The 144,179-nt window shown below is 42.5% G+C and overlaps 1 protein-coding gene and 1 pseudogene across 1 annotated transcript; both read right to left on the bottom strand.

Moving 5' to 3' along the window:
* Positions 1–8,689: 8,689 nt before the first annotated feature.
* LOC111955281 (relaxin-3 receptor 1-like) lies at positions 8,690–12,305 on the bottom strand. The gene is made up of 2 exons (XM_023975461.2): positions 11,993–12,305; positions 8,690–10,342 (listed from the first exon to the last, which is right to left on the bottom strand). The coding sequence occupies exon 2, from the start codon at positions 10,106–10,108 to the stop codon at positions 8,864–8,866; it is 1,245 nt and encodes a 414-aa protein (XP_023831229.1). The 5' UTR covers positions 10,109–10,342; positions 11,993–12,305; the 3' UTR covers positions 8,690–8,863.
* Positions 12,306–27,843: 15,538 nt separating this feature from the next.
* Positions 27,844–101,512, bottom strand: LOC111955321 (ras/Rap GTPase-activating protein SynGAP-like; annotated as a pseudogene).
* Positions 101,513–144,179: the final 42,667 nt, after the last annotated feature.

Below are 144,179 nucleotides of genomic sequence, written 5' to 3' on the forward strand. Positions count from 1 at the left end.
GCAGTCCATAAGCGTGGAAAAAGGATATCAGGGATATGGAAAGATTCTGAATGAAGGAATGGTTTAAGAACCCTCTCAATGTGTTCTCCAATCTATAAAACATTTTAGAAAAAGYCTCAGTGTCATTAACCTCGCAAGGGGAGGGTGCTGGTGTAAGGGGTGCGTAATCGGTGGCAGGGAAGTCAGACGCAGGAGAGCAGAACTTGGTAATAGCCGGAGCAGTTTAATAGCAAAACCCATGGCATAAAAATAACAAGAATAATTGMGTCCAAAACCCGTCGCGGACCAAACAACACGTGCACAAGGACTTACAATAAACAATCCCGCACAAAGACATGGGGGAAACAGAGGGTTAAATACACAACAAATGATTGAGGGAATTGAAACCAGGTGTGAGGAAAAACCAGACAAAACACATGGATAATGAAAAGTGGATTGATGATNAGGGTTAAATACACAACAAATGATTGAGGGAATTGAAACCAGGTGTGAGGAAAAACCAGACAAAACACATGGATAATGAAAAGTGGATTGATGATGGCTAGAAGACCGGCGACYCCGACCGCCGCCCGAACAAGGAGAGYACCCGACTTCGGTGGAAGTCGTGACAGCTGGAGTATTGAAAACAGGCGATCCAATAATTTTGTCCTCTATTTTTTTTGTTTTTGTTTTATTACTTGTAAACAAAATCTCTTTCTCTGAGCAATTGTATTTGTATAAAATAATATTAAACATAAAAAAATTGTAGCTCAATTTGCATTTTATACAGTCTTTTTTGCTCGTATTTATCAAGTGATCCAATAATTCTGGACCCCACTGTATCTTTAGTGATTCCTCCWCTGTAAACGTAATTTGCTTGATGAAATGCAAGTCGAGGAGAGTCTCATTTCATWCAAGCGCATTTGTTTCKATGTTTCGTGTCCTCGCCTTCTTTCCTCGATTACCTTTGACCTTTTGGAAAAGGAGGCGAGGACGGAGAACAGGGTGTGAAAAGTCGAACAATACCAATTTAAAATCTTCCGATGTCGAATTCATACTCTCRTACATATGCCCAGTGGCAACARGACATTCAGGGCAGGTGGGGCAGAGGGGTTGGTAATGTTCTTTAGTTGCGTCGTGATTGGCTCAGTGTTATGTCACTCATGGTATCGTAGATCGTGAAAATTYAAGACCCTTGGGTGCTGCCATAGACTTACATTAGAAGTACCCATCCAAGAAGGCTCAAGGTCATTGGCCACAGATAGAATTACATTAAATCACATATCTACCTTAGCTTTGATTGGATTGATCATGTCAACATCAAACTTTCAACATTTTAGCTAAGTAGTCATCATCATGAATCATGTCGACAATTTACTGGCAAATCCTTTTCAATCATTGTCATATGAAAATAAATTATAGATAAAACGTATCAGTGCTCATCGGCCATTGAACATGAACATTACACAACAAGTTGGAAATCGCAAATTCAACAYTGAGTGGTTTGGAAGGAATCAGTGGCTAACTGCAAGCATTGTAACGCAATCACTAGCCTGCTATTCAYTGMYGTGMYTGTGTGGTCCAAGTCTMGGTTTAAGGGTCTCTTTTCCAAGCTTTAAAGGATAAACATTCAACACCACGGACGAGAAAAGTTTGAATACATTGGCCATGCTGTCAATTCAGCWTGACTTCTGKCGCATTCAAAACAATTGGAAACCCGGAACTGGGAAATCTCAGACTTCAGTGATTTCAAGACAACTGGGGACTTGGAGTAAAAACTAGCTCCGACTTGAACGGTCATCTAATTCGGAAATTCCAAGTCGGGYACTCTGGCCTCTTTCTAGAGTTCCGACCTTAAGATCACTGACGTCATGATRCAACCTTGTTTTTSGCAGAGTTCCCAATTGCCTTGAGAGCTCTATAAATCCAGAGAATGACAGACTTTGATGACAAAGTRTGATGACAAAATTTACCCACAAGGACCGCCGCGCCACCTTCCTGTTCAAGTGAGCACAGCACAAKAAGGTGAGTCCAAAAATGTATTGTAAGCWGCTGCATAAATTATGTAATCTACCAGGGAGATATGTATATTGTAACTAAGAAWGTAATACTAAATGTATGTTGTGTAATAAGCTGTTAGTAGCTCACGTGCCTCACCCTCATCYTTTGCTCTCTTCCCCCTKATAASTTAGCCTACTGTTCTGACTTGGTGGTGCACATTTAGCCTATAGCCTGTTTRAGAGAAATGTCATCYTTGAATATTGRTTRKWTMMRTGCTTATATGCCCTCTTTATTTATCCTACGGTTCTGACTTGGTGTACAGGGAGAATAATGTAAGAACGGCCCATATTCTGAATTCTGTCGCTYTACATTTCAAAAGTGCTGAACAAATAGTTATATTGACTACGTCCGTCCTAGCTCGCTCATTGATGTCTTAATTGAAATMACAGATTTCTTATTATCCGCTCYTCGTCCCCTTATGCCATAGTTTGTACATCTCAGTTGTCAGTATAAACCACATTTGCTTAAGCAAAGTCAGTCATATTAGCTATGTTTATTTAATAGGCAGRAAATGTGGCTGAATGAACTGTTTCGCTGCCAGACCAGGCTTTGCRGATAGCCAGGTGTAGCAGTGGTAAGGTGTTGGGACTGSTGTAGGGAATCTGCTGTTGGGACAGCTTTTTTGWAGGCCCTAACAGTTTGTGGGCACCMTTTGTCACCGTTATAGTGCAATTAAGYTATTGTTTAGTGTTGTGTAGTGGCTTTGCTGGCATGTGCCCAACATWTTTTGGGGGTGTTTGCCCCACCAAGATTTAAGAGCTAAAATTGCCACTGCATATGGCGACATCTTTTGCCCAAGGGTTAAGTCACTTGTTTGGCTCGCACATTGAAATCCACAGGTTCTAAAGCTCTGTTCACATTGGCAGTTTGAAGGACTCAATATGAATTTCCGGGGGAATCTGATACTTCAAGCCACATTTCAAACCACCTACGAAGGTCACATACTGTCATGCCCTGACAATAGGGAGCCCTTGTTTCTCTATGGTGTAGTAGGTCAGGGCGTAACTAGGGGGTATTCTAGTTTATATTTTCTATGTTGGTGTTTTTGTATGATTCCCAATTAGAGGCAGCTGGTAATCGTTGTCTCTAATTGGGAATCATATTTAAGTAGCTATTTTCCCACCAGTGTTTGTGGGATAGTGTTTTGTGTTTGTGCATGTGCACCACTTAGTCACTTTTCGTTGTTTGTGTATTGATTTATTGTTTTTGCTTTAAGTTTCACTTTTTAAATAAATATTTGGAACTGAACATCCGCTGCGCCTTGGTCCGTTCTTACGACAACGTGACAGAATATCCACCAACAAGGACCAGGCAGCGTCAAAATGAGGTAAGGAAGTTTTGGACTTGGGAGGACATGAGAGGACACGAGACCCTTCCTTGGCAGGAGTCGCAAGGAGCATGGAAGGACAGCGACGACACTGGGGACCACGGCCACAAAAACCAATATTGTTTTGGGGGGGGGGGGGGGGGGCACATGGAGCTGGCGGTCGAGCAGCGAGAGTGCCAGAGCCTGTTTGGGAGTCGGAGGAGGAATTTGATGACAGATTCCGGAGAGAGGTGGTAGCGATGAGAATGCTGCCGTACAGGCGTGCTGAAGAGCGTGACACCAGTCCGGTGCCATCTGCACCGGTTTCACGCATCTGGCCTCCAGTGCACCTTCCCAGTCCGGTACGTCCTGCGTCAGCTTCCCGCACTCGCCCTGAAGTGCGTGTCACCAGTCCGGTGCCACCTGCGCCGGATCCACGCATCAGGCCTCCAGTGCGCCTCCCCAGTCCGGTACGTCCTGTGCCCGCTCCCCGCACTCTCCCTGAAGTGTGTGTCACCAGTCCGGTACCACCTGTGCCGGCTCCATGCACTAGGCCTCCAGTGCGCCTCCCCAGTCCGGCACGTCCTGTGCCTGCTCCTCGCACTCGCCCTGAAGTGCGTGTCACCAGTCCGGTGCCACCTGTGCCAGCTCCACGCACCAGGCCTCCGGTGCGCCTCCCCAGTCCGGTGCGTCCTGTGCCTGCTCCCCGCACTCGCCCTGACGTGCGTGTCACCAGTCCGGTGCCACCTGTACCGGCTCCACGCACTCGGCCTCCAGTGCGCATTCACAGTCCAGAGCTTCCGACGACGGTCCCCGGTCCGGAGCTTCCGGCGACGGTCCCCGGTTCGGAACCTCCGGCGACGGACCCCGGTTCGGAACCTCCGGCGACGGTCCACGGTCCGGAACCTCCTGCGACGGTCAACGGTCCGGAACCTCCAGCGAGGGTCAATGGTCAGGAGCTTCCAAGCAAGGCGTCCAGTCCAGCTTCAGGGCAGGAGCCTTCGTCTGCGCCGGTGGCCAGTCCAGCTCCAAGGCCGGAGCCTTCCCCTGCGCCGATGCCCAGTCCAAGCACGGCGTCCAGTTCCGCTCCATGGCAGGAGCCCTCCTCTGCGCCGGTGCCCAGTCCAGGCACGGCGTCGAGTCCCGCTCCAAGGCCGGAGCCTTCCTCTGCGCCGGTGCCCAGTCCAGGCACGGCGTCCAGGCACGGCGTCCAGTCCCGCTCCAAGGCCGGGAGCCTTTCTCTGCACCAGTGCCCAGTCCAGGCACGGCGTCCAGTCCAGCTCCAAAGCCGGAACCTTCCTCTGCGCCGGTGCCCAGTCCAGGCACGGCGTCCAACCCAGCTCCATGGCCGGAGCCCTCCTTTGCGCCGATGCCCAGAGCTGGCACGGCGTTCAGCCCAGCGCGTTGGCCGGATCCGGGGTCTGGGGGGGGCGGGGGGCTACGACCTACACCGGAGCCACCACCGACACTAATCACCCCCCTACCTTCCCCATTTGGTTACAGGTTTTGCGGCCAGAGTCCACACCTTTGGGGGGGGTGGGTACTGTCACGCCCTGACCATAGAGAGCCCTTGTTTCTCTATGGTGTAGGACAGGGCGTAACTAGGGGTATTCTAGTTTATAATTTCTATGTTGGTGTTTTTGTATGATTCCCAATTAGAGGCAGCTGGTAATCGTTGTCTCTAATTGGGGATCATATTTAAGTAGCTATTTTTCCCACCAGTGTTTGTGGGATAGTGTTTTGTGTTTGTGCATCACTTAGTCACTTTTCGTTGTTTGTTTATTGATTTATTGTTTTTGCTTTAAGTTTCACTTTTGAAATAAATATGTGGAACTCAACATCCGCTGCGCCTTGGTCCCGTTCTTACGACAACCGTGACACATACAAATCTGATTCCTGGCCATGTGACTTGTGTCTAAACAGTCCAATCGGATTTATTTGTCCTCAAGTGGTTTCTAGACTGTTATTTGGCATATATTGTTGCTTGCTAGCTGCTTTGTTGACAGTTTGACAGGAACATGTCGTAGGTAGCCATTTCAGCAAATGACGGCTGTCTGAACACACACAAATCAAATTTGGTCACTTGTAACATGCTGTTGGACAGTCAGTATTCCAAAAAAGGATTGGAAAAATAAAACTGATTTGAGGCCTGCAGTGTGAACAAGGCTTAGGTGTTATTCTGGAGATGGTGATGGACAGCCAATGAAAATCAAGTGTTTTTTTTTTTTGCCTGCTATACTGGGACGTTAGCTTATGTCCTGGGAACGTTCTTGGTTTGTTGGGAAGACATTGGCATAATGTGAATATCGACAGGAAATTATGTTTTGGCTGCCTAAATCGTTTTACCAGAAACCTGAAGTTTCACATCAGTAAAATCAGTGCTAACGTCAAAGAAAAGTTCCAATCAAAAGAACTGAATAAGTCATGCTTATTGACAGAGAAAAACTTTACAGATGAAAGACTACCTTGAGAAAGCACAAACAGTACTTTTAACAAACAAATATACAATATGTAACAATCTTTATCAGATGCAACAATAGCGTTTCACCAAAAAACTGACAACCATCATCAATAATGCATTATTTATCAACAACTATATGAAATGTGAGAACCTATCCCAATAAAAGTATGTTAAACATTAGCAATGCTAAAGCAAAACAATCATTTGAAGCTCAGTCCCACTGGTTGAATCACCATTGTTTCCACGTCATTTCAATGAAACAACATTAGACATGGAATTGATACAGTATCTGTGCCCAGTTGGATGCATAACATTCCCAACCAAAGTTACATTATTCTGTGACCAATAGCAGACTGACAACATAGGCATTTGTACAACAMKATTTTARCTTGCATCTGTAACTTGGAGATACGCCACTGGTTAATTCAGTTCAGCTGAAGTGGTTTATTGAGTACATCATACAACTGGTTCCCAACAGTTTTGTCTCAAAATTATATCTCAGTCATCTTTGAGTTTATTTGAAATCTTACAAGACATTGTGTCACTAAAAACAGTTTCTTCCCAACAATGTTTGTCCCTGTTATTTTTGTTATACCTCTTGGGGAGACCACCAGATGCAYGATAATTTGAATACACTTGTCTGTGATGAGGACATACAAATTAGCATGGTTAGAAATAATGCTATTGGGRAATGCCACAGTAACGGAATTACGCTTTGACTCATATCTTTCACTTTAAAATATATGCCAAACAAAAACCATTGATTTCAAAGTTTAACAAACCATACAACTCTATGCACAAGGACTACTTTGAAAAATGTACATAGAAAATGTCKCAAAAACACATTTACTAGAAMAAATGTGCAGATGCAAAGTTTGATAACAGAATTAAGCTAAAATCTCATTCAGTTTATGCGACCACGTTTTCCAAAAACTCTTAATTATCTGCTCCGAATTAAGATTCAAAGATGTCTGCAGAAATAATGGGGTGTCAGCTATGGCATGTATTTGGATGATTTAACTACAGTAAGTGAAGTGGATTTACATCTGGTAACGAAATTACGGTAACAGAATTACATTATGGGTCCCTGATCTGTACTATATAGACATGCATAAAATGCATATACTGTACTTATTTTGCATATTTGGGTATTATTCTACACACTGGCTATTATTGCAATGAGCTCCGCCCCCAAACAAGACCACATACTGATTTGGTAACAGAATTATGTMTATTAATCACTCAACAAACTTGATTTCAGTAAAAATACTATAGCTAATTGGTAGGTCTACCTTTACTTGTTACTTCTGTGAACTTTTATTATCCTCCCTCCTCATGAGGGAGAGAAGTTTGAAAATATATTAAAGATATGTGGGTTTTTGGTGAAGGAATGACAAGGCACAAGGCAATGTTTCTTAAAACTTACAGAAGGCAAATATTTTCTGCAAAACGAAATATAAGTGTTGATATTAGTTGGCAGGTGTCACTCCCTGACCGTAGATTGCTTTGTATGTTTCTATTTTTGTTTGGTCAGGGTGTGATGTGGGTGGGCATTCTATGTTTGTATGTCTAGGTTTTGTATTTCTATGTTTTGGCCTGGTATGGTTCCCAATCAGAGGCAGCTGTCTATCGTTGTCTCTGATTGAGAACCATTCTTAGGTAGCCTGTTTTCCCACTGTTAGTTGTGGGTGGTTATTTTCTGTTTAGTGTTTGTATCACCTGTCAGAACTGTTTCGGTTATTCCTTTTGTTATTTTGTATTTAGTGTTCAGTTTCGAATAAATAATATGAACARGTATKACGCTGCACCTTGGTCCTCACCTTCTTCCTCTGAATGCCGTGACAGCAGGGGTCTTTACTTCAACATTATTGTGTTTCCTGTCCCACTATTTCTGGTAAATGTTGTCTAAGATGTTGTCTAAACAATGATAAGTATTTAAGACTTCATGTGCAACAAACATTCTGAGCTGGGCTCAAATAGTTTGATTGTTTGCACTTTTGAGACTATCCCATTGGTTCCATTGTGCCGGGCAAGCTCAATCCAATTTGTACCCAGGTCTGCAAACAATTATGATAACCACGTTAACATGAATGCTCAAAATGTATTCAATGACTTCTTAAATTAGTTGGGGTTCTTGAAGATCATCTATTTACTCACACACAGTTTTAAAGACCGCGGATCCTATTTAATCAAAACTGGAGAGCTGATCCTGATTCATATACCCTAGGTTTTTAGGCGTATCAATGTTTGCCCAAAGAGCAGTCAACTGTTGACTCAAAATGCAATTCATAAAGATCTAGCAAAGAGGCCTAAAAAAGGCTACAAAAAATAATACCCCAAAAAAATCAATGTACAGCAATAAAGGAAGTGGCCCACACTGGGTTATAACTGCCAACCCCTCCAGTGCCTGAACATGCTCCCCTAACAAAACAAACATTTTACATTTAAGTCATTTAGCAGACGCTCTTATCCAGAGCGACTTACAAATTGGAAAGTTCATACATATTCATCCTGGTCCCCCCGTGGGGAATGAACCCACAACCCTGGCGTTGCAAGCGCCATGCTCTACCAACTGAGCCACACGGGACCGTGTGTTGGGCTGACAGCCATGGGTTAATTTGCAATAAACATCCTCAGAAAAAGAGTTTCAGTTTTTTGACGCTGAAGAATACCTACAGATTTTTTGTCTTAAGAATTTATTTTACACTCCATCTCAAAATAAGATGCAATAACATGTTGATAACTTGTGTCCTGATTAGATTTTTTTTAACCTTGCATAATTAAGTAGAATTTAAGAAAAACACTATGGCATAATTTTAAAGCAAATGAGAAGGAATGTCCTGATGATGTCCACAAAAATCCACATCCTTGTCTTGTATATGCATACAAAAGGAAACAAGACATTTGTTTCATCATAATATAGACAACTTTGTGTCTTTGGTAAAGGAAAAAAAAGGTTTGTCGTGTGGGGGACATACCCATGCAAAAAACCCAACAAACTTTACCTGAATTGAAGCTTCTAATTAATATATGTCTGAGGGTCAGTGATATCCTCCTCAGGTGAGCTCATTGAGAGGGCAGAGGCTCTTGGGACTGGGAGCCAGCGATAGAGTGGTAGAAGGCAGTGCTGACCTCTTGGTGTAAGACTGGGCCGTTTGGCTCTCCATGTTGTTGAGCGGGATGCCCAGCTGCCCGTCGCGGTTCTGGCCCTCGTTGGACTTGACTGCCAAGAGGCAGTCCTTGGAAGCAATTGCCAGACTTGACTTCAAGACCAGGCTACGCAGGGCCTTGCGGTACTCCCTGCGAATGAGGCAGTAGATGACAGGGTTGAGGCAGCTACTTGTAAAGGCCAGGCAGTTTGCCAGGGGGAAGAAGTAGGTCTGGACAAAGTAGTAGGAGGGACTGATTTCTGTGAGGTCCAGTTGGATCAGGGAACTCCAGAGAGTTAGCACATTATACGGGAACCAGCAGGTACAGAAGGAAAGCACCACAACTGCCACGGATTTGGAGACATGAGCCTGTCGCCGTGGGTTGACCCCGTTCAGCTTGTGCCGGCAGAGGAATCGCAGCATGAGTAGGTAGGAGAGGATCATGATGAAGTAGGGCAACAGAAAGCCAAACAGAAGCCTCAGGAGGTGGTTGACAGCCAGCCAATTCGTACCTTTAGGGAATCTGAGCAGGCATGCAGTGTCACTGGACATGCCTACTCTGTTGAGATCGGCGAACAGGGCTCGCGGTAAAGCAAACACCAGTGCCCCGGCCCATATAAGTGCGGTGGTCACCCGGGAATCACAAAGCTTGCGGCCGAGTGGTGCAGCGGGKTTGAGCGCTGTAGCCACCGAACAGTAGCGGGTCAAGCTCATGGCGGTCAGGAAGAAGCAACTGGCGTAGACGTTGAGTCCTGTCAGGAGGGACACGGCCTTGCACATGGTCAAACCAAAAGGCCAGCTGTAGTCCAGGGCGATGTCTACTGCCCAGAACGACAGCACCAGGGAGAGCAGCAAGTCAGCCAGGGCCAGGTTGAACACAAAGAAGTTGATGGTACTCTTGAAGATGGTCCGGGTGGAGCAGAGAAGGTGCAGCACCAGGAGGTTGCCCAGCAGTCCGACGATGGCCACGGTGCAGTAAACCACAGAGATGATGGTGCGCAGCCAGGGGGAGCCATCGCCAGGGAAGTCCAGATCGTATACCATGCTGGTGTCATGGAAGTTCAGGTGGGAATGGTTACAGGACGGGTCCTCACGATATCTGCACAGGGTCGTGTTAAAGAGCTCAAGTCTCTGGAAGTCAGCCTCAGACATTTTGGATGTGGCCAGGAGAAAACAACCAAAAGAACAGTTGAGACAATCCTAAATGGTGGTTGTGTAGGAGAAGCTTTCGGATGGCAGGAGTTTTAGTCCGTTAAAGTTGAGGGTCTTTCTGTTTCCATCTACTGACGTTCCAATTGTATATGAAACTATAGTACAAGACAGGTCATTCCTGGTTTGTCCAATGAGAAATTAATCTTTGTGCATTCATTGATTGTCCTTCATTCACTGCAAGAAAAGGAGATATGCATATTATTTTACTCACCTTAAGGGATATTTCTCATCTGATTAAACAAAAGGGTGTCACACATCAAAGCAATATTTGTTTTATCATTTCATTGTTAAAATTAAAATAACATTCATAAGATTAATTTGAAAATTAATTTGAAAAACAACAAAATGGCAGCGTCACCTTGCCATAAAGCTGAATCATAGATGGAGCTATTGTGTGTGTGTATGGCAAGGGCAATATTTAAGCTATACATTGTTTACAAACTATGGAGTAAAACKACCTTATATTTTAGGTTATGATGGGTTATAGTTGAAATTAGCTCTTGAGGCATTTATAATTGTTATATAGTAAAAACAGCAGTCAATAGCAGTGGCTATACAATGAAAGATTACTTCACCATGGCATTTCTTATTCTTATATTTTACAGGTCTATTAAATATGTAGATTAATAAATGTAGCTAATGCACTGCGTCACTGTTTTGATAGAGTTAGATAGAGTTAGGTACCTTATTTATCGACTCACGGCCTAGTCACTGATTCCTTACTTTCCCTTTTAGAGTGTTGTATAAAGTAATATCATCCTTTAATATCCTAATTTAATCACACATTTACCTTATYGATTTTATACGTTTACTATCATTATTGCACCCTGTTGACATGTGGTCTCATTAAAAAAGTAAATTTWCTATGAAATGTATTCATGAAAAGTTGATTAAAATGAAGAATAACCATTCTTAACTAAACCTTGCGAAAATTGCCAATCTTTCACGGAATGACAAATGTACACGTTTTTAATCAGAATCACGTGTGGTGTAGGCAGGAGGAGCAAAGAGGTAATGGTATGTGCCATATGGAAACATCATMCAGTAACGGGTTAACTAATAGCACAATGTACATTGTGGATAACATTTGTATTTTTTTCAACACCATCCATTATAACAAAAGAACAAGTACAATCGGGTAACGTTATAATTTAATAATGAGAATAATGCGCAATGCATTCACGATGGATTATGCATATCTATAATCTCACATGTTTATAGTTTGTATCAATGGAAAATAAGTAGACTGAGGCTGAAACATTGTAAACTTCGTGCAGCCTACTTGAACTGTAAATACAATTCATTATATTTCAACAAACAAAACATTTCTAAGAAGAATGTCCAGGCCATGCATGTTTTAAATGGATAAAATACATCATATTTAATCCGATTTTTTCCCAATCATATCATATTCTCCGAAGTGTGATCAGCAAAATATAATTGGGAAAACACTTACAAAAACATAGATGTTTTATTGTCACATATACCGGATAGGTGTAGTGGAACGGGCACATTTTTCACCTTGTCGGCTCGGGTATTCAAACCAGCGACCTTTCGGTTGTTACCTGCCGCCTACGTTAGCCCTTGTTCAAACGTGACAGTCAATATTAGACMAGATTACTTGTGATCAAGCGTGCCGTTTATCTAAATCAAGTAGTCTACGTGATTCGAGGGAACAAGTATCCCTTTTCAGAATTGAAACACAGTCAAATGCGCTTGTCATAAAAATATACTAATTTGATCTCTGTGCAATGGAATGCTGACAGAAATTACATATCGGACGTGAATGTAACAGTCGGGCTAACATTACAGATGAGCTCTCACCTGACTTGAATGGAAGATAATCCGTTTAGTGGGCTTCCGTTGCTCCGATGATGGCAATGTTCCACGGATCCGCTCCTGGAGACCACAGCACAACCTGGAAAGACCATCTGACTCAACCGTGTATGAATTTAGCAGTGTAACAGTTCTGAACAGATGAACATCACGCAGACTTGACAGTAACTTTGAATCTGTCCCTTCCCTTTGCCYTTGCTGAGTTCACACTACCCCCTGCTACGAAACACTTCCCTGTTGGGGACGCTCGTTTTGTAAACTAGAAATCGCCTATCTGAATGACGTTCAATAAGTGAATACATTACGCATTGAAAGGATTATATAACAAGATGCAATTTGTCTGCACTGTGTTAACGTTGCGTTTAATATGGCAACTACATTTTTTAAATAATGGACTGGAATGAAGGCGACAAATTGTGGTTATTAAATTGACCCAACAGCCAATTGACCCAACAGCCAAATAAAATGAAAACATACCACCTGTTGACCTTATCAAAACTTGCACGATATCAACAAGGTCATGTTTTTACACAGTTCAAACGAAGGAGATAGGCTTGGGAAAGAATATAAAAGGGAAAGGTGTGATGGCACAGTAGCCGAGGCCTAGTGAATCTTTAACGAAACAAYGGTTTTGCTAGAACATGTAGCCTATTTGATCGGCTGACTAGTGCTGTSTGTGCACAGAATTGGTTAAAACAATATCGGATTTATACTAAAGAAGTTGTGTACCTTTTAATTAATGTAGGCAAGGTCGAGGCAAGGTCTAAGTCTGGAGGAAATCAGCATTTTAATTGCTTTATATATTATAGGATATAGCCTAGAAACTAGAATATGCCTGATTTTTTCAGTTTCATAAAGGCCTACAGCCACAGCTGTGTATAAGAGGTCATAAAATATGTTTGGCAGTGATTCCTATGTCAGTGYTGTAAATAATATTTGTTGGTTTCTTGGTGTGTAATGAGAAGCAACTAGACGCTACACTTGACACATTTATGAAATTGCTTATCCCAGTTACTAATAAGCATGCACCAATTAAGAAAATGACTACATATTGGCAAACATACTGCAAATTGAGAAATCATGTGACTAATCTGAATCAAAAGAAGAAGAAACTACACCGTGAAACAAAGATAAATGACATAAAGAATGATAGCAAAAAGCTTTGGAGCACCTAAATGACATTTTGGGCAAAAAGGCAAACTCATTCATTGAATCAGATGGCTCAATCATCACAAAACCCACTGATATTGCCAACTTCTTTCATGATTTCTTCATTGGCAAGATTAGCAAACTTAGGCATGACATGCCAGCAACAAACGCTGACACTACATATCCAAGTATATCTGACCAAATTATGAAAGACAAGCATTGTAATTTTGAATTCCGTAAAGTAAGTGTGGAAGAGGTGAAACAATTATTGTTGTCTATCAACAATGACAAGCCACTGGGGTTTGACAACTTGGATGGAAAATGACTGAGGGTAATAGCGGACGATATTGCCACTCCTATTTGCCATATCTTCAATTTAAGCCTACTAGAAAGTGTGTGCCCTCAGGCTTGGAGGGAAGCAAAAGTCATTCCCCTACCTAAGAATAGTAAAGCCCCCTTTACTGGCTCAAATAGCCAACCAATTAGCCTGTTACCAACCCTTAGTAAACTTCTGGCAAAAAAATTTGGGACCAGATACAATGCTATTTTACAGTAAATAAATTGACAACAGATATTCAGCATGCTTATAGGGAAGAACATTCAACAAGCACAGCATTTTCACAAATGACTGATGATTGGCTGAGAGAAATTGATGATAAAAAGATTGTGCGGGCTGTTTTGTTAGACTTCAGTGCGTCTTRTGACATTATCGATCATAGTCTGCTGCTGGGAAAAAATATGTGTTATGGCTTTACACCTCCTGCTATATTGTGGATAAAGAGTTACCTGTCTAACAGAACACAGAGGGTGTTCTTTAATGGACGTCTATCCGACATAATCCAGGTAGAAACAGGAATTCCCCAGGGCAGCTGTCTTAAAATCTTTACTAACGTCATGCCTCTGGCTTTGAGTAAAGCCACTGTGCCTATGTATGCGGATGACTCAACACTATACATGTCAGCTACTACAGCGACTGAAATGACTGCAACAAAAAAGAACTGCGGTTAGTTTCAGAATGGGTGGCAAGGAATAAGTTGGTTCTAAATATTTCAAAACCTTAAAAGCATCTTATTTGGCACAAATCAATCACTAAACCCTAAACCTCAATTACATCTTGTAATGAATAATGTGGAAATTGAGCATGTTGAGGTGACTAAACTGCTTGGAGTAACCCTGGATTGTAAACTGTCATGGTCAAAACATATTGAAACAACAGTAACTAAGATGGGAAGAAGTCTGTCCATAATAAAGCACTGTTCTGCCTTCTTCACAGCACTATCAACAAGGCAGGTTCAGCCATGTGTTCAGGTGCCACAAAGAGGGACTTCAGAACAGGGCAGCACGGCTGGCCCTTAGATGTACACAGAGAGCTAACATTAATAACATGCATGTCAATCTCTCCTTTCTCAAAGTGGAGGAGAGATTGACTTCATCACTGCTTGTATTTGTGAGAGGTATTGACGTGTTGAATGCACCGAGCTGTCTGTTTGAACTACTGGCACACAGCTCAGACACCCATGCATACCCCACAAGACATGCTACCAGAGATCTCTTCACAGTCCCCAAGTCCAGAACAGACAATGGGAGGTGCAAAGTACTAAATCGAATCATGACTACATGGAACTCTATTCCACATCAAGTAATTCATGCAAGCAGTAAAAATAGATTTACAATACAGATAAAAATACACAAACATAGGCACAGACACATGCATACAAACACACAATAACATACGCACTATACACACACATACACATGGCTCTTGTGTTGTAGATATGTGGTAGTAGAGTAGGGGCCTGAGGGCACACACTTAATGTGTTGTGAAATATGTTATGAGTGTATTGTAATGTTTTTCAAATTGTATGACTGCCTTAATTTTGCTGGACCCCAGGAAGAGTTGCTGCTGCCTTGGAAGGAACTAATAGGGATCCATACTAAATAAAAAAAATACAAAATACAGCCCACTTGGCACGGACGTCAACTCAAGGTCTATTTCATGTTGATTCACCGTCATTTAAATGACATGGAAATAACGTTGATTCAATGGGAGGCTAAATTAACCTATCTATATTTACCCATGTATATTTAGATTCGATATTGACCAAGGTATGACACATTATAAATAGACACGAGGTTATCTGTTTTCATATTTTTCTTCTAATTAGCGATGATGTTCTCTAAATTAGATTTCTCTAGAATGGGCTCTTTATTGCTGAGTACACTGTTGATATTGGAAAGGTCATCAGTAATGAATGAGTTGATTACATTAGCTGTGGAAAAGGCGGAAGATGAGGCCAAAAAGGTGGAAGGATGAGACCAATCTCTCTGCATTAAAGGCCCAGTGCAGTCAAAAAATAGATTTCCTGTGTTTTATATATATTTTCAATAATACTGTGAAATTGGGAAAATGAAAAGTGTAAGAGCTGTTTGAATAGACCACCTGAAATAATTTCTGTTTTAAGTGGGAGGAAGTTTTGGCCTTCCATGTTGACATCACCATGCGGTAAATTCATTAATAAAGAGAGTTCCAAACCTCTCCGCTAATAACAGCTACTTTTCAGTTTTCCCCTCCACACTCAAACCACTCCCAGACAGTCCTAGCAAAATTCTTGCTTGAGAAATTACTTTTTGCTAAGAAGCTATTTTTGTTTCTTCTTTTTACAATTTAAATTGAAAATAATCATAGTAAGGTACTTAAATGTTACCCAGAAATGATTTGATATTTAGATAAAAATGGCTTCAGTGGACCTTTAAGCCAGCTCTCCCTGTTGTTAGGTAGCAGAACAAAACAAACATCTTCTCTGCATGTTTACCCGTCGATTAGGCCTACCGATGAACAAACACGTTACGTGTGTTGACCCTACAGACTTGACCAAAGTCCAGATTCCTGTCATGGATGCTTTGCTACTTATCTTCGCAGAAGAAACTGTCACCATCTTCCTCTGAATGAATGCATAGCCTGCATTTCCCTGCAAGCAAGTATTTAAAAAATAACCTATAGAAAATAGAAAGGAAAAAGGAAAAAATAAAATCATTTTGGCTGCCTGCTTGAGGTTAGATGATATGGATATTTTGGCACATTTATATAAATATTCTCATTTCTCAGCTCTGTTTTGTGATGTACATATTATTTTATAATCCTACAAGTAGCCTACAATCTCTGTGTGAAGAAGAGGCACTATATGCTTCTCTACGCTAGTGAGGACTCATAGCCTCGAGAGACGGCTAGCGGTCGCTGTTGTTACTGTCTTTTGACTTACCCACACAGTGTCTTGGAGGATTTACAGTATATCGGCTCACATGTCCTTTTTTTTTGCCAGCGGGTACATCTACTTCATCACCCTCCCGGATCTGGGATCCTCCTCATCAAAAAAGKTGACTAGCATAGCCTAGCCTAACGGGACAGGGATATCATATAATATAATTTTAATGAAATCACAAGTCCAATACAGCAAATGAAAGATAAACATCTTGTGAATCCAGCCATCATTTCCGATTTTTTAAATGTTTTACAGCGAAAACACAATATGTATTTCTATTAGCTAACCACAATAGCCAAACACACAACCGCATATTTTCACCATGTTTCCACCGCATAGGTAGCTTTCACAAAACCGACAAAATAGAGATAAAATTAATCACTAACTTGAAGCAACTTCACAGATGACAGTCTTATAACAGTTATACATACATTTTATGTTTTGTTCGAAAATGTGCATATTTGAGGTATAAATCATAGTTTTACATTGCAGCCACCATCAAAAATAGCACCAAAGCAGCCAGAATAATTACAGAGAGCAACGTAAAATACAGAAATACTCATCATAAAACATTAATGAAAAACATGGTGTACAGCAAATGAAAGATAAACATCTTGTGAATCCAGCCAATATTCCGATTTTTTTAAAGTGTTTTACAGCGAACACCAATATAGAATTTAGCTACACAATAGCCAAACACACAACGGCATTTATTCACCACAAAGGTAGCTTTCGCAAAAACCAGCAATAGATATAAAATTAATCACTAACCTTTGGACAACTTCATCAGATGACAGTCTTATAACATCATGTTATACAATACATTTTGTTTTGTTCGAAAATGTGCATATTTAGAGCTGCAAATCGTGGTTATACATTGTGAATACGTAGCAACATTTCCCAGAATGTCTGGAGATATTTGGACACTCACCTAATCTGACCAAAGAACTCATCATAATTTTACATAAAAATACTTGTTGTATGGCAAATGAAAGATACACTGGTTCTAATGCAACCGCTGTGTTAGATTTAAAAATAATACTTTACCACACATCACAGCTTGGTTATTGTGAGACAGCGCTCACCAACACGGCGGAGAATAGGCATCAACATATTACACAGAATACGAAATAACATCATAAATTTTTCTTACTTTGCTGAGCTTCCATCAGAATGTTGTACAAGGAGTCCTATTCCAGAATAAATCGTTGTTTGGTTTAGAATGTCCATTTCTTCTGTCGAATTCGCGCCAAAAATGCTAGCCAAGTTGCTAACATTCCCATCCTCTCTGGCGCAAAGAACGGAAAACGCCAAAAGTCCAATAAACGTGAATAAACTGTAAAAACTCGGTTGAAAAAACCTACTTTATGATGTTTTACATATGTATCAAATAAAATCAGAGCCGGAGATATTCGCCGTGTATACCGAACGCTTTTCAGAAGACACAATGTTCGAGACTCCCCCGCGCGCCGTCGAAGACAAAGAAAATACCGGACCTGTCACTCCAAAAGCTCTTATTCGACCTCAGATCAAGCTAGACACCCCATTCCACCTTCCACTGCCTGTTGACATCTAGTGGAAGGCGTATGAAGTGCAWACATATCGATAAATAAAAGCCAGTTGAATAGGCAGGCCCTGAAACAGAGCCTCGTTTTCAGATTTTTCACTTCCTGTATGGAAGTTTGCTGCCAAATGAGTTCTGTTTTACTCACAGATATAATTCAAACAGTTTTAGAAACTTCAGAGTGTTTTCTATCCAATAGTAATAATAATATGTATGATCTAGAATAGAGTACGAGGCCGTTTAATTTGGGCACGATTTTTTCCAAAGTGAAAACAGCACCCCCSTATTGACAAGAAGTTTTAAACATGCTCGCACACTGTATATTGTAGCAAATTCGGGGGTAGCCCCGACCAGGACTCAAACCGTTACGCCAAGAGATCCGAGCCTCTTGACGAGGTCGATAGGTGTTGGGTTAAGGTCGGTACATTACCCCCTTCCTTAGGGAGAGCATATCTGCCTCTATACCAGCGTTTCCCAAACTCGGACCTGGGGACGAAAGCACTTTCTGTACTTCTAAGTTTTGATGAAGAGTCTTTACCAGATAAAGTTAGYACGTGTCAGTTATCCATGGGAGCTTTCGTCCCGAAGCCATTACAGGGTTTTATGTGTCAAGCTTATGGTGATGTGGCAGCAGTGTGTAGGAGGGAGATTCCTAGATGTGAGAAGTGTGCAGGAGAACATGAAACAAATGAATGCGTAGTATCGGTGGAAGGAGTTGTGTGTGTAAACTGTAGGGGTACCCATAGTGTTGGAGATCAGAGGTGTCCTGCGAGAAAAGGCAGGTTGAAMTTGCCAGGATCAGAGTAGTGCAGAAGGGAAAGGAAAGGGGGATACCTAGTCAGTTGTACCTTCTGGAAGGTTCTCCCATCTCCACAGGGGAACTCTAGAGCTCTGTCAGAGTGACCATCGGGTCCTTGTTCACCTCCCTGACCAATGCCTTTCTCCCGATTGTCCAGTTTGGCCGGGCGGCCAGCTCTAGGAAGAGTCTTGGTGGCTCCAAACTTCTTCCACTTAAGAATGATGGAGGCCACTGTGTTCTTGGGCACCTTCAATGCTGCAGAAATGTGTTGGTATCCTTCCCKAGATCTGTGCCTCGACACAATCCTGTCTCGGAGCTCTATGGACAATTCCTTCGACCTCATGGCTTGGTTTTCGCTCTGACATGCACTGTCAACTGTGGGACCTTATATAGACAGGTGTGTGCCTTTCCAAATCATGTCCAATCAATTGAATATACCACAGGTGAACTTCAATCAAGTTGTAGAAACATCTGAAGGATGATCAATGGGAAGAGGATGTACTTGAGCTCAATTTCAAGTCTCAAAGCAAAAGGTCTGAATACTTCTGTAAATAAGGTATTTCTATTTTTTATGATGAATAAATTTGCTAAAAAAGTCTATAAACCTGTTTTCGCTTTGTCATTATAGGCTATTGTGTGTAGATTGCTGATGATTTTTTATTAATTTAATCCATTTTAGAGTAAGGCAGTAACCTAACAAAATGTGGAAAAAGTCAAAAGGTCTGAATACTTCCCGAAGGCACTGTACATGGAGATATCTTTGGTTAAATTCTATGACATTCAATGGCTGAGCAATGACCCTCTAAAGTCAAGGACTCAAATCTAACACATCAACTGAGCTACAGTATTCACTTTCTGTAAATGGATGATGGTTCTAATACTGTAATGAGCAATATTATATATTTGGTAAAATTGTTTACCAAATGTACTTACCCTATACATATTATGATGAAATAGCCTACCCAAAATATGTCATGAGTCATGTTATACTATGCAGAATTACAGGGAATTAGACTTCAAAACAACAAAACGTTTTTGTGATGTATTTTACATCTCTCAATAAACGATAATTAAAATAGGCCCAAATGCAGGCTCCGGTCAGCATTTTTTTGCCTCCAATATGGACCAACTCACATTTCCAATTGTTCACTCTGACATAGCCTACCAAGCTAGAACTGGCTCTGGAGACAATAAATAGACACGTAATTTGCGTAGGGTGTAGGGCCAGATTTAGGCTATGCCATTTGGTCTTCAGGAGATTTTATCTGTTTAATGTATTTGGTATTTCACAATAGTTGATGTAAGTCAGTGAAAAATTTTCATTGCTTACAATTCGCTAAAATTAAAGGTAGTTAGTGTGCTTGTGTTAGCAATAATTATTCCCTATACATTTATTATTTCACTTCTTCCCAATATACATTTTTGTAGGCACAAAATGCACATTTTCAAACACCCAGCATTTGGGAAACATCGATCGGGGCGATGAACCCTCCTGGAGAGCTACCCAGGATTCTCTTCCAGACCTATTTTACAGGGATAGTTTATTCTAATTATATATGTATATGTGTGTTTCGCATAGGGATAGATAGAAGACTCATCTTTGTATCTGTGCCACTATGGCATCTCTGACAGCAGGGGCAGCGCCTTTGAGGCTATGTCCATTTTAAAGTAATTTTCTTATTTTGTGTTTGTAAAAAACATATAAGTTAATTTTGGTGATTTACGGCAACCTTCAGTGCTGGAGTCCTGAACCAAATGTGGCCACCAGATGGCGGTAATATAGCTTAAAGCCATTTAGAAACCATAGGCAACCCAATTTGAAGACAATGCTCTGATAATTGGCTGATCAATAGGAATCCCCACCCAGTTGAGTAAGTTAAAATGGTGGAATCCCTTTGTGGCAATGTCCATGCTAAAACAGGTTTATAAACTGGGTGATGCGAGCCCTGAATACTGACTGGCTGACAGCTGTGGTATATCAGACCATATACCATGACAAAACCTGTATTTTTACTGCTTTAATTACGTTGGTAACCAGTTTATAATAGCAATAAGGCACCTCGGGGGTTTGTGGTATGTGGCCAATATACCACGMCAAAGGCCTGTGTCCAGGCGCGTTGCGTCGTGCCTAAGAACATTGCGTCGTGCCTTAGCCGTGGTATATTGGCCATATACCACACCCCCTCAGGCCTTGTTGCTTAAATATCCATCTAGTCCTCTATTTATCTCTATGGTGTTTCCTTACCTTGAAAGCAGTCTACGGACAGGGAGAACCTGCAATCCATGCTTTGGTTATAGCCACTGTTCTAAATGTTAATATGAGCATGCCTGTGGACCCCCCTAACCCTCCTTCAGCGAATATAGCATTCCCCTTGTTAACTTTGATCAATTCGTCCCATCTATAGTAGTCCCTTTGGGGAGGGCGGACTTCCATTAAACAAAATCACAACACTCTGTAGTTAGGTTAGATACTGCACTGTAATTGACAGAACACACAATGCATGTGGGAGGATAGGGATATATCTATTTATTTATTTGTTCGCTTATTTAAATCTCCAGAAATATAAACTTCACCCTTATTCACATAAAAGCAATTTCTGTTGAATAATTAAGTAAATATCAATAAAATCATTGTAATAGTAATAATAATTACAAGAATCATCATAATAATTACAAGAATCATTACTATCATGGGACTATTAACAATCATATCTTCATAACATGTTGATAAATATATTTTTCATTGATCGACAGCACGTGTCAAACTCATTCCACGGCGCGTCGAGTGTCTGCTGGTTTTCGCTCCTCCCTTGAGGATTGATTGATGAATTAAAAGGTCAATGATTAGTAAGGAACTCCCCTCACCTGGTTACCTAGGTTTTAATTGAAAGGAAAAAKCAAAAACCATCAGACACTAGGCCCTCCATGGAATGAGTTTTACACCCCTGATCTACAGTATGCACACATATTAATATCTGCATACAAATGCCTGTGACGTTCCCTAATGTCCATTACAAGTTTGACAATAGGAGGGGGTGTCGAGGGGTTATGGCTTGTCATGGGGCATGGCTAACTTTAAGGGAAGTAAAAAGGGGAAAGTCCCCATCAATAAGGATAGCATCAAAGGGAAGGCAAAACACAGGAATCGATTACAGGAATGGCTAAGAGAAAAGGCATTATATCATATGTCACTCATTGTAACTAATAGATAGGTAGTTTCAATATGATAGGTTAAGGGTTCAGTTGATTGGTGTGACAATCTACTCGTGTCTAGGAGTCTTACACATGAGATGTTGTAGCACAGCAGCTGAGAATGATTTAGAAAACATTTCTATATTGGCTAAATCAATATATGGCAATTCATTCCTCGTGCCTACAGCAAACATGTCCATGCTATTCACTTGTATGTTGGCCACTTGGTTATAGACGTGAGAAGATGTTGATCTGAGGCTTTTGTAGGTGAAAAGAGAAATGACCCCAAAGGGGTTGTGGCTTTGTTTAAAAAMAATCTGATATCCGAACAGAGGCACAGTATCACATCTCAATATATTGCACCTGTATCTAGGAAAAGCATAATCTTAAGTGCAGTCTACCTAAATCCCCAACTATCTCAAAAATGTACTACAAAATCAACTTACCATAAGGTCTACTCATAAAACCAACAAAATTCTGAATGTAAATATATATTCACCTTAATATAACTACAGCATGAGAAAAGAAAAATTGAAAAAAAAAAACATTTCAAGCAAGATTCTGTAATATCTACTGCCCCAATTTATATACAGAAATTACCAACACATAAAAGTATTTCAAAGTGCCATACAGTTTGACTAGAAGGGAAAGATAAAACATTTACATCTTTAGTTAGATTCGGCATGTGTGTCTGTGTGAAAGGGTGTTCTTTCGTGTGTGTGAGGATTGAAATGTGTGTTTTTTTTGTGCCGAACAGGGTGGTGTATACATGCATGGGGGAAGAAATAACGTAGATTTGTTTTTCCTCAAGTGGGGGGAACCAAGAGAGGACAATACACAGCTCAAATGAGAAGACATGGACATGGGATCTGCTCCTGTGTGTACCCATGCTTGTGTAACCCCTCTCGGCATTTGCTGTTCTGAGGTGTATTTTTATCCCTTTTCTTACTTCAGGAACAATTCTTCACACACGCACGCTTCAGCGCATCACACACAGACGCAACTGCACACACACACACACACACACACACTTCACACACACAACACACACACACACACACACACACACACACACACACACACACACACACACACACAACCTATACATGGTACCCTTTTCTTGTAATATACATTCAACTCAGTATATACACTACTGTTCAAAAGTTTGGGGTCACTTAGAAATGTCCTCTTTTTTGAAAGAAAAGCAAAAAATGTTGTCCATGAAAATAACATAAAATTGATCAGAAATACAGTGTAGACATTGTTAATGTTGTAAATGACTATTGTAGTTGGAAACGGCAGATTTTTTATGGAATATCTACATAGGCGTACAGAGGCCCATTATCAGCAACCATCACTCCTGTGTTCCATTGGCACATTGTGTTAAAAATCCAAGTTTATCATTTTAAAAGGCTAATTGATCATTAGAAAACCCTTTTGCAATTATGTTAGCACAGCTGAAAACTGTAGGTCTGCAATAAAATTGGCCTTCTTTAGACTAGTTSAGTATCTGGAACATCAGCATTTGTGGGTTCGATTACAGGCTCAAAATGGCCAGAAACAAAGAACATTCTTCTGAAACTAGTCAGTCTATTCTTGTTCTGAGAAATTAAGGCTATTTCATGCGAGAAATTACCAAGAAACTGAAGATCTCGTACAACGCAGTGTGCTACTCCCTTCACAGAACAGCGCAAACTGGCTCTAACCAGAATAGAAAGAGTGGGAGGCCCCGGTGCACAACTGAGCAAGAGGACAAGTACATTAGAGTGTCTAGTTTGAGAAACAGACGCCTCACAAGTCCTCAACTGCCAGCTTCATTAAATAGTACCCCCAAAACACCAGTCTCAACGTCAACAGTGAAGAGGCYACTKCYGGATGCTGGCCTTCTAGGCAGAGTTGCAAAGAAAAAGCCATATCTCAGACTGGCCAATAAAAATAAAATATTAAGATGGGCAAAAGAACACAGACACTGGACAGAGGAACTCTACCTAGAAGGCCAGCATCCCAGAGTCACCTCGTCACTCTTCAATCTCTACACTGTATTTCTGATCAATTTGATGTTATTTGAATGGATTTTTTTTGTTGCTTTTCTTTCAAAAACAATGACATTTCTGAATGACCCCAAACTTTTGAACGGTAGTTTGTGTATATATATATATATATATATACATGTATACACAAAGAACAGATACACCCATTCAATAATTGAGACATTAAGTAATACCATCTGACGATTGTTCTGCCACACCCCTCTGTGATGATAAGGGGAGGTGAGTACGACCTGAAGGTTAGAGTCCAGGCATCTGCACGAGTCCAAGGTGAGAGAGTGGAGTCAATTCAACTGGGACAGGTCGCTCATGACAATTGTATCATTCCTGATCCCCAGCCAGACATCAGCTCCGTAGCTGAGCACCATTTGAGGAAACATCCTTCCTCCCCTACCTAGTGCAGATTGATACTATGGCCACAAGGGGGCAGTGTGTCCCAGACTTTGATGGAGGCAAAGCAGGTAAAAACCTCCTCTTTCCATCTCGAAGAGGAGAACCCATAKGTACAAAAGCAAAGTGGTCCAGAGGAATTGTCCACAATGTAAAGAAATCTAACTGGGATATCATTTCAAAGAAACAAACACCACACATGTCCACGTGAGTAATTCATATCATGAAAACACTTACATAGGAAAAGTAAAACAATGTCCATATGTCCCAGCTCCCTAAGGTTGTAATTGTATCCAGATGACATAGAAATCGAGACCTGTTGTCCTTCTGTTGTGAAACATAGGGCTGTGCATATTTACTATTTCCTCTCGTGTAGAGATAGAGAAGAATAGAATAAGGAAAAAGGAGGAAACAATAGGCTGTAGAGAAATATGTTAATGGCATTACAGAGATATACAGTACCAGTCAAAAGTTTGGACACCTACTCATTCAAGGGTTTTTCTTTTTTTGTACTATTTTCTACATTGCAGAATAATAGTGAAGAAATCAAAACTATGAAATAACACATACATAATCATGTACTAAACAAAAAGGTTTTAAACAAATCAAAATATATTTTATACTTGAGATTCTTCAAAGTAGCCAGCCTTTGCCTTGATGACAGCTTTGCACACTCTTGGCATTCTCTTAACCAGCTTCATGCGGTAGTCACCTGCACTGCATTTCAATTAACAGGTGTGTCTTGTTAAAAGTTAATTTGTGGAATTTCTTTCCTTCTTAATGCGTTTGAGCCAACCAGTTGTGTTGTGACAAGGTAGAGGTGGTATGCAGAAGATAGACCTATTTGGTAAAAGACCAAGTCCATATTATGGCAAGAACAGGTCAAATTAGCAAAGAGAAACGACAGGCCATCATTATTTTAAGACATAAAGTTAATGCGGAACATTTCAAGAACTTTGAAAGTTTCTTCAAGTGCAGTCGCAAAAACCATCATGCGCTATGATGAAACTGGCTCTCATGAGAACCGCCACAGGAAATTAAGACCTAGAATCACCACTGCTACAGAGGATAAGTTCATTAGAATTACCAGCCTCAGAAATTTCAGCCCAAATAAATGCTTCACTGAGTTCAAGTAACAGACACATCTCAACATCAACTGTTGAGAGGAGACTGTGTGAATCAGGCCTTCATGGTGTAATTGCTGCAAAGAAACCACTACCAATTAGAATAAGAGACTTGCTTGGGCCAAGAAACACGAGCAATGGACATTAGACCTGTGGAAATCTGTGCTTTGGTCTAATAAATCCAAATTATAGATTTTTGGTGATAACCGCCGTGTCTTTGTGAGACACAGAGTAGGTGAATGGATTATCTCTGCATGTGTGCTTCCCACCGTGAAGCATGAAGGAGGAGATATGATGGTGTGATGGTGCTTTGCTGGTGACACTGTCAGTGATTAATTTAGAATTCAAGGCACACTTAATCAGCATGGCTACAACAGCATTCTGCAGCAATACGCCATCCCATCTGGTTTGCGCTTAGTGGGACTCTCATTTGTTTTTCAAGAGGACAATGACCCAACACACCTCCAGCCTGTGTAAGGGCTATTTGACCAAGAAGGAGAGTGATGGAGTGCTGCATCAGATGACCTGGCCTCCACAATCACCCGACCTCAACCCAATTGAGATGGTTTGGGATGAGTTGGACCGCAGAGTGAAGGAAAAGCAGCCAACAAGTGCTCAACATATGGGAACTCCATCAAGGCTGTTGGAAAAGCATTCTTCATGAAGCTGGTTAAGAGAACGCCAGGAGTGTGCAAAGCTGTTACCAAGGCAAAGGCCGGCTACTTTGAAGAATCTCAAATATAAAATATATTCTGATTTGTTTGACACTTTTATGTTTACTACATGATTCCATATGTGTTATTTCATAGTTGTGATGTCTTCACTATTATTCTACAATGTAGAAAATAGTACAAATAAAGAAAAACCCTGGAATGAGTAGGTGTGTCCAAACTTTTGATTGGTACTGTATATAGTCTGAGAACAGGGGCAGTATTGTGCATTATGCTTTAATTTCATTCACCATCTGGAATGAGAGGGTATCAGTTTAATATTAAGATCATATAAAACATTGGAGGCATGGTGGTTGACAGGATAACAGGCCTGCTACACTGGACGCGTTACTTTTACCGGGTATGAGATMCTCCCATTGTTTTCAATAAAACCTGGGCGTAAGCAGCATGTTTCCACGACAGGCACGCAGGCACTAGCTCTGTTATCAAAAATTCTACCCGCTGGGTTACGCGTTCAGTGTAGCAGGTGTGTCACAGGGGAATTAATTAAGTGAATATTTGAGGTGGGGGGGGGGTCTTTGGATCCCCCAAAGTCTCTCTTTCTCTTTCTCAGTATTGTGCTTTGTCATACCTATTAAAATTGAAACAACAGGTTCGATATTGCAATGTTTCATCACTCGTGAATGGGTCACTGCAACACGTAGACACTGTAAACAGCACCGCTCATACTGAACTGATTGTCACCAGGGTCAAGACTTAGAGTGGTATTGCAGAGAGAAAGAGAAAGAGCAAATGCATGAGGGAGTGGGGAAGGTGTGTTAACATGTAAAGAACCCTCCCCCCTTTGAATTTTCCAAAAGCTCAGCTTGTTGTGGGGAAATCAAGATCTGGAGTAGCCGTGTACTGCAGACCTCTTCTATGTTTCAGCCAATAGGATTAAGCCTGGACCCATATCAGCTCCGCCCGCATTTGATGTGCCAGTCAGGTTCCAGGATGTCCTCCGTAAAACGGTTGGATTGGCTGCAGGAAGGGAGGGAAAGATGAAAATGGTGAAAGGGGAATGGATGAAATAATAATACGAATCTTTGAGTTATTATAGTCCGCAATTTGTTGGTCAAAATACATTGCAAAATACAGAGTTGAACATTTAGCAACCACACACACACACACACACACACACACACACACACACACACACACACACACACACACACACACACACACACACACACACACAACACACAGAGAGGCTGGAGCAGGAAGCCTGGTAGGATTACAGAAAAAGAGGCAAATAAAGAGGGTACAAATAAGCTTTTCCAATCCACTGTCATTAACTATGATTATCAATTAGTAAATTAGTAAACCTTAAAAACTGATATAAGCCCATTTGATTAAAAACGACGTAACCGCCATTATTGGACACCTGTTAAACATCGGAGTATGGTCTTTAGTCTTTAAAACGAATATGTCACTTTATTATTATCCCTTTATTCAACAAGGTTCTTAATTGAGAACCAATTCTTATTATTTCAAAGCACATCTAGTGACTGATGCTGGAAATTTGCGCAAGCTAAAGCAAGACGTGCAATGCATCTGCCATCTGTATCTCGATGTGTCAATGTTTGTCACTGAATCTGTCCCTATCAAGTAAATTAATGATTATTTGAAAAAAGGCCAAAAGGATAAACAAGCCAAGAGGATGTTCTGGGCGTGAAAACTCTTCTCTCAACTTGACTTGTTTTAGTAATCCACTTTCGTTATTAGACTGCTCTCCTCCCAGTTAAGCTTGGATCTGATGTTGCTGTTGCCGAGGTCCAAGATGCCGTGCTCCTGGCTGGCGTAGCCATGGTAGTAGTCGAGGGTAGGCTCGGTTGCCACGGAGCTCCCCGTTGTGGCTGACGTGTAGGCGGGAGGTGGGACGGGAGGGAGGGCTCCGTTCCAAGGGGCGCTGGCACAGGAGACGCCCGAAAAGGAGACCCCGGGCCTGGCAGTGGTGGCCGTCCCTCCCCCCCTCCGGGAAGACCATGGGGGTCTGCTGAACCCAGAGAGGAAGAGTCCTCTTCCTATCGATAGCAAGATAGAGGGAGGGAGGAGAAAGGCGGAATGGTGGGTGGGAGTCAGAGAGAACGCGTGGGGAGAAACGTCACACAGGAGGGGATAGAGGAGGGGTTGGGGGGAGTTTTGCAGAAAGGGAGAGAAGAAAAATGGGTATAAAGTAGAGGAAGTGAAGTTCCAACAGAGATGAAATAAAGAAAGAACCACAAGAAAAGCACAGGACAGAGACGGGGGGGTGGGGGGAGGGGGTTTAGGGTTGAGAAACAGGTCCTGTTCATTAGGTACCCAATGGAAGAAGACGGACTGATATACCTGGACTTATCCAATAAGAAACGCTATTTTTCATTTTCCGTTGCAAAACATTTTCTGATGTATGCCCTAATGAACACAACCCAGGTGTAGTCCAACCATTTGTCTGAAGCAATACAGAGGGACTATAGCCTAAGGTGGCAGTAGCGACCTTTCCCTTCATGTAACGGGATTGATAAGAGTCCGTGCTTGTCATTTCAATTTGAGAAAAAGTAGTTGTCAATGGGCTTCATATCAGTGACACACTAACAGTGTTGGCTGCCTTAATTTACTGCAGACTGTGGCCTCATACACACTGAACAAGTAAAGCTAGAAATTGGCAAGTTACGAAAAGTGTCACGTGGTCCCGGAGTCTGGTTGAGTGGGTAACACTCTCGTGTTTGAATCCATATACGTTCCCCCACGGCGGGGATCCCGGTTCAATCATGAGCCCTTCACATTTGTACTCCCTTTACTCTCCCTGCTTCTGCTCCTATCCTTTCTCAAATAATACAATAAAAGTGTCATGATTAACCTCTGTTAAGGATCAGCAAAAACTCATGCTCATGATCAATCAAAACCACTGTTTCAGGCATCTGGCAGATGCCCCAAACTCATCCTCAACACAGGGTAGCACAGAAAACTACCATTAGTCATGCACTCTGTAAGACCTAAAAAAGACATGTTCAATTCATTATTTCCTGCAAAGATGTATCAATACACTCTCAGAAACAAAGATGCTAGTTATGTGTTCACCCCACCACCTCAAAAGAACTGATGAACATAAACACAATATGGCAACAGAGTTAGAATAAAACAACAAACTAAATCACAGGTACAACGGTATGGGAAATCATGCTACATGGAAACCAAACCCACAGCCCTCTAACAAGAAGAAAACCCTCTTTGCAACCATTCAGACAGCAAAGAACCCAACCCTAATTTCCCCCCCAACCCTGTTCACTGTCAGTGTTGGTCTGACACTATCAGTGCAAACCGCAGCTTCTTTCTGATTCACACATTGAGCCTCTCGCTTTTGAAAGATGAAAACATTTCAAATGATTAAATACAAGTTAATACAGTTGTACCATGGTAGGCTACTTAAGGCATTTCGTTTTCAGAAATGTAGGGGGTATATTTCAGTAATGGAGTGCTGCATACCTTTACAAATAAACATATAGATGCCAGGGCTCTACTTTCCCTCGCCATACACACTATACKGTGTGCAAAAAAGACCATGTAGCTGGATCAAGGGAAAGCTAGCCTGGAATCCAAACTGAATATCTCTCTGTTTCAATATTATTTCACTACATGCTTTCATTGAAACTGGTTGTGTCTACAAATAAGGGGCATTTGGCAAAACAAACTGGTCAGGGATTGGATCACCTTCAGCCAATCAAAAGTTGTCCAGTTGATAAAACACCCCTATACTTACCACACCATTCAACCTTATACTGCCAGTCCACTCCATCATAGATGCCATTTACACCAGCTTTGAGAAAGAAATGCTTCAATATGCAGTGGTTGAAACTGCCTTTTGTCAGTGGTGGTAAAAATGATATAATGTKGAGACATTGTGCCCAGACAGACATTCAACAGCTTACATACTGTAGGACGGAKTAGACATGGTGCAATATTGTATGTTGTCAAGTAAACAAATTCATCAATGTAAAGTGAACACCGTTTTACTTGTTTCTGCATTGTTTTCTCAAAGGGGAAGCTGGTGTTGAGAAACTTGGCTGGGTCCATGAGTTATCAAGGCCCTTTATGGGGTTAACTATGTCACCGTTTCTTTGCCCCAGGTATGTCATATATGGGTAAGCCCGTCATATCTGGGTAAGCACGTTGCAGAGTAGCAGGTTTCCGAATGCATTCCACTAGCCACATGCTACCACTACTAATGTAAAAATGGCACATATGACAGACTAGTGAATCCATATTAAACCATGTCAACGTACACACCATAGACTCAGAGAGACTAGAATACACTCTCAGCCATACAGACCAACGGACAGACCTGACAGATCTGCTCTCTGAACATTCTGGGCTTAATTTCAGGAATGGCACTCACTCTCAACTCATCCTCCACAGCCATCAGCCTGGAAAAGAAGTAGAAAATGTTTATTTTAGAAAAAGTTACAGAACCACGATTCAGTTTCTTTCAGTCATTTGGCCTCCCAAATTTAGCCTTTCTGTTTATGGAAACAGATATGATGTTCGGGGAATTGAAATTCCCACAAAAGTAAATGCATTCAAAGTAAATGCTATCTAMGCAAGTGAGCAAGCAGACATTAACCTTCTGTCTTGTCTTGTTTTGGTTGCYCTCACCTGTTGATAATGCCTTTGATTTGGCTGTCCTTCTCTAGCTGCTGCTGCCTCAGCATGCGCTCGCTGTCGTCCAGCCGGCTCTGGTACTGTGATAGGATCTTGCTGGTCTGCTGCTCCTGTGAAAGCATCCTGCGCTCATACTCCTCCAGCTTCCGATGGGACATTATCAGYCGCTCCTTCAGYGAATGGATCTCCTCCTCGTATTCCTTTACCTGGCAGACAGACGGCAGGGGAGGGAGATCAATGCTCTGGAATTCTAGCATGTATTAGGCAGACCCTGTTGCAAGTATAACGTGACTAAGGGGGAAGATGTAATCGCAGAGGGGGCAAACATTTTGGGGGTTTTTGCATTGGAATTATATTGAATTCTGCTTATATCACGCTACATCACAATAAACACTAAGTTCAAATGCAGAGATTCCGAGATCATTCAGTGCTTTTTTAAGTGACAGCCTGGCGTGAAATCTGTTGCCCATTTCCACAGCACTGTATCAGCATAAAATATGGGACTTCTAGCAGTCGTAAGGACAAAGATTCAGCAGGAGGCAGGCAGGTAAAGGTGCAAATGAGTGTTGGATTTATTTACATAGCGCTGGTGTTTCAAAGATGACAGTGGTATATASAAATACACTGAGTGAACAAAACATGAAGAACAKCTTCCTAATACTGAGTTAAAAWTCCTTATTTAACCTGTCTCCTCCCCTTCATCTACACTGATTGAAGTGGATTTAGTACCATCAATAAAMAATCATAGCTTTCACCTGGATTCARCTTTTCAGTCTATATCATGGAAAGAGGTGTTCTTAATGTTTTATACATAATGTACCGACTTCAAAATGTCAGTTTTCAAAAGAAAAAGCCTCTCTTTAGGCAAAACCAYTCTTATTAACCAATAAAGCACAGGTAGGGTCTACCAGGCTCAGATACAGCCTCCCCTTGAGTTACCCAAAAGTGAACTAACTACAGGGTTGTCAGGTCAAGCAAAAAATTATAGCKCAAAGACCACGCAAAACCTGCCCAAAAGGCCTGAAAACTAGCCCAAATTATTTTTTTCACAGCAAGAGAGGAGTTGCCATATTTATACAATAGCCCTTTTTCCATAARGTTATCGAGCCAATTAAGAAGGAATATTTAACTTGTAACAATGTTAGAAGCAAAATTCGGGGTTCCTCAAAATAATAATTATTGCAAGCTATGACATGARGTAATAAAGCAATTTGAAAATGTGGGAAGAGAAAAGATAATTCGCCCTTATTAAACTCACCAGATCACTTGCAAAAGGGGTAGGGTATATGGCCAATATACCYCGGCTAAGGCTGTTCTTATGCATAACGCAACACAGAGTGCCTGGATYCAGCCGTTAGCCATGGTATATTGGCCATATACCACAAACCCCGGGGATGCCTTTTTGCTATTATAAACTGGTTACCAATGTAATTAGAACAGTACAAAGTACTGTTTWGTCATACCCATGGTATATGGTCTGATTTACATAGTCTTCRAGCCAATCAGCATTCAGGGCTCGAACCAGGTTTATYGTTGTAAATAYATCTATASATAAATCCGACAGGAAAGTTTGAGTGATGAAAGTTGGACAGAGGATCTCGAAATCTGTAAACAAGAAAAACTTGGATGAACATAAAAATGTATATTAGACTATTTTCTGGCAATTGTGCTGTTATTACGTGCCCAATGTTAAGACTATTGTCATTTCAATAGGCATAGGCTACAAACTAGAATTTGGGTTCATGATTGTAATTCAATTTTGCCATGGTTTGCTTAGATAAAGGCAGGTAGCCTATAGCCCCTGATAGGCCTACGTCTCATTTCAGATAGTCTACAGTAGCCTAGACAAGATTTTACATTTACATTTAAGTCATTTAGCAGACGCTCTTATCCAGAGCGATGTAGGCAAGATGTAAACCGAAGGATTTAGCAGTTTGCTTAGTACAAATTAACTGACTAATTTATTTGACATGAATAGCGAGGCGATTAAGAGGTAAGAAGTGCTTGTGTTTCCCAATAGCCTGCTGGAATAGGCTACTGAGGATGGGGTCATCATTTCAATCCCAGAACTAAATATTAACAATTTGTCATTTATATGAACTGAATATGCTTGTCAACAACAACCCGTGTTTATTCTTTATAATTTGTTTAACCTGTAGCCTAATCTGACTACTATTACRGTCAATCTAATGCGTTCTAACAACTGATCAGCAATTGCAATAGAGCTTTGATAATTTGCAATTTAATTAACTAAACATGTCGATTCATATTTGCATAATAACACAAGGCTACAACAACAATAAACTGAAGTTCTAGGATATTTATTCAATTGGTTTGCCAGCTCCAGGTAGGCTACACAAGTGGCATACATTGACTTGCAATGACTCCAGTGATATCGTCATTTCAACATATTTATTGTATCAAATGGTAGCTTACWATGGCATATACATAAATAGGATACTTGKTGTCTAACASATGCAAATGTATCATTCTTCACATTTAACCTAATGTCAGTTTWATTGAGCCCTTTTCCCCATAGGGTCTGGTGTGTGTGCTCGCGTACGTTAGGCTACGTTATGTGAGCTAACTTCTAGCTAGCTAGTCGCCCATCCCGCCCCGTTGCAATGGACCATTTTCTGATCAAGAGAAGAGTGCGGGTAGAAAATGAAAATCCAGACCCAGACCCTGTCTCCGAGGGGGCCAAAGAAGAAGAGGGAGATAAGTAAGATGAGTCGTGAGCCAGGACGCGAGGGAGCACCAGAGCAGTTAGTCGCTGCTAGCTGCTCCACAGTCACCGTTAGTTGCACTTTTAGCACAGCCACCACTGCCTCTGTTATAAGCCAGTCACCTGTTGAAGAACCAAGGCGCCCTCTTCTTCGGCGTTACCAGCCACAAAAGTTGGACAGCAGGATCGCTACTTCAATCGTAGATGGTATGAGGATTACAAATAGCTGGAATATTCTATTTCAAAGGACCGTGCTTTCTGCTTGCCCCTTCAACCTTCAGGAAACCATGGTGGAGAGAAGGTCGGCATTTACCCACYATGYCTACCAGAACTGGAAGAAGGCGACAAGTTCGTTSAAGACACYCAATGCTAGTGTGGAGCATAAATATGCAATGGCAGCGTGGAATGAGTGGACTATTCAGAAAGAGTCTGGCTCAACAATATGCAATGCTCTAAGTGATGGACATTCGAAAATAGTCAGAGAGAACAGAGAGTATATGAGAGCAGTTGTGGAGTCTTTCACAGAGAGGAGACATAGAAAACGACATGGCTGTCAACCAGGGAAACTTTCTTGAACTTTTACAGGTCATAGGCAAATTCGACAAAACAGTTGCACAGACATTCTCAGATAATCCTAGAAATACTAAATACAGGCATCATGATATACAGAATGAAATACTGGGCAAATCCTCGACCCAGCATCCTTGCCTTCCTGTCCATACACACAGAAAGAACCAAGGCCCTGGATGTCCAGAAGATTATAGACTCATTTGCACTGAACCACAACAGACGCATCGTCCTTCTATAAAACAACACTTGGTGAGTAACTGAAAGGCCTTATATTTATTGACAGCGCGAGCCTGTCCGGTGGTGGGAACATGATTCAATCGCGTTGATCTGGATCTGGATGGAACAATAAAGTACCAGACCCATGCATATTGTCGGCCAGTCGGCCTACGAGTATTTTTGCAATAGAAATATAATCGCTAAGATTGTGATGATAGCCAGCTCGTTTTACACCGTGTGTGCACAGTTGACAGGCATAGGCTAAATGCATTGCACTTCTCGTTGTGGCTGCACTTWGGATATTATGAAGTAGTGATAGCCATTTAATCCGAAACATTATTACCAATGCACAGTTGTCTGATTATGCATATGGAATAAATGCACTTATAAATAGTCATGAAAATCAACTATTTCATTAGCACCCCAATGTATTGGTCAAGCCCTCTCTTAAAAAGTCCTGGCACRGTGCCTGTGGGGCATTGATAAACATTGATAAACAATTCACACAATGAAACAAATAATGCCCAAGCGTTGGTGGGAGTGAGTTAGCAATAGTAGAGAGAAAAGAGCCTCTAGTGCATCTTTGCCACACACCTCTTGCTTTTATTCTGGTCTCAACATTTAAAATGATGCTCGAGACACCTTCCCCACACATACAGTGCCTTCGGAAAGTATTCAGACCCCTTGACATTTTTCACATTTTGTTACGTTACAGCCATATTCTAAAATATATATTTTTTAAATGAGCAATCTACACACAATACCCCATAATGACAAAGTGAACAGTTTTTTTTACATTTTTGCATATGTATATATAAAAAAAAACTGAAATTCCTTATTTACATAAGTATTCAAACGTTTGTTATGAGATTCGAAATTGAGCTCAGGTGCATCCTGTTTCCATTGATCATCCTTGAGATGTTTCTACAACTTGATTGGAGTCCACCTGTGGTAAATTCATTATATTGGACACGATTTGGAAAGGCACACCTGTCTATATAAAGGTCCCACAGTTGACAGTACATGTCAGAGAAAAAACCAAGCCATGAGGTTTAATTGTAATGGTCGAAGGAATTGTCCGTAGTGCTCAGAGACAGGATTGTGTTGAGGCACAGATCTGGGGAAGGGTACCAAAACATTTCTGCAGCATTGAAGGTCCCCAAGAACACAGTGGCCTCCATCATTCTTAAATGGAAGATGTTTGGAAACACAAAGACTCTTCCTAGAGCTCGCCGCCCGGCCAAACTGAGCAATCAGGGGAGAAAGGCCTTGGTCAGGGAGGTGACCAAGAACCTGATGGTCACTCTGACAGAGCTCTAGAGTTCCTCTGTGGAGATGGGAAAACCTTCCAGAAGGACAACCATCTCTGCAGCACACCACCAATCAGGCCTTTATGGTAGAGTAGCCAGAAGGAAGTCACTCCTCAGTAAAAGGCACATGACAGCCAGCTTGGAGTTTGCCAAAAGGCACCTAAAGGACTCTCAGACCATGAGAAACAAGATTCTCTGTTCTGATGAAATCAAGATTGAATTCTTTAGCCTGAATGCCAAGCGTCACGTTTGGAGGAAACCTGGCACCATCCCTACGGTGAAACATGGTGGTAGCAGCATCATGCTGTGGGGTTGTCTTTCAGGGAACTGGGCGACTAGTCAGGATCGAGGGACTAATGAACGCATCAAAGTACAGACAGGTCCTTGATGAAAACCTGCTCCAGAACACTCAGGACCTCAGACTGGAGCGAAGGTTCACCTTCCAACAGGACAATGACCCTAAGCACACAGTCAAGAKAACGCAGGAGTGGCTATGGGACAAGTCTCAATGTCCTTGAGTGGACCAGCCAGAGCCCGGACTTGAACCCGATCTAACATCTCTGGAGAGAACTGAAAATAGCTGTGCAGCAACGCTCCCCATCCAACCTGACTGCACTTGAGAGGATCTGCAGAGAAGAATGGGATAAACTCCCCAAATACAAGCTTGTAGCATCATACCCAACAAGACTCAAGGCTGTAKTCGCTGCCAAAGGTGCTTCAACAAAGTACAGAGTAAAGGGTCTGAATATTATGTAAATGTGACCTCATTTTWAAAAATGTTATACATTAGCAAAAAAAACATTATCGGATAGTGTGTAGATTGATGAGGGAATAAGAAATATATATTTTTAGAATAACGTAACATCATGCTGTAACGTAACATCATGTGGAAAAAGTCAGTAACCTCATAAACATTGTCAGGATGCAGCAGTGGTCACTTTTCTTTTCCATATTTACCAACATGGTATGTCCATTTGGTGAATGTAGATTGGCGGAGCAAATAAAGGAACATCATAGCAGTTGCTCGGAGGCAGATGAACACTTTGCCCAGGCCCTAAATACTGTCCTCTAACCTTTTGGCGATGCGGGGGCACAAACTTCCCCGCATTGGCCTTTGTTGAAGTAGGTAAGGGAGCATTCTCTCCCGAACGATGCACAGTGGACACTGGGGTTATCTCCAGACACTCCAGCAGTGAAATAACTTCAGTGACACACCGAGGAACATTTTGTGGTGCAGTCATTTTCTCTCCAAGCCCGGGGAAAGGGTCAGAGRACACCCTCTCCTCTCCAGGCTCCTGAGAAAGTTCGGTCATAATCAATTCAGTGTCAGTCAGTGTCGGGATGAAAACCTCACACACCCCAACATAGGGCAGACACTCGTGCAGAGCGCCCTCCATAGGAACAGCAGAAGAGCAAGAAGGAGACAGTTTGYCCTCCAACACGGCATCCTCACCATGGCCTAACTGGTAAACTTGACCCCGCACTTATAAATCAAAATAAAACATTACAGGCAGAGGCATATTATGTTATTCACTTAGCCTACCACAGAGATGAGAAGCGCCCCAGTTGCTTTCCATAGCCCCCCTACACACACCGTGATGCACTCTGTCCATTGTGCTGACAGCGCAGCATAGAAAACAATTATTTTTTTAGCCAACCTGTCACTCAATCATTTGGGACATAAAACTAATGCTGAGGGGGCACACGTTTGAACTGAGGGGGCTAAGCCCCCTTTAGCCCGCTCGTGGAGCCGGGTACAGTATTAGGACTGACCCCAATGTTTCAGAGCTCCTACAATACACTTTATTCCCCAACTGTAGCACCGTAGTCCCCACTTTTACACAGTGTTAAAAGTATGAACCATCTGTTAGGTGAGGAATTACATGAATTAAAGGGGATGCCTAGTCAGTTGCACAACTGAATGCATTCAACTGAAATGTGTCTTCCACATTTAACCCAACACCTCTGAATCAGAGAGCAAGGCAGTTAACACCCAACAACTGCYCCAATAGCGTCAATTAAGACAGCCCCCCGCAGTTGGTAGGGGTTAACTGCCTTGCTCAAGGGCAGAACAGCAGCTCTTTCCACCTTGCACATTCAAACCAGCGACCTTTCGGTTACTGGCCCAACACTCTTAACTGCTAGGCTACCTGCATTCCTTTCTTCAAGGAACATTTAATTCAAGGAACAGTCTAGCAATATTTTCAGGTCCCAATCCTGGAACATTAAATTATGACATAGAGTGAAAGTTTTCCTTTGACCTTGTCATAAAKTTTTTGGAACATCATGCTGGGGGTCAAATGTTACCCTAGAACCAAATGAAAATCAGATAAAGACATTCCCTTATAATCTAGGAACCTTATTTTATTTACCAGAGAGGCTCTCATCCCCCCCAGAATGGGCTCACCCTATCCATGCGAGACTCGTCCATGCTCTTGGAGTACTCCTTCAGCTTGAGGTCCTCAAGGTTCGATGAGCTACGCAATATTTCGATGTCGGCAGAGAGGTGTGGCATGTTGGACACCCAGGCCACAGTGCGCTCGTTGGGTGTCAGGGTGGAGGGGGACTGAGAAGCCTGAAAGCAAAGAGGCAAGATGATACAGGAAGAGGCTCAGTAATCGCATGATCATGCTATCAAAATTATTAAGACTAAAAGGTTCTCCTATCTCAGAAAGTATTTAGGAAAGCTTGTGATGTGTTCTAACCTGTTAAGAGTTGACGGCGGATGGATTAAATTACTAGATAAAACAGCAACACTTTTCTGTGCTTTTTAGGTGGCTATCTATCTTCAAGATGTATCTCTTTGGACTTGCCTTTGGACAAGTCCTTAGATTTTGACAATATACAATAACGTTCAAACAATAGCCTTCATTACATAATCCGATTGTATTTGATGTTACATTTACATTACATAACATAATTTTACATCATGTGCAACGTGTAGAGAACTGGGACCAAATATAGATTTGATTAAAATCGAACACAAATAACATGTTCATGACACTGAAGATGTGACAAAGGCTAAGCTTCCTCAGTGACCCCTCCCTCCTAAATCTGCTGAGATTCTGAGAATCACAGAAGTGTGATTAATAAATGTAGCCAAGGTGGTTTGTGACGTGTAACCTTGGCTGAGACCTCTAGACTAATTTTAGCTCCCAGAGCTAATGCCAAGGCTTTAGCTCTGTGGACTAACACGGTCTCAAATCCTAGGTGTCCCAACACAGAACCCATGGTGATCCAGCAATATACCTGTTTATTGACTGTGGGCTTGAGCAGGTGCTGCTGTGGAGGCTGCTGTTGCTGCTGCTGCTGGGACTGCTGCTGAGGTTGCTTGGTGCTCTTAGTCGGGGTGTCTGTGGTCTGAGGCTGCTTGGAGCTCTTAGTCGGGGTGTCTGTGMTCTCTCCGTTGCCCCCTTGTGGCGCCCCCTGGCCGTCCCTTGCAGAGCTCGACTGGCGTGGGAGACCAGGGGCTGGGCTGTCAGACTGTTTGACGGACAACTGCTGCTGCTGTTGTTGCTGTGGCGAGGGCTGCCTGCCGCCAAAGCTGGACTCGGGCGACTGGAGAAGGAGGTTCCTGCTCTGGGGGCGGGTCTTGGGAGGGGTGGAGGTGGCCCCGGGGCTGATGGACAGCTGGGATTTGAGGCGCTGCGGGGGAGGCGGTGCTACGGAGCCATGACGGACAGGGTGCACGGTAGAAGGGGGAGTGGCCAAGGAGGTGGGAGTGCCCATGCCTGTCGCCGTCTGAGGGGTCATGCCCATAAGAATTTGCTGCTGGAGATTCTCCTAAAAGAGAGAGGGTGGGCGGGAAAAGGAAGAGAGGGAAACAGAGGGAGGGAGGGCAGGAAATATTTAGAAAAAAAAGATACAGTATTTGAGATCAAATACTATAGGAGAGGGAGAGTGAGGGAGAGAGTGTAAGAGGAGAAACGAGGAAGGAGATGAGGAATGGTTGTGAAGTCWATTTAATTGGACAATCCCTCTTTCGTTCATGCCTGTCTAACTTGTTTTTCAAGCATCTTCTCATACAAACAATTAGGGATGCACAATAAATCGGTGAACATAACGGAATCGGGCAGATATTAGCTAAAAATGCCAACATCGGTATCGCCCGATGTCTAGTTTATCACCGATTTTAAAAACCGATGTCAAAGCTACCGTGCATACCTATATATCGTAGGTACATGACGTAATGACGCCACGTAAAATTTTGCGCTACACGTGCAACACAGCATTCCTAACCTAGCCTACAATGTCTGCTGTGTGGATCGAGCACTCATTTGAAAGAGTAAGAACATTTCAGCAAGACAACTCAAAGTTAAAATCCATTAACGGCAAGATAATGGAATTCATTGCCCTTGACAATCAACCATTCTCTGTCGTGGGTGATGTTGGCTTTCGCCGAATGGTCGAGCACTGGTACACACGACCAAGTGCGCTATTTTTACACAGTAATAGCTTCATTGCTATTAGCTTCACGACATACATACTATGGAACGCTGCTTGGGTCTTTGCGTGTCAAATGTAGCACTYTCAAAACTGTACAAAAAAGTCTTCAAACAAGCAAACACCGGCCACGAATGATGTGTTTACAAAACCGTGTTGGTAATAAAGCATAATTTGTTCGACCYCAACTTCTGGGATAGCTAGCTTTAGCTTGGTATCTAGCTAACACCAATACAACCAGCCTGAAAACAATGACCAGTAGAAACTGCAGTCATTTTCATTATTCTCAACAATGATTTGGGAATCCTTGTGAGTATGTATTAGCTAGGTTGCCACTTGTTGTTCGCCTATTGAAATTGAAATTGAACTTCAGTTCATGAAAATAAATAGCTAGCCAGCTACTTAACCCTGTTGCCCAAAGCCAACGTTATAAGCAGCCAGCTAGCTTCATCTGGCTAGTGAGGCTCAAATGGACCGGGTTATGTGTTGTGAAGCTAGCCACAATAAGGATTAGGCACAATAGTGGATTTTGCGGTTTGCCTTCAAAATAAAATGTCATTGACAGTGATGCAAATTAATACAAATAGTACAATTATTCCATACTTTTATTTTGAAGGCTAACTGCAAAGTCCACTATTGTGGTTAATTCTTATTGTGGCTAGCTTCACATAGATGGGTCTGACCACCAGTAATCAAATAATAACTGCCTTATAAATTAGGGTTATTTTAGACGATGACACCTAGCTACAGTATGTCATCCCTAAATCTTCCTCAGATAATTATCAATCCCACAAGGTATGACCCCAAACACCCAGGAAAGGCTACCCTTCTTGATGTTATCCTCACAAATAATCCTGATAGGTATCAGTCTGGTGTTTTCTGTAATGACCTTAGTGATGACTGTTTTACAGCCTGTGTTCGTAATGGCTGCTCAGTGAAACGACCTGTCTGGCTTTGTCATAGACGATTGCTAAAAAACGTTAATGAGCAAGCCTTACTTCATGACCTGGCCTCTGTAAAATGGTATAGAATCAGCTTGATCCCCTCTGTCGAAGACACTTGGACCTTCTTTTTTGATATTTTCTGTGGTATTGTTAACAAACACACCCCCATAAAGAAAATGAGAATTAAAAATAGGTTCGGCCCCTGGTTCGACCGGGATCTTGCAGAGTTACTCCACCTCAAGAATTGCATTTGGCAAAATGTTCGACACATGCATACTCAGGCTGACTGGCTCTCGTTCAGGCAAATGAGAAATAAGTGCACCCAGGCTATCCGGAAGGCCAAAGTTAGTTACTTTAAGGAGCAGTTCTCTCTCTGTGGGTCTAACCCCAAGAAGTTCTGGAAAASTACTCAGGTTATGGATGTGTCACTTGAAACATTAAAGGTTTCCTCAATGATGTCACCATTGCCCTTGATTCTAAGCAATGTTGTGCTGCTATTTTTACTGACTTGGCCAAAGCTTTTGATACGGTAGACCATTCCATTCTTGTGGGCCGGCTAKGGAGTATTGGTGTCTCTGAGGGGGTCTTTGGCCTGGTTTGCTAACTACCTCTCTCAAATAGTGCAGTGTATAAAGTCAGAAAATCTGCTGTCTCAGCCACTGCCTGTCACCAAGGGAGTGCCCCAAGGCTCAATCCTAGGCCCCACACTCTTTTTACATCAACAACATAGCTCAGGCAGTAGGAAGCTCTCTCATCCATTTATATGCAGATTATACAGTCTTATACTCAGCTGGCCCCTCCCCGGATGTTGTGTTAAATGCTCCATAACAAAGCTTTCTTAGTGCCCAACAAGCTTTCTCTACCCTTAACCTTGTTCTGAACACCMCCAAAACAAAGATAATGTGGTTTGTTAAGAAGAATGCCCCTCTCCCCACAGGTGTGAATACTACCTCTGAGGGTTTAGAGCTTGAGGTAGTCACCTTATACAAGTACTTGGGAGTATGGCTAGACAGTAGACTGTCCTTCTCTCAGCACATATCAAAGCTGCAGGCTAAAGTTAAATCTAGACTTGGTTTCCTCTATCGTAATCGCTCCTCTTTCACCCKAGCTGCCAAACTAACCCTGATTCAGATGACCGTCCTACCCATGCTAGATTACGGAGACATAATGTATAGATCAGCAGGTAAGGGTGCTCTCYAGCYGCTAGATGTTCTTTACCATTCGGCCATCAGATTTGCCACCAATGCTCCTTATAGGACACATCACTGCACTCTATACTCCTCTGTAAACTGGTCATCTCTGTATACCCATCGCAATTCCACTGGTTGATGCTTATTTATAAAACCCTCTTAGGCCTCACTCCCCCCTATCTGAGATATCTACTGCAGCCCTCATCCTCCACATACAACACCCGTTCTGCCAGTCACATTCTGTTAAAGGTCCCCAAAGCACACACATCCCTGGGTCGCTCGTCTTTTCAGTTAGCTGCAGCTAGCGACTGGAACGAGCTGCAACAAACACTCAAACTGGACAGTTTTATCTCTATCTCTTCAAAGACTCAATCATGGTCACTCTTACTGACAGTTGTGGCTGCTTTGCGTGATGCATTGTTGTCTCTACCTTCTTGCTGCCTTGCTATGTTGTTGTCTTAGGTCTCTCTTTATGTAGTGTTGTGTTGTCTCTCTTGTCGTGATGTGTGTTTTGTCCTATATTTATATGTTATTTATTTTAAATTTTTAAACCCAGCCCCCGTCCCTGCAGGAGGTCTTTTGCCTTTTGGTAGGCCGTCATTGTAAATAAGAATTTGTTCTTAACTGACATGCCTAGTTAAATAAAGGTTACACACACACCACACTGACCAAAAGGTTATTTTGTTGGCATTTACATGTGTCCCCATTACCAGTAAAACATAATTAAAACCTATTTCTTTCACTTACTTGCTGTGTTGTTTCATTGTTCATTTGTTTAGTCGTTTCATTCTCAACCAGGATTTCTATGGAACACCGTTTGGGTCTTTGCATGTCAAATAACACTATTTGACGTGTCAGATGAGCTTGTTGACCAATCAGGACCTGAATATGACTGCARGTTCATACATTTTTWACGTAATTATTACACATTGATTACACTATCACTTGTATTTCATATGTCACAACGATTCATCGATACGTATGCTATGATGCTGGTAAAGTTGTCTCGCGCACCTACAGTGCTGGTCATAAAAAAAGCTAGCTAGCTCATGGATGCAAACAATGMWCTTCCCCAAAAACAGCAAAATCACAATCTGTTTCAGTAATTACATCTTTAATTTAACCTTTATTTAACTAGGCAAGCCAGTTAAGAACAAATTCTTATTTACAACGATGGCCTGGACGACGCTGGGCCAATTGTGCGCCGCCCTATGGGACTCCCAATCACGGCCGGATGTGATGCAGCCTGGATTCGAACCAGGGACTGTAGTGACGCTTCTTGCACTGAGATGCCGTGCCTTAGACCGCTGCTTCCATGTGTGTGTTAACTATTTACCTGTACTAGAATGCTTAAAAGGCCGCTAAAATTTTAAATATCGGGTATCGGTATCAGGGTTTTTATGGCAAGGAAAATATCGGATACCGGTATTGGACAAAAAATGTCATATCGGTGCATCACTACAAACAATAGGCAGATACATTTCACTATCAATGTCTCTAAAAAAGTGACTGCTGGGTGAATTCATTCTTTACATTTATGTAGAAATTCTATGAAATATCATTGTAAATCCATGATGGGGTTTATCAATGCAACAGACCGTTTGCCAAATGTAATGTCTGCATAAGYTGTTACATGCATTGTGTGGCGTATGTTTAGTATGAACAGATMTATTCTTGTTATCGTGCACTGACAGTGTCATCTYAAATTCTGCTACCYYAACYAATGAAGGTATATTTAAATTAAATMACWGATATTTTCCTGGAATACAGACCTGCACTTGCAGRGAAAGCTGGCGCCGGGCGTATTCAGCGTTCTGGTTCTGCCGCGTGTAGTCGTCACTGTAGCTGTGCGAGTGGACAATACTGGGCTGCACCAGACTGCTCTGTGGCCGCAGGGCCGACAGATCCTCGCTGCGCGAGAAGCCGCCGTGGCCGAATGCCCGCACGTAGCCCTGTTGGTGGTGGGCATTGTCAAGCTCTGGGGCCAGCAGGAGCGGAGGGGGAGGCGGCTGGGCTTGAGGACGACTGTGAGACTGACCCCGAGGGCCGTCGGCAGCCAGATGGAAGAGGGGGTTCTGGAAGGAGAGGGGGAAGTGCATGGCGGCCGCCGCATGCTGCTGCTGCTGGGAGAGAGAGTCGGTGGGACCCCCCATTTGGTGGAGGGGTCCCCCCATCTGGCTCAGCCTCAAACCAGAGCCCCCCGAGCCACCGGCGGACATGTGGCCTCCCATGCGAAGCGGGCCTCCCAGGTTCCCGAAACTGTGACCCAGGCCTGCTATGGAGGCCTGGGAGGAGTTGAGCATATCACCCACCGAATGGAGGTTGGAGATGCTGTTCATGCGTGAGTCCTGCAGGTCCATCATGGACACGCTTTTGTTCACACTGAGGACCTAAGAGAGAGAACATAACCTGTCAACTGGAATAACCTATTATCCCTTATGACCCAAAAATGTTCACTATTTAGTGATTYGGATAATTCATAACTAAATTGTGAGGTATATTAGGAGTTGTAATATACTGTATGTGTCCAACTCAACGTTGTTGGTAGTCAATTCATTGATGGCTGCTAGTGGCAATAAATCAATGCATCTGAGTTTACCTTTGGGTCTGGCTCAGTGATGTCAGAACTGCTGGTGCAGTACGCAGGGCTGGACCGAGCCAAGGGGGGACGGGTCACGTAGAAAACGTCCTTMGAACCGCGGGGGTCTCGTTCCGCAAAGCTTCCCATGCTGACGTGAGACGAGAGGACCCCACCCCCAGATAATCCCGAGGTTGGGGAGGGGAGACGGGAGATGTCTATTGAGCTGGGGGAGGATAATCACCATTATCTATCATTATTACCATTGTCAGGGCCTGTATTTGAAAGCTATAGTGTATATTTTAGACTCACACCTCACTCCTCTTTGCGTCAACATTGTTTGTTTACAAAGACTCAAATGACAACAATGAAATTATACAATCATAGCTGTTGGATTATGATAAGTGTGAAACAGTACTAAATGAATGAAGCATTCATAATTTACATTCTGTAATAATCAATGCGTATCAATTGAAATGGCCATTGAACCTCAAGAAATCTTACACAGATTGTGCCTTTAAGCTCGGAGCAGTTACCTGTTGAGATCCCGCATCATGAGGCTCTGGAAATCAGATGATACCATGCGATTGAAGGAGGGCCGTGTGATGAGCCTGTCCTGCTGTCTGTCTGGCTGGTGGCTGGCCTGCCGGTGGAGCTGGGGGTTCCTCAAGGCTACACTGATGTCATTCAGCAGACGTGGCAAGGGGCCAAGCTTCAGAATAGCATCCTGGGAGACAAAGTACAAAGAAAATATTGGACAGTTTATCCCCAATTGTGTCCTTTCTCACGAAGTGTGCACTCATTCACTTCCATTTGTGGATTTAAAAGGAAAATACTGTTATAAGAAATGTGGTGGAACCTCTATCTCGCGCAGGGCTGTTCATTTCCGGTCTTGGAGGGCCAAAACATCTGGTTTTCATCCTTTCCTTCTAATTGGGGACTGATTCAGACTTGGTACACCAGGTTAGGTGCAATTAACTACCAGCCCTCCAGAACCCTGATCTAGCCCATGCCTCCACCAATTTCAATGCTTATAAATGAGTGGGGAGGAATGCATAAATGCACATCTCTGGAGAAAGAACAGAGAATTGGGATACAGGAGTCATGGAGAGACTRTGGCTACATCTCAATAGTCTAGAGCAGCTTCTTTTCCTCTCATTCATCTACACTGAGGTGAAGGAACTGAGCAGGCAAAAGCAGATGTCAACTATATTGCTATCACCTGTTTTGTGTTCTCAGACAATTAAAAGTGATTTCCCCTTCCTCTCGTTCACACCCCTTTCCATTTCACTTAAATTATATTTACCAGTGCTCCACATCATTTGCATTCTCTCTCTAAAATGGATTCTACCAACAGAGAGGAGGGAGCCAAAATATAAATGGAATTCAGCCAAGTGAACAGCAGTAGTGGAGAGAGTGAAAATACAAATGGATTTCAGCCAAGAGGTGGTGAGAGAAGAGGCGTAAAGGGGTGGCGGAGGGAAACCWGTAGCAGGAGGTATATCAGCAGAAGAAAAACGTTTTGTATCTGTATTACAGCCACTTGATATTTGTTTTTATACCGCAAAGACGCAAAATAGCAGAAAATAGCTAAAACATGTTTTTTTTTATGTTAAAAGGCATGCCTTATGCCTTGCTGCTGCCATGCTCCTCCTCATGCTACCAGTGTAGTGGGCAGCATTGACAACAGCAGGAGTGTAATCAGTCGTGGCTCAAGCCGTGATATTTTTGGGAGGCAGGTGTAGCATTGCTGTTACCTTGATCAGCTGGAGAAGGGAAAATATTCAGCAACTCTTGGAGGACAATGGAATTTGTCCTAAAAAARGTTTTGTTATTATCAAAACCAATGCATTTAGGATGCAATATCCCAAGGAAGGGTACAGTATATGCCAAAACATGTTGTTTTAAAAAATAAATAAGTGTTTTTTAATCAACTTCCTTTGTCCTAATTTTCCTTTTGCTCTTTGGTTCATGTGCGTTTAAAAAAAAGTGATGGAGCGACAGTATTTTCTTTATGTAATGGCATGGGTGATGACTAGAGATGCAARGGTACACAGTATGTTATCGAACCATTCGGTACGCCCCCTACGGTTCAATACGCACATGTGAACCGCGGATTTACGGTATGRCTGTCATTTTCCTATAATTTCCTAAATTTACTTATTGCACWGCAGACTACACYRACGTTGTACATTCAYATCCACAGAACCAGACGRGCAGGTTGTGGCTGTTAGGGGGCTCCTGAGGGCTGACAAACTTTGCTCCACGGCAATGCCTCAAAATGTAGCGACCGCAACCCCTTCCCCCTTAAACAACTAAAGGACGATTTGCAATGACATCTCAGTAGGAAACCTCCCTAAAGGGGCCTCATGAAGAGAGGGGAAACTAAAAACAAATATTCTCTCAGCTCCAACGTGATAATGGCGAGGGCTAGCGAGACAGAGAAGCAAATTTCAAGAGCCACCGACGTCTTTCAAATCRGCTGTGTGTGAACWTTTTGGATTCAGCGTTCAATACGATGAAGAGGGTAAGAAGACCATAAACAAAGTACAGTCTGCAAGCATTGCTTTGCCACTGTCGYCTACTCGAGTGGAAACACATCTAACATAARGTGTCATTTATGTCGCCATCACCCGGCCGTATCCCTTGCAGGTGGAGCTGGAGGAAGGAGAGTCCACTCGTTAGCGAAAACACAACAATCTCTCGCTGCTGCCTTCCAACAACAATTTGCGACAAATTCAGAAAAACAAAGAAATAACAAAAGCAGTGGGAGTATTCATAGCCAAAGACTTGAGTCCTATTAGGTGGTTACTGACTCGGGATTTCGTCACCTGATGAAAATAATTGAACCGCGTTACAATGTCCCCTCCGGCACACATTTCAGCAGCAAAGTAATTTCCAAACTCTATGAAACATCACGGAGAGAAATTGAAAACGAATTGACACAGACACCCAATCTAGCTCTCTCCACTGATAGTTGGACCTACAGACACCCTATCTAGCTCTCCACTGATAGTTGGACCTACAGCTACAGGTTGTCAAAGTTAAGAAGCACTTTTCATTTTAACGTTTTTCTCCCCTTGATTTCATACAGTAGAGACAGAAACCAGGCCTGAATGGAAAGTTTTATTTGTCTATAGGCAAAATAAAGAGTTAATTGTTTAAAGGGTGATGTCTTTTTATTTTTTTCTTAAATATAAAGATACKTTAAACGGTACCGTTACCGTGGCCAACAAACCGCGATACATATCYAACCGTGGGCCCACTACCGTTGCATCCCTAGTGATGACTAACCTTGCCTGAGACCTGAAAACTATGACCAGGCTTCAGATTAGCGGGCTTGGAATGTGTGTGGTGTGCAAAAGACCAGGGTTCGAACCTAGACGGTCACATTCCAAATAATCTCGTTCCCAGACACTTCCACCCAAATGCACGAAGAGTKTGGTGGACCAGCGTGTTAAACTTGGCCTTCGTTATCCAATTATACAGAAAGAACGGGAAAAATGTAGGCATCGGCTTAATCAACCAATCAATCATCTACCACAACACCTTTCCCCTAACCCTACATGTCTTGTGCGCACCGCAAGTTCTTGCCCGGGTCCTGCCTCCATTTTGAACCACGCTTCACAGTCGTGTGATTCACTCAAATTAAATGATGACAAATACTTTACTTATTAAGGTCAATCTCACAGAATTCTATTGTCACTCCCACTAAGGCCAATTTTMAATCGTTGATGTCCCAGGCTTATATGCACTGTGCACAATAGCCTGGGGACGAGGTTACATTCCACATTACCTTGCTCAGTTGGGCCATGACTTCCCACAGCAGGCTGTGGAGCACCGACAGCTCCCTGCCCAGGTCAATGTAGCCCTCAAAGCCCCCGGCGTTGCTCCCCGTGTCCATGTTGGAGATCTCGTACAGGAATTGCTGCATGGAGCCCCACTCCATCTCCAAAAACTCATTCATGAAACACATGTGATCCTCTTTGCCACTAAACCTGAGGGGAGAAAAGACAGCAGTGTGGAGGGAGCATATAGAGAGAGTAGGGGGAAAGAAGAGAGACACTGGGGGACAGAGAGAAAGAAGTTCCCACAGACAGTGAAAGACTGAGGGAGAAAGGGACAAGATACAGTGCCTTCGGAAAGTATTCAGACCCCTTTATTTTTTCCACATTTTGTTAGGCTACAGCCTTATTCTAAAATGGATTAAATCGTTTTTTTCTTCTTCATCACTCTACACACAATAACCCATAATGACAAAGCAAAAATGGGTTTTTAGAAATGTTTGCTAATTTATGAAGAAAACCTCCCTGGAAATATCACATTTACATAAGTATTCAGACACTTACACAGTACTTTGTTGGAGCACCTTTGGCATCGATTACAGCCTCAACACTCCTGTGTTGTCTTGGCTGCATGCTTAGGGTTGCTGTCCTGTTGGAAGGCCCAGTCTGATGTCCTGAGTGTTCTGGAGCAGGTTTTCATCAAGGATCTCTCTGTACTTTGCTCCGTTCATCTTTGCCTCGATTCTCAGTAGTCCACTAGTCCCTGCCTCTGAAAAARATCCCCACAGCATGATGCTGCCATCACCATGCTTCACGTGACAGCAGACGCTTCACCAGACGTGACACTTGGCATTCAGGCCAAAYGGTTCAATCTTGGTTTCATCAGACCAGAGAATCTTGTTTCTCATGGTCTGAGAGTCTTTAGGTGGCTTTTGGCAAACTGCATGTGGGCTGTCATGTGTCTTTTACTGAGGAGTGGCTTCCGTCTAGCCACTCTACCTGTCACGCCCTGACCATAGAGAGCTGTTTATTCTCTATGGTGGTTGGGGCGTGACAATGACTAGGGTGGGTTATCTAGGGGTTTAATCATCTATGCTGGCCTGGTATGTTTCCCAATCAGAGGCAGCTGTTTATCGTTGTCTCTGATTGGGGATCATATTTAGGCAGCCATCTCCCCTTTGTGCTTTGTGGGATCTTGTGTTTGTGTAGCTGCCTGTGAACAGCCCAGAACGTCACGTTTCGTTTGTGCTTGTTTGTTTTGTTTGGTGAGTTTCAATTTATTAAAATATGTGGAACTCTACGCACGCTGCCCCATGGTCCGTTTCTACGAACGTTCGTGACAGAAGATCCCACCACCAAAGGACCCAGCAGCGTGGCCAGGAGGAGCAGYGATCCTGGGCCCYGGAGAAAAGGGAGTGGAGGACATCATGGACGTYGGAGGAGGTTATGGCAGGGGACAAGACCCTGCCATGGAAGCAGACGGAAGCAGCGAAGGAGGGACAGTCGGGGAGGAAGGCCACAGAAACCACAAGAACAGTTTTGGGGGGGCACATGGAGCAGTCGGCGGAGTCGAGGAGTGAACGAGAGCCAGTATGGGAGAAGAAGGAGAATTTGGAGGAGAGAGAAATGGGAGAGTTGTTGAGTTGGTGGAGGATGCACGGATTTGTAATAAAGGAACGTGCTGTCAGTTTGGTGCCACCTGAGTCAGCTCCCCGTACTCGTCCTGAGAAGTGTGTTAAAGTTCCGGAACAATTGATGCCGGCTATACACACCAGGTCTCCATGCACCTTCACAACCCAGTACGTCCTGTGCCTGCTCCTCGCACTTGCCGTGTGAAGTGTGTTAAAGTTCCGGTACCATTGATGCCGGCTATACGCACCAGGTCTCCAGTACATCTCCACAGCCCGGTACGTCCTGTGCCTGCTCCTCGCACTCTCCCTCAAGTGCGTGTTCAATTTATTAAAATATGTGGAACTCTACGCACGCCGCGCCATGGTTCGTTTCTACGAACGTTTGTGACACTACCATAAAGGCCTGAGTGGTGGAGTGCTGCAGAGATGGTTGTACTTCTGGAAGGTTCTCCCATCTCCACAGAGTAACTGAAGAGCTCTATCAGAGTGACCATCGGGTTCTTGGTCACCTGCCTGACAAGGCCCTCTTCCCCGAATTGCTGTTTGGCCGGGTGGCCAGCTATAGGAAGAGTCTTTGTGTTTCCAAACTTCTTCCATTTAAGAATGATGTAGGCCACTGTGTTCTTGGGGACCTTCAATGCTGCAGAAATGTTTTGGTTCCTTCCCCAGATCTGTGCCTCGACACAATGCTGTCTCGGAGCTCTATGGACAATTCCTTCGACCTCATGGCTTGATTTTTGCTCTGACATGCACTGTCAACAGTGGGGCCTTATATAGACAGGTGTGTGCCTTTCCAAATCATGTCCAATCAATTTAATTTACCACAGGTTGTAGAAACATCTCAAGGATGATCAATGGAAACATGCACCTGCCCTCAATTTTGTGTCTCATAGCAAAGGGTCTGAATACTTATGTAAATAAGGTATTTCTGTTTTTTACTTTCAATACATTTGCAAAAAATAAAATAAAAACAGTTTTCGCTTTGTAATTATGGGGTATTGTGTGTAGATTAGCTCCTTCTTTAAAATATATTTTAGAATATGGCTGTAACGTAACAAAATGTGGAAAAAGTCAAGGGGTCTGAATACTTTCCGAAGGCACTGTATATAGTAWAGAGTACAGAGAAATAGAGATAAGGGGGTATGGAGAGATGGGGAGAGAGACAGTGTGAGAATGCAAAGAGCAGGTGAGGAGATGGAAGGATACAGTACAAAAAACAGGTGATGGTGAGGGGGGAGAATTGATTTATTCATACTTTAACCTTGTCTGCAATGTGACAAGAACATCACTAAAACAAATAATTTCTGTGCAGACAGACTTCTCCACCCTCTGAACATTTGTGCGATTAAAACCTGTTTCTGTCACTTTTGTGCACAATCATCTTGTTTGTGGACAATCAAAGGAAAAAGATATTAGGTAATACTTTACTTCATGCTGACTGATATAATGTGTTATGATGCAGTTATAATGCATAGTGAGATTTAAGCAAGGCATAAGCATGTATAACCCCATTGTAATGTTGTGGAAATAGTGAATGTATTGGTTCCTGGAAGAGTAACTGGTCGAGGACAAAGATAATGACTTATCAAGGCTTGATTGGTTGTGGACATACTGAATAAATTGGGGAAAGGCAGATTATTTTGTACAGGACAGGTGAGGGGTGGCTAAATGTGAGGGAAGGCTAAAAGAAAGGTTATGTTAAAAGAAAGGCTACATGTAAGAGAATGCTAAAAGAAAGGAAAGGCTACGTGGGAGTAAATTGTACATAGGAGGAAAGGCTAAAAATAAAGTTACTGGTAAATGTTAACGGCTGGATGTGAGGGAAGGCTAAAAGAAACAATGATAAAATAAAGGGAAGGCTGCATGGGAGGGAAGGCTAAAAGAAACACAATGATAAAAGTAAAGGGAAGGCTGCATGGGAGGGAAGGCTAAAAGAAACATAATGAAAAATAAAGGGAAGGCTGCATGGAGGGAAGGCTAAAAGAAACACAATGATAAAATAAGGGGAGGCTGCATGGGAGGGAAGGCTAAAAGAAACACAATGATAAAATAAAGGGAAGGCTGCATGTGGAGGGAAGGCTAAAAGAAACACAATGATAAAATAAAGGGAAGGCTGCATGGGGGAAGGCTAAAAGAAACACAATGATAAAATAAAGGGAAGCTGAGCATGTGAGGGGAAGGGCTAAAAAGAAACACAATGATAAAATAAAGGGAAGGCTGCATGTGGAGGGAAGGCTAAAAGAAACAAATGATAAACATAAAGGAAGCTGCATGGAGGGAAGGCTAAAAGAAACACAATGATAAAATAAGGGAAGGCTGCATGTGAGGAAAGGCTAAAAGAAACACAATGATAAAATAAAGGGGAAGGCTGCATGTGAGGGAAGGCTAAAAGAAACACAATGATAAAATAAAGGGGAGGCTGAATGTGAGGAAGGCTAAAAGAAACACATGATAAAATAAAGGGAAGGCTGCATGGAGGGAAGGCTAAAAGAAACAAATGATAAAATAAAGGGAAGGCTGCATTGAGGAAGGCTAAAAAAACACAATGATAAAATAAAGGGAAGGCTGCATGTGAGGGAAGGCTAAAAGAAACACAATGATAAAAATAAAGGGAAGGCTGCATGGGAGGGAAGGCTAAAAGAAACACAATGATAAAATAAAGGGAAGGCTGCATGTGAGGGAAGGCTAAAAGAAAACACAATGATAAAATTAAAAGGGAAGGCTGCATGGGAGGGAAGGCTAAAAGAAACACAATGATAAAATAAAGGAAGGCTGAAGTGGAGGAAGGCTAAAAGAAACACATGATAAAATAAAGGGAAGGCTGCATGGGAGGGAAGGCTAAAAGAAACATAATGATAAAATAAAGGGAAGGCTCCATGGGAGGAAGGTAGTGACTGACTGGAGAAGCTGGCCAGGTTCTGCACCACCTTGGCGATGAGGGTAAGAGTGCGGGTGTCCGCTCTCCGGGTACTCCTGGGTGAGGTTGAAGAGAGAGGGCGACATGATGGCGGGACACAGGAAGCGTAGAAAGAGGGAGGAGCTGATGAGGCGGTCTGCGATGTCCTCCCTTCCCCGCTCGGCACACCTGACCCTCCAAGAGGCAAAGACATCCTTCAGCTCCCGCGGAAACACACTAGAATGAAAGGGGGTAGGACAGAAGGACAGAATAGTACTTTATTTCCATTGCAAATGTGTTGTTTTTTGGGGGGGGGGGGGACAAACACCCCACCACATTTGAAAGGATGCTATGTTACTGACAAATTGTACAATGGCATAGTTCATGTGGAAGAAGTTCTGACCAATGAGAGTTGACAATCTTGCAGAGTGCCAGCTCGCAGCACATGCGGAGATTGGCTTGGTGGTCGGCAGGACAGACGGTGGAGTGCGCATGGGATCCACTTCACAATTCTCCTCGGACTCGTATAATGCTCGAATGAACTCCCCTGTCAATGAGACAATGGTTCATTAATCCCATCAGTATCTTCTTCTTCATCATAGTTTTCTGCTCAACATCATTGTCACTCATCATTTCAAATACTTTAGCTGTGCTTGATTGAGCTTGCCTGTTCAATAAAAAAGTCTTACAAGTGCAAACCCCACTCACCTGGCACTCCAGTCAAGGTCAAGCAAACACTCAAAGTATTTGATCGATTGAAATAATATTTGAAACCATGTCTGGATTTGACCATTTCAGGTAATTTTCCACAGGTATTTGTATACAATGAAATATCTAGAGTTTTACCTATGGCATCCTTGAGGTACCGGTGCCCTATCAATTTGAGGTACTCCTCTATGGCTTTAGTAGCAAGGGTGTTCTCTCGAAAGATCAGATGCTCTCGTTCCATGAATCTATCCACCTCGCACATTGCCATGTCTGACAGGAAGTCCTGAAAAAAGAACATGCTCCTCAAACAAACACCACAAACACATTGTACAGCAGACACAGGGGCCAGGAAAGATGCTACAGGCCTCATTTACAATAACCTCAGAAAGAGGTCCGTGGGGCGACGGACAATTGGCATAGCTGACTAAAATGTAAATGTAAAAAATGTTACTCTCCAACAGGAGTGCTTGGCCACCCCTGCTTTAGTGCCTTCCTTCCTACCTTGGCCTTGCCCGTGCTCTGGAGAATGTGCACCAGCGCGAACGCCACCTCCTCTTTGCTTTTGACACTGAGCAGAGGCTCCAGCACGGCACACAGCGTACGGTAGTTATTGGTGATGTACTCAGCGAACTCCTTGTACAGCTCCATGGGCAGGATACTCATGGTCTGGTAGCGGGACTTGAGGCGGATTGAGGCATTGATGACCTTGCCACCGCCTACACCGCCACCCTTAGCCAAAGCACTGGGCTGGATCACCGGGTACCACTGCTCCACAAACTGCCTGCCTGTGATGCTCGATATGGGGATAGTGACCAGGCCGAGGTACGTGCTCTTCTCCTAGGTTAGAGAACAGAATGGAGAATAGAATAGAAAATAATATTTGAGTAACTCTGCAAACACAAAGATAGACAAAGAGAAATACAACCACCGTAGAGAGAAACACACACACCTTGCGTCTCTTTTTGTCTGTCTCCTTGTAAAGGTGCAGGCGTAGGCTGCGAATGGCAGGCAAGTTGTTGAACTCAAAGTGCTCGCCCCAGAAGACTGTGTCCGTACGCGGCTTGCTAGTGGTGCGTGCGTACAGCATGTCATCCAGACACAGCTCGCAATAGTACCGCTTCTTAGGCGGAAGGTCCCTGGCCTCAATGATCCACAGCTTAAGCACATTGTCCACCCTTCGACTGTTGTCCTAAAATGGCAGCATTGGAGACAGAGCGAGAGAGGTGAAGACTGCTGAAACGAATGGAGATGATCTTACCATTTTTATGCCAAATAGGCATTTTGAGTGTGGACTGCAAGCAGGGTCCTCTCTATTTGTTCACCTTGTTGGGCTTGATAGCTCTCTGTAGATTCTCAATCCATTTGTCTCTCTCAGCGGCCGAGCGGCAGGCAAAGCATTTCGTCCCTGAAATGGTGGTCACCTGCAGTCAAACAGACCCATAGAAGTGAATTCATCAATTATATTGTTTGTTGCTTGTTAGTGTGTGACAGTTGATCAATTGTTATGACCTTGACCCATCAACTGGGAAGACACAGCTGTAATAACTGTTTCAGATGTAATATTAGGAGAGATACTATCCTATATTCTTCTGGCAGCAGTGCACACACCTCAAAGCAGTATTCCTGGCCCAATATGCTGGAGTGGACAGGTTTGATGACAGCATCTTCATCCAGCGTGAGGTCCAGAGCCTCCGCTGCACTGCTAGGGGAAAGCAGGGACTCGTGAGAGTGGGACTCCTTGAAGCTCTGCATTAGACGGGTCCTAAAGAGAGATAGAGAGAGAAGGGGTGTTTAGGGTAACAGTGCTTTGAAACAAGCACTACTAAATATAATTAGCCACAAAAAGTAACCACTGTTACAAAAAATGGTACATATTGGAAAACACCAGGCAAAAAAAACAGAAAAGAAAAGGAGTATAAAATAAAACATTACAGAGTATAGAATAAGGACCACAAGTGTACATCACACATGCAAACTTTTGGGAAAGTGTTAGCTACCTCTCCTGATCAGCACTACGGAAACGGGGTAGAATCATGTGGCGGAAGCTGCTGGTTCGATCCAGTTTGGGCTGGCTCTTTGCCCTCTTGATGGAGCCCTTCAACTTTCGACTGAGGAAGCTCTATTAGGGACAGCAGACGAGACTATTACACAGGTGGGGACGTCCATTCCATAAATAATGGCGTCATTAAACCCTTCTTCAAAATATATGCTATCTGCAAAATCAGTGCTAGCACGTGTCCATGTTGTTGGTGGTGATGATGGTTATGGTACTGATGGCCACTGGAGGAGGCTATTGGGCTACAGATAAAGCAACAATGTCCATTCAATAATGTTGTTTCAGTGGGCTATGCCGATTCAGTCACTAAAATGGATGGTGTAAGCATATTTAATTAAAGACTCGTAAACTCAATTGGTTGGAGAACTGTTCTACGGTTGAACTGGTGTACTTTTAATTTGGAATCTGTAAATTAGTACCATTACTGTTAGCAAAGGTGTAAAGTACTTAAGTAAAAATACTTTGAAGTACTACTTAAGTAGTTTGAGGTATCTGTACTTTATGTACTACTTATATTTTTGACTACTTTTACTTTTACTTCACTACATTGGTAAAAAAAATATGTACTTTTTACTCCATACATTTTCTCTGACACCCAAAAGTACTTCTTACATTTTGAATGCTCAGCAGGACTGGAAAATTGTCAAGAGACCATCCCTGGTCATCCCTACTGCCTCTGATCTGGCAGACTCACAGAACACAAATGCTTTGTTTGTGAATTATGTCTGAGTGTTGGAGTGTGCCCCTGGTTCTCAGTAAAATGTTTAAAAACAAGAAAATGCTGCCGTCTGGATTGCTTAATATAAGGAATTTGATTTGATTTCTACTTTTACTTTTGATACTTAAGTATATTTTAGCAATTACAATTACTTTTGATACTTAAGAATACTTAAAACCAAATACTTTTACTCAAGTAGTATTTTACTGGGTGACTTTTACTTGAGTCATTTTCCATTAAGGTATCTTTACTTTAACTCAAGTATGACAATTGGGTACTTGTTCCACCACTGACAGTTAGTCTACTACATATTACTATTATTGATTCTACTCTGTATAAAAGAGAACAGGGAGATGAGGGAGAATAATGCTAGAGAGCAGGAAGTGAAGCTAATATGGGTGTGTAGAACTTTACTGTTCGGCCTGGATTAAGTGGAAATGACAGGTAATGTAGTACTTACTTGTTGTCTGAAGGGTTGTGGGGGGGCAGTGGGAGGGGTTTCCATGCTTGGCTGTCTCGCAGTGGCAATGCTCTTCCTGCGAGCGCGAGTGTGCTCTGTGAGAGAGAGAGAGACACAGAGAGAGAGAGAGACACAGAGAGAGAGAGAGATAAGGAACCCAAGAACCTTAAGTCCAGTCTGAAACTGTAACTTAATATCTACTCTGACCATGGGAAAAAGTGCAAGAATAGTCTAAACAAAAAAATACAAACACAAACAAAACTTTTGTTCTGAGAAGTTGAAAATACTGTAGCATGATTTTCCCTACCATTCTATATCTACAGGTGAGCCAGTGCATGGTAGTGCCTGTTTGTTTTGCTCATCAGTTGGGTGCATATTTTGTCTGGGTCATGTTCAGCAGGCAAATGTTGTGGAATGTTGCAGATTTAACAGTCAAGAATAGAGCTGATGTGACTACTAATTCTAAATGTCAGAGAGGCATGTTTGTTCTATGTACTATCTGCACATTTTACTGTGCTTATTTCGCACACATCACGCCTATGGCCTGGCCCTCGCCTCCATTCCCTAGTCGTGCCAAAGATTTGAAGGGGTGCGGTCAAGATAAACAATGAAGAAATCACAGGTACAGTCAGCTACACAATGAAGAAATGCTAGCCATATGTCCACATCATATATGTCTACATTCAGAAGCAGATACGAAAGTAGGCCACCAGCAAAATTAAGTGAACATGGAAAATAACCACCAACTGGAGGGCAGACTATATGAAAGTACTCCTTGGCGTATGGGCAGATGAGAATTATCCTCTGCGTCAACGTTTTTGTGCCCCCCTCTCCATCGAGCCAAGCGACTGAGGGAGCTTCAGTTGGCTAACCAACTGGGGGGATACCTATATAATCATATGATCAATTACATATGAATAGCACTCCCTCTACTCTACTACTATACAACCTATAACATAACGTCATCGACTTTGTTGGTTAAAGCAATGGTAAATTAAATATCTCAAACCACCCCAACAAGATGGTTGCCAGACTGTAAACAAACAAGCTATTTTCTACCAATTCAATTCCTATGTTTACACCCACACCCCCTTTATTTCCCCCTTATTATCAGACAGTCAATATCTGACATTTTCCTCAGTTTCCCAGWAGAGCAATGGTAACCTTCTGAATACTTAAGGCACTATAAATACTCACTCTCCTTCTCATCTGTTCTTCTCTCCCACGCACTCTTTTACATAATTCCAGTGGTGTACTCCCCCTCCTCTCGTCTTTTTCTCTCTGTCATCCTCCCCTCTCCTCTGTACCCTCTCTTTTCCCTTCTTTTTCTTTTCATCCTGCTGTCTAACACATTTCCCCTGCTAGTCATTTCTCTAAGAAGGGCTACGCATGTTAATGTGAGTTGATAAGTATCAATCAATTAAGTAATAATAACAGACCCTAAAAGCAATCCCTTATTTAGGTTGTATACATACATAGATACATGCATGAACACACACACACACACACACACACTAATACACAACTGTAATTTTCATCTAAAAAAATCCTATGCTGTATTGGAAACATTGTGCAATATGAGGTAGAGGTAGATTATCACAAAAATAGAACTGTTTCTGCTGGAATTTGAATCTGGATTGGCTATTCCCGGCCTCAGATCAATTTAAGGATAGATGCATTGATTTTAATCTGACCTAATTGATCTTAAACCCACACAGTTAAATGTGAAAAACATTATTTGATTTCATTCTTACTAATAACCCCCAAAATACTTGTCTAGTGGAGTATTCTCATATGATCTCAGTGATTATTGTCCCATAGTATGTATTAGAGATACGAATCAGCAAAATCCTGTTTTCTGCTCAGATGACATGTTCTACTCTGATTTAGCCACTGTCTCCTGTATACCTGACCCTAAYTTGGCTCTAGAAAATGTCTCCTCGATATTTATTCCTCTGGCAGATAAACACGTACCTTTTAAACAATTCAGAGTCAAAGATAGATCAGATTTCTTCTGAGTGATCAGAGCTCATTCAGATGAGATATCAGGCTTGGGCCGAAGCATGGAKAACTGACTGTGTAGTAGACTGGCAATATTTCAGACATTTAAGAAACAGATGTATTATCGCGATTAAGAAAGCTAAATCAAGCTACTTTTTAAGCTCTATCTCTGACTCTGCTGGTGATCCTTCAAAATGTTGGAAAACAGCAAATGCACTGAAGCATACAAATTAATCTTCTTCCCTGCCTAAGCAAGTTCTGTCTGACTTTGGCATAATAACTGAGAAGAATGGGATAAGTGATTATTTTAATTGTCATTTTATCTCGATAGGCTTTTTATAAGAGAGAAACGGTGGTGTAGTTGACCTTGGTCAGTCAATCGACTGCTCTTCCCTCTCTGCCAGCCTCTAGCTGACTCGACGGTTAACCTGTCAACTTCTAGTGAATCTTTGTTTTCATTCCAACAATTAACTATTTGTGATGTGCTACATGRRTTGCTTGAGATTGAGGTAAAATAAATCCACTAGAGCTGATATGCTTGATCAATTTTGATGCAGCTCTCTGTCCCCCTGGATGCTGAATCGTTAACCCATATTTTTTACCTGACAATTATATCTGATAATATCCCCAAGGTTTGGAAGGTGGTCCATGTACTCCCCCTTCACAAAGTTGGTGACCCTTGTGACCTAAATAAAGAACATTCTTGCATAGCTAAAATATTAGAATCCTTGATTAATTCTCATTGAAGARCTTTCTTATCTTTGAAATGTATTCTAAATGTACATCAGTCAGGTTTAATATCAGGTCAGATCAACATCAAAGCACTATCTCTGCTGCATAGTTGTAAATGAGGTGGTTAACTGTATGGATAAAAGGCAACATTGTGCTGCCCTCTTCATTGACCTGTCAAAGGCTTTCGATACTGTTGATCACTCTCTGCTAATTCCGAGGCTTTCATCAATTGGCCTAGACCAGGCTGCATGCAACTGGTTTAAAAATTACTTGACAGATAGAACTCAATGTACAGTGCATTGGGAAAGTATTCAMACCCTTTGACTTTTTTCATATTTTGTTACGTTACAGCCTTGTTCTAAAATGTATTACATTGTTTTTTCCCTCATCAATCTACACACAATACCCCATAATGACAAAGCAAAACGTTTTTTAAATACATTTTTGCTAATGTATAATWWAAAAAAAACTTAAATATCACATTTAGTATTCAGACCCTTTACTCAGCACTTTGTTGAAGCACCTTTGGCAAGTCTTATTGGGTATGACGCACACCTGTATTTGGGGAGTTTCTCCCATTCTTCTCTGCAGATCCTCTCAAGCACTGTCAGGTAGGATGGGGAGCGTCGTTGCACAGCTATTTTCAGGTCTCTCCAGAGATGTTTGATCGGTTTCTAGTCCGGGCTCTGGCTGGGCCACTCAAGGACATTCAGAGACTTGTCCCGAAGCCACTCCTGCGTTGTCTTGGCTGTGTGCTTAGGGTAGTTGTCCTGTTGGAAGTTGAACCTTCACCCCAGTCTGAGGTCCTGAGTGCTCTGGAGCAGGTTTTCATCAAGGATCTCTCTGTACTTTGCTCTGTTCATTTTTGCCTCGATTCTGAGTAGTCCACTAGTCCCTGCCGCTGAAAAACATCCCCACAGCATGATGCTGCCACCACCATGCTTCACCGTAGGGATGGTGCCAGGTTTCCTCCAGATGTGACGCTTCTCATGGTCTGAGTCCTTTAGGTGCCTTTTGGCAAACACCAATGGCAAACTCCAAGCGGGCTTCCATCTGGCCACTCTACCATAAAGGCCTAACTGGTGGAGTGCTGCAGAGATGGTTGTTTTTCTGGAAGGTTTTCCCATCTCCAAAAAGGAACTCTGGAGCTCTGTCAGAGTGACCATCGGGTCCTTGGTCACTCTGACTCTGGAGCCCTTCTCCCTCAATAGCTCAGTTTGGCCGGGCAGACAGAAATAGGAAGAGTCTTGGTGGTTCCAAACTTCTTCCATTTAAGAATGATGAAGGCCACTTTGTTCTTGGGGACCTTCAATGCTGCAGACATTTTTTGTTACTTTCCCCAGATCTGTGCCTCGACACAATCCTGTCTCGGAGCTCTATGGACAATTCCTTCGACCTCATGGCTTGATTTTTGCTCTGACATGCTCTGTCATCTGTGGGAACTAATATAGACAGGTGTGTGCCTCTCCAAATCATGTCCAATTAATTGAATATACCACAGGTACTCCAATCAAGTTGTAGAAACAACTCAAGGATGATCAATGGAAACAGGATGCAACTGAGCTAAATTTGGAGTCTAATAGCAAAGAGTCTGAATACTTATGCAAATAAGTTATTACTCTTTTTATTTGTAATAAATTAGCAAAAATGCATAATTTTTTTCTCTCGCTTTTTCATAATTTGGTATTCTGTGTAGATTGATGAGAAAAAAAAACAATATAATACATTTTAGAATAAGTCTGTAATGTAACAACATTTGGAAAAAGGGAAGGGGTCTGAATACTTTCCAAATGCACTGTATATTTTAAATATTTTTACCCCAAAAATATATGGGGGATTGGAAATGATGCAGACAATTACATTGATGGAAGCCACAATCTCTCTGCAATAGTAAAGCTGATCAACCCCCCCCCAAAAAATAAAAAAAATAAGTATAATACAACATATACACAAAAGTATGTGGACACTCCTTCAAATTAGCGGATTCAGCTATTTCAGCCACACCCGTTGCTGACAGGTGTATACATTTGAGCACACAGCTCTGCAATCTCCATAGAAAAGCATTGGCAGAAGACTGGTCTTACTTAGGAGCGCAGCCACTTTCAACGAGGCACCGTCATAGGATGCAACCTTTCCAACAAGTCAGTTCATCAAATTTCTGCCCTGCTAGAGCTGCCCCGGTCAACTGTAAGTGCTGTTATTGTGAAGGGGGAATGTCTAGGAGCAACAAAGGCTCAGCTGCGAAGTGGTAGGCCACAGAAGCTCACAGAATGGGACAGCCAAGCGCTGAAGCGCATAGRATGTAAATAATCATCTGTCCTCGGTTGCAACACTCACTAATGAGTTTCCTCTGGAAGCAACGTCAGCACAATAACTTTTCGTCGGGAGCTTCATAAAATGGGTTTCCATGGCCGAGCAGCCACACACAAGCCTAATATCACCATGTGCAATGCCAAGCTTGGGCTGGAGTGATGTAAAGCTCGCCACCATTGGACTCTTCAGCAGTGGAAACGTGTTCTCTGGAGTGATGAATCACGCTTCACCATCTGGCAGTCCGACGGACGAATCTTGGTTTGGCGGAGTCCAGGAGAACGCTACCTGACAGAATGCATAGTGCCAACTGTAAAGTTTGGTGGAGGAGGAATAATGGTCTGGGGCTGTTTTTCATGGTTCGGGTTAGGCCCCTTAGTTCCAGTGAAGGGAAATTTTAACGCTACAGCATACAATGACATTTTAGACGATTCTGTGCTTACAACTTTGCGGCAACGGTTTGGGGAAGGCCCTTTCCTGTTTTAGCATGACAATTCCCTCATGTACAAAGCAAGGTCCATACAGAAATGGTTTATCGAGATCTTTGTGGAAGAACTTGACTGGCCTGCACAGAGCCCTGACTTCAACCCAATTGAATACCTTTGGGAGTAATTGGAACACCGACTGCGAGCCAGACCTAATCGTCCAACATCAGTGCCCGACTTTACTAATGCTCTTGTGGCTGAATGGAAGCAAGTCCCCACAACTAGGTTCCAACATCTAGTGGAAAGCCTTCCCAGATTAGTGGAGCAAAGAATGGACCAACTCCATATTAAAGCCCATGATTTTGTAATGAGATGTTCGACTTGCAGGTGTCCACATACTTTTGGTGATGTAGTGTATCAGACTTGATGAACGGATGCTAAACTACTAATCAGAGTTTGAAGTTAATTGTTCTCTTTGAATAAAAACTATTACTGATGCCCTTATACAACATTTACTGATGCCCTTATACAACATTATTAATTTGAAATAGTAGGCAAATTAATTAATTAATTAAGTCACCAATTATTTGACCACTAAAGTTCATACACATTCAACATGCATAATTAATCTTGCCGAGGGCAATCAGGTGTTGTGAACTGTGAAACAAGTGCCTAAGATGATAAACTATTATATGGATTTATGTGTCCTTCAATATGAGTTGGTAATATAAAAGGCATTCATGAGCACATTCTATGAGGGAGAAGAAAAAAATCACCACATCATCCTAGAACATGATTAAACATGGAAAGAAGAAAAGTGTCACTGCAATTGTCAGCACTAAAACATTCTCATTGGCTTGCAGGTTTTTGTGGCTGCGTTGCAAAACTATGTATGAAAAAAGACGAGAGGTATACTTTAATACAATCCAAGGTCGTGTGCCAAAGCAGTCTTGTTTAAATGTATCAAACTACACAGGCCCCGTTTAGAACTACCTTGAACGTCCTTGCCACAGTGTGACTCAAAGCAGACAACATCCTAAGTACCATAGAGCCATAGACTATTATTTCCACAATATATTTGAACAACATTAGATGAAATCAGCATCACCAAAGATCCACCTTGTTTTCCATACATTTGTATCTAAAAATGTTAAGCATTCTCCTCAATCTCAATCTCACACAGCTGGAACGGTGGAAAATATATTTTCTACACTAAACGGTTAGCTGTTACAGACACATTTTTGAGATCGGAGACAAAATCCCCATGTCGTTGTCTAGTCAGGGCAGCGGGCGTCACCGACACCCATTTAATGTGAGCTGGTCAGAGATTCTGGTCAGAGGGTTACCGATCTCGTCTTTGAGCAGTCCCAGAGGTCCCGATATTTTCAAACATGTTTGATTTTGATCTGCAATGCTCTTGTAGTGTGAGATGTGCAACGACAAGTTTTGAGAACTGTGATCAGGAAAAGCCAATAAGAGCTCGCCAGAGAAGGTCAGTGAGATGATGACGTTGTTTCACATCACCCAGAATTTGTAGACTCTTGAGCGGGAGTGATGACTACATGGTATGCATTTGTAARTGCCTTTAAACAAAGCCAAAGTGTCAAATCATTACAGCTCTGAAGTTCACAATACYTTTTATTAAATTATAAATGTTGGCTAGATATTTAAACTTTGAATGGCAAGCGTGAAGATCTGACTGAAAATGTTCATGAGGCTGCATTGAGCCACAGCTCATTGTAGCTAAGTTAAATCTAATCACATCATCACATAGTTTTTGTGAGGCAGCGTGGTATCAAGAATCCTAACGACCAAGTCATGAAKCTTGTAGTGTGTGARCCCAGTCTGTGCCACTTCATTTATTGTGAGCAACACTACGTTAGCAAGACAAAACTACCTGGAAGATGGTCGTTTAATGTGAGAGGCTCAGCGATGTTAGGATTTTGAAAGTCGTGTAGTGTACACCCGGCTTTAGGTGAACATATTTCTACAGTGAAGATTGTAACTCCATTACCTAGTGTCAGAAATGGCCTGGATAGAATACCCGCGATTTCATAACATATTATTTATGTCTATATGTGTCCTAATGACTCAAACGGGCCAAAATATTGCAGGAATGTAGAGACTGAGTCACATACAGCCAATTCACATAAGGATTTATATTGGGAGAATATGAGTAATTTCAGAGCAATTATTTTAGGACATAGTGTCACCTGGCTCTCGTAAATGCTACATAACAGCTCATTGCCCTAAGTAGCATATCTTGAGAAAAATAACATATTTCCAAAACAAGAACAAAAGTGCTATTCAGTGCAACCAGCCAGACAGTTATTTCAGGCTTTAAGTGCTTACTTTTAGTACCAAGATATTAAAAGTAGATTATAGAAGACCTGCTCACAGGAACAAGTTATGCACGCCCAAGTGAGCTCACTGAACAGCCGTATCTACCCAAACGTACCTGCTAATATTGCAGGGGATGGAGAACCAGAGATTCTAGAATTTGGCCAAAAACAAACACAATTGACTGAGTAGGAGGCTCTGTTGTACTGTACACTTTAAGACCACTTGAAATCCAGGTTCAAAAAACATGAAAACTGCACACCAAAAATCTGTGATTCAATGCACAAAATACTGTACGTCATACACTCATTCTCAGAAAGTGACCATGTTCTGTCCTGTCTGTTTTAGTACATTAGGAACAGTGGCAACCCATCATTCAGGGCAGAGCCCCACCTGTTTTGAGCCCCACATGTTTAGCAAAAAAAAATCTCTCTATATATWTTTTTTTTGTGTGCCTGTTTTGTATATTATTTTAGCATTAATACGTGTCACCTATCAGTTCCCAACCAATGTAAAAAAAWTTTTTTATAATAATAAAGGTGCATACAGACATGGTCTCTTTTTTGKTTTCTTGAGTAAGGCAGCTCCAAAATACAAGTGTTTCAGCCTAGCTCAGTGCTTTCTGTAATGGTGGGGCAGCCAGCTGAAAATATGGAGTGTAGGGTTTGGTAATGTTCTCTAGTTGCGCCGTGATTGGCTCAGTGTTCTGTCACTCATGGGGACACTAAGTCACCGCAAAAAATCTACCAGGAGATCTAGAAAATTCAAGCCCCTTGGGTGCTGCCATAGAGTTACATTAGAAGTGCCCATCCAAGAATGCTCAAGGTCATTGGCCACAGATAAAATTATGAAAAATCACGTTATATCTACCATGGCTTTCATTGGACTGATRTTAGCTAGCAAGCTAGACAAAATCTTAGTTAGCAAGCTAGAAATGCAGTCATCATCATGAATCACGTCGACAATCTACTGGCAAATCCTTTGCAATCCTTGTCATATGAAGAGAAATTATACATAAAGCGAATCAGTGGACATCGGTCATTGGACATTGCACAAAAAGTTGGAAATCGCAAATTCAGCAATGAATGGTTTGGAAGGAATCAGTGGCTAACTGAAAGCGTTGCAAAGCAATCACTAGCCTGCTAATTCAGTGCGGTGGGGGTGTGGTCAAAGTCTGGGTTTAAGGGATTATTTTCCAATCTTAAAAGGATAAACACTACGGGKCAGAAAAGTTTGAATACATTAGTAATGTTGTCAATCCAGCATGACTTCTGCTACGTTCAATTCAACTGGAAACTCGGAACTGGGAATTTCAGACTTCAGTGAGATCAAGACAACTGGGAACTCAGGGACAAAACGAGCTCCGACTGGGAAAATAAGTTTTGAACSGTCAACCAACTTGAAAGTCGGGAACTCAGGCCTCTTTCTAGAGCTCCGACCTGAAATCAAATCACACACATTTGTCACATGCGCCGAATACAACAAGTGTAGACTTTACCGTGAAATGCTTACTTACAAGCCCTTAACCAACAGCGCAGTTCAAAAAGAGTTAAGAAAATATTTACCAAATAAACTAAAGTAAAAAATAATAAAGAGTAACACAATAAAATAACAATAACGAGTCTATATACAGGGGCTACCAGTACCGAGTCAATGTGCGGGGGTACAGGTTAGTTGAGGTAATTTGTACATGTAGGTAGGGATGAAGTGACTATGGATAGATAATAAACAGCGACTAGCAGCAATGTACAAAACAAATGGAGGGGGGGGTGTCAATGTAAATAGTCCAGTGGCCATTTGATTAATTGATCAGCAGTCTTATGGCTTGGAGGTAGATGCTGTTAAGGAACCTTTTGGTCCTAGATTTGGAGCTCCGGTACCAGTTGCTGTGCGGTGACAGAGAAAACAGTCTATGACTTGGGTGACTGAAGTCTCTAACAATTGTATTGGCTTTCCTCTGACACCGCCTATTATATAGGTCCTGGATGGCAGGAAGCTTGGCCCCAGTGATGTACTGGGCCGTTCTCACTAACCTCTGTAGCGCCTTACGGTCAGATGCCGATGCAACCAGTCAGGATGCTCTCGATGGTGCAGCTGTAGAACTTTTTGAGGATCTGGGGACCCATGCCAAATCTTTTCAGTCTCCTGAGGGGGAAAATGTTTTGTCGTGCCCTCTTCACAACTGTCTTGGTGTGTTTGGACTATGATAGTTTGTTGGTGACACCAAGGAACTTGAAACTCTCGACCCGCTCCACTACAGCCTCGTCGATGTTAATGGGGGCCTGTTTGGCCCGCCTTTTCTTGTAGTCCACGAAGATCACTGACGTCATGATTCAACCTTGTTTTTTTCAGAGTTCCCAGTTGTCTTGAAAACACTATAAATCCAGAGAATGCCAGACTTTGATTACAAAGTTTGATGACAAAATTTTCCCACAAGGACCGCCGCGCCATTTATCCTACGGTTCTAACTTGGTGTACAGGGAGAATACTGCAAGAACGGCCCATTTTCTGAATTCTGTCGCTGTACATTTCAAAAGCGCTGAACAAATAGTTATAATGACTATGTCCATCCTAGCTCGCTCATTAATGTCTTAATCGAAATTACGGATTGCCTCTTATCTGCTCGTCGTCCCCTTATGCCATAGTTTGTACGTCTCAATTGTCAGTAGGAACCACATTTGTTTAAGCATGTCTCCCATATCTGCTATGCGTTTTTAAAAGGCAGTAAATGAGGCTGAATGAACTGTTTCGCTACAGACAAGGCTCCACTCATAGGCATGTGTAGCAGTGGTAAGGATTCACTCCATGGTGCTGAAAAGAAAGCTCTTCTGTTGGGACAGCTTTAWCTAGTCCCTAACAGTTTGTGGGCACCATTTGTCACRGTTAAAGTGCAACTAATGTATTTTTTAGTGTTGTGTTGTGTAGTGGCTTTGCTGGCATGCATCAAAAAGAAATTTGTTTGTTTGTCCCACCAAGATTTAGATGATAAAATCGCCACTGATTAGGAACATTATGTGCTGTCAGCCCGTCACTCAGTTTTCATTAGACCTTTCATTAGAGTTTGTTTGCCTGCAGGCTACGGAATTTCAATGTATTTTCCATTGAGAGTTAACTCTCCCTTTTAATGCATTGTTTAATGAGCAACACTACTAGTAATTATCTAAACACCTTTCTAAAATGGATTGTACTGCCTGCTAGACTAGTCTAACTGAGGATATTATTTTAGATGTTTCTATGCKCACCTAAATAATGTTTATGGAGTGAAACAAAGCCAAAAATAAAACTGCAATACTTGAAATAGATCTCGTACACTTCAAAAATGACATTTTGTTTGTTAACCAGAGATTACTTTGATTAAATACAGGCCTGTGTTTCTGAGGCCTTATACACATTTACAACAACGTTACGGTAACGTTATGAATTTAAATGTTTGTGTTCAAATGGGCGGCTCATGGCAGTACAACACAAAGAAGTCAATGGAATGCAGACCATGCGGGATAGAAGAAGGATGCCGGATTGCCACACATTCAACAAATCTGATCTAACAAAGTGGATATTCATCAAATCCGTCATGATTTATGTGTTGTAACAGGCCCACAATGTGGTTGCTAAAGTCTGATTTGGATATATTTGGCTGTTTTCACTGCATAACATTAAGAAGTTGTTCTCAGGTTTAGAAGAAGTGACTGCTAAATGCTAACTACTGTTTGTATAAGCTGGTAGCATAATTAGCATAGAGACGTCTGTGGTGGTAGTAAAAGTAGTTTTGAACTGTAATGCAGTTGACATGAACATGTATTGGGGTTGACATACATACAAGCATTATACTCTAACATAGTGTGAAATACACATGTAAACACTAGCCTAAATGTAGGTTAACTTTGCTGGGGGGCAATGAGAAGATTCAGGATCTATCCCCCACGGCATCTTTCCRCCAAGCGCTTCCAAGGCATTTCCATTGTTTTGGTCACGTTCCATTGACCTCTTTACTGCATCTATTAACGGTAGGCACGTTTCGTCACAAAACTGTTTTAATTGTTCATTTTAGGACTGATGCCCAGATGAGCATTCTACTCAATGCAGTCTCAATTGCTGATGAAGATTTGATCAAAAGTGCATGACTGTGGCAGAAGGGGGCAAATAATTASTAGGAGAAGCTTTTGTCATCATTTTGATGTCGCCAGATTGACTTTAGATGCATTATAATTTTTGCTAGCTAGCTAAGACTGAGGGGAGAGTGCCAACATTTTTGCTAGCTATTTCTGACAAACTTTGATAGCTCATGGCAACATTGCATCTCTCTAAAGTAAACTTGTTGACGTCATAATGATGCCAATGTTGTTTTCTACTTATTATTTGTCTACTTTAGCAATGTCATCGTATTTCCAGGCCTCTAATTGTGTAATTTTGGCTGAACAGTCATTAGCCCCTGTTCAGAAAGACTGAGCATCAACCATCAGTCTGACTTCAATATGCTGCGGCATCTGTAGAATGTTGTGAACAATGGCAACTACGCKACCGAGTGACGGAGGTGCAACCCATGAATTATGGAGAACTGTTAAAAAAAACGATTTAGTTATGAATTCAACTTMAATTAAATGAGTTGACTCTTCACATGGGATGATTTCACTGAACAACAAAAGAAAGGGAATATTGAATGATCCCCAATGATCCATCGCATATCCCAAAAACGTTTTCAACATACTGTAAAATGATAGTCTATAAACTAAAGCTTTGGTTGTCTTCCTCTCAGGCTCAATGTCCACCTCTTGACCATCAGACTCTGAGGCCTCATTTTCACTGTCACGTTCCAACCTTGTTGAGGATGAAAAAATTGTCAGGCTCAAAAAGACTCACATTTGCCCGGATGACCACCCTTGTATTTTATTTCAACCCTCGTATTGGTCAGCCTGTTGCSTGCTTTGGTGTGTGTGTTCCCAAACAAGGACCAGTTGCGCTCTGAGGCGGCTGATGTTGGTGGGATTTGGAGGATGATGGAGGCAAAAGGGGAATGAGCCTCAGATCCACAAAGTCCCTTCCACCAGGTGGCTTATGAGATATGTTGGCACGACTGCCATATTGTATCTCCATCCCAAAGCCCTTGCTTGGAAGTGTACTTCGCCAGACTGCCAAGAACCTTGCCCTCATTCAGGCCAAGGTGGCGAGACATGGTAGTGATGACACCATAGGCCTTGTTGATCTCTGCACCAGACAGGATGCTCTAGCCAGCATACTTGGGGTCCAACATGTACGCTGTGGCGTGTATGGGCTTCAGGCAGAAGTCTTCACGCTTTTTGATATATTTCAGAACTGCAGTTTCCTCTGCTTGGAGCAACAGTGAAGTGGGCAGGGCAGTACGGATTTCTTCTCTTACATCTGCAAACAGAGTCTGAACATCAGATAGGATGGCATTGTCTCTCCCAATCCGTGCAATGGCTACTGCTATAGGTTTCAGGAGWTTCAGGCTGCTTACCACTCTCTCCCAAAATACATCATCCAGGAGGATCCTCTTGATGGGGCTGTCCATATCTGCATACTGTGATATGGCCATTTCTTGGAGAGACTCCTTCCCCTCCAGGAGATTGTCAAACATGATAACAAAACCACCCAAACAGGTGTTGCTGGGCAGCTTCAATGTGGGGCTCTTATTCTTCTCACTTTGCTTGGTGAGGTAGATTGCTGCTATAACTTGATGACCCTTCACATACCTAACCATTTCATTGSCTCTATTGTAGAATGTATCCATTTTTTTCAGTGCAGTGATGTCATTGAGGAGCAGATTCAATGCATGAGCAGCACAGCCAATGGGTGTGATGTGAGGGTAGGACGAAGCAGCCTTCATGTTAGCAGCATTGTCTGTCACCAGCGCAAATACCTTCTGTCGTCCAAGGTCATTGATGACTGCCTTCAGCTCATCTGCAATGTAGAGACCGGTGTGTCTGTTGTCCCTTGTGTCTGTGCTCTTGTAGAATACTGGTTGAGGGGTGGAGATGATGTAGTTAATTATTCCTTGCCAATGAACATTTGACCGCCCATCAGAGATGATTGCAATACAGTCTGCTTTCTCTATGATTTGCTTGACCTTCACTTGAACTCTGTTGAACTCTGCATCCAGCAAATTAGTAGACAAAGCATGTCTGATTGGAGGGGTGTATGCTGGGCGAAGAACATTCAGAAATCTCTTCCAATACACATTGCCTGTGAGCATCAGAGGTGAACCAGTTGCATACACAGCTCGAGCAAGACATTCATCAACATTTCATCAACATTTCTCTGACTCCATTGAGTCAAAATAACTTCTGATTCCAGGAGGACCATGAGCTMTTGCTATCGATAAGGCGTCTGATTCATCATTTTCACCTCGAATASAAGTAGAGGGACTTTTGTCAGAGTTTGCTTGTTGTGAGCGCTGAGGGAACTTTATGCACTTGGCCAGATGATTCTGCATCTTTGTTGCATTCTTCACATATGATTTGGCACAGTATTTGCAAATGTACACATATTTTCCTTCTACATTAGCTGCAGTGAAATGTCTCCACACATCATTGGCATTTTCCTGTAAAGATTTGAAAAAAAGGAGTAAAAAACAACAAATACAATTCCATGTACAGATAACTAGTTAAGCYGTTAGATTAAATACTCCTTTGTAAGATAAATGTTTTAAAATGAAACATGTATGGAAATAGGTGAATTAACACAGGCAATGAGTGTGGCCCACGATGGCACCAGTAGCCCAGTCGATGAGGGGATTGTGTTGCTGGAGCCAGTAGAATCCCAATACCACGGAAATCTGAGGAGACTTGATGAGCAGGAATTGAATAGTCTTGCTGTGATTCCCTGACACCCGTAGGTTGATGGGAGTGGTAATATTAGTGACCCGGCCTATAGGGCGCCCGTCCAGCGCTCTAACCTCCATGAGAGTGGAGAGGGGCTGTTCAGCTTGGAAGCCAGGGTAGCGTCCAAAAAACTCTCATAGGCCCCAGAATCAATGACGATCCAGAGAGATTTAGACTGGCTACCACACAGCAGAATGTCAGGAACAGGGCTCCTACCAGTGAGCCTGATCTCTTATAAAGGACTAAAAATGACCAAGAGTCCCGCAATACAGACAACTCTTTGTGTTGATCCTTTGTGTTGATTGCCGTTCCGCTGGCGATAGCCCAGCTTTACCTATTTGCATAGGCTCGGGAAGCGGTGACTCAGCCAACTTCGGCGACTCTCGGGGCAGGTCGGGAGGCCTCGGGTTCTCTCGGCAATGGGATCATCGGGGACTTCCGGGATGACTCAAAGCCACAGTGGAATCCCTGGACTTGTGAGCKAAGTCGAATTTCCTCTCCCTCTGTCATTCCCGTAGTCACCCATCGATACGGATGGTCAAAGCGATGAGGGAATCGATATCCATAGGTAACTCCCGAGCAGCAAGCTCGTCCTTGACCTCCTCCGAGACGKCGTGCTGGAACATATCGAACAGTGCTTCTTGGTTCCAAGCACTCTACGCTAGCAATGTGCGGAAAACCACCGCATAGTCAGCCACACTGCAGGAGTCCCGCCGAAGCTGGATTAGCTCCCGGGCAGCTTCTCTCCCGGAGAACGGGTGAAAAAACCTTCACCTCTTCCACGAACCCCTCCAGATTAACGCATACGGCCAGCTGCTGTTACCATACAGCAGTAGCCCAGGTGAGAGTCCTCCCGTACATCAACGAGGGGAAGGAGGAGGGCTGAAGCTCGAAAATGAGAACACACTGCGCTATAAACGRCCGACAGGTGCTCGACTCTCCACTGAAGCGTTCCAGGGGGGTAAACGGGGCTCCCAAGAAGGTGGAGTGGCTGATGGGACGGCGCTGCTAACAGCTGAGTTGCTGAGGAGCTGCGGGGCGACCACCTTGGTAGGCTGCCTCCCAGACAACCCGCAGAATTGCTTCAGCAAACTGTTCAATGCCCGGCCATGGAGGTCAGCCAACGTTTMCCCCCTCTATAAGGCCACGAAGCAGTTCCTTGTGACTCCCGATGGCGGCTCCTTGGGAGGAGATGGCGTCACGCAGCTGGCCCGGGTCTGCTGGGTCAGTCATGGCCAGTTTGTACTATCAGGATAAGGTAAGACCCAGATGCAGACCGTGTCGAAGTAACAATGTTTATTGTAAGACCAGGGGCAGGCAAATGACAGGTCAAGGCAGGCAGGCTCAGGGACAGGCAGAGTTTAGTAACCCAGAGGTGGAGAAAAGGCGCAGGACAGCAGGCGGGCTCAGGGTCAGGGACAGGCAGAGTTCAGTAACCCAGAGGTGGAGCAAAGGTGCAGGACAGCAGGCAGGCTCAGGGTCATGGACAGGCAAGAGTCAAAAACCAGGAGGACGAGAAAAAGACGCAGCGAAAAAGACAGGAGCTGACAGGACGAACACTGGTAAACTTGACAAACCAGACGACCTGGCAACAGACAAACAGAAAACACAGGTATAAATACACAGGGGATAATGGGGGAAATGGGCGACACCTGGAGGGGGGTGGAGACAAACACAAAGACAGGTGAAACAGATCAGGGCGTGACAAGCTAAAACCCACATGGTAGAAACAACTAACCAGCAGAAATTGTTAACAAGTTAGAAATGATTTAAACACACTTTGCTGTAGACTACCATTTACTAGTTAACAACAAAATAATGTATATCACATAAAATATATTCACCCCACCCAGTATTGTAATCAAAACTTACCAGAAAGTATGTAGTCCTTGGCTCAGACAGTCTAGTAGTGTGGGCTCAATAGCATCTCATTAGTGTGCAAATCTTGAGAATCAGCTGTACATGTGATGGAAGAATGCACTGTATGCAGAGGGTTGCAATTCCATTGAATTGGATAGGTAACCAAAATATGTCACAAGACCTAGAATTGCCTTGTGTATCCCACCAAAAAAGTTCACTGTTATAAGCTAACTTTTTTTATGAATTTAAGCAAAATTCCCAAGCTTAATTTCCCATGAAAATTTCCAGAGAAATTTCCCAGAAAGTTTCCAACCCTTTGCAACCCTAATTGTAACATTATAAGCCCAAATATGGGCTTATAACGTGGCCTGACATGTACATCAAAGAAAGAGAAAATATAGGTTGTACCCTGTATATTTGGCACTTGTCCATTTGGTTCAACCTTTTGCAATATTCAAATCAATTAATTCAATTAAAATCTCTCTCTCCTCTCTCTCTCTCTCTATGTTTCTATTCTAGATCCCAGCTCATTGTTTGGTATCCACGGTAACAACGCCAAGAAATTCTACTTGAAACACAAGACATTGGCACAACTAATACATTTGGAGCAAGAGACTGAGAGTTACAAACATGTTGTGACTTGAGAGTTACAAACATGTTCATTTTCCAGGACAAACAACAGTAAATTCGCACCAACATAGCACACACACACACACACACACACACACACACACACACACACACACACACACACACACACACACACACACACACACACACACACACACAAACACACACACACAAAATGTGCAAATGAGAGTGCATTTCTCACACTGTGAGGAACAAATCAAATAGCTTTGCACAGGGCCTTGTACCAGAGGCATGGAACAGTAATAAAACACACAACTGGTATCCTAGTGAAAACACATGCCTTATGACTCTTGCTGTTGCATTATTACATATCACACAACAAAATATTTAAACACTGAAATAACTTTGTTTGTGTGTGATTGCATCGTTGTGAACATCTGTGTGTGTGTGTGTGCACGCGCGTGTGTGCGTACTTATATTCTGYATGTACATTTTATGTCAGGCCGGAGTGTGTGTGGGTGGTAACAGCTTCCAGCCAACTGATACACAGAGAAAGAGAGAGGGAGAGAGAGAGCGAGAAAGGGACAGAGATAAAAAGAGAGATAGGGGGAGAGCAAGGAAGATTGAGAGTGGGTGTTTGGGAAGTACACAATAGCCCTTTCGCATGTGTTTCTCTGTGCATGAGTTTGAGATATTGGTAACACTTTACCTGACACCCAGCATCATAACACCTGATGACACAGTCATAACCATGTCATAATATGTCATAAACCCTCAAAACCTACCGCACAAGGCCAAACATTCCATTACACCATAGCCTAAGTTTCAACAGTATGTTTATGTTATATAACATTTTATGAAAATGACCATCTTAAATTATCATTGTAATTGTGCACACATTGATGTCACACATGCACCTACCCCAATGCTCTGTTGCTGAAGACTGGGCTGAATGCAGGAACAGATTTCAGGAACAGGACAAGACATTCTCTTTTTGACTGATGACTGACATAAGGGCATGRACATGATAGACCCAACAACAACAAAGGATCTAAGAAACAAGCCTACAAATGCAAGGCCATTTCTTGGCAGGGAAAATAACTCATTTGAATACATGTGGGTTTTGACACTCCTATGTAGGTGTCATAACCAGCCATAAATAAACGCAATATATGTCACAACAGGTGTAAATATATATGGGTCATGACAGTGTTATGACCATATTATGACAGGTTATGGCATGTTATGTCAGCTGTTATGACATATTATGACACTGGGTTTCAAGTAAAGTGTTACCGAGACTAAATCTTTATTTTTAAGAAGTAATCGGAATGCATGGCCATCAAAAATATTTACGGCTTTTGCTGACCAGCTTTGAGCCAGTATCTGAAAAATCTCTGGCTCGAATACCCACGTCGACAAGGTGAAAATCTGTCAATGTGCCCTTCAGCAAGGTACTTAACTCTAATTTGCTCCAGGGGCGCTGACACTGTAAAACAACACATTTCACTGCACCTATCCAGTGTGTGACAATAAAAATGTTTGTAGATTTAAAAAAAATACTGAACAGGGGTATTTCTTTCCTGCGATGCTTTTTAGGGTTTTGAGATTCTCATAAGGCTAAAACATGCTATTGTTGTGTGACAGCTGTGCCATTTATTTCGCTTGATAGATTTATCCACGGATGTTGTGTGACACCAGGATATATTATGATTTTCTGGCTGTTGCGCAAGAAACAATGGATGAAGGAAGCTATATCGGTGTTTGTAAGACCAGGAGACATCCCCAAAACAGATCTTCTCACGAAAATCTGTAAAGTCAGAAGGATTTGAGCATGAAACTATTATATAACTATAACCTGTTCTGAAAAGCCGAGACTCTCACAAATAGAAACATGTAGTCCATTCTGCTCTACGACGCCCACAAGCTTCAAAGGACTTGTCTAAGGTCGGTCCCGTCGACGTGCCAACTCTGCACAAGTCTTCTCACAAAACCGTCTGTAAAGTCTGAATGGTTTGAGCCCAGGATTTGTAACGAACATGTCGTCCGTTTTGCTATACAATGCCCACAAGCTTCACAGCTCATCTGTGACCATGCGGTAAAAATTAATGGCGCTGAATAGGCTTTTTTTTGGAACCAGGGTTGCACATGTAACCTTTTTCCCCGTCTCTGATGCTTTCCTATATCTCTCAGATGCATTTCAGACACTTCAAATCGTACTTCCTTTTGATTCATTTTCGGACTACATTTTTTGCCCTGTACGAATGTGTTATTCAATGCTAATATGGGCTAACAGCAGTAATACCAAATTCAATGTTTCATCAAATAATTGTTTTATATTTCTTTTGGAAATCTACAGGAGTCCTACAATTCCAAATCAAATAGCTGAATGATCCATCTTATGAGCATCTTAAAAAAGCCCAGATGTTAGTAGCTTAGTTGATATTGCCAGAGGCTTAGACTCTGGGGTTAATTAGCATCATCTGTAGCTAACTACACTAAAACATTCTTGATTAGTGTTTAATGAACAATTTGATGTGTGTGGAAAAACTAAAATGATAGTGCAGGAGTTTGCCACAGCATCTACTGTAGGTTTCTATCTGCTTCAATGCTGTTCCCTATGCGCCCCTTTTTCTATTGTTACCATGACAACTGTCCATTTGAAGTTTTCACTGCACACACTAACTTCGGTTTCCAATCTGTTAGGTACAGTACAAAGCTAATGCTATATGAGGGAGTAAGCTGAGTCAGATAAGAGGAGCTTTACATTTGGAAACACGAAATCAATAGATATCTTGATGGCAAAAGTTCAAAGCAATTCTTTGACTAGCAGCCAATAAGATGTGGAACTCATGTATTTGCCAGGTAGACTGAGCACAGAACAAGGGCTGGAAGGCTATCATTGAGTATGGAGGACTTTCCACAACTATTGTATCAGGAGTGCCCTTGATTTGCACAGCAGCACATCCCGGACCTAGTGAGTTTAGAAATTGTCTGTCCCATGTTGTGACCTATTCAGTGCGGATGGCAAACCTGGCTGGAAAGTRATCCGGCTCACGGAATGGGACTAATTATTGCTAAATCAAGTGTCAACTCCCTCCAATCCAGGACACACTGTTGTGCAAGTCAAACACTTCTGAAAACGAGTTGTGGAAAATCCACCATCTGTAATTATTTAATTCTGACCAAAATGTGGAAACGGTAAYGCTAGCGTTTTAACAGGGACAAACTAAAGACCTAAGTATACTGTATGTGTGTAGCGTTACAAGCAGGGATGTAGAGGTAAAAAGGTGGTTATATAAAGGTGGCAGAGAAACACATGCTAACACTAACAATGCTAATTTAGCATAATAAGTGCATAAGGCTATTCACCAAATACAAAAAGACTCCACTACATCATTGGTTACAATACATTAACCGGGAAGAGATACTGGTAATAACAACATTGTGGGCCTCAGGTCCTCCAACAACAAATCAAGATGTGATGTGACTGTTCAGGTACCCTCTGAATGGCACAACATGGCCAATGCCAAAACTATTGTTACAATAAATCTTTAGAGCAATCAGTAACATACATTCCACGTCCAKATTTCCAAGGGGACCAGCCCCATCCCTGGCCCCTTATTAGCTTGTATTAKTCCAGATTTCTGTTCTGTATCCTCACCATTTCACAACAGCTCACGGCCCGGTCCAGAAACAATCCCTGGGCACTTCATGTAGATCTGAAGGAATTGGACAGGTAAAACCATTTGGTAGTAGCTCCATCTAGCATACCAGAGGGCGAAGGAGCTACTACCATATAACATATACCTATTAACTTAATTCAGATCAACATGGCCATAGGGGTAGGAGCTAGGTGTTGTTTTTGGACAGGGCACTTGTCGAGCAATTGGAACTTCAGTGTTATTACGGTTTAAAGTTACAAGTCAGTCTCAGTTAGAATGGACATGACACTTCTGACGTTCAACATTGGAGAGGATTACAAAGACAAATAATGACGCTGATAGATTTACAGGCCTTACCCAAACGTCAGGTTGCGAGTCGTTGATTTCCAAGTACTGCAGCTCGATAACTGGGTGAGTTGGAGTCAGCAGAGTTAAGGTTGATTTCCAAGTTGCTTAGGCAGGGGGGTTAGTTTTCCAGGTCGCTTCCGGCTAAGGTTGACTATATTAAAGAGGTTCCAGGTTTTGTTGGTCCACAACACAGGTTGAGGGTGTGGGCTGAGATGTGTCCAGTAATAGGGTATAGGGTCCTCTCCTTTTTAAGTTAGCTTGTGCTTAACAGCAATCTATGTGACCACATTTGAGACACTTAAAGGTGCCTGATATCCATACTCCTTTATAACTACCAAAGTGGTACTCTTCACATCACATTGGACAGGAATAGGAGTGTGTGCATCTCATCGTTTTAAGCCAAATTAGTATGCATTTGGAAATGTTKATCTGTTTCTGTAGATGTGTGTGCAATTGCATTTATGATAATATACTTTGAATAAATGAAGATAGCTCTCTGTGAAGTAAGCATATGTCTTTTGCCAACATGTTGTTGAGGACAAGGAGTCATAAGGCTGATCCTATTTCTGGCAGTTCTTATCAGTGTGCAGATTTTAGAGAATAACATTAACAGGATACTGTTCTAAGTGAGTTTGTGTTGCTTGTGACATGGACTTAGCTTGTGTCTGTGGTGAAGTATTCCTAAACATCCCATTATTACAATGCTATATCGTCAGTGCAACTAAGAATACAAGTAGGTTATTACAGAGACTGGATTATTCAAATATACCTGCACACAGTCTTTAAATTATAAATATTAGTTATACCACATACATATTATAAATAGCCTTTGTTAGAATATGTTAATTTAGAAATGGCTGCTTGCCACACCTCTTAACACAATCAAAAATATGGTATTAATCAAAAGATATCGTGATGTGTTTTGTTATAATGATTGTTATGACGTCTCACGATTATTCGATTCTTTCTTCCACCAACGCCAAGCCACGCTTTCCAGTGCTGGCAGCGGTAGCTCCTTGTCGTGCAGTCCCACAGAATGCTCCTTGGCCGCGGCCTCTCCTTGGTCTTTTCCCCCGGCTCCTTCTCTTCCGACTGTCTTACAACCACAAAGCTGAAATGCGATCCCTTTGCAGTTTCCTCGGTAACCTACAGAATCTCTTCTGAGGCTGATTTTTTTCATCTTTTTGTTGTGATTATTTTTGCAGCCTATTACTCTTTAATACCATAACTGGCGTTCTATTTAAACATAGGCCTAGTTGTACTCTCTGATAGGCTAATTATCAATCTAGTGATCAATGATCAGGTAGGTTCATCTGTCAATTGTTTGTCAAATGCATTCAGTATTTCTGTGAAAGAAACTGAAGATTATTGCATGCCATCACACATGTGATTGAAATTCACAGAACGATGTGTCAATATTAAATGCGTATCATACATCACCCCTACTTTAATCGATATGACAAGGCCAGAGATATCATACATGCAGAAACGTGTGTAGAAATTTAGGGTGTATGCCAACAACTAGACTACGAATGCATCATCGTGCTCAGGCTATGCGCGTTTACACACCACGTCTGTCCAGCAATAAAGAAAATATAGCCTATAGACGTATTATACCTTTCCAATGCGCGTATATGCCCCAAATCCAGAAAATGCGTAAAACATGGAATATTTTCCAATTCGTAGGCTACACTTTGTTTGCTGATAGCAGCGGGCAAGAGTTGAGGACACGTCCGTAGTCTGTCATCCCCTCACTGAAGTCCAATAAACCGACATGTAATTGCATCACATTCCAAATTAACTGGTTAATTCAAAGGAGTTTCAGCTTTGATGCTCCCTCCGTTCTACCGTCAAATCTATTTCTCTATGGTGCTGCATCAGACTTTATTTGTAGCTTGGAGAGATGGATTGATCGATGGTGTCCGCATAGGTTATGTTGTATACATTGTCGCCAATCTGTTTTGTCGCGCTTCATCTAGCTCTGTCACTTGCAACGAGAGGATTGAGATGCAAATTGTCAGAAAGAGGCGGAGGTGATTGGTGAAATCGTTCCTTCTCGATTATATTCTCTCTTTGGCGCGCGCGCTCTCTCTCCCTCTATCGCTTGCAACGACGACCGGGGGGCGCGCGCACACACACACGAAGCATAACAAGAAGAGGTTACGAGAGAGGGGGAAGTGTGTGGGAAGCATGGGCGCAATTGCGCTATAGGCTTACAGGATGCACGGTAAACGGTGGTAGCCTAAATGGTCACAAACGAACCAGACAACAGCCTACCAACTACACATTCATTTTTAGAAAAGTCAAACAGCTCTCCCAAGACTAAAGCATTCAATTGTGTTTCAAATGATGTGCATGGCCCCAACATTTGGGAACATCGGGAGCTTTCTGGGACCCTGGGAACCCACATATGCCTATATGGTGACATTTTGGCAGCTATGGCATACTGTCAGTTGACCTTTATATTGTTTTACTCCTCAGTCATTTATATGTATTACGTCCTCTAAAGAAGACTGACAGTTAGACATTTGCATTGAGGCATTGGCTTAGGACACCAACCAACAGTGTTGATAAATCATATCTGACTACATAGGAAATCTCTATCTGTTCAAAAGGCGCTCCTCCAGCTGCAGAATGTGTACTTTATTTATTACCCACAGATGTGTGTTGTTCAACCCTAGGCCCGGAMATCAACTGGATTTGCAGCCGTTTGTTGAAGACCAATAATAACAAACCTGATTTAACCAATCAAAGGCTTGATCAGTTGCTAGAACACCTACACATCCTGGGTCTCAAGGACCAGGGTCGAAGACCACTGCCACACAAATGTTGCCTCTCTGAACCTAGTAGCTCTGTAGCAGCAGCACTTCACCCCACATGGTGCCACACCATGAAAATGAAAATGCTAAGCATTTTCAGAGATAGAATTTTCCTAAAGGCTGATACTATGAAGTTTGGAGTTGGAATGGTGAATGAATTGAAAGCAAACTCCATGCCCTACATTTCTATAAACAATGGGTAGAGTAAGTCTAAATGTAGAGCTCTTAATACAACCACTGATGCAGATGGCATTTTGTTAAACAAAATACTCACTAAACTGAAGGATTCTTATTCCATGCATCTTTGAATGAACACATAACTACACAATTTGTATTCTGACCACCTGTTCCGTGTTCTACAGCAGTTTATTAAAGATGAGACTGTACTAGCCAATCATGGTTCCTGGATCCAACCAAGCCAGCCATGGGGGGATAAATCAGTATTCCCAGTTTCCATGACAACCATACTGTATGCCATTGATTATTTCCCTTTTATCTGCAGGCAGCACAAAAGGAGATTTTAACTTGAAGAGGAGGAAAATATAGAGGTAAATGGAGAGTGAGAGATCTTGGTGTAAAAAAATAAATCTTAATGGTTTGGTACTTGGTATTTTATTAGGATCCCCATTAGCTGTTGCAACAGCAGCAGCTACTCTTCCTGGGGTCCACACAAAACATGAAACATAATACAGAATGACATAATACAGAACATCAATAGACAAGAACAGCTCAAAGACAGAACTACATACATTTTTTTTAAAGGCAAACGTAACCTACATATCAATGCATACACACAAACTATCTAGGTCAAATAGGGGAGAGGCGTTGTGCCGTGAGGTGTTACTTTATCTGTTTTTTAAAAACCAGGTTTGCTGTTTATTTTAGCAATATGAGATGGAAGGAAGTTCCATGCAATTAGGGCTCTATATAATACTGTATGCTTTCTTGAACTTGTTCTGGATTTGGGGACTGTGAAAAGACCCCTGGTGGCATGTCTGGAGGGATAAGTGTGTGTGTCTGAGCTGTGTGTAAGTTGACTATGTAAACAATTTGGGATTTTCAACACATTAATGTTTCTTATAAAAAGAAGAAGTGATGCAGTCAGTCTCTCCTCAACTCTTAGCCAAGAGAGACTGGCATGCATAGTATTTATATCAGCCCTCTGATTACAATTAAGAGCAAAACGTGCCGCTCTGTTTTGGGCCAGCTGCAGCTTAACTAGGTCTTTCCTTGCAGCACTGGACCACATGACTGGACAATAATCAAGATTAGAGAAAACTAGCCTCAGAACTTGCTTTTTGGAATGCAGTGTCAAAAAAGCAGAGCATCTCTGTAACGGAATTCCTCCTCCTCTTCATACGAAAAGGAGGAGTGGTGATTCGACCAAGACGCAGCGTTGTAACTTGACATTATATTTATTAAACAAAACCGAAAAAACAGGAAGAACACATTGAATAGATACAAAACAACAAACGACGTAGACTGACCTGAACGTAAGAACTTACATGAAACACGAAGAACGCACGAACAGGAAAAAACAGACTACACAAAAACCGAACAAACAAACCGAAAACAGTCCCGTGTGGCGCAACATACACAGACACAGGAGACAACCACCCACAACAATCAATGTGAAAACACCTACCTTAATATGGCTCTCAATCAGAGGAAATGAAAACCACCTGCCTCTAATTGAGAGCCATATCAGGTCACCCTTAAACCAACATAGAAACACAAAACAGACTGCCCACCCAAACTCACGTCCTGACCAACTAACACATACAAAACTAACAGAAAACAGGTCAGGAACGTGACAATCTCTTTATTACGGCCTGACTTCTCCCCATCTTTACAACCATTGAATCTATAAGTTTTGACCATGACAGTTTACAGTCTAAAGTAAAGCCAAGTAATTTAGTCTCCTCAACTTGTTCAACAGCCACACCATTCATTACCAGATTCAGCTGAAGTCTAGAACTGAAGGAATGATTTGTACCAAATACAATGCTCTTAGTTTTAGAGATGTTCAGGACCAGTTTATTACAGGCCACCCATTACAGACTACAACTCTTTGTTAAGAGTTTCAGTGACTTCATTAGCTGTGGTTGCTGATGTGTATATGGTTAAATCATCAGCATACATGGACACACATGCTTTGTTTAATGCCAGTGGCAGGTCATWGGTAAAAATAGAAAAGAGTAGAGGGCCTAGAGAGCTGCCCTGCTGTAGACCACACTTTACATGTTTGACATTAAAGAAGCTTCCATTAAAGAAAACCCTCTGAGTTCTATTAGATAGATTGCCATATTGTGGATTCAGAGCTGAGGTTGAAAAGCCATAACACATATGATTTTTCAACAACAGGTTACGGTCAATAATATCAAAGGCTGCACTGAAATCTAARAGCACAGCTCCCACAATCTTCTTTTATCAATTTCTTTCAACCAATCATCCGTCATTTGTGTCAGTGCAGTACATGTTGAGTGCCCTTCTCTATAAGCATGCTGAACGTCTGTTGTTAATTTGTTTACAGAGAAATAGCATTGTATTTGGTCAAACACAATTTTTTACAACAGTTTGCTAAGAGTTGGCAGCAAGCTGATAGGTCTACTGTTAGAACCAGTAAAGGCTGCTTTACCACTCTAGGGTAGCGGAATTACTTTGGCTTCCCTCCAGGCCTGAGGACAAAGACATTCCTCTAGGCTCATATTGAAGATATGACAGATAGGAGTTGCTATAGAGTCAGCTACCATCCTCAGTAGCTTTCCATCTAAGTTGTCAATGCCAGGAGGTTTGTCATTATTGATCGTTAACAATAATTTTTCCACCTCTCCCACACTAACTTTACAAAATTCAAACTTGCAATGGTTTTCTTTCATTATTAGTTTTTTTATGCATGAATACAATTGCTCACTGTTCGTTGTTGGCATTTTCTGCCTAAGTTTGCCCACTTTGCCAATGGAATAATCATTAAAATAATTGCCCACATCAAATAGTTTCGTAATGAATAAGTCATCTGATTCGATGAAAGATGGAGTTGAATTTGTCTTTCTGCCCATAATTTCATTTAAAAGTACTACAAAGTTTTTTTCCCATCAATCTTTATATCATTCATCTGGACTTCATAATACAGTTTCTTCTTCTTTTTGTTAAGTTTAGTTACATKATTTCTCAATTTTCAGTAAGTAAGCCAGTCAGATGTGCAGCCAGACCTTTTAGCCATTCCTTTTGCCCCATCTCTTTCAACTATACCGTTTTTCAATTCCTCATCAATCCATGGAGCCGTAACAGTTCTAACAGTCAGTTTCTTAATTAACAGGTGCATGTTTATAAATAATTGGAAGAAGCAATTTCATAAATTCATCAAGTGCAGCGTCTGGATGCTCCTCATTAATCACATCAGACCAACAAATATTTTTAACAGCATCCACATAAGAGTCATAGAAAAATCTATTACTATTTAACAGACCTCAGCCTGGTTATTACCATGGTTACCATCAGGAGAGAGATGAGATCTGACCTCGGTGATGTTGCAGTATCATTTTATTTTCTTCGACTGAACTCTTTTCCCCATTATATTATAATTCATTATTTTAAATGTGTCTCACGCACACGCACACGCACACACACACACACACACACACACACACACACACACACACACACACACACACACACACACACACATTGCCTATTATCATATCAAGGCTTATCGGTGCTCATCTCCTGGACTATTCAAAGTGCCTGATTACGTAATTGCTACTAAAACAAGAACTGCACTGGGTAGTTTGTAAGCTCAGTGGGACACAAGGACACTTGTCAGCTGATTAAGACAAAAGTCAATCAAGACAAAAAACTCACATTCGATATGGGCATTACCCTATTTCATCAAAACTTGTATTCAGTGTAAAAGTATAAAAGCATTCAAGCATTACGAGAGAGAGAGCATGTTTGAACTGATGTACAGTTAACTTTTGATTTGTATCTATTTCATACAATCTAGTTTCAAACGGGCAGTGTAGTACTTCGTTTGGCACAAGAGCTGCTTTTTTTTTCACAAACGGGGTCCAATTCATTCTATAATATTGTTACAGATTCAAACCGATCACGGTACACTGTTGATGTGTAAAACTTGTGATGGTGTTCTTCTCTCTTGTGCTGCAAATGCAAGAGTCCTGGACATCAATTCCAATAATGATTGCTGCTTGTGTGTGTGTGTGTGTGTGTGTGTGTGTGTGTGTGTGTTGCTGATGGCTGTGTTGAGTGTGTGTGTGTGTTGTGTGTGTGGTGTGTGTTGGCGTGTGTTTCCAGAAAGATTCATACCCCTTCACTTATTACACATTTTGTTGTTACAGCCTGAATTCAAAATGGGTAAAATGTATATTTTCTGTCACCCATCTACACACAATTACAGGCTGTATCACAACCGGCCGTGATTGGTAGTCCCATAGGGCGGTGCACAATATGCCCAGCATCGTCCAGGATAGGGTTTGGCCGAGGTAGGCCGTCATTGTAAATAATATTTTGTTCTTAATACGTTCTGGAGTAAAAATGTGATTAACAAGTCACATTATAAGTTGCATGGACTCACTCTGTGTGCAATAATAGTGCTTAACATGACTTTTGCATGACTACCTTATCTCTGTACCCCACACATGCAATTATCTGTAAGGTCCCTCAGTCGAGCAGTGAATTTCAAACACAGATTCAACCACATAGACCAGGGAGGTTTTCCAATGTCTCACATTGGCTGTGATAAGGAGAAAACTGAGGATGGAACAACAACATTGTAGTTACTCSACAATACTAACCTAAWTGACAGAGTGAAAAGAAGGWAGCCTGTACAGAATAAAAATATTCCAAAACATACATGCTGTTTGCAACAAGGCACTAAAGTAATACTGCAAAAAATGTGGCAAATCAATTAACTTTTTGTCCTGAATACAAAGTGTTATGTTTGTTTTGTGGCAAATCCAATGCAATATTACTGAGTACCACTCTCCATATTTCAAGCATTGTGGTGGCTGCATCATGTTATGGGAATGCTTGCAATCATTTTTCTGACTTGGGAGTTTTTCAGGATAAGAAAATGTACGGAATGGAGCTAAGCAAAGGCATAATCCCTAGAGGGAAACCTGGTTCAGTCTGCTCTTCACCAGACACTGGGAGTTGAATTCACCTTTCAGCAGGACTATAATCTAAAACACAATGCCAAATCTACACAAGAAGACAGTGAATGTTGGCCGAGTTACACTTTTGACCTAAATCTACTTGAAAATCTATTGGAAGACCTGAAAATGGTTGTCTAGCAGTGATCAACAACCAATTTGACAGAGCTTGAAGAGTTTTGAAAAGAACAATGGGCAAATGTTGCACAATCCAGTTGTGGAAAGCTCTTAAGAGACTTACCCAGAAAGACACTCAGCTGTAATCACTGCCAAAGGTGCTTCTACAAAGTATTGACTCAGGGGTGGGAACATTTTCTAAAACATGTTTTCACTTTGTCATTATGGGTATTTTTTTATTTTTTATTTTTTATATAACCTTTATTTAACTAGGCAAGTCAGTTAAGGCTTGCCATAACATAAAGGGTTAACTCAAGACATTTCAGCTTTTGATTTGTAATTAATTTGTTATAAAAATGACAATGTGTAGGCCAGTGACAAACAATCTACATTTAATCAATTGTAAATGCTTAACAATTGCTTAACAAGTGTTGATACACACGGGAAACTGTTGAGCATGTATAACCCAGCAGCGTTGCAGTTCTTGACACAAAGCGGTGCGCCTGGCACCTTCTACTATACCTCATTCAAAGACACTTAAATCTTTTGTCTTGCCCATTCACTCTCTGACTGGCACACATACCATGTACRATGTCTCAATTGTRTCAAGGCTTAAACATCATTCTTTAACCTGTCCCCTCCCCTTCATCTAAACTGATTGAAGTGGCTTTAACAAGAGACAGTTAAATCAGTAAGGGATCATAGCTTTCACCTGTATTCACCTGAAGAGCACCTGTTCTTAATGTTTTTTTTAAGGCAGAACTGAATGCTCTCCCACTGGCCACAGACCTCCGTCCAATGTTTAGTTTGTTGTTGGCGGACATCAATTCAATGTGAAATCAGCAAAACTTTAAACCATGTAATTGCGTTTTGGTTTAAAGTTGGGTAATGAGACAGACTGTAGTCAAGTGGAAATAACATGCATGGACGTGGTTCCCATGTCACATCTTTGTTTTTTAAAACTTTTTCCCTGAGTATTGGGACTGGATTCAGATCTGTTATGTAATTTCAGAAGCTGTGTTTTTAACAAAACCCATTTAGCTGACAGCCAAAAGCATTTCATCTACATAGAATAACAGGACAATTAAAGGTGAAGAATTTGTGAACCAATTTGTGAACCACTAATAAAATAGCCAGCATTAATTGTTGATGTGGGAAAATAACTTATTCGCTCCATCATTAATTACATGATTACATATTGCAGTCCCACGGTGAAACCCACTCACAAATACTGTTGAGTTAGAAAAAGTGTTCATGTTCATAATTGCACATTACCACCACCAGCCAATTCCATGGGGCACTAGATAAATCTGAAAACTTTGTTTTCTACAAATACAGTGTATCTCTAATTCAGAATATACAAATGTACCAGGGTCGTTCGTTCAATAAAATGCGTGCCTTTTGGGTCCATTTGATATCTTAAGTAGAAATTCTGCAGCAATATTGAATTTTAAAAGTCTGTTATAGTCAATGAATATTGACCACATGGACAAGGTAAAATATATTTACAGTGGGGAGAACAAGTATTTGATACACTGCCGATTTTGCAGGTTTTCCTACTTACAAAGCATGTAGAGGTCTGTAATATTTATCATAGGTACACTTCAAATCTGGGAAGTGGACCACGAGAAATTCTAAAAAAAAAATCCAGAAAATCACATTGTATGATTTTTAAGTAATTAATTTGCATTTTATTGCATGACATAAGTTATTGATACATCAGAAAAGCAGAACTTAATATTTGGTAACAGAAACCTTTGTTTGCAATTACAGAGATCATACGTTTCCTGGAGTTCTTGACCAGGTTTGCACACACCTGCAGCAGGGATTTTGTCCCACTCCTCCATACAGACTTCTCCAGATCCTTCAGGTTTCGGGGCTGTCGCTGGGCAATACGGACTTCAGCTCCCTCCAAAGATTTCTATTGGGTTCAGGTCTGGAGACTGGCTAGGCCACTCCAGGACCTTGAGATGCTTCTTACGGAGCCACTCCTTAGTTTCCTGGCTGTGTGTTTCGGGTCGTTGTCATGCTGGAAGACCCAGCCACGACCCATCTTCAATGCTCTTACTGAGGGAAGGAGGTCGTTGGCCAAGATCTCGCGATACATGGCCCCATCCATCCTCCCCTCAATACGGTGCAGTCGTCCTGTCCCCTTTGCAGAAAAGCATCCCCAAAGAATTATGTTTTCACCTCCAGCTTCACGGTTGGGATGGTGTTCTGGGGTTGTACTCATCCTTCTTCTTTCTCCAAACACGTCGAGTGGAGTTTAGACCAAAAAGCTCAATTTTTGTCTCATCAGACCACATGACCTTCTCCCATTCTTCCTCTGGATCATCCAGATGGTCATTGGCAAACTTCAGATGGACATGCCCTGGCTTGAGCAGGGGACCTTGCGTGCGCTGCAGTATTTTAATCCATGACGGCATAGTGTGTTACTAATGGTTTTCTTTGAGACTTGTGGTCCCAGCTCTCTTCAGGTCATTGACCAGGTCCTGCCGTGTAGTTCTGGGCTGATCCCTCACCTTCTCTATGATCATTGATGCCCACGAGGTGAGATCTTGCATGGAGCCCCAGACCGAGGATGATTGACCGTCATCTTGAACTTCTTCCATTTTCTAATAATTGCGCCAACGTTGTTGCCTTCTCACCAAGCTGCTTGCCTATTGTCCTGTAGCCCATCCCAGCCTTTGCAGGTCTACAATTTTATCCCTGATGTCCTTACACAGCTCTCTGGTCTGGCCATTGTGGAGAGGTTGGAGTCGTTTGATTGAGTGTGTGGACAGGTGTCTTTTATACAGGTAACGAGTTCAAACAGTGCAGTTAATACAGGTAATGAGTGGAGACAGGAGGGCTTCTTAAAGAAAAACAACATGGTCTGGTAGAGCGATTGTGAATGTTAAGGTCTAGGTGTAAATACTCTAGTGTGTATATATATATGTTTTTACTTTGTCTTAAGTGAAAAAGGGGATGCGAAAGAATTACTTATGTATCTTGCAGTAAAGAAATGCATGATTATATGTGTAGACAATTTTTCAGTCGGCTTTAGAAAATCCTCTGACATTGTATCAATGCGTGATGTTGGTCGGGATTGAGATTTATTGGTGTGGGGGTGTGTATGTGAGATTCCGTTCAGTTCTCTTCGCTCAGAGCATTATTGGTGTACGGTTAGAGTTGTGTAATCTGTGAGGTGTGGGGATAAAGAGTAGTACATACGCTCGTCTTCTACGATGTTAAATGCTTGAGCTGACTTTGTAAGTTCAGGGAAAAGCCTGTGCCCGTGAAATGAGTCGCTGAGCGGAGGAGGCAGATGTATCAAATACTTGTTCTCCCCACTGTATATATGTTTTCCTAATTTTAAGGTCAACTCTTTCATGTGAACTGAACTCTCATTTTAATATAATATAAATATAATATAAATGTGAAACTATTCCTTATTTATTTTATATTTTTTTAAAGAAACATTGAACATCTAATAGTCAAATCATAGCGTAAAAGCAGGTGATCTGGTTCTACTATTTTTGGCCATTTTCTGGTGTTTTGTGGTGGAAAACTGAGTGAGTCAAGCATGACTCATCAACCCTGTTATCGATAGATAGACAGCATAGATAGACAACATGAAACTGTTAAAACATTTCTAGCCTTTTTTAATCTTGCTTAAACTGCCCCTCCCTGTTGAATACAACAAGCTTCTATTTCCCCTGTCAGGGGATTCATGGCTGATTTAAGATGAAATTATGAATATTGTTACTTTATTTGGTACTTAAAGCTGCAATATGTAACTTTTGAAGTTACAAAATTCAAGTTATGCATCTGTCATTCTCATAGAAAGTAAGTCTAAGAAGCGGTAGATCTGTTCTATGTGCGCTATTTCTATGCTTCCCGTTTTTAAGTTTTGTTTTTGTCTTTTACTCTCGGTTTTGTATACCYGCTTCAAACAGCTGACAATACAATATTTTTGTTAATGGAAAATATATTTCACATCGGTTTACATTGCATTCGGAAAGTATTCAGACCCCTTTACTTTTTCTAAATTTACTTACATTACAGCCCTATTCTAAAATATATATATATTTAATATTTGAATTTACACACAATACCCCATGATGACAAAGTGAAAACAGGTTTTTAGAAATGTGTGCAAATTTATTCAAAGTAAAAAACAGAAATAACTTATTTACATAACTATTCAGGCCCTTTGCTATGAGACTCAGAATTGAGATCAGGTGCATCCTGTTTCCACTGATCATCCTTTTTACAACTTGATTGGAGTCCACCTGTAGTAAATTGAATTGATTGGACATAATTTGGAAAGGCACACACCTGTCTATTTACATAGTTGACAGTGCATGTCAGAGCAAAAACTAAGCCATGAGATTGAAGGAATTATCTGTAGAGCTCAGAGACAGGATTGTGTCGAGGCACAGATCTGGGGAAGGGTACCAACACATTTCTGCAGCATTGAAGGTGCCCAAGAACACAATGGCCTCCATCATTCTTAAATGGAAGAAGTTTGGAACCACCAAGACTCTTCATAGAGCTGGCTGCCCGGCCAAACTGAGCAGTCAGGGGAAAGGGGCCTTTGTCAGAGAGGTGACCAAGAACCCGATGGTCACTCTGATAGAGCTCTTCAGTTCCTCTGTGGAGAATGGAGAATCTTCCAGAAGTACAACCATCTCTGTAGCACTCAACCAGGCCTTTAAGGTAGAGTGACCAGACGGAAGCCACTCCTCAGTAAAAGGCACATGACAGGCCGCTTGGAGTTTGTGAAAAGGCATCTAAAGACTCTCAGACCATGTGAAACAAGATTCTCTGGTCTGATAAAACCAAGATTGAACTCTTTTGCCTGAAAGCCAAGAGTCACTTCTGGAGGAAACCTGGCACCATCCCTACAGTGAAGCATGGTGGTGGCAGCATCATGCTGTGAGGATGTTTTTCAGCGACAGGGACTGGAAGACTAGTCAGGATCGAGGGAAAGATGAACGAAGCAAAGTACAGAGAGATCCTTAATGAAAACCTGCTCCAGAGCACTGGGCCGAAGGTTCACCTTCCAACAGGACAACGACCCTAAGCACACAGCCAAGACAACGCAGGAGTGGCTTCAGGACAATTCTCTGAATGTCCTTGAGTAGCCCAGCCAGAGCCCGGACTTGAACCCGATTGAACATCTCTGGAGAGAAAATAGCTGTGCAGTGACGCTCTAACTAGACAGAGCTAACTAGACAGAGCTTGAGAGGATATGCAGAGAATAATGGGAGAAACTCTCCATATAGAGCTGTGCCAAGCTTGTATACCCAAGAAGACTTGAGGCTGTAATCTCTGCCAAAGGCGCTTTAACCAAATACATAAGCAAACATTTCTAAAAGCGTTTTTGCTTTGTCATTATGGGATATTTGTATATAGATTATTGAGGGGAAAAACACATTTCATAAATTTTTGAATAAGGCTGTAATGTGGAAAAAGTGAAGGGGTCTGAATACTTTCCGAAAGCACTGTATATACTGTACTTCCATAAATGTTTTCAACTGATACCGGGGGACATTCAGACATGTACAGTGGGGAGAACAAGTATTTGATACACTGCCGATTTTGCAGGTTTTCCTACTTACAAAGCATGTAGAGGTCTGTAATTTTTATCATAGGTACACTTCAACTGTGAGAGACGGAATCTAAAACAAAAATCCAGAAAATCACATTGTATGATTTTTAAGTAATTAATTTGCATTTTATTGCAAGACATAAGTATTTGATCACCTTCCAACCAGTAAGAATTCCGGCTCTCACAGACCTGTTAGTTTTTCTTTAAGAAGCCCTCCTGTTCTCCACTCATTACCTGTATTAACTGCACCTGTTTGAACTCGTTACCTGTATAAAAGACACCTGTCCACACACTCAATCAAACAGACTCCAACCTCTCCACAATGGCCAAGACCAGAGAGCTGTGGAAGGACATCAGGGATAAAATTGTAGACCTGCACAAGGCTGGGATGGGCTACAGGACAATAGGCAAGCAGCTTGGTGAGAAGGCAACAACTGGTGGCGCAATTATTTGAAAATGGAAGAAGTTCAAGATGACGGTCAATCATCCTCGGTCTGGGGCTCCATGCAAGATCTCACCTCGTGGGGCATCAATGATCATGAGGAAGGTGAGGGATCAGCCCAGAACTACACGGCAGGACCTGGTCAATGACCTGAAGAGAGCTGGGACCACAGTCTCAAAGAAAACCATTAGTAACCACACTATGCCGTCATGGATTAAAATACTGCAGCGCACGCAAGGTCCCCTGCTCAAGCCAGGGCATGTCTGAAGTTTGCCAATGACCATCTGGATGATCCAGAGGAAGAATGGGAGAAGGTCATGGTGTCTGATGAGACAAAAATTGAGCTTTTTGGTCTAAACTCCACTCGACGTGTTTGGAGGAAGAAGAAGGATGAGTACAACCCCAAGAACACCATCCCAACCGTGAAGCGTGGAGGTGGAAACATAATTCTTTGGGGATGCTTTTCTGCAAAGGGACAGGACGACTGCACCTATTGAGGGGAGATGGATGGGGCCATGTATCGCGAGATCTTGGCCAACGACCTCCTTCCCTCAGTAAGAGCATTGAAGATGGGTCGTGGCTGGGTCTTCCAGCATGACAACGACCCGAAACACACAGCCAGGGAAACTAAGGAGTGGCTCCGTTAGAAGGCATCTCAAGGTCCTGGAGTGGCCTAGCCAGTCTCCAGACCTGAACCCAATAGAAAATCTTTGGAGGGAGCTAAAGTCCGTATTGCCAGCGACAGCCCCGAAACCTGAAGGATCTGGAGAAGGTCTGTATGGAGGAGTGGGACAAAATCCCTGCTGCAGTGTGTGCAAACCTGGTCAAGAACTCCAGGAAACGTATGATCTCTGTAATTTCAAACAAAGGTTTCGGTACCAAATATTAAGTTCTGCTTTTCTGATGTATCAAATACTTATGTCATGCAATAAAATGCAAATTAATTACTTAAAAATCATACAATGTGATTTTCTGGATTTTTGTTTTAGATTCCGTGTCTCACAGTTGAAGTGTACCTATGATAAATATTACAGACCTCTACATGCTTTGTAAGTAGGAAAACCTGCAAAATCGGCAGTGTATCAAATACTTGTTCTCCCCACTGTACGTGTTCAGGAGAGCCTCACCTTTCCACAGAGGGATATTAGTTTGTAGCCCAAACTGTTCAGACGCTACAGACAGAAGTAAACAGATCGGCTGTACCGACTTCAGGCGAGTCCAAAGACTCTTGTGGGGGTAGTACAGCAAAACGGGGAACACTGTGATCATGAGAAGTCTCATCAGAAGAATAATAGTTTGTTCGGACGCTACAGATGATTTTTCTGAGAAGACCGAGTATTGGGATGTCTCATGATCTGAACAACACCACTCTAGCTCTGTCACATTTCACAGCAGATGCGGAAGTGCAACATCGGTGGATGCGGTGGATTGAGTTGTATCCAATGCAAAAAAACAAACAGATATCTCTAGCTTAGGTCTGATCACCGACAACGATGAGACAGTCTATAGGGAGGAGGTCAGAGACCTGGCCGTGTGGTGCCAGCACAACAACCTCTCCCTCAACGTGATCAAGACAAAGGAGATGATTGTGGACTACAGGAAAAGGAGTACCGAGCACGCCCCCATTCTCATCGACGGGGCTGTAGTGGATCAGGTTGAGAGCTTGAAGTTCCTTGGTGTCCACATCACCAAGAAACTATCATGGTCCAAACACACTAAGACAGTAGTGAAGAGGGCACGACAAAGCCTATTCCCCCTCAGGAGACTGAAAATATTTGGCATGGGTCCTCAGATCCTCAAAAGGATCTACAGCTGCACCATCGAGAGCATCCTGACTGGTTGCATCACAGCCTGGTATGGCAACTGCTCGACTTCTGTCCCAAAGGCACTACAGAGGGTGAGTACGGCCAAGCTTCCTGCCACCCAGGACCTCTATGCCAGGCGGTGTCAGAGGAAGACTCCAGCCACCCTAGTCATAGACTGTTCTCTCTGCTACCGCACGGCAAGTGGTACCAGAGCGCCAAGTCTAGGTCCAAAAGGCTTCTTAACAGCTTCTACCCCCAAGCCATAAGACTTCTGAATAACTAATCAAAGGGCTACCCAGACTATTTGCATTACCCTCCGCCCCCTTTTTTACGCTGCTGCTACTCTCTGATTATTGTCTATACATAGTTACTTTAACTCTAACTACTGTACATGTACATTTMACCTCAATTATCTCGACTAACCGGTGCCCCTGCACATTGACTCTGAACCGGTACCCTCTGTATATAGCCTCGCTATTGTTATTTTACTGCTGCTGTTTAATTATTTGTTACTTTTATTTTACATTTTTTACTTGACACTTATTTTTCTTAAATCTGAATTGTAAGTTATGGGCTTGTAAGTAAGCATTTCACTGTAAGGTCTACCTACGCCTGTTGTATTCGGCGCGTTTGACAAATACAATTTGATTTGATTGGATATAAACTGACACATTTTATAGGGATTTTTTTGTTACGCTAATTAGATTTATCAAAAGGCACCGAATTGGTTGAACGACCCACCAACTAATGTACAGGCTACAGAGTATTAACAATTGTATCAACAAAGCCAATAGATTTATTCTTAGAGGCACAATTATAGGCATTTCATTCCCGAAATTCATGAAATTATTGTTTTCCATACGCATTTCTTCATCTCTGTATTTGATTACGACACATGCCAACACTGACCATTGGAAAGGAGATTTTCTCTAAACCAGCCATCAGGGAATGTTTAGCTTGTTTCATGGTGCAGTTTGATTACAAATCTATTTAAATAATTAAACTATTCTATGCTTCCAGCACAATAGTATAATGAAACATTTTATAATATTTTGAACCTGACAAATACCAATACGGTCAAATTGTTGTTTGACATACTGTAGTGCATCATGTCAATGCATCACTTCAACAACAAAAGACTACAAACTGCAAGTGGGCACTTCTTATTTATTTGAGGTATAAACATGAATGTGAGCTACTGATGGTTTATAATATATAATTTGATTTGATTGACACATAAAAAGGCACAGAGAAGGAATGCAAAGCCGAATGGTAACCAACAGTATGCTTTCATAGTGGTGTATTTAAATCGACTCCTAACAAATACAATGGCTTGGGAACTGCAAGCATACATGTACTTAACGAGAGCTTGCAGATACCCAGAAGAACGAAAAACAATGTATTTGAATTGGTGCTATTGAACTGCAATGCATTTATATACTTTTCACTTTGTAATCCAGTACAAATCTTTTCGGGATATATGTTCTACATACCTATCTCAGGGTGTTGATGTCTCCCCTCCACCGGCACACTGACTGTCCTTCGGAGCAGCTTGGTGCGCTCACTGCGCTGAGAGCCTGAGCGACGCTCACGCATTAGTAAAGGGTGAACCTATGGTAGGAACAGAGGGTCAGAGAGTTCAAAGTCAATTCTTCAGATTGTACCTTGGTCACTCCATGCCCGTTCATCCCTCCTACTAGCACCTCCCCTATACTGTAGAAATCACTGGTGTTGGGCACTAAAGCCTCACTTTCTTTAGCTGTTGTCCTGCAATAAAAAAGTGATTGCACAGGATCTTAAATCATTTAATTTATGCTAAATGGATTATTTAATTTATGCTAAATGATCATATCAAACCAGAGCATATACTGTATAAGAAAACATTTGTTGTGTAACACTGCTACATGTTCTTATTATTTTATTTATGTCCATTTCACGGTGTAAAATGTTCAGTTACCTTCATATGACTTAATATATGTACAGCATTTAACATAATAAAGCTCAAAACTGAAAACCTCCCCTACTGAAATCTAAACCTTTGAGAGTTGACTGTCTCAAGGACCAAGGGCATTTTCCACCACACTTAAAGTAAAGGCTAGAACAACACATTCCCAATGTGGTTTACAGAGGTGAAAGGTCAATTTCCTTTTGAACACGCAAAGACTTACCCAGAAGCACGTTGTCTCTGTTTGACACAAATAGTTAACAAAGTGAATAGAAGGTTGGGATTAAAGCTACATTCTGGTATTTAATAAAACAATGTGTATCGGTATACAGCCTTTATACAGACTCTTGACAGTCTGTGACATCCACATGATCGTTTAACACATTTAGAAAATTTACATTGTTTATGTTTTTGTTGCTTTTAAACAATAGAACCGTATGTCATTGTATACCTTATGTGGGTTATTGTATAGCAAGAAGGTTGTGCTAAGCTCATGATGCATTTATAAGTTGTATTCTTTAGGAATCAATCTGTAAATAAATATCCATTCATTTAAATTATCATTTAAATGACCATTGAACAGATTTCCAAATTCCAGACCATAGCTTTAACGTAATTCATTGTATTACTAACCATCAGTCTTGTGTCAATTACATTATGAAATCGTGACAGCGGAGGCAATTCAAGTCTCTTTAGCAACTATGTACACTTCAGAGATACAAATATCCCTTTAATATCAGTACTACTGACCTTGTATCTGAAAATATTAATTTATCATATACTGTAATTTACTGCGACCTCCAAAACCATGCAGCACATACTGTATTAAATGTCATATTTAATTTGTGAGCCGTTCTTATGTCCCCTATCCTCTCTATAAACACTAGTAGCTTTGTTGATCCTGTAACTCTGAAATTGTGACATTTTCCCAGATATTGCATTGAGTTCACATATTACATCCGACATATTGCATGGAGATCATTTTACTATACATAGTTGTTTGACATCATGAAATACCACAGAGAGAAAAGTAGATGTCTCAGCACAACCTCAATGAACTTGAAGAGTTACTGTACATTATGTTTAGTGGGTTCTGCTGTTAGCTGGGGCAAAGAGACCTTGGCTAAGGGACAGTGGAAGGACAAGCGAGTGGTTCGAAATACCTTCTCCCACAGGTATTTCCCCAGACAGGTGACGTGAGCCACAAGTGACATAGGCATTGTAATACTGTGTCATAGTAAGTAGCAGAAAACACACAAAAAAGTGTAGCAATGGTAACGTTAGCAATGACAAATTGTCATCCCAATTGACTTAAGATCTATTAAGTTGAATCTAAGTTAAATAGCTTTTTTCCTTTATTCACTGGTATAGAACTGCACAGATTTTTCAAATGCACTACCCCAGTACGTGCAGTGACMAAAACATWTTGGGGATGTTTTGTATGACTATAATTAWTAATGAACTATAATCAATGTTTGTGCTATGTACTCAGATCAATAGATTCATTTCATCCCCCATCCCATCCACACTAAAGGAAAAGGTAAGAGGGATTCCGCTCATTTTCATAGTAAACCCTAACCCTAAAACAATGATTACGATCATATAAGGTTAAATTTACAACAACCAAAAAGTGTCTCCCGGACACTTTTTGGAGGACTGGGGGGGTCTTTGCAAGACTACTGTACTATAAACAGTACAATACCTCATTGTATTGTTGAATAATGTCTCCCTCCAGTGGCTAGTTTTGGGACATCAGCTCTCACATGTGGACTGCCCCGTGTTGTATTAAGCTGCGTCTACCAAGAGCYGAAATGTATTTATTTTTTCAATTAGCAACTTTTTTGATTAATTACTTTAATKCACAAATTTGTCCACTTCCACTGTCCTAATCGGAACTAATAAAACACTGATATATTGCATTGCATCATTAATGCTTTAGCTTGTACTAATTTCATCAGTCTGTATATGTATGAGCTGTAAAATAGGAGTATTCAAATGGGGGGAAAGATAATACAAAAACAAATGTAAAAAAAAATGTATGATACAATAACATGCTTGCTGTTCTTTACAASAGCAATTCTTTAAATATGTTCATAACCACTTGATGAGACACCTCTTATTAACTAAATAATTCAATAACCCCCACTTGGACCTAATGGAAACGTATAGAATTTAATAGAAATATAATTTAATAATTAAACAGCGGTATGGATCTGATGTGGATCTCTATGGCTGTGTTTACCCAGMCAGCCCAATTCTGATATTTTTTTCACTAATTGGTGTTTTGATCAATCAGATCAGCTCTAAATGAGCTCTGATGTGAKAAGATCTGATTTGATAGGTCAAAAGACAAAAAGRTATTAGTMTTGGAAAAAGATCAGAATTGGGCTGCCCATACGACACCACATTCAATACAACCTGTTCTAGCGGCCACTGCGGTACCTTGTTTCTCACCCGTCTCTCAATCCTAGACTGATAAAGACCTAGGTAGTCTGGTGTATGGACTCTCTAGTAGCGTTAAAACATTTAAACACATCACRTTTAATAGGTAACAGAATAAAGTAGGACCTAGTCTGGATACTCAAATGATCTATATAAAACAAACTGTKCCTTTATTGGTTAGGGACAACACTCCGATCCACACAGGGGTTAGGTGCACCATACCCATATAGGTAAATACTTCAGAGATCAATGTGGACTCTCTAGTCTAGTCAATCAAATAGATTCACTGACCAATTAAGAGCTKGGGAGAAATGAAAATCAGCAGGACTGTGGTTGTGTTCCATGTCCTGCATGTGCMTGTCTCTTGTGAACAAGATGGAGGTATTCATCCTACCTCCTCCTGGTCAAACATGTAGCGCTGACTCCCGGTTCTCATCGAGCGACATGGGTTCCAACCCGGGGGATCATAAGCCAGGCCATTGGAAGGGGTCTGGGGCCGRGAGGACAAGGGGGAGGCACAAATTCCATCTAAGAATGAGATAAGAGGAATTTGTTCATTGAAACATTTTAACAAAAACTGGGATCAATAGCACAATTAACAGTGGTAGAGTGGCAGTGGCAGAAAAAAAACAATTATTTCCTCCAGAAGGTAGCAGCAGAGTTTGCCGTAAATAGAGTTGGCAATCAGGGTTATGGATTGTCCTAAAAATAAAATAGACCTATCCTCAATTCAGAAACTTCCATGAGATAGAAAGACAGTGGTGTCTTTTGACAAAGAAAGAGAGAGACCTCTATTCTATATCTATGTGCTGCCTCACGATACAGAAACTGGCTCCTGACCCAATGGGCTGTTCTGGATTGGACAAGGCTCACCAGAAATATTTAATTGATTATAAACTGGTGGTTCGAGCCCTGAATGCTGATTGGCTGAAGGCTGTGGTATACAGTGCATTCGGAAAGTATTCAGACCCCTTCCCCTTTTCCACATTTTTTACATTACAGCCTAATTCTAAATTGATTAAAACAAATTTTACTCATCAATCTACACACAATACCACATAATATTGCCAACAAAATAAAGAAAATAAATAACATTTAAATTTTGCCAATAAAATAAATAAATATATATATATATCTTATTTACATAAGTATTCAGACCCTTTGCTAAAAGACTCGAAATTGAGCTCAGGTGCATCCTGTTTCCATTTATCATCCCTGAGATGTTTCTACAACTTGATTGGAGTCCACCTGTGGTAAATTAAATTGATTGGACATGATTTGGAAAGGCACACCCCTGTCTATATAAGATCCCACAGTTCACAACGCATGTCAGAGCAAAAACCAAGTCATAATATTTATGCAGCATTGAAGGTCCCCAAGAACACAGTGGCCTCCATCATTCTTAAATGGAAGGAGTTTGCAACCACCAAGACTCTTCCTAGAGCTGGCCGCCCAGTCAAACTGAGCAATCGGCGGAGAAGGGCCTTAGTCAGGGAGGTGACCAAGAACCCGATGGTCACTCTGACAGAGATCCAGAYTTCCTCTGTGTACAGCAGATGTGAGAACTTTCCAGAAGGACAACCATCTCTGCAGCACTCCACCAATCAGGCCTTTATGGCAGAGTGGCCAGACGGAAGCTACTCCTCGGTAAAAGGCACACGACAGCCCGCTTGGAGTTTGTGAAAAGACACCCAAAGGACAGACCATGAGAAACAAGATTATCTGGTCTGATGAAACCAAGATTTAACTTTTTGGCCTAAATGCCAAGCCTGGTGGTGGCAGCATCATGCTGTGGGGATGTTTTTCAGCGGCAGGGACTGGGAGACTAGTCAGGATCGAGGGATGGATGAACAGAGCAAAGTACTGAGAGATCCTTGATGAAAACCTGCTCCAGAGCGCTCAGGACCTCAGACTGGGGCAAAGGTTCACCTTCCAACAGGACAATGACCCTACAGTGGTTATTCCTGTAAAAGTTGCGTCATACACCAGCACACTGCCGCAGAATTCTATAGCACGTTATTTAAGTGTCAGCCATTGTTGCCATTAATGCTAGCTGGTGCTAGTTTGACCGCCAGAGGGCATCTTTGAGAAGCATTTGACAGTCTTTAATATTGGCTGTACTAGAGAATTGAAAACCTTTTTTTTGTAAGAACATAGTATATGGGATTGATTTTAAGAAATTTTGATGAATTAATTAGATTAATATTATGGTGTTTCTATTCCAAGAAAAACTAAAAACTAAACCCTCYGGGTTTCCATTAGGAAAATATGACGCTGTACAACATGACCGGTCGGGAGTAGGCTACAGTACTAAGAGCAAAATAATCCAAACATTTCCACACCCTAATTGTAGTCTAATCAATACCCAAACGGAGATTCAGTGAAAATAAAAATCTCATTGATTTATCAAGACCAGTCCACATGCTTGTCTAAGAGCAGCCCGAAACGGTGTTGAAATAGTTGACCACACATGGGCAGGCTATTGCTTCAAATCCTATTGCTTCTATCTTCAATATACTTTAAATGCCACAATGTCACAAATAATTGAAAACACACAATTCTTAAAACTCTGAGAAGGGTTATAGGAGGTGATCTGCACTGCATATTAAACTGACATTCTTATTGCTATATTCCATGCGTATAACTTMTGTATGATGCCTTTAGTGAGAGGTCTCATGCTTTAATATTTAATCATTTCTGCCCTCTGAATTCATGTTCATTATATAAATAGGCCCATGTGCACCTTGATATTGGGGAAAGGGGGTGCACCATGTGGCCGCGCCTAATGGGGAAATGGGGCGCACCCCAGGCGACATGGAGATGCGGGGATCCGAGCTCGGGTGAGAGCCGAAGTCACCTTCCCGACCCTCCCGGCCCAGAACCTCGCACCAAGGGAAGGGAGAAGCGGAAGGCGTGGGCCCACTACCCTACCCAGTCATCAGAGAGTTTACTGTTTACCCATGCTTCATTGATTTGTTTCGCTTGATGGCCCTCCGATCTGCACTTGTTAGATGGCCCTCCTACCTACAACCATTTTCTACGGTTATATATGTGTTCCCTTTCTTGTAGTGTATCTTGTTGCCCATTTTAATATTGTCCTGGGCTTATAGATCGAGTCAATCCTTCATCAGATCAACCGCAACATGGCGGCTAAAGCGATTTAATTCATGAACGCATATGAACGTTTTTAATATTGTGAGAATTAACATTACAGTTAACATTACAGTTACACCAACTGGTAGGCTAATCACACAATTGAACAAAATGGTAAGAGAACTGGTGAAGAAAGTTACCCCTCTACATACACATTTCTTTACCGGAATCTCTAAATGAAAATACTGGTAGATCCATAAAATGTCCTTGTACAGTAGTAGATCTAATTAAATGTAGAGGATTCTAAATGAATATCTACGGGTCTTTGATACAATTATAATGCAGGTTTAATAAAACAAATGTTTAAAAATGTATATGTTTATTAATTAAGAAATGTTGCTTGTCTCAGAGCAACGCGAAACAGTGCTGAAATAGTTGACCACACGTGGGTAGGCTATTGCTTGTTGGGGGGATCCCAATCACGGCCAAATGTGATACAGCCTGGATTCAAACCAGGGACTGTAGTGATGCCTTGCACTGAGATGCAGTGCCTTAGACTGCTGCGCCACTCGGGAGCCATGATCAATATGACCAATATATATATATTTTTTTTTTCTTCAGAACATTAACCATGTGTTAATTKTCTTGTTTATTACTGTTCTGTAGTTTCGACCCAATGATTCGTCTGACAAACAAAGACCTTTGGGCCCTGCAGGCGCAGGCATAGATCAAAGCTGGCGAGAGTATTTTAATCATTATTTTATTAACGAAATCATGAAGATCTTGATGAAGAAGCCTCATTTGCCTCGGGATTCATCCCAGTTGGTATTCTGTGGAACCATGCATTTTTTCGGTACGGCCTGTTGTCCAGCCCTTTGTCCACTGATCTCCACGGATGGTTGTCGGCATGGTTGTATGCTCTGCAAAAACACATTCACATTTTTAGTACACAATTATTGATTTTATTACACAGTATGCCTACACATTGATAGGCTATAAACATGTTTTTAAAAGAAAATGCACTGAATCCAAAATACCTTTAGTTTTCTAAAATAATCATCTGCATGTTTGCCTGGCATGGATTGTGACTCCATCTCGTTCCTCGTCCTCTTCATCTCCGGCAATGGCGCATGACTTTCCACCAATGACGTGACTCTCCACCAATAATTACATTTAGAGGATTGGATGATTCTAAATGACTATCTAAGGGGCATTTTTCGTTAGAGCAAATCTGATCTGTGAGACTATCTAAGGGGCGCCAGGTAGCCTAGTTATATAATTAATACGCACGGTTAATAATAATAATAATAGCGTTGTTTTAAAAAATAACAATATTTTGGAGATGATTTCAAATAACCAAAAGTGAACGATTGTAATCTGAATAAAGGAAAAATGCCCATTCTTGAACATGGGTTGAGACATTCTTACTAATTTGAAAATAAAGCCAGTTTGTTATTTWGAATTATTAATTTCTGTTTTTAGAGGGAGAGAAACCAAAAGCCCACTGTGCCTATTTTTGGGAAAATCGTCAGTCCACATGTCAAGTGAAATTCCCCCATTGTATTTACCCAAGTTCTCTCTTATCTCCAGGACCACCGACAGTTTTTGTTGTTGTTGCCTGATGCAGGACATTTAAGTTCAGACTACCAATAGATCAGCGTTCTAACTCCCCCTTGTGATAATGTGGTGCAATGACAGAATGCCACCATCTARCACAAACAGTCGCAGTATAAGCTCGTAACTTTTAATTGAGGAACCACGGTAAGCACAAAGCCAAGACAACGCAGGAGTGGCTTCAGGACAAGTCGCTGAATGTCCTTGAGTGGGCCAGCCACAGTCCGGAATTGAACCTGATCAAACATCTTTGAATGAATGGGAGAAACTCCCCAAATACAGTTGTGCCAAGCTTGTAGTGTCATGCCCAAGAAGACTTGAGGCTGTAATCACTGCCAAAGGTGCTTCAACAAAGTACTGAGTAAAGGGTCTGAATACTTATTTAAATATGATATGTATATTTTTTATAAATTTGCAAAAAAATCTTAAAACCTATTTTTGCTTTGTCATTATGGTGTAGTGTGTGTAGATGTATGAGGGAAAACAACTATTTTAGTTTAATCCATTTTAGAAGGCTTTAACGTAACAAAATGTGGGAAAAGTCAAGGGGTCTGAATACTTTCGAATGCGCTGTATCAGGCCATATACCACTGATATGACAATTGTTTTTACTGCTCTAATTACGCCGATAACCAGTTTATAATAGCAATAAGGCACCTCGTGTGTTTGTGGTATATTGCCACAAGAACTGTATCCAGCACTCGGCGTTAAGTCGTGCATAAGAACAGTCCTAATCCCTGGTATATTGGCCATACCCACACTCCTTCATTCCTTATTGCTTAAATATTCAGAACAAAAATATAAATGCAACATGTAAAGTGTTGGTCCCATGTTTCATGAGCTGAAATAAAAGATCCCAGAAATGTTCCATACGCACAAAAAGTGCAGCGTAGCCTAGTGGTTAGAGCGTTGGACTAGTAACCGAAAGGTTGCAAGTTCAAATCCCCGAGCTGACAAGGTACACATTTGTTGTTCTGCCCCTGAGCAAGGCAGCTAACCCACTGTTCCTAGGCCGTCATTGAAAATAAGAATTTCTTCTTAACTGACTTGCCTAGTAAAATAAAATCAAAATTTCCTGACAGGTGTGGCATATTAATAATCTAATTAAACAGCATGATCATTACACAGGTGCACCTTGTGCTGGGGACAATAAAAGGCCACTCTAAAATGCGCAGCTTTGTCACACAACACAATGCTACAAATTGTGTTTTGAGGGAGTGTGTAATTGGCATACTGACTGCAGGAATGTCCACCAGAGCTTTTGCTAGAGATTTGAATGAATGTTAATTTCTTTACCTAAAGCRCCCTCCAACTTCATTTTAAAGAATTTSACACTACGTCTAACCGGCCTCACAACCGCAGACCACGTGAAACCCCGCCAGCCCAGGACCTCAACATCCAGCTTCTTCACCGACGAGATTGTCGGAGACCAGCCACCCAGACAGCTGATGAAACTCTGGGCTTGCACAACAAAATAATTTCTGCACAAACTGTCAGAAAGCGTCTCAGGGAAGCTCATCTGCTTACTCGACGTCCTCACCAGGGTCTTGCCTTGACTGCAGTTTGGCGTCGTAACTGACTTCAGGGGGCAAATAATCACTTTCGATGGCCACTGACACGCTGGAGAAGTGTGCTCTTCATGGATGAATCCCGGTTTCAACAGTGCCCGGCAGATGGCAGACAGTGTGTATGGCGTTGTGTGGGAAAGCGATTTGCTGATGTCAACATTGTGAACAGAGTGCCCCATGGTGGCAGTGTGGTTATGGTACGGGCAGGCATAAGCTACGGACAATGAACATAATTGCATTTTATCAATGGCAATTTGAATACACAGAGATACCGTAACGAGATCCTGAGGCCAATTGTTATGCCATTCATCTTCCACCATCACCTCATGTTTCAGCATATTAATGCATTGCTCCATGTCACAATTCCTGGAAGCTGAAAATGTCCCAGTTCTTCCATGGCCTGCATACTCACCAGACATGTCACCCATTGAGCATGTTTGGGATGCTCTGGATCAACGTGTACAACAGCATGTTACAGTTCCCGCCAATAACCAGCAGCTTTGCACAGCCATTGTTGCATGATGCGTTTATATTTTGTTCAGTGCATATAATAAGTTGTATAAGCAGTATTCTTCACATACCAATTTGTAAAAAGGCTAAATAGTGCACCTTTAATGTTAACCAATAGGCCTGTGTGTACCCGAGCAGTGTGATGCTCACGACATATCACATGGGCTTATGCCCAAATCTAGGAGACAGGGATGCACAACGAAACTAACATTAACATTAATAAAACAGACATACTCTTGCATATTGTATTTGGCAATAAGGCAAACCTAACATTTTTTTATTGAAAGGTATGTGACATTTCATTTTAGTTTTAATTCTCRGTTGGTCGAATGACAATGATAAAAACAGAATAGAGAACCATTTCTATAATTTGCCCATGCATTCATTGTGCTGGGAGGACAGCCAAGCAACACAATTATTACCCTCCTACTTAGAGGAAGGTGATTTACATTCCCAGTTCAACGAGAATGCAATACTGTATACAATTTGATTGTGTGTTATATTTTGTGCACTGTTAAAGTTGCACCTCCAGAAATAGAGAGAGAGTGCACAGGAAGCAAAAATTCAGCTCTATCGATGTCACTTCCGCAACACCCACTCCCTCACTCTCTCTAACTCACACACACACGCCCCCAGCACATCGCCATGGCAACTGAGTAAAGAATAGACCGTAAGGGACTGCTGGAGGGACAGATGATCTGCAAAGGATAGAGCGAGAGATTCCAAGCAGAATGAAAAGAAAAATGGAAAGAGGAAAATGGGTTAGAAGGACGATAGGACTAGCGTTCCACATGAGAAGAAGAGAAGAGAACATCTGATAGAACTAGCTACCTAAAGGGGAAATGGAGGTTTGTGAATCATTGACAACGCAGTGGAAAAGGTGGAAGAGAGATATAGTAGGGGTAGGAACTGAAGGAAAGGAGGGCACAATTTTTTAAGAGAAGCCCACACTTTTTCTCCATGGTAACCCTGACACACGAGAAATAGTGACTAGTCTCCTCCCATTCTTGTCCTCTATAGTCTTTAAATGTACAATTTCACATGCACTATGTAGGAGGCCTTGCAGATCCAAAAAGTAGGAAGTAGATATTCCACCACTGTAGTTTTGTGTGGGCTTTTGATAACCTTGACCACTACACACAGGAAACATTGGTCTGCTTCACAGTCACAATCATATTTTCTCCTTATGGCTCACCCCTCCCCCTCTCTCTTTACCCATCTGTCCCTATTTCCTTSCCTTTCCTCCCCTTCGCTCCCTGTATTTCACTGTCTCCCACACTCTCTATTTTCTCTGTCATGCAATGAGAATGCTGCCTGAGCTAGTATGACCTGAATTGAACACGTTTACAGTGCATCCTTCTCTCTACCTTTCCTTTAAGTCTGTGTTTCTCAATACATTCAATACAGGGGCGTGCKCCATTTCATTTTACCACAGCACTTAACATACCTGATTCAACTAAAGGTCAAATAAAAATGTACACACCGTGAGGTTCCCACAGGAATGGATTGAGAAAGCAAAGAGAGGAAATTATGCTCTGTCAAAAGCATTAAAACCAGGCCAAAGACAACATTTTTTAAAGTGAGAAACACTGCTTTAAGTAATCACTGATCTAATACAGTTGTATACGTGTAAGCAAGGGTTCCATTACTAAACTCTCATCTACTCAGTCATAACATATCGATTACTTCAAGGAGAAATGAAGAAAGATGCATTTGTAAAGTAGCAGAATGGGTTGCACTGTATTCATAGGCCAGTAGGGGATACTACCTTGGGCACACACACAATTCTCAGGGAATTCGGTAACACCAAATTAAGTTGCTTTTATACATGTGTAGTAACACTGTAATTACACTAGTAACAACGTATTAACATTTTGTTACTTAATACTTAGGCAAATTGCATAGCATTATATTGAGTAATTGCACAAGAGGAATAGGGACCYTTCCTTATTCCACTTTTGTGACAACCGAAACTGCTCAACTCCATTACTATCCAGTTAAGGAACAATTATGTTGTACAATGTTGTTACTGTAGTAGCTTCAGCATTGTATTTAGGGTAACTTAATATAAAGTGTTATCAAGAAGTCAGATTCCAATTCACACTTTTGAATACGTGTATCTATCTGTATGTCGAGTCTGTCATTTCAGCACCATTCCGCTGTCCTTAAGTGCTGCCCAGTCTCTACAGAGTTCAAACCATTTCAGCACCACAGTGATGTCCTTAAGTGCTGCCCAGTGTCTAGGGAGTTCGGACCGTTTCAGCACCACAGCACTGTCCACACTGCTCTCGCAGACTCACACCCACACCTGAGAACAATTGATCTAAATCAAATCATGACCATGGTCAAATCCACTACTAACGCTAATGGGGTATGATGTAGAAGTCCTCCTTTACAGTCATCAATGGAAATTTGTTCCAAAAAAGTCCTCATGTTCAATCTTAAACAGATCAACCGACCAAGGCTGGAATTCAAATCAAATCAAATCAAATTGTATTTGTCAAATGCGCCGAATACAACAGGTATTCGGTGAAATGCTTACTTACAAGCCCTTAACCAACAATGCAGTTAAAAATACCAACAAAAAAAATAAAAAAAATAAAAGTAACAAATAATTAAGGAGTAAAATAACAATAGCGAGGCAATATACAGGGGGTACCACTACAGAGTCAATGTGCGGGGGCACCGGTTAGTCGAGGTAATATGTACACGTAGGTAGAGTTATTAAAGTGACTATGCATAGATAATAACAGAGAGTAGCAGCGCATAAAAGAGGGGGCCAATGCAAATAATCTAGGTAGTCATTTGATAAGATGTTCAGGAGTCTTATGGCTTGGGGGTAGAAGCTGTTTTAAAGCCTCTTGGACCAAGACTTGGCGCTCCGGTACCGCTTACCGTGCAGTAGCAGAAAGACCAGTCTATGACTAAGGTGGCTGGGGTCTTTGCCAATTTTTAGGGCCTTCCTATAACACCGAGGTCCTGGATGGCAGGAAGCTTGGCACCAGTGATGTACTGGGCCGTACGCACTACCCTCTGTAGTGCCTTACGGTCGGAGGCCAAGCAATTGCCATACCAGGCAGTGATGTAACCCATCAGGTTGCTCTCAATGGTGCAGCTGTAGAACCTTTTGAGGATCTGTGGACCCATGCCAAATCTTTTCAGTCTCCTGAGGGGGAATAGGTTTTGTCGTGCTCTCTTCACGACTGAAATAAAAGCCATATTACAACATATGTGTTGTGATAATTTTCTTGTGTGCTTTATAACCTGTTAGTTCATATGCCTTGCGACCTTGATATAAAGGCCTAAGACCGAGGCAATAAGAAATTCAACCACACCTTTGTTTCATCACAAAACTGGAGAGCGACCTCTGTCCGGTGAAGTCCACAAAGCATATTGCATGTAACAAACTGTTACATGACCTACAGAATGATTTAATGTTTCTGACATTTTTGGACTACTAAACAATTTAGAACTACGGAGACTTACTGCAAGTCACAAAGAAAACAGGAGCTGCATCCACTATTCCAACACCATTTCAACTTCAACATTTCAACATCATCAATTCACTGTCTAAAACAGTGAAAACTAAAAGATACCAAAAACAATTTAGGCTAAATACACTGCTCAAAAAAATAAAGGGAACACTTAAACAACACAATGTAACTCCAAGTCAATCACACTTCTATGAAATCAAACTGTCCACTTAGGAAGCAACACTGATTTTGGACAAACTAGCTTCTCACTTAGTGCGTGTGATCAAATGGAATATGTAGCAGATATAGGTGGTAAATTAAGGCAGTTAGCAAGACACACCCCAAAAAAGGAGTGATTTCCCCCCCCTGCAGGTGGAATGACCACAGACTTTCTCAGTTCCTATGCTTCCTCGGCTGATGTTTTGGTCACTTTTGAATGCTGGCGGTGCCTCACTCTAGTGTAGCATGAGACGGAGTCTACAAACCCCACAAGTGGCTCAGGTAGTGCAGTTCAATCCAGGATGGCACATCAATGCGGAGCTGTGGCAAAAAGGTTTGGCTGTGTCTGTCAGCGTAGTGTCCAAGAGCATAGAAGGCGCTACTTAGGTAGGACATGCCTTAGTCATCCAGGAACGTGGAGGAGGCCCGTAGGAGGGCAACAACCGCGCAAGAGTGACCCGCTTAACTCCGCCTTTGTGCAAGGAAGGTGCACTGCAGCAGCCCTGCAAAATGCACTTCGCCTAGCAGGCATCATAAATGTGCAGTTGTCAGCATATGGTTCACACGGAGGTCTGAGGATCCTCATGCTCGGTTAACCTACATGGAGTCAGGCTTACCTCTGGCAAGCACATGGATGCGGCTGTTGTCAGTCCACAAAGAAATCCCCTCTTATTTCCCCACACCATCGACTACCTCCATCTGCCAAACCCGGTCATCTGGAAGGATGTCGCAAGGCACAGAACCTGTTTCTTCCACGAGCCGTCTCCAGATCCTCTTGCTCATCCGTCTGTTCACATTGTTGCCACTGCGGTGCTCAGACTTGCGTTGAACTCCTACTTTTCATCTGTGAAGAGCACAGGGCGCGGCAGTGAAGCGATTTCTGTTCTAATTTCTTGGCTGCTTCAGTCTCTGTGCATTATATTGCCAACGCCTCCTGCCATACGGTGCTTAGAGGCGGGTAACAGCATCTACCTCGCACCTGTGGACGCGGGCCCCTTTTTCAAGACTATCCTTCCCTCATACGGTTAGTCTGTCTTTCTGTACCAATGTTTGCACCACGAGAGCATCATGAGCAGCACATTTGTGGCCTGCTGGAGGTCATTTTGCAGGGCTGGCAGTGCACCTCCTTGCACAAGGCAGGTAGCGGCCTGCTGGCTGTGGTTTGTTGCCTCCTACGGCCTCCTCCACGTCTCCTGATTGCGCCTGTCTCCTGGTGAGCGCCTCCTGCTCGGGACACTACGCTGACACACACGCAACCTTTTTGCCCACAGCTCGCATTGATGTGCCATCCGGATGGGAACTGCACCTACTGAGCCACTTTTGTGGTTGTAGACTCCGTCTCATGCTACCACATAAGGTGAGAGCGCCCCAGCATTTCAAAGTGACCAAACATCAGCCGGAAGCGAGGACTGATGATGTGTTCGGTGGTCACCACCTGCAGAATCACTCCTTTTTGGGGGTGTCTTGCTAATTGCCTATAATTCACCTTTTGTCTATTCCATTTGCCACAACAGCATTGTGAATTTGGTCCAATCAGTGTTGCTTGTCCTAAGTGGACAGTTTGATTTCATAGAAGTGTGATTGACTTAGAGTTACATTGTGTTGTTTAAGTGTTCCCTTTATTTTTTTGAGCAGTGTATAATGTGGCTGTCCATGGTTCTGATTTGTGTGTGTGTATGTGTGTGTGTGTATTTGTTTGTGCAAAGTAGAAAAACATGTTGACTCACCCTACTTGTAGAGAAATACCAAAGCCTTCGTCCTCTCTTTCATGTTTGCCATGCCCTGATCTGTTTCACCTGTCTTGTGCTTGTCTCCACCCCCCACCTGGTGTCTCCTATTTTTCCCCATTATTCCTTGTGTATTTATACCTGCGTTTTCTCTTTGTCTGTTGCCAGTTTGTCTTGTCAGGTCTTACCAGCGTGTTTTCCCATTTTCCTGTTTCTCAAGTTTTTGTTTCCTAGTTTTCCCGGTTCTGACCCTGAGCCTGCCTGGCGTCTGTACCTGCCTGACTCTGATCTGATTACGAACTTTTGCCTGTCCTCGACCTGCCCTTTGCCTGACCCTGTGTTATAATAAATTATCTGAGAACTGTACTATCCGCCTCCTGTGTCTGCATCTGGGTCATATCCTGAGTCGTGAAAGTACGAACCATGACTGACCCAGCAGACTCAGACCAGCTCCACAACGCTGTCTCCCTGCAAGGAGCCACCATTGGAAGACATGAGGAGCTACTTCAGAACCTCATGGAGGCACTCCATTCCTTGGAGGAACGTCATGACCATTTGTTCAACTCATTACTGGAGCAAGCCACAACGGAAACCTCCCGGGTGCTCAGTAACCTTGCTACTAGCGAACCTTCTCCCCAGTCTATCCTGGCTCCCCGAGAACTCTGCTTACCTCCTCCGGAACGCTATGCTGGAGATCCTGGAACCTGCCGGGCGTTTCTCTCCCAGTGCGCCCTCATCTTTGAGCTAAAGCCCTCTTCGTTCCCTTCGGATCGGTCAAAGATAGCATATTTTATACCGCTGATGTCTGGAAGGGCGCTCGCTTGGGCTACAGCGGTGTGGGATCAACAATCCACCGTTTGCCTTAGTCTGGAGGATTTCGTGGTGGAGGTAATGAAGGTGTTCGATTTCCCTGTGTCTGGGAGAGAGGCGGCATGGAAGCTACTTCGTATGCGTCAAGACTCCCACAGTGTGGCAGACTACGTGGTAGACTTTCGCACGCTGGCCTGCCGAGAGTGCCTGGAACCCGGAGTCTCTGTTCGACACCTTCCTTCATGGATTATCGGAGGAAATCAAAGATGAACTCACAGCCCGGGAGTTACCCAGGGACCTTGACTCCCTCATAGCCTTGACAATAAGGATCGATGGGTGCCTGCGGGAACGCAGGAGGGAAAGGAGGTCTGTTCTCAGCCTCAATCGCTTGTCCACGGTTTCACCCTCACCTCCGAAGAACCTCGGAAGTCCCCGACGCCTGCATTCCCGAGAAAATTCGAAATCACCCGAGCCGCTTCGAGGATCATCTGGGACTGCCGGCTCATCTCCTCCTGAGCCCATGCAACTGGGCAGGGCTAGATTGTCTCCTAGTGAACGCTTACGCAGGCTGAGCTCCAACAGTTGCTTGTATTGTGGTACTACAAGACATTACATTTCCACCTGTCCAGTAAAAAGATCAGGCTCATCAGTAGGTATGGGTACACTGGTGGGTCATACAGGGAGTCTCTAAACTCCTATTACTCGTACTCCTCTCTACACTATCCTGCTGTGAGGTGACTGGTCTAAATCTCTCCGGGTGCTCATTGACTCTGGGGCTGATGAGAGCTTCATGGACACTAGCCTGGTATCTCAGCTGGGTATCTTTACCCCTCTATACCCCTCTCCATTCCCATGGACACCAGAGCTTTGGTTGAACGCTCCATTGGCAGGGCCACTCTCAGTACAGTTCCCATTAACCTGCGAGTGTCGGGTAACCACAGTGAGTCGGTACAGTTTCTACCAATTGAATCTCCTCATGCACCTGTGGTTTTGGGATTTTCATGGCTCCAGAGGCACAACCCCCTGATCGACTGGGTTACTGGTCCTAAACTGGGTTGGAGCCCATTTTGCCACGCACATTGCCTTAAGGCAGCGCAGCCTGCCCTGGGACGTCCTTCTGCGGGCTTGAGTAAAGCCTCGGCTTTCTCCTCCGTACCCGCGGAGCACAAGGACCTCCGGGAGGTTTTCAACAAGGCTCGCACCACATCCCTTCCTCCGCATCAACCCTACCATTGCTCTATTGACCTCCTCCCGGGCACCACACCACCTTGAGGGTGGCTTTATCCCGTCTGGCCAGGACCATGGAGGTATACATTGAGGACTCTCTAGCTGCCGGGAACAAGCGGCCTTCAGCCTCATGCATCCTTCGCCCATGTATCGACTACCGGGGCCTCAATGACATCACTGTTAAGAATCGTTACCTGCTACCTCTCCTCGGCTTTCGAGCCTCTCCAGGGGGGTGACCATCTTTTCGAAGTTGGACCTTCGGAACGCCTACCACCTGGTTCGGATATGGAAAGGAGACGAGTGGAAGACAGCCAGCCTTCAACACGGCTAGCACTATGAGTGTCCGGTTATGCCATTTGGTCTGACCAACGCTCCCGCAGTGTTCCAGGCCCTTGACAAATCAAATCAAACTTTATTTGTGACACGCGCCAAATAAAACAAGTGTAGACCTTACCGTGAAATGCTTACTTACAAGCCCTTAACCAACAGTGCAGTTCAAGAAGAGTTAAGAAAATATTTACCAAATAGACTAAAGTAAATAAAAAAATAACACAATAACATAACAATAATGAGACTATATACAGGGGGTACCGGTACCGAGTCAGTGTGCGGGGGTACAGGTTAGTTGAGGTAATTTGTACATGTAGGTAGGGGTGAAGTGACTATGCATAGATAATAAACAGCGAGTAGCAGCAGTGTACAAAACAAATGGGGGGGGGTCAATGTGATAGTCCGGTGGCCATTTGATTAATTGTTCAGCAGTCTTATGGCTTGGGGGTAGATGCTATTAAGGAGCCTTTTGGTCCTAGACTTGGAGCTCCGGTACCGCTTGCCATGCGGGAGCAGAGAAAACAGTCTATGACTTGGGTGACTGGAGTCTCTAGACAATGTTATGGGCTTACCTCTTACATCGCCTATTATATAGGTCCTGGTCCAGGAAGCTTGGCCTCAGTGATGTGCTGGGCCGTACGCACTACCCTCTGTAGCGCCTTATGGTCAGATGCCAGGCGGTGATGCAACCGGTCAGGATGCTCTCAATGGTGCAGCTGTAGAATTTTTTGAGGATCTGGGGACCCATGCCAAATCTTTTCAGTCTCCTGAGAGGGAAAATGTTTTGTCGTGCCCTCTTCACGGCTGTCTTGGTGTGTTTGTACCATGATAGTTCGTTGATGATGTGGACACCAAGGAACTTGAAACTCTCGACCCGCTCAACTACAGCCCCGTTGATGTTAATGGGGACCTGTTTGACCCGCCTTTTCCGGTAGTCCACGATCAGCTCCTTTGTCTTGCTCACATTGAGGGAGAGGTTGTTGTCCTGGCACCACAATGCAGGTTCTCTGACCTCCTCCCTATAGCGTGTCTCATTGTTGTCGGTGATCAGGCCTACTACTGTTGTGTCGTCAGAAAATGTAATAATAGTGTTGGAGTCGTGTTTGGCCACGCAGTCATGGGCGAACAGGGAGTACAGGAGGGGACTAAGTACACACCCCTGAGGGGCCCTGATYCCTTCCTTGAGGATCAGAGTGGCAGACGCGTTGTTGCCTACCCTTACCACCTGGGGGCGGCCCGTCAGGAAGTCCAGGATCCAGTTGCAGAGGGAGGTGTTTAGTCCCAGAGTCCTTAGCTTAGTGATGAGCTTCGTGGGCAATATGGTGTTGAACGCTGAGCTGTAGTCAATTATCAGCATTCTCTCATAGGTGTTCCTTTTGTCCAGGTGGGAAAGGGCAGTGTGGAGTGCGATTGAGATTGCGTCATCTGTGGATCTGTTGGGGCGGTATGTGAATTGGAGTGGTTCTAGGGTATCTGGGAGGATGCTGTTGATGTGAGCCATGACCAGCCTTTCAAAGCACTTCATGGCTACCGTCATGAGTGCTACGGGGCGGTAATCATTTAGACAGGTTACCTTCGCTTCCTTGGGCACAGGGACTATGGTGGTCAGCTTGAAACATGTAGGTATTACAGACTCAGTCAGGGAGAGGTTGAAAATGTCAGTTGCCAGTTGGTCCGCGCATGCTTTGAGTGCACGTCCTGGTAATCCATCTGGCACTGCGGCTTTGTGAATGTTAACCTGTTTAAAGGTCTTGCTCACATCGGSTACCGAGAGCGTTTTCACACAGTCATCCAGAACAGCTGGTGTTCTCGTGCATGCTTCAGTGTTGCTTGCGTCGAAGCGAGCATAAAAGACATTTAGCTCATCTGGTAGACTCAGCGTCTACCAGATGAGCGTCACTGGGCAGCTCACATCTGGCGTTCCCTTTCAAGTCCGTAATAGTTTTCAAGCTCCGTGACGTGCTCTGTGACATGTTGAACTGGTTTGTGTTTGTCTATCTTGATGACATCCTTGTCTTTTCCCGGTCAGCTCAAGAGCATGTTTTAGCTAGCTAGCCACCGGAGGACAACAACACAACAAGATGCAACAATTCAAATTGTTTCTATCGCTGATGTATTTTGTCTGCGATAGGAGTGAAACCAAACCCAAATGTGCTTCCCTTGAAACTTTTTTTGGTGTGCCAGGACCATTCACAGTTGAACTCACTCAGTTTAGCGTAACGCTGATCTGCTATTATTTTATACTTTTTTTAATCAAGGGAGGTCAAATGCTTGCTGGCTTCCCATGCATTCAATGCTATGGGCGGCAACAACGTCGTACTCTTTATGACCAGAAAGCATCAGATAGAGAGACAGAGGGCCGCTGTTTTGCTCGCTCGGATGCTTTCTTCAGTGAGATACACTCAGCTTCTTGCAAATTTAATTTAAATTATGAAAACACAGAGAGATGAAAGATAAATCATTTTTGGGGGTACATTTTGTGGGGAAGCCTAGCTTCTGTTAGCATCGATAAATACACGCCACTGCCCAAGACCAATGGCCAGGCCACTTGAATCAGGTTTTATTGGGCAGCCAAACCACAGACCACTTAGCTGTGACCACTTAGTTGTTAATGAATTGAGCGAGTTTAAATCAGAAGGTTATCTGTTATCTTTGGGGGCGGCAGGTAGCCTAGTGGTTAGAGCGTTGGGCCAGTAACCGAAAGGTCGAATCCCCGAGCTGACAAGGTAAAAATCTGTCATTCTGCCCCTGAACAACCCACTCTTCCTTGGCCGTCATTGTAAATAAGAATTTGTTCTTATTTAAATAAGAAAAAAGTTAAATAAAAAATWAAAAAATACATAAAATCTGTAACACATTCGCCTAAAAAGATCTACGTACAGTACATCGGATTGCATCCATTGCTCTACTAAACTCAGCAAAAAAAGAAACATCCCTTTTTCAGGACCCTGTCTTTCAAAGATAATTCGTAAAAATCCAAATAACTTCACAGATCTTCATTGTAAAGGGTTTAAACAGTGTTTCCCATGCTTGTTCAATGAACCATAAATAATTAATGAACATGCACCTGTGGAACGGTCGTTAAGACACTAACAGCTTACAGACGGTAGGCAATTAAGGTCACAGTTATGAAAACTTAGAACACTGAAGAAACATTTCTACTGACTCTGAAAAACAACAAAAGAAAGATGCCCAGGGTCCCTGCTCATCTGCTGTAACATCCTTAGACATGCTGCAAGGAGGCATGAGGACTGCAGAGTGTGGCCAGGGCAATAAATTGCAATGTCCGTACTGTGAGACGCCTAAAACAGCGCTACGGGGAGACAGGCCGGACAGCTGATCGTCCTTGCAGTGGCAGATCACGTGTAACAACACCTGATCAGGATTGGTACATCCGAACATCACACTGCGGGACAGGTACAGCATGGCAACAACACTGCCCGAGTTACACCAGAAGACGCCACATCTCATCAGTGCTCAGACTGTCCGCAATAGACTAAGAGAGGCTGAACTGAGGGCTGTGTAGGCCTGTTGTGGGCAGTCCTCACCAGACATCACCGGCAACAACGTTGCCTATGGGCACAAACCCACCGTCGCTGGACCAGACAGGACTGGCAAAAAGTGCTCTTTCCTGACGAGTCGCGGTTTTGTCCTCACCAGGGGAGTGATGGTCGGATTCGTGTTTATCGTCGAAGGAATGAGCGTTACACCGAGGCCTCTACTCTGGAGTGGGATCGATTTGGAAGTGGGAGATCCGTCATGGTCTAGGGCGGTGTGTCACAGCATCATCGGACTGAGCTTGTTGTCATTGCAGGCAATCTCAATGCTGTGCATTACAGGGAAGACATCCTCCTCCCTCATGGTGTACCCTTCCTGCAGGCTCATCCTGACATGACCCTCCAGCATGACAATGCCAGCCATACTGCTCATTCTGTGCGTGATTTCCTGCAAGACAAGAATGTCAGTGTTTCTGCCATGCCAGTGAGAGAGCACCGGTACTCAATCCCATTGAGCACGTCTGGGACCTGTTTGGATCGGAGAGTGAGGGCTAGGGCCATTCCCCCAAAATGTCCGGGAATTGCAAGGTCCTTGGTGGAAGTGGAGGTAACATCTCACAGCAAGAACTGGGCAAACTGGTGCATCCATGGAGGAGGAGATGCACTGCAGTACTTAATGCAGCTGGWGGCCACACCAGATACTGACTGTTACTTTTGATTTTGACCCCCCCTTTGTTCAGGGACACATTATTACATTTTTGTTAGTCACATGTCTGTGGAACTTGTTCAGTTTATGTCTCAGTTGTTGAATTTTGTTCTGTTCATACAAAATATTTACACATGTTAAGTTTGCTGAAAATAAATGCAGTTGACAGTGAGAGGACGTTTCTTTTTTTTGCTGAGTTTACATGACTACTTTGCAGAGGTGAAAGTAGGGTGGAATAGACTGACGTAGGGTACTGTTTAAAAGGAGTGATCTGACATTCTCACAAAAGGTTATAAGAAAGTTGCCAGATTTGCAACAGGAAAGAGCTTGTGTGAAACAATAGAAGGCCATGAGAAAAGCAACTCCACACTATGGAATTTGTTTTATTTAATTTCACCCTTATTAAACCAGAATGTTTCACTGATGTTAGAATACCTCTTTCCGAAGGGAGGCATATTTGATCCATTCAAAACAACTTTAGTGCATAAAAACATAAATATAAATAAATACCCACCACCATAGTAAATACATGTAGGCCTTGTCATCCTGAGCTGAAAAACTGTGTCTTTAGCCTTATTTGAATATTTCTTAATATGTCACATAGTGGTTTGCAATGTGATATCGAATCTCTATTGGAATCCAAATTGCAGGAAGATATRCAGCACTTATACATTACCCACATATAGCATTTAGAATACCTGTCATAGTAGGGACGAAAATACACTATTTGTAGACTACCTACACAGTGTAAACTGTAACGGTGCTATAAATACAACCACTTACAGATTGGATTAGTTTAGAAAAATGTATGTTTCTTATTTTTGTGTAGCATAAAATCAATAACAAACTATTTCAAAAATCAACTTGCAACATATCTGTGGATAACGCCATAGATTTAACTCCCTGTATCTGGTTACTCTTAATGGAGTTAAAAATACTCTGTCCCAATCAACTCCAGTTATCAACACTAACTCAAGGGTCTCTTGAGGGTTAAGATAACTCCCAGAAGTGTCAATTTAACCCACATTTCTTTAACACTGTGATTTCAACTATCCATGATTTACTGTGTAGTTGGGATGATCTGAGGTTATAAGAACCGGTCCGGACTGGTCTGGGTCAAGGAACAGAGGTCTAGTGGTACGTTTACTAGTTATAGCCTTATAAAAGAAATAAAATACAATAAGAAATTATGTGTGAGGAGCATCCAGTGACAAATCTCAACACTCCATAATACAAGGTGTTCAAAAGGTGCTGTGTCAACTGATGCATGCATGTAGATTATATCACCAAYATCACCAAAATCACTAGTCTTTTCTGTTGTTGGCCAGTCAAAAGTAAAAAACATTGCCTTAAAAATAATAATATATAGGATGCCATGGTCGAATCAACTTGGTAACACTATTTGAACACTAAGGAATTCACAACACAGTGTTGCAGTATCAATAACACATTTATTTTTTTACCCCTTTTTCTCCCAATTTCGTGGTATCCAATTGGTAGTAGTTACTGTCTTATCGCTGCAACTCCCGTATGGACTCAGGAGAGGTGAAGGTCAAGAGCCACACGTCCTCCGAAACACAACCCAACGCAACCAAGCCGCACTGCTTCTTGACACAACGCACATCCAACCCGGAAGCCCGGAGGAAACACCGTACACCTAGCGACCTGTTCAGCGTGCACTGCGCCCYGCCTGCCACAGGAGTCGCTAGTGCGCGAAGCCGGCCAAAACCTCCCTAACCAGGACGACGCTGGGCCAATTGGGCGTCGCCCATGAGCCTCCCAGTCGCGCCAGCTGCGGCAGAGCTTGGGCTCGAACCCAGAATCTCTGGTGGCACAGCTAGCACTGCGATGCAGTGCCTTAGAACACTGCGCCACCCAGGAGGCCCCTCATAACACATTTATCAGTTGTGTTATGAGAGCAGTTTATCAATTAAAAGTCTTAGGGAATATATTTTCTAGAAAAAAAAACAGTCACTCTATCCAACCCCCTGACACACAACAGGCTGGGGTCTCAGAGCGCTACCTGTGTTGTAGTTAGGGGTTAAATGCTTTTCTCAAGGCCACAATCAATCAAATGTATTTATAAAGCCCTTCTTACATCAGCTGATGTCACATAGTGCTGTACAGAAACCCAGCCTAAAACCCCAAACAGCAAGCAATGCAGGTGTAGAAGCACGGTGGCTAGGAAAAACTCCCTAGAAAGGCCAGAACCTTGGAAGAAACCTAGAGAGGAACCAGGCTATGAGGGGTGGCCAGTCCTCTTCTGGCTGTGCCGGGTGGAGATTATAACAGAACATGACCAATATGTTCAAATGGTCATAGATGACCAGCAGGGTCAAATAATAATAATCACAGTGGTTGTCGAGGGTGCAACAGGTCAGCACCTCAGGAGTAAATGTCAGTTGGATTTTCGTAGCCGATCATTCAGAGTATCAGTACTGCACAATGGCAGTACTGGATGGCTGGCACCAGACCTGGATTCAAAGAGTAATTTAAATCTTTCAAGTATTTGAAAGAAAACAGTAACTATTTGAATGCAGGTCTTGACGGCTCCTTAAGCAGTAAACACCAAGAATCAGACTGCCGATAATTCTTATCACAGTAGGAGGCCATTCCTTCTCTTGCTAGAACAAAATGTGTACCTGCTGCGTACTGACGTGGTACAGACGAACCTGCTGTTTCTACATCCCAATGCTCGACAGTGGCCGACAACTTGGCATTGAGCCAATCAGAGAGCACGAACCTCCACGTGGGGGAGCCAACAGGTGTGAGAAGAAGAAAAAAAACGGCATTTTTTTCCGGTCTAATCCACCCCCTTTTCATCAGAATTGTTCTAACTAAAACAATAAAGCTGCATAATAGGGCTCTACATCTTTTTTTTCTAGAGCAAGTCTTTACATATTTTACATCTAGCTAAGGAGTTTTGTGCTTGAAGGATTTTTCTGAATAGGTTTGATTATGTGCCCTAGCTTCTTAGGTAGCTAGCTGGCTAGTTGGCTAATGTTAGCCTGTTAACTGAGCAAGGCAGTCACACACACTCCAGATGAAACGAATGGGGTAGTAAGTGCAGCACAATGCACACAATACTAAATGCTTTACCAAGCTAGCTACCTGGCCACTGTAGCTACTAACATTATAATTCAATCAAAATGGACTGGTTTCCATGAAGCAGATACCAGTAGCTGGCTGCCGAGTGTCAAGGCAGTGTCTTTACTTTACCTAGCTAGCACAACAGCTAGCTAGCAAATCATGCTAACCATTTAGCTAATGTAACCCCACTACTGTGCCCCTACTGTAACTGAGCGTTGTAGGATGTAAAACAGAGGTGACCACATACAGTTGAAGTCGGAAGTTTACATACACTTAGGTTGGAGTCATTAAAACTCGTTTTTCAACCACTCCACACATTTATTGTTAACAAACTATAGTTTTGGCAAGTCGGTTAGGACATCTACTTTGTGCATGACACAAGTAAATTTTCCAACAATTGTTTACTGACAGATTATTACACTGTATCACAATTCCAGTGGGTCAGTTTACATACACTAAATTGACTGTGCCTTTAAACAGCTTGGAAAATTCCAGAAAATTATGTCATGGCTGTAGAAGCTTCTGATAGGCTAATTTACATAATTTGAGTCAATTGGAGGTGTAGCTGTGGATGTAATTCAAGGCCTACCTTCAAACTCAGTGCCTCTTTGCTTGACATCATGGGAAAATCAAAAGAAATCAGCCAAGACTGATTGACTCAAAAGAAATCAGCCATGCTAAAATTGTAGACCTTCACAAGTTTGGTTCATCCTTCGGAGCAATTTCCAAACACCTGAAGGTACCACGTTCATCTGTACAAACAATAGTACGCAAGTATAAACACCATGGGACCACGCAGCCGTCATACCGCTCAGGAAAGAGACGCGTTCTGTCTCCTAGAGATTAACGTATTTTGGTGTGAAAAGTACAAATCAGTCCCAGAAGAGCAGCAAAGGACCTTGTGAAGATGCTGGAGGAAACAGGTACAAAAGTATCTATATCCACAGTAAAACAAGTCCTATATCGACATAATCTGAAAGGCCGCTCAGCAAGGAAGAAGCCACTGCTCCAAAACCACCATAAAAAAGCCAGAGTACGGTTTGCAACTGCACATGGGGACAAAGATCGTACTTTTTGGAGAAATGTCCTCTGGTCTGATGAAACAAAAATAGAACTGTTTGGCCATAATGACCTTTGTTATGTTTGGAGGAAAAGGGGGAGGCTTGCAAGCCGAAGAACACCATCCCAACTGTGAAGCACGGGGATGGCAGCATCATGTTGTGGGGGTGCTTTGCCGTAGGAGGGACTGGTGCACTTCACAAAATAGATGGCATCATGAGGAAGCAAAATTATGTGGATATATTGAAGCAACATCTCAAGACGTCAGTCAGGAAGTTAAAGCTTGGTCGCAAATGGGTCTTCCAAAAGGACAATGACACAKAGCATACTTCCAAAGTTGTGGCAAAATGGCTTAAGGACAACAAAGTCAAGGTATTAGAGTGGCCATCACAAAGCCCTGACCTCAATCCGATAGACAATTTGTGGGCAGAACTGAAAAAGCATGTGCGAACAAGGAGGCCTACAAACCTGACTCAGTTACACCAGCTCTGTCAGGAGGAATGGGCCAAAATTTACTCAACTTATTGTGGGAAGCTTGTGGAAGGCTACCCAAAACGTTTGACCCAAGTTAAACAATTTAATGGCAATGCTACCAAATATTAATTGAGTGTATGTAAACTTTTGACCCACTGGGAATTTGATGAAATAAATAAAAGTTTAAATAAAGTATTCCCTCTACTATTATTCTGACATTTCACATTCTTAAAATAAAGTGGTGATCATAACTGACCTAAGACAGGGAATTTTTACTGGGATTAAATGTCAGGAATTTTGAAAAACTGAGTTTAAATGTATTTGGCTAAGGTGTATGCAAACTTCCGACTTCAACTGTATACTCAAAAATAACCAAATGAAGGAAATTGGCATACATGATCTTGTATTAGGAAAACATATTATATTTGGACAGTACAAATTACCTTTGGGCTTAATTCAGTATATACAGAAATAAAACTATTTAGAATGGAATCAAATGCAAGGCATATAACTCTTAATTAACCCAAATTGTATGTTGTAAAACACTACAACTCAGAAACAAAAGCAATCAGTATGGGATCATGCAAGAGAAAAGGCTTCAATCAGAAACAGAACCAATCAGTATGGTTTCATGCAGAAGAAATAGAATTCATAAAGTCATAGTAAACTCAGTAATTCACCATCAGAAAAAACAAACATTCAATGAAGTAAAACCGGTTGCAACCTTGAAAAACCTGGGGTACCCCTTATTACTATTGAGAGCTCTGAAATGTAAAAAGTATCTAACTACGTTGCAGGCCTGGGCTTCGTTACTCAATGGTGAACAAGAACAAGACTGGTCCTTGCTCTTCTCTGTGTCTGTGCGTGGGTGTGTGTGAGTTCTGGGAGTGGGAGTAACACATGCATGTGATAGCGGTCCATATTCAGTGCAGGGGTGGGAAACAGAGGGCTAGCTTTGCTAGTTAGCCAGAAGACATTTCATCACAAGACCTAAACTACTCTGACACACAGTACTCACGATACAACTGTCTCACTAGCTACTCTGAACTAGGGCTGTTGCGATGACCGTATTACCGCCACACCGGCGGTCACGAGTCATGAAGGCAGTCAAATTCCATGTGACCGTTTAGTCATGGTAATTAGGCTTCTCCAAGCTCTGATGCTGCTGCTGGTCATTAGTAGACTACCAAACTTGCTAACTGCCTGGTACTCAGCATTCTATTGTCCCTGTAATCACTCTGACATCAATGCAAATGTGTTCAAAAATCGAATCAAACACTTTATGAGAGCCCATGAGCTCATGTTGTGCAACTTTTCTATAGGCTATGCAATTGCGCAAGAAAACAGTGATGGCCTCTATTAAAAAGAGGAGGATCCCATCAGCGTTCTATAGGCATGGCATACTATATGTATTTCTCAACTTTCCTAATATAAAGCACATTGTTTATCTTTACAACAGGAGTATAGCCTACTTGGCTGGCTTGAAAATGAGCCACCGGAAAACCATCCTCCATTCGCATTTTAAGTGCATAGATGACATGTATTTTTTCACACATATATTATTTAGTATATGTAAAAACAAGATTAAATCAAGAATAGTCTGATGAGTGACAATTTTAGCCTATCACTTGTGAATTATATATTATGACTTGTGAATGATGCCTTTTTTTTGCGCCTTTTTTAAATTATAGTTGTACACCTCATGTAGCCTAGCCCATAGGCCTATACAGCGCATTCGGAAGTTTTCAGACCCCTTGACTTTTTCCACATTTTGTTACGTTACAGCCATATTCTAAAATGTACTAAATAGTTTTTCCCCCTCATCAAATCTACACACAACACATCATGATGACAAAGCAAAAACAGGTTTCTAGAACATTTTGCAAACGTATTAAAAATAAAACATGGAAATATCACATTTTCATAAGTATTCAGAACCTTTTCTCAGTACTTTGTTGAAGCACCTTTGGCAGCGATTACAGACTTGAGTCTTATTGGGTATGACACTACAAGCTTGGCACACCTGTATTTGGGGAGTTTCTCCCATTCTTCTCTGCAGATCCTCTCAAGCTCTGTCAGTTTGGATGAAGAGTGCCGCTGCACAGCTATTTTCAAGTCTCTCCAGAGACATCTCCAGCGTTCCGGAGGCTCCGGAACGCCGACCGTCGCCTATGGCTCCYGACCGCCGACCGTCGCCAGAGGCTTCGGACCGCAGACCGTCTCAGGAGGTTCCGGACCGTAGACCGTCTCAGGAGGTTCCGGACCGTAGACCGTCTCAGGAGGTTCCGGACCGTAGACCGTCTCAGGAGGTTCCCGGACTGTAGACCGTCTCAGGAGGTCCCGGACTGTAGACCGTCTCAGGAGGTTCCGGACTGTAGACCGTCTCAGGAGGTTCCGGACTGTGGACCGTCTTAGGAGGTTCCGGACTGTGGACCGTCGTTGGAGGTTCCGGACTGTGGACCGTCTTTGGAGGTTCTGGACTGTGAAACGTCGCCGGAAGCTCTGGAATGGGAACTGTCGCCGGAAGCTCTGGACTGGGAACTGTCGCCGGAAGCTCTGGACTGTGGAGGCGCACTGGAGGCCTGATGCGTGGTGCCGGCACTGGTGGTACCGGGCTGATGACAAGCACCTCAGGGCGACTGCGGGGAGGAGGCGCAGGACGTACTGGACTGTGGAGGCGCACTGGATGCCTGATGAGTGGGACCGGTACCGGTGGCACCGGGCTGATGACACGCACCTCAGGGCGACTGCGGGGAGGAGGCGCAGGACGTACTGGACTGTGGAGGCGCACTGGAGGCCTGATGCATGGGACCGGTACAGGTGGCACCGGGCTGATAACACGCACCTCAGGGTGAGTGCGGAGAGGAGGCACAGGACGCACTGAACTGTAGAGGCGCACTGGAGATCTAGAGCGCAGAGTTGGCACAACCCTTCCTGACTGGATGCTCACTCCAGCCCGGCAAGTGCGGGAAGCTAGCACATGACGCACTGGGCTGTTAAGGCGCACTGGGGATACCGTGCGTAGAGCTGGCGCAGGATATCCTGGGCCGACGAGACGCACCGGAGGCCAGGATCGCTGAGCCGGCACAGTCCGTCCTGGCTGAATGCACAATCTAGCACGGCAACTGCGGGGAGCTGGAACAGAGCGCACCGGGCTATGAATGCGTGCTGGAGACACCGTGCGCATTACTGCATAACACGGTGCCTGACCGGTCACACGCTCCCCACGGTAAGCACGGGGAGTTGGCTCAGGTCTAAACCTTGACTCCGCCAATCGCCCCGTGTACCCCCCCCCCAAAAAAATGTTTGGGGCTGCCTCTCGTGCTTGCTCCGTTGAGCTATCTCCTCGTATCGTCGCTGTTTCGCTTTCTCTGCCTCGATCTCCTCCTTAGGACGGCGATACTCGCCGGCCTGCGTCCAGGGTCCTTTTCCATCCAGGATCTCCTCCCAAGTCCACTCCTCCTGTACACGTTGCTTGGTCCATTTTTGTGGGATCTTCTGTTACGATCGTCGTATGAGAGAGACTAAGGCGCAGCGTGGTATGCGTACATCTCTTTTAATGAATGAAACACTGAACAAAAACAACAAAATCAACGAACGAAACGTGAAGCTATACAAATAGTGCAGACAGGCAACTAAACATAGACAAGATCCCACAAACACAAAAGGGAAATGGCTACCTAAATATAATCCCCAATCAGAGACAACGATAAACAGCTGTCTCTGATTGGGAACCATATCAGGCCAACATAGACATACAAAAACCCTAGATGACCCACCCTAGTCACTATCACGCCCCAACCAACACAGAGAAAAAACAGCTTACTATGGTCAGGGCGTGACATGTGCTTGGATTTTAACAAAATACAGGAAGGCTATAGGCTCTGCTATAGTTTAACACCATCTGCTCTAATTTGTTTATGAAACATTAAGTCAAGACGATGTAAACGCATATTCCCATGAAACTGATTGAGATCAAATGACTGGCATGCAGATGAAGTTAGTTTGGACGTTTCACTGGTAAAATGTGATAATAATTATTGTTCACGATTGACAGGGATGATGGCCTATTTTGAAATTAGGTCTGCCTAACTTGATGTTTGAGGCTATTAAAAATAGAAAATGTTATTGAAACAATATGTGTGGGCATAGGCAGAGGTTGCAATTGGAAGATGCATTTTATAATGAGATGGGTATTTTAAATGTGGTCACCCTACATGGGGACCCGTGTCTAAAACCAGTAACCTTCCGCCTCACACCTCAGATTCCCTCAGTCAGCCCTGGGTTTCAACTTACAATCTTATATTTACTCCAGTCTAGTGTATGCATGAAACTGTTTCTTTGTGTGTGCATGTTGCTGTATCAGTCAAGGGGTGGGTGTGTTGGGGTGTGTGCCAGGGAAGTGATGATGCATTTCCTAAGGGCTATTACATTCCTTTCAGTCTATCTATGAATCGAGGACAGGTTACTATTTTCTGCATCTCACAGGACCAAAACTACATTCCCTTTTCTCTCTAGCTAAAATGGAACACACTGGGTTAGTTTCACAGGGTGAGTAACTCATTAAGCGTAATTCAGAATCCACAGACGCAGGGACATTTGAGACCACACAGCCCGACTGCGCACTTCCCCAATATTACCAACCAACGCGGCTCCATTTACGCCTCTATGCAGTTGAATGTGTGGAGAAATTGCCAGAGCAGCGACGAGAATTCGCAAAGTATGAAAGCTAARGGTCCAATATTCTAGAACTCTGCTATGCTTAAGCATACACATTTTGTACTCTGATAGAGTTTTACAAGTAGGCCTAATGGATTTTGGTAAATGGACGATTACAAATAAATTTGTAAAGGTCCAGTCAAATTCAAAAACAATGCTACAACCTTAATCATTATGTTGTACAACGAATTTAGGAATTATTGTTTTATTGCAAATGTGTCTTAGAAATAAAACATCTCTGACCATTTTTTTTAAAGTATAAGGAAAAAAAATTCTGTAAGTAGTTTTGTCATTTGAGTGAAGTATCCCTCTAGGACAGTGGTATTCAAAGTCGTGGTTGCGACCCCTACTGGGGTTTCGGGGAACTGCAGTAGGGTTGCCAACCCCACCCCGAACCAAAAATTGCAAATAAAAATACAATTTTATTGAGTAAATGTATTTATGTTGATAAGAAATTAAAATGCCATGAATTGACGGTTATTTGTTGATGTAAAAATATACATTTAACGATTTTAAGGTTGTGTCATTAGATTAGGGGTGGGGTCACGAGAAAGTCTTGTAAAAAAAAATGGGGTCCCGAAAAATTCTGGCAAAAAAAAAATGGGGTCCCGAAAAATTCTGGCAAAATAAAAAATGGGGTCCCAGTTGAAAAAGTTTGTATACCACTGCTTTAGGACATCCTTATAATAAGTATCCTTCAAATAAAGTGTTAACCAAAATCTAAATATCACACCTAATGAACTGTCCTAAAAGTTTCATAACATAATTCAACACCCTAACTCTAAATTAGGAGTGGTTTTAGTCCTAAAAACAATTGTATCAGGATTCTGAACATCTTTTCTGATACACTAATGAGACACTTTAAGGGTCAAAGTGAACTTCTCAAAGCTAAGCAAACTTGCCAGGAAGTATCTGTGCATTACAACAACAAACGCAGTGATTGGGTTACAGCACATACAGTAATGTTGATGTCTCCAGTCATCTATAAAATCCAGATAATGTCCAAATATTTTGGGGCAAACATATTTGACAATTCGGTTGATGAGCTGAGATCATTATATATTCAAATGAATGTCTACAGAATGACAAAACATGAAAGAAAAGCTGAGTGAAGTTGCATGTTTGCTCTTTCAAGGGTTAAGGAACCAAGCTATTATTTGTCAGTTTACAAATAACAAATGTTCTCCATTCTCAATCAAGTTAAATTGGTAAATGTTTATTCTGTTTATTTATTTTATGTGGAGGGGAGTACTCAGACTAAGATTGATATGGACTTTGAGATGATTAATGGTATATTTTATGAACTAAACAAATTAGTTCTTACTGATCAAGGCCTTTTGATTTCCTTATTGTGCTACGAATGATTTTTTTTTAACATAAGCCTTGAGACTGCATTTACACAGGCWGCCAAATTCTGATATGTTGCCCAATTTTGGCAAAAGACCTGATCTGATTGGTCAAGAGACCAATTAGTGAGATATTTTTTTCTTTAAGTTGTCTCAAACATATATTCATGGTCCTTGTGAGTATAGTTAACCCCTGACTACATCACAGTATTAGGAAGAGCCTTAACATGATTTATACAAGGGCTGTTAATTATGTCTAGGGTGATTAACCAATTAGTCCAGTGACAATAAGATCTCAATATATTTACAACAGGAAATGAATACAAAGCAGATACACAGTTCCCATTAACAGTCCAACATTGTGACTACTAAATTCCAAAGCCATAACACAAACCTGTATCAGCTTGATCCTATGTATAACCATATTTAAGAYATATGAAATGGTTTCATTTGTTTGGGCTATGCAAAACACGAACTAAAATGACCCTCAGCTTATCGGTGTAATACTATGACCCCGTGCTCCAAATATTCTCACCTCAATTCCACGACTTTTCAACGTTGGGCTATTTTGAAATCTAAAAATACACTATGTGTGCAGTGCAGTGGCTGGCGTAGGCTTTAGTAAAACAATCTGAGGCCAACAGCTCCCCCATACAAATGAGAAGTGCACTGTCGAAAGGGTCAGGTTGTGCATTGAAAAAAAAAACACATTTCGTATCAATAATTTAATAATAATAACCGACTTATACACACTATTAGAACATCAAGTACATTTAATGCTCTATAATCATCTCAGAGTATTTCAGGACCAACTAGTCACGCATGCAGTGTTTCCATCAACTGAACTAGTTAAGAAGACATATCATTTAAAAAAAAAAAGAAATACTGTAACAATTCAGCTACAGTGCATAAACACACAACATTTGGCCACCTCTATCAACAGGAAATCAAATAGTCCAGTTGACAAAGCACCACGATGATTTTATACCTTACGAAATGATACAGCGCGAAACAATCTCGCAACCTGCACTGTACCACTTACTCATTCTCTGTGGGTGATGAGGCAACGAGAGCGAGCGTGATTGTAAGAGCTGTTAAATATCTGGGTATCTTACCTTGCGAAGAGACATAGGACATGGTCCTAAGACATCGGAGTCACCGAGAGCAAGCTCTCAGCACTTTCAATCTCGTCAGTATAGAAATTCCATTAATTAGACAGCTACATAATGATCGCGCAAAGCCTAGGAACCGTTAACTGACTAGATACAACAGAAATGTATAACAATGACTCAGTCCATCTCCTTTGGAAACCATTTCCGACGATTGAGTAAAGGACATAAACATCAATGCATGTAAATTGTAGTCTACATAGAAATAGGGTATGTCACACGAGCCGAAGTGAGTGGGAGAGAGAAGCAAGAAGAGGTGGAGCGTTTGAGCGGTTGCGTGTGCAATGCATTAGGCTACCAAGTGCACGTTATAGGTTATCTTAATCGTTCTCAACCTAATTATCATCAGAACAAAGTCTATGCCCATTGAATTTAGTCCCATTGAATTCAACTATTTTCCGCGTTCTCGTAGAAGCACGCTCATACGCTTGGCACACACACGCACGTTCAAAATAGTGCCCGGGAGCTTGGCGGGTAGTGTCAATGTTTAATACTATAGACTATTATATTTTCACGTCTTTTTTCTCTCAGTTCCTATTAAAGCGGTAATAAGCGGTTACAATAACAGTAGCAAAGCGGAGTCCCTGCCCGTTTCGGTAAAAAGCTGAGGGACAGGACTGGAGAAATGGATGTAACATACATGCTATCAAAATTATAGTTTAAAACATGTTTTGAGTCTATATAGTGTTTGTTTATATTTACTTTGTTTACAAACATTTGAGGAAAACAAGCTCATATTTTGGATTTTCATGGGGTATGACACTGGAACTAAGCTCATGATGGATTTAAATAAGTTATATTCTTCACTAATCAATGGGTACATACCATTCATTTCTAAGTAAATGTATGTAGCAACTGCAGATTGCCTTCATGCTTAAAGGGACAATTTAGGTAATTAAATACCTACTTCATTCATTTAAACTTTTAAAGGATTTAAATAGTTTYTAACCTACCAACCACCAGTGAAAGTAGATTGCATGATTTCGGGGAGGGGTTAGAGGCTACTCCTCCCCTGTTTCTATGTTTTCCCCTCTCCTAATGTTGTGGTAGGCTACACATTTGTAGATATCCTACACTACAACAACTGTGGGTATGTGAACTGTGCTGCACCATCCTCAAGTCGAATCGAGCTTGCCCACTCTTTCTCCACCGCTCCAAAACACAAATGCACTACAGATCTAACACAGAATGGATGCTAGTTTAAAAGTAACATTATCACGTGATCAAGGAAGTCTGAAGATTCATTTGATTGCATGGTTTTTCAAACCATGGCRGCGTTTCAAACTCATAAAAGACACCCTCGTCCACTTACCCTCACCTTATGCCCTTGGGAGAATCCCCGCGGCCATATTTGTCGTGGTCCAAAAGATTAGCCAAGCAAGGGAAAAGATTAGCCAAGCAAGGGAAGTTTGCAACGTAAGCCCCGCCGAGTTTGCGAGTGTACAATTATTTTCACTTGTGGCCTGAAACACCCCATAATTCAATTCGCGATGATTGTACATCCGCTAAGAAAAGTCTGCCAAAACTTAAAACGTCATTATCAATATGGAGTCAACATACAAGTGTAAGTAAAAACGAATGCAAATAAGTTAGAAATTGTGCTACTAATACACAAACACTTCTCGTAAAAGTTTTTGTTTGGCTTTTGGAAATTGTAGAAATAAAACATTTTCCTTCTTCAGAAGTTCCAGCTAGGCAGGCTAACGTTAGTTAGCTAATTAATTTGCTAGCTATCACACAGTAGGCGTATATTAATAATAATATAGTTAATATAAGTAGACATGCAATCATAATTGACTGTAGCGCATATAAAGCACCCACAAGCTACCGGTGGCTGAAAACACAATCGTCGCGGGATGAATGAGTGACACATTTCTGGGTAAGGGCGGTCCATTTAAAATTCATTCCTTCCTCCCTCACCCCTTGCTTTGCAAGTGTAAACTCGTCAGACGTCATGATACGACATCAGAAGTTTCCACTTAATTTGAGGGGAGAGGGTGTGTCTGTTAAGTGTTTGTAATGCAGCCCATGTATTGCAAAATATGAGATCCTACTGATTTTACAATTTTTCCGGTGCTTTCTCAGATTCCAAGTTGCTTTCAAACACTGACCTCTACTGGACACCATATTTAGGCCTACAATGGAGTGGCACCTGAATGGTAGCGCAGCAGTTAGAGTCGGGACAATAGAACACTCACAGAAGACAGGGAATGGGGCAAGGCATATTATTTTGAAAATCGTTTTTTTTGTGACACCACACTTTCTGCACATTGTTGTTAACAATACATGCATAATCTATGAGCAGAATTTCTGTCTTACCTCAAATAGCCACGAAATCCCTAGTTTGAAAGTGACTGTTTTTCTGAAAGCTGTGCTGCACCATTTTCCCTAAATCTTCACCCCATGTTGACCAGCCCGCTAGAAATTTGAGTTCTAGCCAATGAGCTTCAGCTCCTCGCCATTTGAGTGACAGCTAGCAAGATGCAAACACWGCAAAGTGAGAGTGAGAGCAATGGCGTGGTGCACATATCTGCACATATGTGACGTAGTACGCAATTTTAGGAGACCGCTTTTGGCTTGTGAGCAATACTTTCAGAACTACTGGCTAAAACTATACAAAAGTACCAGAGAATATCTTTAAGCATCCTAAATAAGGCAATCTCAACACTGTGAGTTACAGGGAAGACATCCTCCTCCCTCATGTGGTACCCTTCCTTTAGGCTCATCCTGACATGACCCTCCAGCATGACAATGCCACCAGCAAAACTGCTCGTTCTGTGCGTGATTTCCTGCAAGACAGGAATGTCAGTGTTCTGCCATGGCCAGCGAAGAGCCCGGATTTCAATCCCATTGAGCACGTCTGGGACCTGTTGGTTCGGAGAGTGAGGGCTAGGGCCATTCCCCCCAGAAATGTCCGGGAACTTGCAGGTTCCTTGGTGGAAGAGTGGGGTAACATCTCACAGCAAGAACTGGCAAATCTGGTGCAATCCATGAGGAGGAGATGCACTGCAGTACTTAATGCAGCTGGTGGCCACACCAGATGCTGACTGTTACTTTTGATTTTGAACCCCCCTTTGTTCAGGGACACATTATTACATTTCTGTTAGTCACATGTCTGTGGAACCTGTTCAGTTTATGTCTCAGTTGTTGAATTTTGTTCTGTTCATACAAATATTTACACATGTTAAGTTTCCTGAAAACGCAGTTCACAGTGAGAGGACGTTTTTTTGTTGTTGCTGAGTTTATATAGTCCCTACACAAATCTAGGGTTGCTACCTAAGCCGTCTGGTCGTAATTTCGATTGGCATTGTTGCCACCCAAGCCGGCTGGTTGTTCATTCTATTGTATTGTTGCCAGCCAAGCCATACTTATTGTATGTCACATTTATCTGTACATCAGCCTGAATGGTGTCAGAGGAAGGCCCTAAAAACTGTCACGGGGGCGACGGGGCTGTAGTGGATCAGGTTGAGAGCTTGAAGTTCCTTGGTGTTCACATCACTAAGAAACTATCATGGTCCAAACACACTAAGACAGTAGTGAAGAGGGCACGACAAAGCCTATTCCCCCTCAGGAGACTGAAAATATTTGGCATGGGTCCTCAGATTCTCAAAAGGTTCTACAGCTGCACCATCGAGAGCATCCTGACTGGTTGCATCACAGCCTGGTATGGCAACTGCTCGGCTTCCGACCGCAAGGCACTACAGAGGGTAGTGCGTACGGCCAAGCTTCCTGCCACACAGGACCTCTCTACCAGGCGGTGTCAGAGGAAGGCCCTAAAAATGGTCAAAGACTCCAGCAACCCTAGTCATAGACTGTTTTCTTTGCTACCGCACGGCAAGTTTAGATCCAACAGGACCCTGAACAGCTTCTACTCCCAAGCCATAAGACTGCTAAATAATTAATTAAATAATTTTACCAGATTTGACCAAATAAAATCGATCAGCATTAAATCAAGTTGCCTCCACGTTATTTCCCCCAGAAAGACAATAATGTAAAAGCACGGTGATCCTTTTGTGTAATCATCCTATCCTGCCACACTGATTCCAGACCTGCTCTCTTATTTCTATATAGAGGTTATGGGGAGGGCCGGTAGGGTAAGTAACTGATCTTGACACAGGTCTAGGTAGTGGTGGTCTGTTAGTGAAGAGGTCCCTACGTAATCATGTTACAGAACGTATCCTGTTCAAGAACAAGCAAACGTGTAACCCCTGGCTTGTCATGCAGAATTTGAAGTTGGGCTGTATAACATGCAAAAAGGTAGGGAGCTTGGGTCTAGAAACGACTGGAGGGATTAGCTAGCAAAAGAGTGGGTGAGTTGTACAGTAAATTAACATCCTATGCCTCAAAAAAACAATATCAACGAGCACTCAGATAAAATGTTTTTGAACATGCCAGAAACAAGGTGCATTTGGTGGCAGGAAGYCTAAAGCGGACACCCAGGTTATAGTTAACACTCAAATTGAAAAAATAGACACTACAGCCAGAGTCTTCAGAACAGCCTTAGAAGGATGTTAAACGTCACAGCCACAGGACACCTGTATATGGCTTTGAGCAAGAAGTTGACTCTCAGGAGTTAAATGGACTTGACATGGGGASAGTCATTGTGGGAGGTTTTGAAAACTAAAGTAGGAAATGTTTTTCCTTTACAAACTTGTTCGGTACTGTGAAGGTAATCTGAATATGTGCTTCATATTATATAGGATGACTATATATTCTCATGTGTGTTCTGCTGTAGCCTACATTGATGTATTTTATTTGAAGTATATTCCGATATTGTGATATTTGTTCTACTGCTACATTGATGTCTTGAAAATGATATGAAATTCGGGACTTGTAAGCCCCACAGCTGAGTATGTGTGCATATGGCGGGTGTTCTGCAGTGTTGTCTAAAAATTGTGCTGTACATTGATGTCTAGAAAATTAGGCTATAAGAAATTCAGACTTGTGTAATCCCCGCAGCTATACGATTCTACATTCTAGACGAACTTCTTAGACGAATATCTGAGAGTGTAACGGTCCTGACCTGTTTTATGTTGTTTTTGTATGTGTTTAGGTCAGGGCATGTGTTTTGGGTGGGCAGTCTATGTTATCCGTTTCTATGTTGGTTGTGGTTGCCTGGTATGGCTCTTAATTAGAGGCAGGTGTTTTGCGTTCTCCTCTAATTAAGAGTCATATTTAGGTAGGGTGTTCTCACTGTTTGTTTGTCTTCCGTATCTGTGTTATGTCTTGCACCATACGGGACTGTTCGGTTGTTCGTTTCGTTTCGATGTAGTCTGTTTCCTGTCCGTAAGTGTTACGTTTAGTTATGTAAGTTTATGTTCAGGTTTCGTCTACGTCGTTTTCTTGTTTTGTATTTTTGAAAGTGTTTTTGTTTTTTCGTGTTGCCATCGTCGTGTTAAATAAAAGATGGCTTATTTCCCTAATGCTGCATTTTGGTCTGATGATCCTTCTCTCCTCTCCTCGTCCGAGGATGAGGAGAGCGACAGCCCTTACAGAGAGAGAGAGAATGCGTTGTTATAATATTGTTTTCCAGTAATTGTGATTGCAACTTAAAAATAACAAACAGGCTATGAACAAAATACTTCAGACCAGTGTCGACTGGTCGATCTCCAAGACATTTTTAGTCGATCGCCAAACATTTCTGTAAAGTACCCAACAATAAAGCCTTGCATTCCTTTTTTTTGTTGCTACTTCTCATGCTGTTGGCGGTAGGTGCACCCGATTCAGCTGCCCTGCGCGCCGGGTAGGCGAAGTTGCCTGAAGGTACACACTCTGCCTTCCCCGCCTACCACTGGCCAATCGGATGGTTCAGATTACCATGTCTGCAGTAACGTAGCAGGTGTAAAAGAAAGCTATAGCAAAGTTAATTCTGTGAAATGTCAAAAAACATTAAACGATGACTAGAGAGTGACTGTTTTTGAGTTAAGTTCTTATTCAGCACTGTCAACAATTTTTATTCAACACTTTTATAAGCCATAAAACCTTTGTTCTTCCTACTTCCACTCGCACTACAACCAGCACTGCAACTGTAACGAATGAGTATGAATTCGTGTATCYATAGGCTTGTGTTGTTATTATTAGTGGCTTGGGTCTTTTTTAATATCAAGGAATATTTCACCTTCTCTGTTCATATGAGTAACAACATGAATTTGTGCACGAGGCAGAAATAATGCGGCGCTTCTTGAGTTTCACCATCAGCTGGATGTTTGAACCATCAGCTGTGTCCCTTTTTGGTCAGCAGAGGAGAGGGAGAGCGGAGGGATGTTGAGAAGCGGACCCTCAGTCTGCTTCCCTCCTCTGACCATCAGATGCAGGCACCATCAGTCCAGTAAAATAAAAGCTAATTATTGAAATGTATGCTCAGCTGTGCCTCACAAGTAATACAACAACTGGTCTCATTGCTACAGTACTGTTTTTAATGTGTTCATGTTGCATAGGCTTACGATTTACAATTTTTAAGTCATGTAAAAAATCGTCATGTAAAAGATCTCGGCTTGCGTTTTCACTCAAAAACAAATCTTGACTTAGAAAATGTTGGTGCTAGACAATTCTCGTCTATTTTTATGAGGAATGATTTGGGTTTTAGTTGTCTGTTTCCCTCTTTTGCTCTTCAACCCAGATGTAACTGGAGGTCGAACCACGCTTTCTGGTCCAGCCCCCTTGGTGTACCGGGATTCAGAACCTGTGAGTTTCGGAGCTGGGTCATATCCTCATTGGTGATGAGAGGGTGGCTGTTTGTGATATATATTCCTTGTCGTCTTAGTTGTTTGAAGTTGCCCAGAAATACACGATTCGTGGTGGTATACTCTGTGTCCTTCATAAGGCACCAGCTGCAACCGATGGGTGGGTCATTTAAAAACTGTTCAAGCACACTCTGGAGTGCTAGGTAGCTACTTTTGCTGTACTGCTCCCCCTTCCCATTTTGTACAGTTCCATAAAACTGTTGGATGAGGTTTTTAAACTCAAGTCAACTACTTTTTTTCTTCCTTGCTAGCCAGCCCTCGAAGAACCGCACAGCCCAGTTTGTGTTCCTAACGGTGTTTTCTTCGTTACGGTTTGCTCTGGGTCATTCAATGCAGTAGGCCTATCCCACAAATCTGCTTGCCTGGGTATTGTCATCTTGTTCCTTATCCCTTTCTCCAATTCTCATAGTCATCAAAAAGATCAAAATAAATGTTTCACTCATCCATTTTCATAGCAGAGTATCCATTTAGCCAGTCAACTGAAAGCTGTTGTATGGTGCTATGACGACCAGCTCAACTTGCTGTCTGTCTCGTTAGGACATGTTCACTTTCTATGGGATGGTGGAGATCGCAATTCAATATTGAAACAATATTGCAAAGGTCGGAGAGACAGACAGCAAGGTTTTTACAAATCTCTGCTGTTCCAAACCAAATGCTAGCCAAAAGCAAAGGAAGCTATTGTCTAGATTATTTTTACAGTGGAAATCAAGGTTATAAATTGCCTGGCTGGTCTGATGAGACAGTGCATTGTGCAGTGAGATGGAACAGTAAAAAGGCATTTCAACATCATAGCCTTATCCGGTGGTAAGTTGTGAAATAGACAATGGCTGGAACGTGGTTTTAACCAATCAGCATCAAGGATTAGACCCATTTATCAATACCGACTGAAAATACAGCCATCAACTTCCAACACCCGGTGAGGTTTGCTTTAATGTGAAAATGGCTGTATTATTATGCAAGATCTAGAATCTTAAGAGTGTATGGAATTTTTATCTACGTATCTGCTAGTCAAATCTGAAAGCAGACCAGACATATCTTCTTACAATCAAACGATATAGCAGTTTTAGTAACTGTGTCAACTACTTTTATCTCAACTTTTAGAAACAACTGCCGTTTAACATCTTGGACAAGAAGTTAGAGCATATTAAATATTTGTCTACTTCTCTGCTATTTAAATCTAAAATCAGAAAAGACATAAGGTGCCTGATGGAAACACACTTCTGGTAGAGAAATTCACATATTTTGTTATGCAGATTTGATCATATTTGCATGAAAATCTGTTAAATGGAAACCTAGCTTATGATGGAAATTCTTCAATAAAGGGTGACATGGAGCGGGCACCATTCACTTAAAACTGTTCTGATTATGTCTAAGGCTGCACTGAAGTGATCTTTGATGATGAAAGGAAGGGTGGGTCTGATTTGGATGCCCAAGTAGGTGAAACACAAGTAATTGTCAGAGAAGGTATTGAAACATCTTTGGCAGTTTTACTGAGTGGAAGTAAAATAGATTTAGACCAATTTACTTTGGATCCAAAAAGAGATTCAAATTCTTCAAAAAAAATGAGAACAGATGGGAATGAATTAGAAATGTCAGAGAGATGCAGAAAGAAAATGTCCAAATTGGGCCCAAAGTGTGAATATTTTGTGTGGCCACCATCATTTTCTGTTCCTCTACTGTATGTCAAAATATAAGCATTTTGCCTTATCGCCTGTGCTAGTGGTTCAAGCTAGAGCGCGAACAAACCTGGGGACAGCAGACAACCTTGTCTTGTACTTCTTTGAAGCAGAAATTCAGGCAGATGCAGGGCAGGGGTGAAAATACAATTGTTATTATATGAATTAATAAAAATGTATCATCATTTTAATTGCTGCCAGATGTTCAGATTGCTTTAGTCTTAGTGCCAACAGTCTATTAGGTCCCTCTCTATTTTCATACATTTCCTATATTGTTCACAGGTGGAGAAATTCTGCCTTAGAACTTGTAAAAGTTTGGTATTCAGCCTTCAAGATGGCTTAATTTCTCTGCCTGTCGTTCTTATAGTAGGGATTTCTGTAGCGACTCAAGGTGGGATATTAATTTTTCTAAAGACACTTTCACATTGCGCTACTTATTAAGTGTGAAGAGAAAGAGGTACAGATTTCTTTAAGCCCCACTTAGTTTCTTCCCATAAAATATGGGCTTTGACACCATGCTGAACATTGATCAAGAAAGTATTTGATGAAATTGTACATTTTTTAAAAACTCTCTGTTCTGTAAAAGGGAAGTGTTTAAACGTCACCTCTAAAGAAATCAGGACTGGACTGTGGTCTGAGATACAGTATATCACAAAAGTGAGTACACCCCTCACATTTTTGTAAATATTTGAGTATATCTTTTCATGTGACAACACTGAAGAAATGACACTTTGCTACAATGTAAAGTAGTGAGTGTACAGCTTGTATAACAGTGRAAATCTGCTGTCCCCTCAAAATAACTCAACACACAGCCATTAATGTCTAAACCGCTGGCAACAAAAGTGAGTACACCCCTAAGTGAAAATGTCCAAATTGGGCCCAAAGTGTGAATATTTTGTGTGGCCACCATCATTTTCCAGCACTGCCTTAACCCTCTTGGGCATGGAGTTCACCAGAGCTTCCCAGGTTGCCACTGGAGTCCTCTTCCACTCCTCCATGACGACATCATGGAGCTGGTGGATGTTAGAGACCTTGCACTCCTCCACCTTCCGTTTGAGGATGCCCCACAGATGCTCAATAGGGTTTAGGTCTGGAGACATGCTTGGCCAGTCCATCACCTTTACCCTCAGCTTCTTTAGCAAGGCAGTGGTCGTCTTGGAGGTGTGTTTGGGGTCGTTATCATGTTGGAATACTGCCCTGCGGCCCAGTCTCCGAAGGGAGGGGATCATGCTCTGCTTCAGCATGTCACAGTACATGTTGGCATTCATGGTTCCCTCAATGAACTGTAGCTCCCCAGTGCCGGCAGCACTCATGCAGCCCCAGACCATGACACTCCCACCACCATGCTTGACTGTAGGCAAGACAGACTTGTCTTTGTACTCCTCACCTGGTTGCCGCCACACACGCTTGACACCATCAGACCACAGGACATGGTTCCAGTAATCCATGTCCTTAGTCTGCTTGTCTTCAGCAAACTGTTTGCYGGCTTTCTTGTGCATCATCTTTAGAAGAGGCTTCCTTCTGGGACGACAGCCATGCAGATCAATTTGATGCAGTGTACGGAGTATGGTCTGAGCACTGACAGGCTGACCCCCCACCCCTTCAACCTCTGCAGCAATGCTGGCAGCACTCATACGTCTATTTCCCAAAGACAACCTCTGGATATGACACTGAGAACGTGCACTCCTCTTCTTTGGTCGACCATGGCGAGGCCTGTTCTGAGTGGAACCTGTCCAGTTAAACCGCTGTATGGTCTTGGCCACTGTGCTGCAGCTCAGTTTCAGGGTCTTGGCAATCTTCTTATAGCCCAGGCCATCTTTATGTAGAGCAACAATWATTTTTTCAGATCCTCAGAGAGTTCTTTGCCATGAGGTGCCATGTTGAACTTCCAGTGACCAGTCAGTATGAGGGAGTGTGAGAGCGATGACACCAAATTTAACACACCTGCTCCCCATTCACACCTGAGACCTTGTAACACTAACGAGTCACATGACACCGGGGAGGGAAAATGGCTAATTGGGCCCAGTTTGGACATTTTCACTTAGGGGTGTACTCACTTTTGTTGCCAGCGGTTTAGACATGAATGGCTGTGTGTTGAGTTATTTTGAGGGGACAGCAAATTTACACTGTTATAAAAGCTGTACACTCACTACTTTACATTGTAGCAAAGTGTCATTTCTTCAGTGTTGTCACATGATAAGATATACTCAAATATTTACAAAAATGTGAGGGGTGTACTCACTTTTGTGATATACTGTTAGCATAAGTAAAATTATAGCATGGGAAATAGATTTGAGTAAAATATGGGGAAACAAAAATATAGTACATTCGTGAGAATGAATGATGATATGAAGAAAAAAAGTATAGACCTTAGTACTTAGATTTCTCAGGTGCGAGGCATCGACAATGTTTAGCTCTTTCAGAAAATTCTGAATATACACTACCGTTCAAAAGTTCGGGGTAACTTAGAAATGTCCTTGTTTTTGAAAGAAAACCACATTTTTTGTCAATTTTAAAATATAATCAAATTGATCAGAAATACAGTGTAGACATTGATAATGTTGTAAATGACTTTTGTTGCTGGAAACTGCAGATTTTTTATGAAATTGACATACAGAGGCCCATTATCAGCAACCATCACTCCTGTGTTCCAACGGCACGTTGTGTTTTAACTAATCCAAGTTTATAATTTTAAAAGGCTAATTGATCATTAGAAAACCCTTTTACAATTATGTTAGCACAGCTGAAAACTGTTGTTCTGATTAAANCAATTATGTTAGCACAGCTGAAAACTGTTGTTCTGATTAAAGAAGCAAAAAAACTGGCCTTCTTTAGACTAGTTGAGTATGTGGAGCATCAACTTTTGTGGGTTCGATTACAGGCTCAAAATGGCCAGAGGACAAGTACAATAGAGTGTCTAGTTTGAGAAACAGACGCCTCACAAGTCCTCAACTGGCAGCTTCATTTAATAGTACCCGCAAAACACCAGTCTCAATGTCAATAGTGAAGAGGTGACTCCGGAATGTTGGCCTTCTAGGCATAGTTGCAAATTAAAATTAAAATAAAAAATTCTCAGACTGGCCAATAAAAAGGAAAGATTATGATGGGCAAAAGAACACAGACACTGAACAGAGGAAGATTGGAAAAAAAAGTGTTATGGACAGATGAATCTAAGTTTGAGGTGTTCGGATCACAAAGAAGAACATTTGTGAGATGCAGAAAAAATGAAAAGATGCTGAAGGAGTGCTTGACGCCATCTGTCAAGCATGGTGGAGGCAATGTGATGGTCTGGGGGTGCTTTGGTGGTGGTAAAGTGGGAGATTTGTACAGGGTAAAAGGGATCTTGAAGAAGGAAGGCTATTTTGCAACGCCATGCCATACCCTGTGGACGGTGCTTAATTGGAGCCAATTTCCTCCTACAACAGGACAATGACCCAAAGCACAGCTCCAAACTATGCAAGAACTATGTAGGGAAGAAGCAGTCAGCTGGTATTCTGTCTATAATGGAGTGGCCAGCACAGTCACCGGATCTCAACCCTATTGAGCTGTTGTGGGAGCAGCTTGACCGTATTGTACGTAAGAAGTGCCCATCAAGCCAATCCAACTTGTGGGAGGTGCTTCAGGAAGCATGGGGTGAAATCTCTTCACATTACCTAAACAAATTGACAACTAGAATGCCAAAGGTCTGCAAGGCTGTAATTGCTGCAAATGGAGGATTCTTTGATGAAAGAAAAGTCTGAAGGACACAATTATTATTTCAATTAAAAATCATTACTTATAACCTTGACTATATTTCCTATTCATTTTGCAACTAATTTCATGTATGTTTTCATGGAAAACAAGGACATTTCAAAGTGACCCGAAACYTTTGAATTTTTGAAGTCGATGATGTTCGGGGTGCTGAGATATCAGTGTTAGAGGAGTTTATAGTAGGATCACCAACTAAATGTAAGTCAGCACCGAGAACGAGGACAGAGTCAAAGCAGTCAAGCAGTGTGTGCTTGAGGTAATAGAACATTGGAATTTAACACATTAGGTGTATATACAGAGGACACACAGAATTTAGTGCCATTAATAATATCTGTAACATCACAATACCTTCCATCATCATATCCCCCAGACACCCCAATCTTCACATTAAGCTTTCGTTTTGTTTGCAGCACAGGAATAAGAGATAACCTTGAAATGTTTATTTTGAAATCGATTAATATCTGATGTCTTCATGTGTGTCTCTTGAATGAAGGGAAGATCTAAATGTTTATGTCTGAGTAGCTCCAAACATCTTGTTCTTTTAATAGGAGAGTTCAACCCTCACACATTTAAAGTGATATAATTAAGACTGGACATCTATTAGTTGGAGATATAATGTAGACCGGGGTCTCCAACAGATAGATCGCAATCTGCCAGTAGCTATCAGCCCGCCTATGAATAGCTCGCCAAACAATTCTGAAAGTACATATATTTTCTAGTGTTCCATCGCAGTCAGTCAAAATCACATCTCTCAAATATCAGACACCGCAAGCTCTCGGCTACTATCCAATCAAAGCCACGCTGACATTATCCCACACCTGGCTAGACAATATTGGCTTAAAAAGCCAAATGTAACACAACATCTGCCAWTTAATTTACAACAATATTGCCCCTGTCTGTCTGTGTGGAGCTCACCTTTGGAGCTCACGTGTATCACTTTGTGTAGCCAGTTACTTCTACATAATGTGTTGTTTATCTAGAAATAATTCTAATTTTGAGAGTGAAAAATAGGACAAAAATAAAACCATGAATCTTGAAGATCAGTGTTCTTGTATGATCTTCACCCCCTCGTTTGGACTGAGTGCAACGAGTTTCGTCGTCGGATGAAGAGGAATCGGACCAAAGCACAGCGTGGTAAGAGTTCATTACTTTTTATTTAAACTGAACACTAAACAAAAATAACAAAGTGAATAACCGAAACCGAAACAMTCCTGTCAGGTGCAAAACACTAAACAAAAAACAACTACCCACAAAGCATAGGTGGGGAAAAGCTACCTYAGTATGGTTCCGAATCAGAGACAATGATAGTCAGCTGTCCCTGATTGAGAACCATACCCGGCCAAAACAAAGAAATACAAAACATAGAAAAAGGAACATAGAATGCCCACCCAAATCACACCCTGACCAAACCAAAATAGAGACATAAAAAGCTCTCTTACGCTCAGGGCGTGACAGTACCCCCGCCCCCCCCCCAAAGGTGCGGACTCCGGGCCGCAAAACCTGAACCTATAGGGGAGGGTCTGGGTGGGCATTTCTCAACGTGGCGGCTCTGGTGCGGGACTTAGACCCCACTCCACCTCTGGCTTGGCCCACTTAGGTGGCGCTTCTAGAGCGGGACCCTTGCCGCCAACCCCAGACTGGGACCCTCGTTGTAGGCCCGGACGGGCACCCTCGTTGTGGGCCCCGGACTGGGCACCCTTGTAGTGGGCCCGGACTGGGCACCTCGTGGTAGGCCCAGACTGGGCACCTTCATTGTGGGCCCCGGACTGGCACCTCTGTGGCGATGGCTCTTGTGGGCCCGACTGGCACCCTCGTTGGTCCGGACTGGCACCTGTTGGAGGCTCGACTGGAGGGCGTCGCTGGAGGCTCCGGACTGGAGGGCGACTCTGGAGCCTGCTGGAGGGCGTCGCTGGAGGCTCCGGACTGGAGGGGCGTCGCTGAGGCTCGACTGAGGGCGACCGAAGCTCCGGACTGGAGGGCGACTCTGAAGCCTCGACTGGAGGCACGAGCCTCCGGACTGGAGGGCGTCGCTGGAGGCTCCGACGGAGGGCGTCTCGGAAGGCCCGGACTGGAGGGCGACTCGAAGGCTCCGACTGGAGGGCGTTGCTGGGGGTCCGGACTGGAGGGTGACTCTGGAGGAGGAGACGCAGAGACAGCCTGGTGCGTTGGGCTGCCACAGGGCCCACCAGGCTGGGGAACCTACAGAGCCTGTGCGTAGAGAGGCACGGATGAACCGGGCTGTGGGGAGCATTGGAGCTCTGGTGCGCAGCCTTGGCACCACTCCCCAGGCTGAATGCCCACTCTAGCCTGGCGCCCTCCAGAGGTGCAGGCACAGGTCGAACCGGGCTGTGGGGGAGCACTGGAGATCTGGTGCTTTCCACTCGCACCTCTCCACTTGGCTCATTGCCCACTTTAGCCCGGCACGGGCGGAGCGCAGGCATAGGACGAACTGAACCGTCCCAGCAACCCGGAGACATAGTACGCAGAGCCGGCGCAGGATACCCTGGGCCGAAACGGCGCACCGGAGACCAAGCGCGCTGAGCTGGCACAATCCGCCCTGGCTGGATGCCCACTCTCACATGGCACTTGCGGGGGGCTGGCATATAGCGCTCCGGGCTATGAGCGCGCACTGGAGACACTGTGCGCTTTACCGCTTAACACGGTGCCTGACCAGTACCACGCTGCTTCCGGTAAGCACGGGGAGTTGGCTCAGGTCTATCGCCTGATTCCGCCAATATCCCCGTGTTCCCCCCCCCAAAGAAAAATTTGGGGGCTGCCTCTCGTGCCTGCTGCGCTGCCTTGCCTCATATCACCGCCTCTCAGCTTTAG

The sequence above is a fragment of the Salvelinus sp. IW2-2015 genome, linkage group LG30 (assembly GCF_002910315.2).
Source record: "Salvelinus sp. IW2-2015 linkage group LG30, ASM291031v2, whole genome shotgun sequence".
NCBI lineage: Eukaryota > Metazoa > Chordata > Actinopteri > Salmoniformes > Salmonidae > Salvelinus > Salvelinus sp. IW2-2015.